Source organism: Hypomesus transpacificus, chromosome 6, assembly GCF_021917145.1.
Source record: "Hypomesus transpacificus isolate Combined female chromosome 6, fHypTra1, whole genome shotgun sequence".
Taxonomy (NCBI): Eukaryota; Metazoa; Chordata; class Actinopteri; order Osmeriformes; family Osmeridae; genus Hypomesus; species Hypomesus transpacificus.
This window is the reverse complement of record NC_061065.1, coordinates 10651023-10792888: the sequence shown is the minus strand read 5'-3', so window position 1 is coordinate 10792888 and position 141866 is coordinate 10651023. Positions and strand designations below refer to the sequence as shown.

At 45.5% G+C, this 141866-nt stretch overlaps 8 protein-coding genes across 12 annotated transcripts in view; 4 read left to right on the top strand and 4 right to left on the bottom strand.

Moving 5' to 3' along the window:
- The window catches only part of fndc1 (fibronectin type III domain containing 1), a 30570-nt gene extending 13511 nt beyond the window's left edge, over window positions 1–17059 (top strand). The window contains 21 exon segments of the mRNA XM_047022153.1: window positions 142–169; window positions 171–281; window positions 283–331; window positions 876–983; window positions 1211–1248; window positions 1250–1279; window positions 1281–1401; window positions 1557–1650; window positions 1698–2424; window positions 2620–3922; window positions 4218–4333; window positions 4568–4679; window positions 4789–5115; window positions 7029–7160; window positions 10691–10927; window positions 11965–12073; window positions 14836–14915; window positions 15152–15181; window positions 15755–15916; window positions 16058–16180; window positions 16309–17059. Of these exon segments, the coding sequence (XP_046878109.1) occupies window positions 142–169; window positions 171–281; window positions 283–331; window positions 876–983; window positions 1211–1248; window positions 1250–1279; window positions 1281–1401; window positions 1557–1650; window positions 1698–2424; window positions 2620–3922; window positions 4218–4333; window positions 4568–4679; window positions 4789–5115; window positions 7029–7160; window positions 10691–10927; window positions 11965–12073; window positions 14836–14915; window positions 15152–15181; window positions 15755–15916; window positions 16058–16180; window positions 16309–16424 (4153 nt within the window). The 3' untranslated portion in view covers window positions 16425–17059.
- Window positions 17060–33236: 16177 nt separating this feature from the next.
- sod2 (superoxide dismutase 2, mitochondrial) lies at window positions 33237–35669 on the bottom strand. Its single transcript, XM_047021272.1, has 5 exons — window positions 35549–35669; window positions 34511–34713; window positions 34171–34287; window positions 33859–34038; window positions 33237–33639 (listed from the first exon to the last, which is right to left on the bottom strand). The coding sequence occupies exons 1-5, from the start codon at window positions 35581–35583 to the stop codon at window positions 33494–33496; spliced, it is 681 nt and encodes a 226-aa protein (XP_046877228.1). The 5' UTR covers window positions 35584–35669; the 3' UTR covers window positions 33237–33493.
- Window positions 35670–35885: 216 nt separating this feature from the next.
- On the top strand, window positions 35886–42945 carry LOC124468494 (WT1 associated protein). 2 transcript variants are annotated; one of them, XM_047021257.1, is made up of 8 exons: window positions 35886–35952; window positions 36873–36911; window positions 37025–37080; window positions 37181–37239; window positions 37494–37621; window positions 38374–38552; window positions 41227–41381; window positions 41748–42945. In XM_047021257.1, exons 2-8 carry the CDS (start codon window positions 36882–36884, stop codon window positions 42401–42403), a joined length of 1263 nt encoding a protein of 420 aa, XP_046877213.1. In that variant the 5' UTR covers window positions 35886–35952; window positions 36873–36881; the 3' UTR covers window positions 42404–42945. The 2 variants fall into 2 exon arrangements, with proteins under 2 accessions (XP_046877213.1, XP_046877212.1); XM_047021256.1 differs by lacking the exon at window positions 35886–35952 and adding an exon at window positions 36182–36368.
- Window positions 42946–43104: 159 nt separating this feature from the next.
- On the top strand, window positions 43105–47179 carry acat2 (acetyl-CoA acetyltransferase 2). Its single transcript, XM_047021254.1, has 9 exons — window positions 43105–43248; window positions 43909–44043; window positions 44244–44425; window positions 44514–44631; window positions 44837–44980; window positions 45093–45215; window positions 45403–45557; window positions 45656–45766; window positions 45879–47179. The coding sequence occupies exons 1-9, from the start codon at window positions 43122–43124 to the stop codon at window positions 46047–46049; spliced, it is 1266 nt and encodes a 421-aa protein (XP_046877210.1). The 5' UTR covers window positions 43105–43121; the 3' UTR covers window positions 46050–47179.
- A 45-nt stretch (window positions 47180–47224) lies between these two features.
- On the bottom strand, window positions 47225–53337 carry tcp1 (t-complex 1). Its single transcript, XM_047021234.1, has 12 exons — window positions 53003–53337; window positions 52191–52276; window positions 51962–52090; window positions 51397–51494; window positions 50970–51080; window positions 50614–50795; window positions 49329–49455; window positions 48842–49017; window positions 48556–48679; window positions 48201–48393; window positions 47814–47977; window positions 47225–47674 (listed from the first exon to the last, which is right to left on the bottom strand). Exons 1-12 carry the CDS (start codon window positions 53073–53075, stop codon window positions 47461–47463), a joined length of 1677 nt encoding a protein of 558 aa, XP_046877190.1. The 5' UTR covers window positions 53076–53337; the 3' UTR covers window positions 47225–47460.
- A 1540-nt stretch (window positions 53338–54877) lies between these two features.
- LOC124468465 (pleckstrin homology domain-containing family G member 1) lies at window positions 54878–93249 on the bottom strand. Of its 3 annotated transcripts, XM_047021211.1 has the most exons (18): window positions 86576–86728; window positions 86393–86446; window positions 72952–73517; window positions 70149–70249; window positions 69677–69746; window positions 66305–66351; window positions 64330–64480; window positions 63699–63830; window positions 62858–63040; window positions 62571–62666; window positions 61979–62065; window positions 61474–61507; window positions 61285–61377; window positions 61088–61137; window positions 60794–60985; window positions 60565–60684; window positions 58461–60348; window positions 54878–58285 (listed from the first exon to the last, which is right to left on the bottom strand). In XM_047021211.1, the coding sequence occupies exons 3-18, from the start codon at window positions 73369–73371 to the stop codon at window positions 57252–57254; spliced, it is 4698 nt and encodes a 1565-aa protein (XP_046877167.1). In that variant the 5' UTR covers window positions 73372–73517; window positions 86393–86446; window positions 86576–86728; the 3' UTR covers window positions 54878–57251. The 3 variants fall into 3 exon arrangements, with proteins under 3 accessions (XP_046877167.1, XP_046877165.1, XP_046877166.1); XM_047021209.1 differs by lacking the exons at window positions 86393–86446; window positions 86576–86728 and adding an exon at window positions 93189–93249; XM_047021210.1 differs by lacking the exons at window positions 86393–86446; window positions 86576–86728 and adding an exon at window positions 81151–81708.
- A 24071-nt stretch (window positions 93250–117320) lies between these two features.
- ostm1 (osteoclastogenesis associated transmembrane protein 1) lies at window positions 117321–121321 on the bottom strand. Of its 2 annotated transcripts, none has more exons than XM_047021262.1 (6): window positions 120857–121321; window positions 120170–120284; window positions 119741–119838; window positions 119502–119615; window positions 118739–118904; window positions 117321–118469 (listed from the first exon to the last, which is right to left on the bottom strand). In XM_047021262.1, the coding sequence occupies exons 1-6, from the start codon at window positions 121292–121294 to the stop codon at window positions 118414–118416; spliced, it is 987 nt and encodes a 328-aa protein (XP_046877218.1). In that variant the 5' UTR covers window positions 121295–121321; the 3' UTR covers window positions 117321–118413. The 2 variants fall into 2 exon arrangements, with proteins under 2 accessions (XP_046877218.1, XP_046877219.1); XM_047021263.1 differs by having other exon boundaries at window positions 119502–119612.
- Window positions 121322–133164: 11843 nt separating this feature from the next.
- nr2e1 (nuclear receptor subfamily 2, group E, member 1) overlaps window positions 133165–141866 on the top strand; it is an 8719-nt gene continuing 17 nt past the window's right edge. The window contains 13 exon segments of the mRNA XM_047021259.1: window positions 133165–133384; window positions 135980–136125; window positions 137023–137110; window positions 137371–137608; window positions 137937–138000; window positions 138002–138055; window positions 138057–138083; window positions 138201–138224; window positions 138226–138298; window positions 138569–138699; window positions 138702–138720; window positions 138901–139006; window positions 139300–141866. The exon segment at window positions 139300–141866 is cut by the window's right edge and continues 17 nt beyond it. Of these exon segments, the coding sequence (XP_046877215.1) occupies window positions 133327–133384; window positions 135980–136125; window positions 137023–137110; window positions 137371–137608; window positions 137937–138000; window positions 138002–138055; window positions 138057–138083; window positions 138201–138224; window positions 138226–138298; window positions 138569–138699; window positions 138702–138720; window positions 138901–139006; window positions 139300–139462 (1191 nt within the window). The 5' untranslated portion in view covers window positions 133165–133326 and the 3' untranslated portion in view covers window positions 139463–141866.

Below are 141866 nucleotides of genomic sequence, written 5' to 3'. Positions count from 1 at the left end.
CAGAGAGGCCGAAAGGCAGAGAGAGACAGAGAAACATAGAGAGAGAAATATACAAAAAGTTACTGAAGAGAAGCGTGGATTAAGTGTGTGACAGAAAGACAGAGTCAAGACAGACTTATTACTCTCTCTTCTCTATTTTAGACATTACACCATCAAGTACAGAGAGAAGGGGAGAGTCAGCTCGGTGGGAGTTCAAAACAACCAATCAAAGGAGACTGCTGATCGACACCCTGTCAGCTGACGGCATGTATGAGTTCTCTGTCCGCATCTCCCAGGGAGGACAACCACGGCAAGTGGAGCGTGTCCGTCTTCCAGAGGACCCCTGAATCAGGTAGGCCACCTTTCTAACAGAAAACAAGAACAATCAAATGAAAGGCGTTTTCCGTCATCTCTATGAATAGGAACATAACTATAGTACATGTATGGGGTGACGGTAGTGTTGGTAGTGAGGTGGCAATGACTGTAGTTTTGGGGTGAGAGACAGACAGTGACTGGGTGTGGGGTAGCGAGGCAGGCGGTGGCTTTAGCGTTTGGAGTGAGACAGGGGTGACTGCAGTATGGTCGTGTGCTGCGGCAGCTTGTGAAACATGGTTCAGTAGCGTGTCAGTGTTTATGGCCTGGCTCCCAGCTCCTTCTCAGGTCCCAGTTCCACAGAGCTCGTCTCTCTCTAGGACCTCCTGGAAACACAGGAGTTTCCTTCCACTCAGCCCCTGGCAGACACATGGCCTGGAGGCTTTACATGCCTAAACAGCATTTTCCTTATATCATTTTGGGTTATTTTGGTTCTCCATCCTTTGCTGCTTCTGTTTTCTGTCTTTTTTTTAATTCCCTCCTCTTTTTCCATTCTTCGGATTTTTCCTCCTTCGTTTCTCTAGCCCCCTCCGGTCCTCCGGAGAACTTCCTGGTGCGGCCACTAAGGGGAAAGGGGACCGCCGTCACGGCAACTTGGGACCAGCCCGAGGAGCCTAATGGAAGGATACGAGGTCAGACCATGTGACCTCATCTCTGATTTACCAATCATACCACATAAAAATACAAAATGTAATCCTGATGTAATGATTTCATTATTTTATTAATATAATCAATAAACAAATCAATGAACAAACCAATAAGTCAACAAACTGACCAACCCACCAGCCAACCAACAAATCAACAAACCAATCAATGTGGATGTCAGTGTGAATCTGATATGCGCCCTCCCCCTCCCCAGAGTACATAGTGTCCTACGCCCCAGCCATGAAGCCCTTCAAGTATGAAGAGCGAGACGTATCGGGGCAGGCACCACTTCTGCTGTCATAGAGGGCCTGCAGCCCGGGGAACGCTACATCTTCAAGATCAGAGCTACCAACCGCAAGGGCCAGGGCCCCCAGAGCAAGGCCTACAGCGTAGCCATGCCCGGAAGTAAGGAAGAGTGTGTGTGTGTGAACAGTTGTGTGTATTTTTTTCACATTTGGGTATGTGCACTCAAGTGTGTGCATTCATGCACGAATGTGTGTGTGTGTGTGTGAGTGTATAAAGGGATGGTCCTCTAAGGTAACTCTCTTCTCTGTTGCCAGGCAGCAGTGCTGCTTCGTCCGTGTCGCGGCACTCAACAAACCAAGACAGCAAGGGGACCCGCCCCCAACCCCAGCCACACCTCCAAACAGGACAGTAACCACGACAACACTGACCATCAATCGGCAGAGGTGACTGAGGAGCCAACCACACCCCACTGAAGCCAACCCGGCCCCGCCATCCCCCAGAAGGACACGCCCCCTCTCACAGACACGGTCCTATCACAGCATTTTCTCATCAGTGAGGGGCTCGAGTAGGAACGTGGCGACCAATCAGCGGTTAGGGGGTGGGTCTTCCACAGCCAGAGACAGAGGGAGGATTACTGAAGACAGACAGGAGAATAACCAATCACCTTCTCCCAGTCTTGAAGATGAGGAGAAGCTGGCCAATGAGGCGGTGGAGGAGAAAAAGCATCCTGAGACTCCGGGGAACGTTGTTCTGTCTAGAGAGGAAGAGGAGGGATATGGCCTAGGGAAGGACCCCTCTGTACCTGACAGCTTTGACACCAGTCTCAAAACTGAACTCAAAGAGGTTGACACCCCATCCAAACCCTCCTCCTCCCTCCCTCTCCGCAAGCCCCTCCCAGGAAGAAGAATACACCCCGCCCACATCCCCCGGACATCATCCAACCCCGAGATCAGTCGACCCAGACGACCCCTCTCCAGGACCTCCAGCTCTCTGTCCAGGACTCAGGAGGTGGATAATGGATCATCGTCGTCTTCTTCATCCTCCTCTTCATCTTCCTCATCCTCATCTTCCACCACCACCTCCTCCAGCCGCAGTCACAGCCAGGAGTCTGCAGCCATAAGAAAAGACCACACAGCCTCCACCTACCCTGAGAGGAAGCACTCTTACGACCCAGCCAGGGGAGACTGACATCAAACCAACCACCCCCCGCCCCAACCCCAGACAACACTGCCTCAGAGCCCGAGAAGGAGACACCTTCCCTGGGTCGAGGTTCTGGCTCTGCAGGGCGTGGTTTTGGGACTGGGTTTGGGTATGGTAGGAGGAAACCTGTGAGCAGGGGTAACCCCTCCAGGGTTCTGACTGGCCTACGGAAACCAGGATCAGCCACGTCCCAGTCCACTTTGTCCAATGGAGCCAAAACCCCAGAAACCCTCACAAACTTCCAAAACACATACTTCTAACCAACCCTCTGCTGACTCACGAACACCCAATACACAGTCTACCAACAGACACACTGTGAACACACACACTCCCAACAAACGGACTCACAGTTCAAATATTCCTAACCCACAGGAGACTGCTCGTGTCAGAGAGGAGCACAACCACCGCGACCACAAACACACACATACAGTGACCGCCAAAGATCCCACAACCCGTCCTCGAACCACCACCACAACAATTCCCCCCACCACTCCACCTCCAGAAGAGGAGGAAGACCAGGAGGACCAGGAGACAGGAGAAGAGGAGAGCAGCAACCTGACCCCTGCCCTCCCACCCTCCAGAGTCAACCCCCCCGAAAGACTCCCCCACCACCTGAGCCGCCACCAGTCCCGGCCAGGATTGGGGACGAGGGTCTCCGGGGCAGCAGGTGTCTCTGGGGGGACAAGGGTCCCCTCCCCAAGAGCTGATGGGCGTGTCCCGTGGAGTAGGTCCGGGTCCTCATCCTCTGTGGGGGCGGGGCGTCATTACCTGAGGGAGATGCCCACCAGGACAAGGGTTGCCGGGGCAACGGGGGTGTCCGGACCAACAAGGGTTTCTGCGGCGACGGGGGCAGCGGGGGTATCGGGAGTGCAGGAAACTAACCCGGACCTCAAGAACCCCTCCTCCCCCTCCCTCAACCCTCTGAAGAATGACCTGGGGGCCGAGTCAACAAAACCTTCCTTGCCAAATAGGAGTACAGCACTGAGTAGCTCTAGGAACCCCATCAGTTCCTCCTCTTCTTCATCTTCCTCATCTACCAACTCCCGTCCTTCCTCAGGTGGACACAGAGACTCCAGTGAGCCGGTCAGCAGAGGAAGCACCAGGGAGGAGGGACACACCGACAATGATCACGATGAGGATTATCTGGATGAGGGAAGTAAGGAGGTCTTTGAGAGAAACCAGAAAGTCCCAGATCCCACCCCCGCCCCCAAAACCACTACCTCATTGGCCAGCAGCCCTCTAAGGCCCGCCCAGGAGGAGGGCATTGTGGAACGTGGCTCCTCCCCCAGAGGAAGGACTGGTTCGTTCTCCTTCATCCCCATCCCTGTTCCTCGACGACCAATCACAGGGACCAATACGAGAGTCCGCTCCCCCCTGCTAGCTAATCGGCAGCCTGCTCTGACCTCGGAGGCGGCACAGGGGACAAGGATACGCTACCCCAGCAGACCCAATGGTGGAATCAAGCCTGGCTATGGAAACGGTAATGCAGATGCGTCTATGTGTGTGTTTTTTGTGTGTGTGCGGGCAGTATGTACACCTGTTGGTCCAGAGGCCATGTCGTCATGGCAATATGTACATGTGTCCAGGCCATGACGTGTGATAATCCATCCTATCATGGTAGATTACACTCTAGACTACACCAACAGCAGGCGAACATAAGTCCTCAAGATGCAGCTAGTGAGTTGTCCCCTCTCTCTCTTTCCCTCTCTCCCTCTCTCTCTTTCTCTCTCTCTCTCTCTCTCTCTGTCTCTCTCTCTCTCCTCCCCACCCTCCAGGTAAGAATGGGCGGCCCAACCTGACAGCCACCAGGGACAAGGAGCCCAGCTCCACAGAGGACAAGAGCAAAGCTGACAGTCGCAGACACATCACTGGTCCGGATGGGACTAAATGGGTATGTGTGAGCAGCATGTCTATGGGCCAGTCTGCTCTACCATCACTCAGAGGGACTGACAGCAGACCTCTCATCACGCAATCTGTAGATTCTCATTTATTTGATTTGTTTAACCATATACTGTATTTCCTGTAATGTTTGGCATGTCTCTGTGTGTGTGTGTGTCTGCGACTATCTATGTGTCTCCCCCGGTCTGTGTGTGTGTCTGTGTCTCCCTCTGGGTGTGTTCCCCAGGTGGTAGACCTGGACAAGGGGGTTCTGATGAATGAGGATGGGCGTGTCCTGCAGGACTCTCATGGCAGGCCCAGAAGAGTGGTCCTGGGGGAGGATGGACGCACCATATTTGGTAAGGCTCCAGCCTAGCAAACCCTTGTCAAACTGTCTCCAGCATCTTCATTGAACACCTCTCCATCTCTAGCATAGTGTATTTAGGACTTTGTCGCCTCCCCCTCCAGACCACCAGGGTAGTCCATTGGTCAACCAGGAAGGCCTGGCGCTGTTTGGTAACAGTCGAGACAGTCGACCGGTGGTCAACCCCAAAGATAAGTTCCTGACCGTGGGAGGGAAACCTGTTGTTGGGCTGAACCGCCATAAACCCAGGACAACAACCACGACGGCCCCTCCTACCACCACGCCGGAGCCCACCACCCCAGAGTGGACCACGGAGGAGCCCACCACCCTGCCAGTGCTGCCTACCTGCCCACCCGGAACATTCTCCCGGTTGGACTCCCAGGGATTCCCCTTGTTGGACCAGGATGGGGTTCTCAACTGCTACCCACATGGTAGGTCTAATTGATATTTTTTGATTCACTTTGATTTAGTTCAGCTGAATTTAGGCAAGTTCAATTCAGGTTAGCTCAGTTACATTTGTTTTTTGGCCATGAAAAATATAAAACTTGGAATCAACCAAATGTCCTCAATGATGGATTCAGTTTTTCTCCCACAAGATCATCAATAATATCTCAGATCCATTACTATCTCCCACCACTGAAGGCTTGGTAAGCTGTTTGCTCAGACAGAGTCTGGGATCAGTAAGTGTAGTGTGTGTCGTTTACCATGTCTCTCTATCCTCCACTGCTACTGTGGCCTGCATCCAAGCACACTCCCCAGATCTGTGTCATCCGAGTCACTCCGTGTCTGGAGAACATGTGTGTTTGTGTGTGTGTGTGTGTGTGTTTGTGTGTGTGCATGCATGTGTGTATGTGACCACAGGAGCCACAAATAAATCTCCACATCTGTGTCTGGGCGGTGGTTGTGAACTGAAATGACAGTGTGTGTTACCGCCAAGCACACAGGACACTTCACACACTTGTGGTTTGGATGCATGCATGCATGCACACACAAAGTCACACATACGACAGTGAGACGTTGAGCAGCTTCCTTCGGCACACTCACTCGAGTGTTATGAGGCTTGCAACATCAGACACACCCACACTTGGTCAGTCAGCTGAGTACGATGTCTCTTAAATGGGAGGAACACTGTCACTTTGAAAGGGGATAATTAGATCAATGTGTGGCACATTCAGGACAGTACATGTTTTTGACATCCATTTGATCAAAATGTGTTTAAAAATAAAAACGTCTGTGTGTGTGTGTGTGTGTGTACCTGAGTCTGTACTGGAGATCATGCTTCAGCTTGTCCTGCTTCTCCAACAGAGGAATCCTCAGGAATGGAAATGGACTCCTTGGTTACAGTCGCAATGGTGCTTGATGCTTTTGCTGTTGAGGAAGGTATTGGCTGAGCTCATAGAACTGCCTGCTTGTTTGCTTGTTTGTTTGTTTATATCTTGTTTATCTCTTTGTTGTTGATGGGTTTCCCTCCTCTCCTTGTTATGCACTGCCTGGGGTGTTAGCTTGGTGCCTGTGGTCCACTGTGTTTGAAAACGTGTTTCACAATGTGTTAGTTTGTTTGTGCTTTGGGACCCATTGTGTTTTTTTGTTGATGTTGTATCATCACCAAACTAAACCCAGCATGCCTGTGAACATCCTCATTAACACACACACACACACACACAAACACACACAGACTGACTCTGCATGGAGGCATGTACAGTTACAATGTTTTGTAATGATAAATGATGTACTTTATTGCACTTTCTAATGTACATGGTGTTCTGTCATGAACACCATGTACATTCTGTTATGTCATCTCATGTGATGATATGTTACACAGTGCTTGATTGCATTTTTGTACTTGGATGAACTTTTGCAATATGAGGTAGACATGTTGCTGCAGTAGCTTGAGCAATACAACTGCCTGCAGCTGTCTGATAGTGGCCCTTAAGCTGTGCCCCAAGGCTGTGGTCAAACAAGAGCTCTGGCTCTGCACAACGTAAAGGAGTGGCCCTAACCAGTTCATTCTATCTGAGGTGATATAGTACACATTTCTCAAAGTTCTGTTTTTCAGAGAGAATGGTGCAAAACGCTTTCCCTTTCAAAGCTGCGTCCCTGAAAATGGAATGTTCTGGCAGCCTGAAGGCCTTTAAGGCATCATGGACAGGGTTGTTTCCAGTGAGATCACACAATTGTAATCACACGAGCGTTACCATTTGTTACATGGTGTTTATTGGGTTGCAACACAAGACTAGGGACACAGAACAGGATGACTTGTGTCATAGTGAGATAGACACAGTGTGTGGTGCCCATGCATTAGCTCTGTAACTGTGTGTGCGTGTGTGTGCGTTCATTTTCTTAGATGAGTTATTGCTTTCGACCACCCTGCCCCCCCCCACCACCACGAGCCCCCCCACACCAGTGCCAGACACCAGGCCATTCAACAACAGCCCTTCCTCAGAGTTCGACCTCACTGGAAAGAAACGCTTCACAGGTAATGTAGAGAAACCTTTATTATGAAACTGTTTGTTTGTGTGTGTGTTTGAGCAGATGTGTCCGTGTGAGTGTGTGTTTGTGGTTGTGACTTTGCTGCTTAATAATAATTCAACTCTGCCTGTGTCTCCGTCTCTCATCCCGCTAACAAGGGTTTAAGTCCCCCCCCCCTCCCCCGAAAGACACACACACGCTCACACACACACACATTTACACACACAATCATGCACACACACAGTCACACCCGAACGCCTCTGAAGTCTACCGCTTAAACTTGTCATCTCTATATGCTACTTAACATCCCATCCAACTTAACCTCCAGTACATATCTCAGCAACTTGAGTGATCACCCCAGTCTCTCAACCATTCTCTCTGTAGAAAGATCAGTTTTTGTGGGAGGCTTCTGAGACATCTGCTTAATGTCAGTGAGAGAGGGGGAGTAGTGGAGGGGAGTCATTCCTTTTCTTTTTGAATACCATAAATAACGATACAAGGCCTTTGGGCCAAGTTACAACGTGTATTTCTATGATAGAGCGTGTCTGCATTGTGTGTGTGTGTGTGTGTGTGTGCGTGTAGTCGTGCCTGCATCCAAAGCTTGCACATGTGTCTGGCGTGTGTGGCTACCTGTCTCAACCCTATAAATAACGATGGTGGTTGTGTGTGTTCTGTTTTCCTTCATTGAGGAGAGGGGAGCTCTGGCTCCTGGTTCTGACAGGGTTAGAACCCCCTAAATACACTCACCGAGACGGAGCCCCTCGTGTGTTAACACTGTACTGTGGAGGACAGGGAGTTCTGGGGGCAGGGTGAGGACTGGAGGGCAGGGTGAGGACTGGAGGGCAGGGTGAGGACTGGGGGGCAGGGTGAGGACTGGGGGGCAGGGTGAGGACTGGAGGGCAGGGTGAGGACTGGGGGGCAGGGTGAGGGCTGGAGGGCAGGGTGAGGACTGGGGGGCAGGGTGAGGGCTGGAGGGCAGGGTGAGGACTGGAGGACAGGGTTAGGGCTGGAGGGCAGGGTGAGGACTGGAGGGCAGGGTGAGGACTGGGGGGCAGGGTGAGGACTGGGGGGCAGGGTGAGGGCTGGAGGGCAGGGTGAGGGCTGGAGGGCAGGGTGAGGACTGGAGGGCAGGGTGAGGACTGGAGGGCAGGGTGAGGACTGGAGGGCAGGGTGAGGACTGGGGGGCAGGGTGAGGACTGGAGGGCAGGGTGAGGACTGGAGGGCAGGGTGAGGACTGGGGGGCAGGGTGAGGGGTGGAGGGCAGGGTGAGGACTGGAGGGCAGGGCGAGGACTGGGGGGCAGGGTGAGGGGTGGAGGGCAGGGCGAGGACTGGAGGGCAGGGTGAGGGGTGGAGGGCAGGGTGAGGGGTGGAGGGCAGGGTGAGGACTGGAGGGCAGGGTGACGCTTCACACACACACACATAAGAGTGTACACACCCCCGCATACACACCAATCAGACACGATTACAACCATACGCACACATGCACACGCTAACAGGCAAACATAAACACACACCTACACACACACACACACACATCCTGTCTGTAGGACAATCTGCTGGTTATAAAGGAATCCCTCAGTGATACTTGGGTGCCTGTTGATGATGGATGTTGGGATGATGTCACCCGGTCTCTCCTGAGACTGCCTTGGCGTCAGCATGGCAGGCTTACACCTCACATGGAGCCAGCGTTGGTTGGCAGTGATTGTCAGTAGAACCTCAGTTTACAACCTAGTGAGTGAGACTGACTCGATGGACTCCTAGGATAATTAGACCTTCTCCCTGAACCAGAAAAACAGTGGGGACCAGACACTGTTTTATCAACAATCAGCATCCTTATCAGTTCTCATCATTATCAGACTATCACACTATCATGTGTTGGGTGTGTGTGTTGACCCACTACAGCACCAGTGGGACTAGAACATGTTCCTTCTGCCATCACTGGTCCCTGCTGCTACCCTGTAGCCCAGTCATACTGCAGCACCACTGCAGTACAGGCACATCTGAACATCATTACAACCGTCATATAGAGACGGAAATAGAAAATTGAATCGAATAACAGAAGAAATGGCGTGCTGAAGTCAATTGTGTCGATGTCAGCTGAGAAGAGTAGAGGGGGAAGGGGGGGGGGGGGGGCGGGGGTTAGAGAGGAGAAGAGAAGGAATGAAGAGGAAAGAAGAGAGGAGAAGAAGGAAGGATAGTCCTTTTGGCTAGACAGCTGAGACATCCTCTTTGCTATTTATGAGTTTAATATTTCAAATCCCGCACGACTGCCAGGCCTCTGACACATTCTCAATTTGTCTATCTGGAAGGGTTTCTCTCTGTCTTTCCCTATCTTTCGCTCTCTCTCTCTCTTTTTCTTTCTGTCTCTCTCTCTTGTTCTCTCTGTCTCTCTCCCTCTCCTTCTCCATCTCCCTCTTTACCTTGTCAGTAAGGAGAGATTTAACAGTATAAGCTCCCACAGATCGGGTCTATTCTTCAAAGCATAACCTCCTTTCCAGACGTTACAAGCAGCATGTCAGTGTAATGCTGCAGTGAGGGATGTCCAGACCAGTAACAGGAACAGCTCCAGTCAGTCTCTGGGTCAGGCCTGTGCAGCATGCAGGTGACATTTCCAACCCCCCTTCAGGGTCCAGATAGAGCCGAGCTCCATACTGCATGGTGAGCTGCACATCTGCATGCTGTCAGCACATTGACCTGGCCATAAATGAGCACACTTTATGGTCATACAGACATGTGGATTTGATGATGACAGACAAACATATCTGCAGACAGTACTGATACAATCCAGAACTGATTGTTTGGACAGACACACACACAGACACACACACACACACAGCATGTGTTAATGTGAGTACAGTGACACGTGTTTGCATGTTGGTGTGTGTGGAGGCAAGGGAGAGTCCAGCTGGGCTGTCTTCAGCCACGGTCAGGCTGCTGCAAGGGATTCTGGGAATTCTGGAAGGGATCACAGCTGTGGGTCCAGCTGGCACTAACAAGGAGAGCTCAGAACGACAGGAAGAGGAGGATGGAGGACAGGGAAGGAAAGATTGGAGTGGATCTCACACACACACGCACACATATTATGCATGTGCACATGCACACGCAAACACACACACACACAAATAAACACCCACACATACCCACTCACATGCACATACAAGTAAATAAACGATTTTACGATTAGTAGATCATAAATTCCGCTATCACAATAGTAGGACTGTCATTTTATTTACATGTAGTCATTTAGCAGACGCTCTTATCCAGAGCGACTTACAGTAAGTACAGGGACATTCCCCCCGAGGCAAGTAGGGTGAAGTGCCTTGCCCACGGACACAACGTCATTTGCCACGGCCGGGAATCGATCTGGCAACATTCAGATTATTAGTCCAATTCCCTAATCGCTTAGCCATCTGACTCCCTGTGTTCTCTCCTTTTCTCCTCTTCCTTGTCCATCATCTACTTATTTTCTTCTTCTATTACCTCCCATTTTGTCTTCCTCTTCCTTCACCTGTGCCTCTCTCCCTCCTCTTCACCAGCTCCCTATCTGACCTACATCCAGAAGGACCCAGGGTCTCCATGTTCTCTGACTGAGGCTTTGGAGTACTTGCAAGTGGATGTCCTTGAGAACCTTCTGGAGAAAGACGGCCTGACCACCAATCAGAAGCAGCCCCCCAGGAACAAACCCCATAATATCACGGTGGTTGCCATGGAGGGCTGTCACTCATTCGTCATCCTGGACTGGGCCCGACCCCTGAAGGATGACATGGTGTCAGGTGAGTGGACATTTTTGTCCAGTCTTGCAGTAAGTGTTTTAAGTCTTAACTTAATCTTTTCCTTCCAATGAGTCACGAGAGAACTTTTGTTTACCAAAATTTCATATAGAGATAGAGATAGACAAAGAAAAAGAAATGCAAAAATGTTGTGCCAGAGAGACAGAGAGCTTCAGGGTCCCATTTGAACAGTGAACATGAAATGATGGCTATAATGTGAAGTAACAGTGTCACTCAGTCAGCATGAAGTTGTGTGTGTGTCTGCGTGTGTGTGATTGTGGGTGCGTGTGCGTGTGTGTGTGTTGTGCTGTGTTTGGCAGAGCAACAGAAGCTCCTGGTCCTCCAAGCCTCTCTGATCGCTATAACAGATACAACATGTTTACCATCACACACTGTCTCTCTCCCTTTATACATCTTCTCTCTCTCTTTCCATTTCTCTCACTCTAACTTTCTTTTTTATTTCTTCATCTCCTCAGCTTTTTCTGCTGTTCAACCCATTTTATATCATCTCTCTATCAATCTCTTAATTTTTCCCCTTCATTCTACCCTTCTCATTCTTTTTCTCAACTTCTGTTTTTCCAGATGATCTTTAGCCATCCCCCCTCCTCCTCTCCAGAGGAAGAGAGAGCGTGAGTGAGAGAAACAGACAGACAGACAGAAAGAAAGACAGAAAGAAAGAAAATAGAAAGAGATAGATAGAGAGATAGAGATAGACAGATAGAGAGATATGACTGTGGATGTTTTCTCTCAGCCATCAATAGGAACCAATGTGAGTCTGATCTGTAGAGGAGTGTGTTTCTGGGGGAGTTTCCACTGAGTGGCAGCAGACGTTTCATGGACCAGCACGTGGGGTGTATTATGGATTACTGTGTGTGTGTGTGTGTGTGTGTGTACAGTATGTGAGTGTATGTCTAGCCCATTCTCCTTCCCCTATTGATGGCCTCCAACATTCACATGTCATAACCTTGCCATGGTATTCCTGCTGCCTGGGCTTCACTGACCTCTGACTGTTACCTCCTGCCCCCTGTGTGACCTTGCAGGCTACATGGTCCACAGCGCGTCGTACGATGACGTTCTCAACAACAGGTGGTCCTCCAGCCAGTCCAGTGGAACACACCTGGCTGTAGAGAACCTCAAACCCAACTCCAGGTGTGTGTGTGTGTGTGTGTGTCTGGCTCTGTCTGTGTGTTTCTGCAGTAACAAAGGATTTGTTCAACATCTAATCTCCCCCACATGCTGGGTGTGTTTGTGTGTGTGTGTGTGTGCAGGTGCTTGGCTGCAAGGAAGTGGTCGCTCTGTGTTTATTTGTTGTATTAGAACATGTGTTTATATGATCTGATCTCCTAAATCATTCTGATATTAGACACATGTATCATGTTTGTACCTGTGATCTGTGAGTGGAGAGTGTGTGTGTGTGTGTGCCTGTGTGTAGAAGTGTGTGTGTTCCAGGAGTGATATCAGACAGTGCAGGGATATTGTAATGCTTATATAAGAGACTAAGAGGTCCGCCGAGTGATTTAAATCACCGTTCGCTGAAGGCAGGTTCAAAAACAGGTCTAAATCATCCCAAAACATGACACACTGCAGAACTTCTCCAACCAGACTGGAGAAATACACAAACGGAACACTAGGGAGATCCCTGTACACACAGGAACTCAATAACGTGATTGAGCACATTGCAGACACGCATGCAGATACACACACTAACCTTTTTGAATTTGTTAAGAGAGTAAGGGGGAGGCCGGGAGATGGGAGGAGGTGAGGAAAGGAGGTGGGGAAGGGGGGACGAGGTGAGGGGGAGGAGGACAGGGGAAGAAGAGAAGGAATGGAGCAAAGCTGTTATGACTAAGGATATTCAAACTCAAATGTAGCATTTACAGTGAATTACTGTAAATGGATACAAAAAATTTGATTTGTTTGACTGGAGTTTGCTCATCATCCAAGACAGCAGTATGAGCTTGTAGAGAGCTGGCTTTAGGGACATTCAAACTCTTCCATTGTCCTTTCAGGCCTGGAGAACACTGAAGTGAGAGGCTCACACAGTACCTGAGCCTTTTAGGAAACCCCAAGATTAGACATTCTAAACAAACCATCATCAATTTAGTTTCTCGTGTCTTTCGCTCTCCCTCCCCCTCTCTCTCTCCTTCCCTCTCTCTCTCTCTCTCTCTCTCTCTCTCTCTCTCTCTCTCTCTCTCTCTCTCTCTCTCTCTCTCTCTCTCTCTCTCTCTCTCTCTCTCTCTCTCTCTCTCTCTCTCTCCCTCCCCCCCCTCTCTCTCTCCTTCCCCTCTCTCTCTCTCTCTCTCTCTCCCACTCCCTCTCTCTCTCTTGTTGAAGTTTTCATCCTGTCCATCTGTCTGTGTCAGGGACCAGTCACACATGACGTTCATTCACATGGAGGGTGAGAGAGGCAGCAAAAGAGTCAGAGAGAGAGGGAGAGAGAGAGGGAGATCAAGTGAAAGCCAGTGTGAAGAAGAGAGACAGGGGGAGAGAAGCAGGGGGAGCCGTTAACATGGGCCAGGTGTGGATCCACCAGCCCGGTCTGCCGAGGCTACACACGGGAACGGGCAGACACTTGGCTTCAGCTCGCCGAGTTATGATGTGTGTCTCATTTGTTAACGTGAGAATCAAACACAAATAGAGCAGGGGAGTAAAACCCTTTCCAAGGGGTGGAGGGTGTGTGTGTGTGTGTGTGTGTCGGAGATTTCCTTTCCCTGTGCCAATATGGTGTTCAGGGTTACGGGTATCCACGGTTACGGTTGATGGTGAAGTAGTTTATGGGCTGTCCAGAAATTCCCTTTAGATCTTTCTGGCTGTCAGATCTGAGACCATCTGAGACCATCTGAAACATTCACACCCCGCTGTTATGCACTCACACCTACACATGCACACATGCCCACACACACACACATACACATACAATATGCTAAATGTAAAATTCCGTCACACATCCCAGGGTCAAACATTCATACTGGTATATTTTTGGGTGAAAAACAAACATCCACACACAAATACACTTACACACATACACACGTCCCTGCCTTTCACTATGTCAAATCTAACCCTCAGAGACAGCTGTCTCTTTCTCTCCCCTCTCACTCTCTCTCCTGTCTGTGTAGTGATATAGTGGTGTTCAGAGTTTCCAGTGGCTCTAGTGATTGGTTCCAGACCTGCATTGGTAATGTTGTTAAAGAGACCGGGTTAGAAGCAGTGGACCGTTCCCTTACTGCAGGGTACCTCTGCAGGAGAAGCAAAACACACCCACACAGCTTTCTTTCAAATCCTGTCTCTCTCTCTCTCTGTCTCTCTATCTCTCTCTGTCTCTCTCTCTCTCTTTATCTCTCTCTCTCTCCCTCCCACTCTCTCTCTCTATCTCTCTCTCTCCTTCTCTCACACACACACCATGCACCCCCCTCCCACACACTGAGTGAGCTCACTGCAGACATGCTCTGCTGTGCTGTCTGGGGAACTCTGGGTCATTTAGTAGAGCTAGCCGTGTAATTACTGCTGTATAGGGTTTTGTGAGTTCGACCCTCCATCTCACTATCCCTCCATCTCACTACCCCTTTGTCTCTTTATCCCTCCATCTCACTATCCCTCCATCTCACTATCCCTCCATCTCACTATCCCTCCATCCCACTATCCCTCCATCTCACTATCCCTCCATCCCACTATCCCTCCATCTCACTATCCCTCCATCTCACTATCCCTCCATCTCACTATCCCTCCATCTCACTATCCCTCCAGCTCTCATTATTTTAGCTTTTTTTTTTTTTTACTGTGGAAACAGCTAGCTCTCACCCACCAACTAATGTGATGTTGTATGCGTGGACTGATTGAAAACAGTAGAGATATTGAATGAAGTTCCCTGTTGAATGTGTCTGTAAGCTCTGCTTGGTTCTGTTCTGGTTTAGGTACTACTTCAAGGTCCAAGCGAAGAATATATTTGGGTTGGGGCCAGTGAGTGAAACGCTGACCTATATCACTGAATCAGGTAGGTGAGACTAAGCATCAGTTATTTGGAAATAGATTAATGAAGTAGAAAAATAGAAATTGATTGAACTAATTATTAATTCAAGATCTATCGGCCTGATTTTGTTGGTTTAGGGAGTTTTGCATTCATGCTTTACTTGCTTAACATAAAGGTATTGGTTTAAACCAGGCTCAGCTCTATTGTCTTTGAAACGGAAAGTTGGCCTCTCATTTGACATTGTTTGGTATTTCTTCCAGACGATCCCCTGCTTATTGAGCGACCGCCTGGTAAGTACAACAGAAGATTCCCTCAGGGTTCTCAAGGGAAACCAAGCTGTTTCTTACTGGTGTCTCTCTTGTATCAAGTCCTTCCCCCTCTTCAAGCCTGTACTGAGGTGAGGTGAGAAGCAGTCCCATCCCATACGTACCAGGGGCTGACACTCAGCACTCTGCTTGGCACTGTGCCACGGTGGAAACATTCCTTCCTTTCCAAACCCATGGCAAGGAATTCTGGATATTTATTGTTTTTAATTAAAAGAGTCAGTCAGGTATGGAGAGAGGAGGGGAAAGGAGGGCAGGTGCTCCAATTCTTAACACTATCGTCACCACAATCGTCATCCCCCCCCACCTCCTCCCTCTCCTCCCCTATCCACACCATCTCCATGGTTACAGCGTCATGTTTGAAAAGTAAAAGATCAAACACATCCTGAAACACTGAACTACAATACATTTATGTGTGGACTTTTTTATAGACTTTCTTTAATTCATTATTTTTTTACGTTTACAATGTCAACTTCATTATTTTTGTCTACTCCACCTCATCCCCTTCTGTTCTGCTCTGTGACTCCTCCCCCTCATTAGGTGGAGAGCCAATCTGGATTCCCTTCACCTTCAGATTTAACCCTGCTCACAGCGCCTGTAAAGGAAGTCAGTTTGTCAAGAGGACCTGGTACAGGAAGTTTGTAGGCGTGGTCTTGTGCAACTCGTTGCGCTACAAGATCTTCATGGGAGATGGGCTTAAAGGTTGTCTTCCTTTATCTGCTATTTGTGTCTTTCTTCTCGTCGCTATTTCTAACCAGGATTCAGGGGGTTACGTAAATGCACTGTTGATTGAGTACTTCCTCTTTTACTCCTCTCCCTCCCTCCATCCTCTCTCCTCCCCAGATACATTCTACAGTATAGCAGATAGCTATGGTCATGGAGAGGATCACTGTCAGTTTGTAGACTCCTACCTGGATGGAAGGACAGGCATGCCCAACCTCTCCAACCATCTGCCCACCGCACAAGGTAAGAAAACTCACAATCCCATCATGCATTGCTGTGGCCTTCCCATGAAAGTTTAGGGATAAATAAGATGCATAAGAGTGTAGTTTCCGTGTAAATTAACCAACTTTGTTGGTCTTTGTGTCTCCTAGGTTACCGCCGTTCCCACCGGCAGGAACCAGTGACTTTTGGACCGATTGGCCGCCGCACACCCCACCCCTTCGTGGGCTGGTACGAATGTGGGGTGCCCATACCTGGGAAGTGGTAACACAGGGGTCACTGAGAGGTTGTTGCCGAGGGCGATCAGATTGTGTCCCCAAGCCTCCCACTCTCATTGACTCCGCCTGATAAGGACGTACTGTAGCTAACCATGGCAGAGGAAGCCTGTATAGAGCTCCAGAGAAAGAGAATATAATAGTTAAATCAACATCAATATGTCCCTGTATTTTACAATTGTGCACTTTTTATATAAAGAAGTCTGTATATGAGGGTTGGAGGGGAAGGGCTGCCTACTTTAACTCTTAACTCGTCTTCCGGATCGGAAAGTGTGTGTTTTTACCTAAATATTCCCAAGCCCCTCTCGATATTTATGTCATCCAAAGCAAAAAAGTATTTAATGATACAGGTGTATCATTAATTATTGTGTTGTTTTTTGTCATCTATAAACCAAAGCACAATCTGAACTGTAATGGGCTATTTTGGTTTGAAACGTGTGTTCTCCTTGAAGAGATGTTTATTGTAACAGTGGCTTAAAAAATGGCTTCTGACAACTGCTTACTGTTTGTGTTCCTCAACTTGCTTCGTGTTTTTAGAATCTTTGGTGTTTTCAGAGATTCCATGACCAAGTTCTTGTGGAGGTATTGTTTGTATACATACATTCATTGAATAAAAGTTTGAATATTTGCTCAGGAATGGTTGGACGTTGAATAAAAAGGTACTATAGAAATCAAAGGATGAAAAAATATCTACATCTTTCTTTATGGGCACATTTGTTTCCATCAAATACAACAAACAGAACATCAAATATCTATGATAACTTCATTTCTATGCTACATTTCTTTATTTCACCATAGAATACAGTCCAGGACATTTTCCTGAGTTATTTCGACTTGCAATTACAGCAGCTAAAATGAGCACCATTGCCAAGAATCCTATGATTAAGGAGGGTGGGGGGAAGTAAGAGAGAGTAATGTAGAGAATGTCAAGAGAGATCCAGAGAGGGGGGAAGGAGAGGGAAAGACAGGAGGGAGAAAGAGCTAGATGGAGAATAGGTAGAGAGAGATGGAAAGGAGGCACCAAGAGAGGCTCAGATGAGGAACACTTTCATAATGGGAATGAAATTTGGCGAGAGCTGCAGTGCTTAGAGAGCTCAGTCCAGATTGATACACCCGGCTGGAGGAAAGGAAAGAAGGAAAGAAAGACTGATTGATAAGCGAGCACTCTCTATCCCAATGTGAGTGAATATAATAGCCATTAAACTAAGTCTTAAGTCTTTGAATAACATACTTACGTTCCCATGGCTGTAAGTACATAAACAGTTTGTTACCAGAATCAACGTTTTCAAAACGGTTGAAAACAACTGTTAATCAAGACAAAGCCATTCTCTGGGAATGTTATGGACTTTGTCCACCTCCTCTGTAACCCACCAGCATGCTTTCACAGCATATATTTCATTGATAGATGAGTGAATCAGTGTTGAGGGTACCCTTGCTTTCCTTGGCTACAATAACATTTCACATAGTCTCACACCATTATCGGTTCATTCATCATTTCATTTCAAACTTGGAGGAAAAATATATGTCCATGATTCACAATTATGGGAGGCATATGTTTCTGTCCTCAATGAAGCCAGTCTAGACTTTCTAACTGCTTCTTTGAAAGTTTTTTTTCTCTCACTCCTGTACAATAGTTAGGGTTATGAGACACATTCTAAATGTATATAATAGATATGAAGGTATTATCACTCAAATCAACTGTCATGCCTCATTCAAAAACAAATTGAAGGTGTCCCAGTGGCTGGCAGCACGAGGAGGTGTTCAGGTGACCCAGTGGCTGGCAGCACGAGGAGGTGTTCAGGTGACCCAGTGGCTGGCAGCATGAGGAGGTGTTCAGGTGACCCAGTGGCTGGCAGCACGAGGAGGTGTTCAGGTGACCCAGTGGCTGGCAGCACGAGAAGGTGTTCAGGTGACCCAGTGGTTAGCAGCACGAGGAGGTGTTCAGGTGACCCAGTGGCTGCAGCACGAGGAAGTGTTCAGGTGACCCAGTGGCGGCAGCACTAGGAGGTGTTCAGGTGACCCAGTGGCGGCAGCACTAGGAGGTGTTCTCCTTCACAACACTCATCCAACCTCAGTCTCCTCCCTCGTTTTCTCCCTTTCAACCCTCACCCTTTCATCTCTCCTCTCTCACAATCTCTCCCTTCCCTTATCACTTTTGCTCTCTTCTTACATTTACATTTATGCATTTAGCAGACGCTTTTATCCAAAGCGACTTCCAAGAGAGAGCTTTACAATAGTCTAAACACTGCGAGCAGCCAAAACATGAAGCATACATTGTGAAAACCAACTTATTCTTCATCTCATGTAGTCATCTCCCTTCTCTGGCACAAGAACCAGTCAGAACAGAACCACACCATCACACAACCAGCCAGACAGTCATCATCTCACACAACCAGCCAGACAGTCATCGTCTCACACAACCAGCCAGACAGTCATCGTCTCTAGTGTTGTGCTGATCATGTCCACTGGAGATAATGGTTGTTTCACTGGGATTAATAATGAAATGATTTGTCAGCTTTACTATATATCTCCCAACTGTGTCCGTAGCAAGTTTTGACTTACGTTTCCTCCAATCTGGTTGAGTGATCACTTAAATCTGCACAAACATTTTTTTTTGTAACCAAATGTATAGTATTATATCAGGTCACCAGTACGGGACCTTTTAGTTTTGTTTGAATAACTGATGAGCTAACAAACAATAAATGTCAGTATCAGCCTGTGTGAGTGTACCTTTGGGAGAAGAAGAGAAAGAAGGAAGGAGAAGAGGAGAAAGAAAGTGACAGCACGTGTGTGAGGACAAGCACATCTGCTGCAGATGTTAAAGAGCTGAGGGAACGGATCAAATCTTCTCAGCTCCATTTTTTTCATCCAGGACTCCTGGATGTGTGTGTATATGTGTGTGTGTGTGTGTGCATTTTTCCTCAACAGTCCTATACTGCAGTTTTTGCTCCATCATATGGCTGCCCTTTATTGCAACAACCAGACCTAAACCTAAACTAATCCTAACCAACCAGACCTAACCCCCTTTTTACAATTAAGTGCACTGAATTAGACTAGGAGGTAAAACGTCTAGTGCAGAGCTTTGCACAGCCCTACTCTAAAGTCAACCAGTAATGACATGGAGACAATATTGTACCATCCAAATCAAATCAAATTTATTTATATAGCCCTTTTTACACGCAAGCATGTCACAGAGGGCTTCACATGCGCCCATCGAACTGCCCCTCAACCAACCTAAACCCTCAAGGACCCATCCAAGCTCTTTACTGCTATGTAAACCACCTTCCTGCCATAAGACAATACAGATGTTTGCTGTGCTCATGCTAGTCTATTATATTTCATTAAGTCCTTCTGCTCAATAATAATTTTCAGGCATCTGAATGAGAGTCAAGGTCTGCATGCTGTGGAGGAACTGCGTGATATTTTATAGAGCGGAGGTCCCAAAGGCCATGCTGTCTTGATTGAGTCCAGGCCTGGCTGACTTTCCACACGTGGACCTAAAGGCCGCAATCCACGGATGGATTTCAGAGGCAAAATTCTGTCAAAAGAGAGCGTTGAGCTGGTACCAGCACAGCGTTGCAGAGACCATGGAATCCACGTGCTGCACTGTGGCACATGTGAATGTCCAGTTACATTAAAAAAAACACAGCCACTTCGTAAAACCAACATATTAGACAATGCTATTAAATGGAATATATTTAGCTAGGGCTGACCAAATATCCATATATTTGAATATGAGGAATGACAATGCTTAATTGTGAGGTTATTAGAACGTCAATTACATCAATTTGTGGTTGCAGTGAAAGGAGACAGGACCTCCAGCGTTTTTCCACATGTTGTTTTGGAGTGTCTTTTTGAAAGAAGTAGGTCATGTGCTGTTTGAGCTGGAAAAAGTTAGCCCTCATTCTGACGGGATTAAATCATCGGTATAAGAAGCAGGACAGGAGTGCATGTGTGTGTGAGTGAGAGAGAGAGATAAAGAGAGAGAGAGATAAAGACAGAGAATGAACAATTTGCCACCATCACTATAGAGTAATTTCCCATGACAACTGAACACCAAGCATCGTTTTGAGGACTAGAATACAACAGATCTTGTATCTTGCATAACTGATTTCCACAAAGTTCTTTCATATGATAATAACTGATAATTGCTTCATGGCATAAACAGAAATGAACTCAGTTTATGTTTACAGGCTAACTCACAGACAGGAGTACTATTTGACCTCATATATACGGTGATTGTCTCTGGTTATAAACTTTGAACATTTTATTTAAACACCACATTTTCGCAAAACCAATCCATGTGTGTGTGGCAGAAAAACAAAGGAAAGTTAAACAAGTAAATAAGACAAAGAAGGCAAGCTGAAAATGTTTATTTTCTGGAAAATAAACTGAAGCTCTGTGGGAGTAAGGAATCCGAAACAGTTTGTTTTTATCACCAAATTATAGATGCTTCTCGAGTACATTTCTTATGAGCATTATCTTGTCATTGTGTACATCATCCCTTGGTATCTAAAATGTGATATGACCTATGAGTCAGTATTACTACTGTAAGTGGTTCATGTTTTTCCTCTGACTGTGGATGTTCATCTTCAGATGGGATGGGGTGTCTCAATATACCCAACATAGTGACATAACAGCGCAGTGTAGAGGGAAGTCCTGGGTCACCTGAACTGGTGAAAGACAGAAAGAGAGAGAGGCGAGGATGGAGAGAGAGAAAAAAAAGAGAACGTTTGAATGAGAAAAAGAGACTAAGCAACTACATCCAACTGAATTTCTTTTTTTTTTATAAGCCCCTCATTATAATGTAACAACAGTGATTTCTGGATTCTTCTGGAAGAGTTACTCTGGGGTGACTCTGAGGAAGGATGAACGCTGTATCCAGGGAAGTTTTGTGTCCCTGGCAACTGCCCCAAGAAACAGAGGAAGCCAAATTCCCAAGCACACAGACCAGAGCCACAAGCAACAAGACAAAAAAAGAGACTTCCCTTTCACCAAAAATGCTTTTCCCCCAGAAAAAGAAGTTAGATGGATACACAAGTTAAGGGATTTCTCAACTACCTAGAGACATAATATTTTCCTGACTGCTGTGACAGAGCAGAGACAGTCAGACAGAACCAGTTGCTTTGCAAACCATATTTCTTTTATTATAGAAGCTTGGGACCGGGCCTCAGAACAATTCTTTCACTCAGCTGCTTTAGAACTGCGATCTGATCCCAGATCCCAGGTCAGGGTTAGTTCATCTCCTTGGCATAAGGCTATGTCACGAATGGACACACCATGCTGGCCAATTGGAAAAGTGTGTGGACACAGTCACTGGAAAGAGCTTCCATGGGGACTTCATGAACAGTAGTACAAAATTGTTCATTCAGTTGGGTTGAGGTGTATGTGTGTTAGTTAAACTACAGGTAGAGAGAGGAGAATGGAAAAGAGAAAAAAAGAGAGGAGAGGATTGAGAGAGAGAAATATTCTTTAAAGCAGAGTATGGAATTCAAGAAAAAGAGTACACAAAAGTTAGGGAACAAGACCTTCAGTTGAATTTTTTTAAATGATCCTAAGAAATAGTGGAGGAATAGGGAGAGAGGAGAGAAGAGAGTGACACAAGGTGGAGAGAAAAAAAGAGAAAAGGGGAGATGAAAAGGGGCAGTGGACTTAGAGAGGAAAATTGTTCTGGGTAAGTTAGTCTCTGCCAGTTCCATTCATGAGGAGAAGTATTATGGAGAGGTCTTCTTACTCGGCTCTGGTTGCCGTGGCAATGCTCTGCTGGTGCATTCCATCTCCCCATTAGAACGTTAGCCTAAACCATGCATGTTGGTACGGGCTTCTCCTAATGAAGTTGGGAAGTTCACACACAAATATATACACATGGCTCTATGTGAACACACACACACATACACACGTGCACAGACATGCATGCAAGCCTACAGACAGGCTCCATACTACCATCTGAAGGATACATCTGAGAATATTTGTGGAAAGTGATTTCCAGGTATAGTACGTCATGGTGCAGATGTTTAGCCACATATCCCTATTCTGTCACCAATGACATTCCTTCAGGGATTCAAATGTCTTAGATTTCAGTCTGAGATGGAGAGAAAATATCTTGGATGAAGAGAAGAGTAAAGACTTGCTGTTTTTAATCACATTTGGAGAGCAGAGGATTTCCTTTCTCAGTTAAATACTTATTCTGTGATTGAGTGTTAATGACTTTGCTCTGTGACTGGCTGTGAATTCTGAGGTGTGATCAACCTTAGACACACACACACACACTCACAGACACACACACACACACACACGCCATCAACCACAGTGAATACATCATTATTAAATCACAACTATACTTCACATGATTTCTAAAGCTATTGGTTCAAACCCTAACAAATCAAGCACCACCCAAGGGCTTCAGGGTACAGTACCTTCATTGATAATCCTTTCTTTGTTTATGAATACCGTAGATAAAACTGAGGATTGTGGGCAAAGTTTGCTATGGTTTCAGATGTATAAGAATATTTGTCACATTGTCTTAGCAAAAATATTTACATTCATACAACATGCAGTTATCTTGACTGCGATGCAGTCTTTACTGCCAGATCAGGAATTAGCATGAATAATTTAAGAGTTTAGACAGCTGTGAACGTTAGTTTGCTTAAATGTGCCAAATGTACTTGAATTCAATGGAATGAGGGCAGTTTGCTTACAGTTGAGTTATTTAAAACGTTATGTTTCAATATTTGAGTTACACACAGCTGCAGAAGTTTTTTTTCTTCCTAGGAATCATTTCTCTCCCTCGTCCCCACTTCCTCATACTCCTCCCTCATGTCTTTTGAGGTTCTGATCAGAGGGCTAGATGTAATACTCTTTAAGGAGTGTTATAATTCAACTGAGATGACATGAGCTAGATAGTCGAACAATGCTAACAGGAGCTAACAGTCTAGCAATGCTATCATGCTATGATTCTGTGATGCATCAAGACTGAAGATGAAAGAGTGAGCGAGAAAGAGAAAAAGCGAGTGAAAGAGAGAGAGAGAGTGTGACAGAGATATAGCCAGAAGAGGAGTGTGTGTGAAAAGATTGAAGGAAAGGGAAGACAGAAATGGAGGACAAAAGGGAGATGTATAGTTGAGTTTCCTCTTTGACAAATGGAATTTTAACGTTTGCAACAGAAGGTCACCACAGGACAACCACAATACTGGACCTCCATAACCCCATTCCTTTCATAAGCCTGTCTCAGAAGCCAATTAGACCCACTTCAGTTCAAACTAGCAGCTGCATCTCAGCTACATCCACGTAACATGATGTGAGTAACAGACACCCAGGAGAAATGACCAGCCGGAACTAACTGGCTCCCAACCAGCGCCATTGTGTGGCCGAGATACAGAACTGCATTATCCCTCAGAGCTAAAGCCTGAGAACTGGAATCCACCACCTAAAAGCTAGATAGACTGTAGAAGCCAAACAGTACCAGCTAGACTACAGAATTGTATAGTAGACAACCCTCCATCCCTGTCCAGCAGCATGTAGCTCCTGGATCTCTGACCCCACTGCTGTGAGTACTGTGATTACTGTGAGCGCTGAGGGCGAGTCCTCTGGTGTGTTACTGGAGAGCCATGCCAGTGAAGATGCTATGGCCATAGGCTATCACTCCTGACCATCAAAACACACATCTGGCAGATGATTTATTTGTCTGACAGGTTTATTGTGGTTGGGAGCCATCGTTACCCATCTCAACCTTCCAATGTCGAACGGTCCCCATGACAATGTTGACCATGGTAATCAGTGAAGTTATTCAAATATTTACACAGACATCAACAGCCAGAGTTCAGTCAACTTGTTTTGAAACATCCCATAATGCCAATATTTCCCTGGAAACATAAACAATGAAAGAGTAGACCTTTCAGCTGCATCTTCATCATTCTACTAACAGTAACATTAAAATATTTGTGAAAAGTGTGAAGTAAATTTTGCATGTAGGACTGTCTAACCCCCCCCCCCCCCCCCACGCTCTGCTTGGCATGTTACTTCCTGATTTACTATTACAGGATGTGAAAACAACCTGCACGGTATCACATTTAGTAGCAGTCTTTCAGTTGTAGTGTAGAGAAGTAGCTACAGACATTTTAGGCCAACACAGAGTCAACACAGCCTGTTTAACAGCATCAAGTGTGAATGAGGCAATTTAACTAGACACACAAAACGTCACTTGAAAGCAATGAGGCCCTTTTCCAATATCCAAAGCTGGGCTTTGATTTTCTAGTCAAGAAGCTGGAAAGAACTCCCCCCCCACCTCCCATCCCCCATCCAACGCCCCCCCCCTCCAAAGAAATTAGTGACAAGTAGTCGCAAAACATAACACAGACTCATTTTATTCTCTGCATGAGACTATAGAATGGAAAGAGTTTTGGTTCTTTCCCTCTCTCTTTCCCTCTTCGTCTCTCTCTCTGTTTTCTGTCTTATTTGTGAAGCTTGCACCACATGTAGGCCTAACAGGCTTGGTGTGTAAGCCTCTCTGTGGGTTTAACCTATCACAGATGGAATAGGTGCGTTACTCTCTAGGAATTCACACATGCCTCCAGGCCAGCTGGTGCTGCCACACTTCTGAGCTGTCTCACCACTAAACTGTCTCACCTCTGAGCTGTCTCACCTCTGAACTGTCTCCCCTCTAAGGGGTCTCACCTCTGAACTGTCTCACCCTGATGTGTCTCACCCCTGATCTGTCTCACCCCTGATCTGTCTCACCTCTGAGCTGTCTCATCCCTGATCTGTCTCAACTCTGAGCTGTCTCACCTCGGAGCTGTCTCACCCCTGATCTGTCTCACCTCTGAGCTGTCTCACCTTGGGGCTGTCTCACCCCTGATCTGTCTCACCTCTGAGCTGTCTCACCTCTGAGTTGTCTCATCGCTGATCTGTCTCATTCCTGATCTGTCTCACCTCTGAGCTGTCTCACCCCTGATCTGTCTCACCTCTGAGCTGTAAGTGGAGGTGTCCACTACAAGGGAAGTCTGATCCTGATCCGACTACAAGGGAAGTATAGAGATATATTATATATATAAATATATAGGTATATATCGTATATGTTTCTCTGTTTCTCTTTATTTCTCTTTCCTCGTCATGTCTTTCTCTCTCTCTCTCTCCTCCTTGTCTCCATCTGCTTATCTCTTTCCGTGCGTCTGTCTGTGTGAGAGTTTCTCTCTCCATCCCTCCCTACAACATTCCATGCCTCTCCATATACGACTTGCATCATTCGATCAAGAGACTATCTCAGACGTGGTAAATGATACCCCCATGCCTGCTCTCAATGGGTGAGAATCCCAGACTGAGAGATAAATAATCAAAACAGAGAGAGCATCTGGAAGGATGGCTGATAGTGTGGAGGAGAGATCAGGCTTGTGCTTGAACCCCTGAACAGCACCGTCAGTTGTTATTCATAGCTTCCAGAGGGACACACTTCTGGGATGGGATCCACTTGCACAACCAAGAAAGCATTCACACACTCACGCACGCACGCAGACACACACACACACAAACACAAACACACACACATTAGCCCACAAGTCCTCCCTACATTTCCCAGGATTGTTGAAGCAGCTTTACTGTCCCCACCAATTCCCCAGCAACACCCTCACACCCCCCAACAAATCATTCATTGAATCAGTAAATGAACAGTTAAGCCTCAGTAGAATCTAAAAAGCATACCATTTCCAGTTCATTATGCACCTGACACCTGGGATTAAGAAAGTGCTTTTCTGCCCTTCTACTTGGCAAATTGCATCATATCCTTAAATCTAGGAACGAGGAATGAAAAGAAAACATCTTGAAAAGTCATTTCTTAACAGTAAAGTCATACATGGAAAAATTATTACACTTTCTCCAGAGTGTCTTCCAAAGCGATATATTTCTTAATGTCGTATTAATGACAGAGCTGTGAAAAACATCCTATGTGTAGAAGCCAGAACGCAGAGGGAACAGGTCCTGGTCTGACTGGCAGCTACTGTACAGCTGGCAACAGAAAACACATGTGGGAAGCTGACTGGCTGGCTGGTTTTGCTGGCTGACTAGTTAGTTGGTTGATTTGCTAAATAGTTAAGACTGACTGGTTTGTTGTAGATTTTATTGAATATCTGATTGGTTTCTCTCTCTCTCTTACACATACACACTTTCTGGCTAATCTGTGTGTAATTACCTTCAGTTGGTAATTAGCCTTAACAACCTGATGTCATCCTGATAACTACTCCCACTCCCTCGGCAGTGGGATGCCTATGTAGTTGGAGTGTTTATAGCCGTGGAGAGTGCCTCCTAACAGATCCAGCCTGTGAGTGTCATTAAGCCTAAACAGTGTTTGTGTGTATATGTGTGGGCTAATGATAACACATATTTGTGTTTACATATGTGTGTGTTTTCAATCCATTTGGTGGAGTGGAACTGTGTTTGTATGTGTGTCAATCATAACCCCTCTAGAAGGTTTCAGCTGTGCTGCCCTGCTTGTTAAGCACGACCGTATGTGTGTGTGTGTGTGTGTGTCAGTATGTGTGTGTGCGTGGGTGTGAGGTCATCCATGTGTTGCCAGTAAGAGTTACCCGTACACCGTTCAGCCTCACAAGTACACAGGGGAGAGGAAAGAAAGACCTTGCAAAAGCTTTACAGCTAATTAGCATCATCCAGACCTTTCCTCACCAAATCCAGGCTATCACTGCGTGTTTGACTTTATGGAAGAGATTCGCTCATGCAGAGAGTATGTATGACCTTTACAAACCAGGACCAGAGCTTCACCCTGTCCAGACATCAGCCAGCCTACACATAGACTGTGGAGCCAAGCTGGGGTTGAGGTGAAGGAGAGGAGAACAGGACGGTTGCTAAAAATGACATGTTTGTGTTTGGTATGAGTGAAGCTGAGAGTGAAAGAGAGATGTGGGAGGAGAGGAAGGAAGAGAGAGTGAGTGTGTCTGCCTGCCTCGCTGGTCAGGCAACCTCTGAACCTGGACACAACAACGACCGTGGAAAATCTCCTGTCACAGAGTATATAGCTCACGGACACACACACAGACTAACAGACACACACACACATACTGCAAGCTTAGACTTCAAACATGCTCCCTGATACGCACCTTATGTTGTCCGTGACTACAATCTCGATATGATAAAAATTCTCAGATCGTACGACCTTTGACCCTCGAGTACAATCCTGTCACCCGCACATGCCCTGTCCAGTTAAACACAGTTTAAAGCAAACACCACATTTGAGTTTCTATGAACAGAGTAGCCACAGTATCAAAACCTGGCTCCAATTACTAAGCTACTGCACAGACTTCATTCTTCTCTCTCACACACACATATACACACACATACAGTCCCTTTTCTATGTGGTCTGGCTATCATTTAAAACCAGATCCCCATGGATTCCACAGGTGAGGAGTATAGAGTAGAAGATCCAGGAGTCTTTCACCTCCAAAACCCTTCCCAAAGGCCATCTAAAAGCACCGCTGAGAATACTGTGGGAGACGCATCCAGATACTGACAGATGGATCATCGGGGCAAGTGGAGCATTCAGTGACCCCCAATTTATCTCTCTCACTCTCTTTCTCTGATTCTCCTTCTCTCTCTCTCTCTCTCTGTCTGTCTGTCTGTCTGTCTGTCTGTCTGTTTGTCTGTGCTCTCTGTTTCAGATTTGTTTACTCATGGGCCTGGTCAGTCTCATGTTTAGATGGATTGTGAGAAGCGAAACAGCAGTGGGTTCTGCTGGATTCTAATTGGTTCTAATAGAACCCTGTGCCACCTGGTTTTATGAAATCTAGCGGCCCCTGACCTGGACAGGGAAATATTGCATGTCAAGATAGTAGTACGCAGCTGTTACTCATCATGATCTCTCTCTGTGAACAACCAAGCCGAAAACAATCAGCATAATTGTTCTTTCTTTTTGTTCTGTTTGTCTCTGTCTATCTCTTTCTCCCTCCCTCTCTCTGTCTCTCTCTCTCTCTCTGTCTCTCTCTCTCTCTCTCTCTCTCTCTCTGTCTCTCTCTCCCTCTCCCCCTCTCTCTCCCTCCCTGTTCTATGAGGTGGTGAGCAGGTCACCCTTGCTTCCCAGAGAAAAACACGCCTGCCCCTCGTCTGCGGCTCAGCCGCGCCAGGTTTCCGTTCCTGTGAGTCAAAGAAGACAGAACAACACAGGAACAGTTAATAGCGTTGGCAGACTGTGATCAGGTATTAAATCTTATCGCCTTCTTCAGCCTCACATGCCCTCCATGTAACTTGGACACAAAGATCTTTAGATCCAAAGCCAAGAATTTATCATAACGGTCGGGAATAATGGATATCAATAGGCCATAATGAAGGTTGTTCTTCTCACTTCTTTGGTGAGGTAACCAGCTTGTCAGGACGAAATGTGCTGCCTGATTTGTTTGATCTTATAACATCATTGTTTTCCAGGTTTTAGTTAGTATGACTGACCTTTGCATGCTCTCATTCATCACCACAGACAGAGGTGATTGGCTTGTCTTCCAATCTGTTCTACCAGACTTATATTCAATTGGTCAGGGAGCTACAATGCCTTCTGGGCTTGACTGGATTAGTTGCTTCGATATCAAAAAGGAAAAAACCTGAGTCAGTTCAGCGTGGGTCTCACTCTACATCCATCCCTGTTTCACAGAATGGATTGATGCCAGAATGTTGTTGCAAAGTACACACAGAGCTAAACGTCCTCTGTCAGACGAGTCATTGGACATCAGACCAGGCGAAACCAGATGCCGAGACAGAACTTTCTCCGAACCAATAAGAAGCTGCGTGAACTCTCCCTCGACTTAGACGATAAAATGTACCTCACTGTATAGCGTAGGACAGGCCTGTCCATGGACAGAAGCCAGCTTCTATGGTTTCTTAAGTGTTTCCAACCCAAACAGAGACCTGTGTGCATGACCCGGGTCAGAACACACTCTCATCTCTCCAGCAGGTGGTTTGAGTTGAGACATACCGTCTGTCCTCATCCGCACCCACATTCCTTCAACAACCTGATGTTTTATTTTGTTTTTTACTCTGCAGTTCTGTAAAACCTTTGAGCACATGTCTGTTTTATGGATACTGGGAGAGGGGTGGAGAAGGTGGGGTGATGGAGAGGGTTCCCTGACCATCATTATAAACAAGAACATGTTCTGCCTCCTCCTGTCCAACACGCCCCATTCTCCACCAACAGACATGTCAGGGGTCCTTCAACCACAGCAGGCATTTCTGTGGCCACCTAAGAAGCAAACTAACTATTATTTTAAGGTTTGAGGGGCCCTCACGTTGGGAACACATGGCAGAAGATGCTTTCCTTGAAGACAGGTTTATGTTACAGTACAAATAAAAGACAAAAACAGAGGCCTTGGGAGAGGAGCAGGTGCACAGTCTGTGGGACAGCTCAGGTCTTCACACTAAAACAGATGACTGACGACTGAAGCAAAGAATGTATTGTGAAGTGTGAAATTCAACATTCTAAATGAGTTTGGCCTGACAGGGAGTCTAATCAAGGGCTCACATTGACACAGGGACCCTCCTGATCCCTAAGAACATGTACAGATGGAAGTATGGGTGTCATCAGACATGCCCATGACAGTCAGTACGTTGGAGTCCCTTCAGCTGAACGTCAACTGCCTATCCAGGTCAACATCATTACCATATGTATTGAAGAATACTCAATGCTCACTTTTCATCAATTTTCGTGAGCTTTTTTCCATGACAGCAGGAAATGTTCTCTCCCAGACGGGAAGCACAGTCTGCTGCACATGCCAGCACCATATGGCACCTTGGGAACCTTTATAATATCCTGTCTCTCTTCTTCCAGATTCCCTCACCCTTTTTTTTTTTCGTTCGTTTTTCTTCCATGCTTCCATCCTGAGGGCCAGGACAGGGAGGATCTGCTGACTCTCACCAAAGGACCCAAGAAGACGGCCAAGACGTGCCTGAAAAAACCTCTCCATCCTCTTGATTAAATCCAAGGGGATTCTTTTTCAAAATCCAGTCAGCTTAATTGCCAAGATGTATAATAAAGAGAGAAAGAGAGAGATGAGTGCCAAGAGACGGGAAGAAATAGACTGTGAGGAAAAGATGAAGGCCAGAAAGAGAGAGACAGAGAAAGATGTGCACACATGCACATACCATCATTTTCAAGCCTCACCACGCCTCTCGTTTACAATGAATGATCAGGTCATCTCTGGCATCTAATGAGTTTTTGACTTCAGACAACCGCTGGAGACTGACTGGAGAGAGTCAACTCGGACGTGAGTCGAGTCATGGTTTAGGATTTCAATAAGATGTATAATCTGGTCTTTTTAACACAATACAGACAGTGGCCTTGTGTCTTACCAAAGACTCATACAGCTGGCACTTTTCTTCGTCTTTTCTTTTCCTTTCTTACAGTCAGACAGGAAAGAGAAGCTATTAGGACTGGTTCAGTGAAGGAGCTGTGTGAAGTGTGGATGTGTAAGTCTGGACAGCGCCCAGGTAAACCCAAATGACCCCTGGGCAGCACCAATCATCTTCTCTGCTGAAACCAAGTTTAGTCCAACCTCGTTCAAACTTCAATTCTGGTGTGGGTTTAAATTCAAAGCAGTTACGTAACTGTTGAGAAACAGCTTGCATTTCTGGCTCTCTTCTTCTATTTCTCGCTCTATCTATCTCTCCCTCTTGTTCAAAAAAACTTTCTGGTTGAGAAGTGTTGCTGCAGGTGCATTGAGGCAGTTCAGCCATGTTCACAAATATGGCTGTTCATTGACAGTTATTCAAGCAAAAGTTATACTTCTAAGCATACTTCTAAAGTATAAGTTCAAACATACTTACATTCTGTATATTTAAGTTGTGAATATACCAAATCTGTACATTTGAAGTACACTTCCAATTATGTGAAAATGAAAATGTATTAAGCTCTCATTGCATACCTTCAAATTACATTTAAGTATACACTTTTTTTTCCACGGGTGGTAATGTTATGTAACTCAACAATCTCTGTAGATGATATAGAGATATAGATATATATCCCCATGATTGACATGAACATATAGAATACATGTCAGTCTGGGGTGTTTAAACCATGAATGGGACTCATGAGTTGTGCACAGAATAGGGTGGGCCTGCACTGCTCCACTTATGTCTTGACAATAAAAATAAGACCAGGCCGCTAGCCAGACCCATAGCATGGTGCCCTGCATCCGCTTAATACCCACACCAAAGGAAAGCTACATAGGCTATTCATTTTCTTCATGAGTGTGCGTGTCTCGAAGTGCTCTGCATGTGTTTGTGGAGAGAGAAGAGATCAGGATCAGACAGACAGCTCCAACAGCAACATGCCTCCTAATTCTCCCATGTGGCTGCTATTGAGTGTCCTGTAGGACACAGTATCCATGCTAATTATGATCCCAGGAGGTCTAGACAAACTGTAAAAACATGAATATCACCAGAGACCTCAGGAAACTGGACGTGCCTTACAGTTTGACGTGCATCATCCAAAACAAATAGTTAAACATGTCTTTTTTTGAATGCTATGAAACCACAATGGGAGGGAGGGATGGAGGGAGAGAGGGGGAGAGAGGGGGAGGGAGATGTAGTTGAGTGGATGAGCATGGTGGTCCCGATGGAGAACGTCTTTCTTTTTCTCTCCTGGACAGATGTTTGCATGAGAGAGAGAGAGAGAGAGGGGTATATAGAGAGAAAAGGAGAGAAAGTGTGGTGGGGAGCAGAGACTGTTTCCTCATTTATTGTATCTCTACATTCTGTATTTTCTCTGAGGTCTCTCTTTTCTTTATGAGGTATGGTGGAAGGAAATCATTTTTGGCACACCCTAAGTTTTACAGAGGAAAAATAGGCCATTCTAAGACGAGCCATCATCTCAACCCATGGGGAAGACTACTGTGAAGTTGTTCATTAAAACTCTGAATGGAAAACATACCCCCCTTTTCTGTCCCAGCTCAGGAGCATCCAGCCTGTACTTTCAGCGATAATAGTAATAAAAACATCAGCAAACATAGAAGAGGCTCTTTGGAACAATGTGGCAACAACTGCATGGTTGGTTGGTCCTAACTGTTCAGAGGAAGGGATTGATTGACAAAAGATTTGACAGCTGTGAGCAATTTGGTCAGCCCCAGTAAACTTGTCCTGCACTCGCAACGACAACAGCTCCAAACTAGACTGATTTGAGATAAAGCCCTCCTACTCAGTTTTATACAATTGATAAAATTCAAACATCATTGACTGTCTGTCTGACTTTCTTGGATGGAAACTAGAAAAGGTTTAAGAGGAGAAGCCAGAGCACTCAACTCTGAATATATTTACAGACAGTGCCACCTGCTGGTAAGATTGTTATTTTACTCACTTGGAGAAGGCAGGCACACTGCGCTTGCAGATGCTCATCTTTCATAGCTCATCAAAGCACAAATAAATCTACATTTTTTTTTTTTTTTTTTTTTTTTTTTTTACATAATACCCCTGAGTAGCCTTACCCCTGGCTGGCACTGTAAAATCTGCTTAAGCTTTAAAAAAGCTTTTAACAGGCATACGGTTTATATTGCATTCCCTACGGTGCCTTTTAGTTCATGTTTCCATACACGATTAACACTGTCCTGTCACTGATAATCTATCATAGTGGAAACCAGCTTCCAAAAGGTATTTTCTCACAGGCGATTCATGTCCGAGTTCAAATTAAAACAATACGTCTTGTTTTCCCAAGTCTGTAATTCATTGTCGGCAATGCTTTTGTTGAAAACACAAGCAGGGAAATCTGCTTACTTCCTTACTAGCATTCTAACATGTTCAACTTTACCATCGCTGAAGGAAGCATAACTTCACACAATATAATAATATTTATTATATTACATCAAAAACAGGTCTCTATCAACATTTCTGATTGTGATGTGACATATTCTGAATAAACACACAGCTTAAGTTAACAAACTGTATATAATATGGATTACTTGTAGTATCCAGTCATCTCGAGTTGAGTATGGAGAAGCTGAGCAGCCCTTGCTGTGAGAGGCGGCCATTTTGTGCGTTTTGAGAGTGGTCCTGTCAGGCAGGGGTCAAGGTGTTCCATGGGAAACTGTGTCTACTTCTTGGCACTCTGCAGGCGCTCACTGACATTCTCCCAATTGATGGCATTCCAGATGGCTTTGACATAGTCAGGACGGACGTTCTTGTACTGCAGGTAGTAGGCATGCTCCCAGACGTCTATACCCAGCAGGGGGATTAAGCCTGAGAGAGGGAGGGAGGGAGGGCGATATTGATGGAGGAAAAATGTATGTATCGATATCATCTATATATTCACACCAGTTCCACCAGACTTTACAAACTGAAATCTTCCAAATTCTACAGAGGAATCTCATTTTAAAACCCACATAACACAATATACATTCTAGAATAATCTAGTATATCTATCATATGTAAACCTGGTCACCTTGGACAGCCACCTACCTGTAGTTCCTTGCAGGGGATCCTGGTTGGGGCAGGCAGCGATACGTAGACTAGCGCGTTCCTTGTCAAAGCCCAGCCAACCCCAGCCTGAGCCCTGGACAGCTACTGTGGCGGCAGACATCTTGTCCTTCATATTCTGGAAGGAGCCAAAGTCCCGCTTGATGGCCTCCATCAGCTCACCTGTAGAAGGACAAGAACGAAGACCAGAGGAGAAGAAAAGAACATAAGGCATTGGTGAGAGGGAACAGGGATACGTACAGGTGTGTACATGTGTGTGTGGGTGTGTGTGTGACTGCTCCTGACTTCTCTCACCCTGAGGCTCCCCACCCCCATTGGGAGAAAGGTTGGTCCAGAAGATGGTGTGGTTGATGTGGCCTCCTCCATTGAACCTCAGGGCGGGCTGGAGGCTCACCTGGGCTGTCACATCACCTTAGATAAACAAGCGAGTGAGAGATCAGCTCAAATCATACCTAATACATCACTTCAGGCTCTACTGTTCATGTAGTACACCTGTACCAAAAGAACACCGTCCTGTCAACACCATCGCAGCTTAAACCACCTGTCAATGCAATGCTCCTAGTATCCATTGTTAAATGTTCCCTCATGGCTTCCATAAGACTGTCCACCTTGTGGGTAAACACCATGATCATACCCTTGGCCAGTGCCTCCTGGTATTTCTCCTCTGTGATGTTGAGGTTGTTGACATATGTGGCGTGGTGCTTGCTGTGGTGGAGCTGCATGATCTCAGCATTGATGTGGGGCTCCAGCGCACCATAGTCGTACGACAGGTCGGGAAGCGTGTGCTTCTGTCTGGCTGCCACCGCACCCAGGGCTGGGCTCAGGTTTGCAGCACATCTGGACGACATGAAAACCATGAATCAGATGACATTCTAGTCAAAGTATAGCAGTTGAGATACTGTACATATGTATCCCATCAAACAATTGTGTTGTAATTTAATGTAATAGTGATTGGTACATTATTGTGTGGGTTGTAGACTAACTAGAGTACGTAATGCTTTCCAACTACAAATAGACTAACTCCACACTAAATAACACCAAACTGAAATTGAGTGTGGATGGATTACCTAGCAGAGAAGTTTAAATGGGGTCATTCTTTTCCAGTTTGAACAAGAATGTTAATCTCTGATTCTTAGCATGATCAAAATGTGTCAGTTAGATTATCAAAACACACAATAATCACAGCTATCTTTACGTTACGCACCTAGCAGGACAGTTGGCAAACTTGCTGGCTAGAATATCTATACAGCTAATTTAGCTAGAGCTCCTTCTGATCCCCGCATTAAGTAGGCAATTACTGAAGTGTAGCTAGACTAGCAGCTAGTAATGGTTGTTTGCTTGAAAGGTTACTTTCATGAATGGCAAACTGACTGATCGATATTAGTGATAAGGCTGTCCTCCCGCGGTTAAGGCTAGCTAACTTCAAATGATAAAGTTATAGCTAAACCTATAATGTATATTCTAGTTTCTTAAAAGTGTATTGCGTGATGGTTTACTGTATTGGTAACGTAGCTAGCAGCAACGTAAACAAGTGTCGAACATTTTCACACAGAGATAGAGATGACTAATGCTACTGTAGTACTAGAGCTAATAACTTTCCCCGACTTGGTTTGCAATATAGCTAGCCTAGTGCTACTACCCGAAAAATAATTTGCGTGCATTGGAATTTTACCTGCGAACATGGCCAACTCTGCTCAGCATGCTCATAGTTTATTCAGCTCTCAGTCAGAGGGTTTGACAGTGTCACACACTTATTTCACACGCTGCCCTTGAAATTTCAACTTCAACCTGACAGGGAATATACCATTATCAATGCGTGGGTGTGTACGTCAGAAAATGTGTTTTTTTGGTAGTTGGAGAACTACACGCACAAGTAACAAAATCACTGTGTTATGACATTTATATAATTTGTGTATACATAAATAAACACTTCAAATAAATATCGGAGAAAAAAATATGTTTGAAACCTTTTCTTTGTGTATTTATTTGTGTCACACCTGGTTTACTCCACTTTGTGGTTTGGTCCACATGGCCTCTTTACAACAGTGGAAGGCAAGAGAGAGTGCTTCTGGCTAGGTAATGTTTCATTTATGCATCACTTTGTTTGTAAAATGTCAACAAATTCTATACTTTCAGAAATTACTATTATGGTAAATATTCCCTATCTCAGAAATATCGGCATATAATCGTGATCGACCTCTGGTGCTGGATTCAATAAAATGTTTTTTCATGGCGAGTGTCAACAACCAAACGTTGTTGAAATGGCCCCGCCCCATTTAGCACTGCAACACTGCTGTGCTGCCGCGGCGCTTCATACTTTGCGGAATTTGCCCATCTCCTTCCCTCATTCTCCCTGCTGATGGCGGCCGTATCAAAACCACACGATTAACAACAGCCTAGCTGTAACAGATATTTATCGATTTGTTTCATTCGTACGTTTCTGTGGCAGGGCATTAAGCGTCCAGGTTTCGAAATCGAAGGAAACGGGTCCGGTGAGTGTACTCGTAGAATTTTGAGAAACACGAGCCCGCGCTAAGCAAGACAAGAACGCAGGGAGAGTCTCTTCCTCCACCGCCATTTTATGACAACAAGAAGTAGAAAACATTAAGTAGCTAACGACTGGTGCTACATAACTACGCCAAAACGTGCGCTTTCCGGTCCCATTTACAAAATTACGTTTTCGGGTAAACATGTAGCCACATATGCTACACGTACTACATGATCATTTAGTTTGCTGTTTCTGTCATGCTAACCTGCTGTAGCTAGCTGGATAGCTAAGTAAGTTAGTGCTAGCTAGTCTGCATGAATCTTCCAGTTGCATTTGTCAGTGCGTGTACTCAAACAAATTCATCCTAATAGTTGTACATATATTTGTATGAAAGTGTTGGAAGCTGTCAGACCAAAATTCACAACATTAGCTAGTCAGCGAACATGCATCATACTAGTTCTAGCCAATCGTAATATTATAACCATCTCTGTGCCACATTTCTTTTCAGGTCCTCAATATGACTAATGAGGAACCTCTCCCGAAGAAGGTGAGTGTTTTTTTGTTTTTTACTGTATCTAATCTACAGCTCTTTGGCTATTGAGGATGAGGCCCACCCCCTCCACTCTGTCTATCTTATGTTGTTAAATCTTTCCTGTCCAGGTTCGCCTCAATGAATCTGACATGAAAACCCTAACACGAGAGGAGCTGTGTGTGAGGTAAATAGTTGTTCTGGACTGATTGCGAAATAAGAGTCGAGGATGCTGTGTCCGTTTGTCAGGAGAGTGTGTTCATAGTGTGTGTGTTTTCTCCCCTCAGGTGGAAGCAGCATGACGCCTATGTCCAGGTCCTCGAAGCAAAATATGCTGACCTCAACTGTAAGTTCTGACACTGTGGCGCGTACACTTAAATACTGAATCCACAGTATTCAGTAAAATGTCAATTTGGAAAATGTTAGCATTGAATCTCCCACTGGGCTTTTATGCAAAGTCATCCTCTCAGTTGTACTGGCAATAGTAATATGAAGAAGGAAAAAAAAACTGATGCTGATAATCATTTAATGTGACGGGATTGAATATCATGCTACATGTGAAAGTGAATGTCTTTTTGCATCTCTCACTGTCGGTCCCAGCGAACGATGTGACTGGCCTGAAGGAGTCTGAGGAGAAGCTGAAGCAACAGCAGCAGGAGTCTGCCCGCAGAGAGAACATCCTGGTCATGCGCCTCGCCACCAAGGAGCAGGAAATGCAAGAGTGTACGGTACGTATCTCATGATGCTGCTTCCTGTGGCCTCTGGATAGGACTGACTGACAGGATCATCTTTCCTGGAGTTCTAAGCAATTTGGCAAACTTTTTTTATGGTTAACTTTCAAGTGAAATATCAGCTTTTTGTGATTCGACTGCAGCTTGTTTCCCACATGTTAAGTTACAACCACCTTGTGAAAATCTTGACCCTTGTCCAAAAACCCATGACCTGCGGAAATGATAAAGATGAGATGGGAGTCCTTGCCTGGCTGGGCAGGGCTTCCTCTACACTCTGATTGACTGCATAACGGATCAGCAATCAGCTTCACGCTAGTCCAAATTCACTCCCCCAAATATTCTGTAAGGGCGACTGAGGTCATTTAAACTGATTGTGCCAAAATATTGTTAAAGAGAGTTTAGTCATTACTCTTTCCCGCTTTGTGTTGTATTATATATCTGTTGACCCTTGTGTGCAATGCAAACAGTAGAGGAGCCTATGAGGAATTAAAATATGCATTGTCACTTCGATGTCAGCGATACACAGTGATCGTCAAGCTCCCATTATATTACTGCTTTCCTTATCTCTTACGATGCGTTTGAGCTACCTGCAAAAAACAGAATGCAAATCCAGTCAAATTTTCTAAATTTCTAATCAGCAGATGGTGGAAACATTCAGGCATGCGGGCAAGATAATCTTGAGAGTTGTGTAGCACGTTATGTACTGGTGCATGTTACCATGTAACACCCTGTGTCCTTCACTCCTGCAGACCCAGATCCAGTACCTCAAGCAAGTCCAGCAGCCCAGTGCAGCCCAGCTGCGCTCCTCCATGGTGGACCCAGCCATCAACTTGTTTTTCTTCAAAATGAAGGGCGAACTGGAACAGACTAAAGACAAACTGGAGCAGGCCCAAAATGAATTGAGTGCCTGGAAATTTACACCTGATAGGTAAAGACAATCAAAATAACTCCCCCCCTCTCCACCCACCCCCTCCCAAAAAAGGGCAAGACTTCCTCACTCCCCCCGGCCCCACTCCACTGCAGGCTTGCAGGAACGATGGTGGGCGGGAAGGCTGAGAAACGATGTACTCACCACGAGACTCAGACTTTTAAGAAAAGACATAAAATCACAAAATCCCCACAACCACCCCAACCACACCCCCACAAAAAAAATGCCATGTTTGTGTGCTCTTGTACTGTCCCAGCTACATAAATCACGTAATCTAAAGTGAAAAGACAGTTTGGTCAGGTGACACTTGTGGTCAGTTGACACTTGTGTTTCAGCTCTTTATTACCTCCCCCACCATCCAGGGGGCTGGAGGAGTCGAACTGTTCCTGAGAAGGTGGTCACGTCCGACACGGATATGCCCCGCCCCAAGCCAGACAGTGTCCAGATTTTATGGGGGGGGGTTATGGTGGAGAATGATCAGGCAGTCTTGGGCAAACTGCTGGAGCAGGGAGTACCCCCTAGCCTTAAAATCATCAGATTGAACATATAAAGACTATCTCCCCCTTCCTTACCCTTTTATAAAGACATTAAACAGTGGAGTATGCCACACCTATACCCGCTAGTGCACTCAAGACTCTTACAGACTTTTTCGAACAGATGTAGAGTACTACGGGGTAAATATCTAGGATAAGATATAAGACTGGGGAGAGGGGCCACTAGAATGTTTAAGACTGTGGGGGAGGAGCCTCTAGAATGTTTAAGACTGTGGGGGAGGAGCCTCTAGAATGTCTAAGACTGTGGGGGAGGAGCCACTAGAATGTTTAAGACTGTGGAGGAGGAGCCTCTATACTGTTTAAGACTGTGGGGGAGGAGCCAGACCCTCAGCCTAGAAGGGACTGTGGTCGAGGCGTGAGGGTCCCAACGTCCACGGACCCACACACGGTTAGAGGGTATTTACATGTTTCATTTTGTTGGTTATTTATTATGTTGCTGTTTGATTTGCTTTCCTCTTTTGGTTCTCTCAATCACTCTCAGCGCTCACTGCAGTGTCTCAACCACTAAACCAAGACCAACTGAAACATTGACAAATGAATTGTCTTATGTCAGTTTTTATTGTGAAACATACACTGGGTTGGTGCTGTGAGTTCAGTGATTTCCTACAGAATACAAAATGTCAAACAAAGTAATGTTACAAGTTTATAATGTCGATCATGTATTTATTCTGTGTGCAAAGCTGTTTTTTGTAATTATGTGGTTGACATCACTTTTCCCTCCTAGCCAAAGACCTTTGACCCGTTTCATGTTTAGGTCAATTGCAGTCAATTGCAGCCATTGAGCATACTTGCACGTAATTAACTGGAAAAATTGACTTATTAGGCTTTCTGTGTTTCATTATTCAGTCTTAACTAGACCATAATGAAGTAACAAACATCATAGTGCTTGCGGCCCGTGTCTTACAATGTTCTTATACCTCTGCCACAATTGAAAGGTTTGTAGAAACAGTAATCAGAGGAAGTTCCATGCCACGATGCCCCCCCCCCCCAAAAAAATATTTAAATGTTTGTTGAATTCTCACTAAGGGGTATGGTTTTCAGAATTTTTTTTCCAAGGAGGTGCAACCTGTGGTTTAAATTAAAATATTGTTTGACCTGTGGTTTAAATGATTGACAGAATCTTCCTGCTAGGTCAGCTCAGCTCATCTGCTAGGTTCCCCCTAACCATCTGGGACTTTAAGTCATCCTCCTTCTAACTGATGGTCAAAGTACTTGCTTTTAATTTAACAGATATACTCCTACTATTAGAGACCAAATTCCCTACTTAGCATTTTTGGACGGTTAGGTAACATGACCTTACAGTGCCTTATGAGCTAAACACCCAGTCTCACTTGTGATCTTGGTGATGCTAAAGCAGTGTGCCGTGTTACAAGATTTCTAACGTGCCATGTTTTCTGGTGCTATATAACAACAATGTGTTGCTCAACGTTTTGTGCTGCTTAGTTGAACGTTTGGACTTTTTTTGTGGTTAATAACTCAGATCCCCTACTAATATCATATGTTTGTGCTCTTAAAGCATTTTTCAACCCAAAGTTTTTCTTCTGACTTGGAAGAGTTGATGGTTTATTGCTGATGGGGCTGTTTGAGTCTGGCTCTACTCTGAGATTTTTGTAAGTGCAAGTGTTTTTTGTTGTTGTTGGTAAAAGAGCTGAAGGTTAATCCCTAAAGGATTGATTTTTAGCTTGTAACAGTTGGCCATTCTGACTGTAAATTTTAAGTTTTCTGAAGTAACACGTGGCAACCCATGTGTTGGTTTTAAAGGTACATCAAAGGTAAAGGTTACAACATGCTATACACCTTTTGATTCTTCAAATATGTTGTATGTATAATGTTAATATCCCCAAGCGTTGCCTTAACCTGTGTTTGCCATAATGTCCGTCTTGTCTCCCTGGTATCTGTATGTGTCTGTATCTCCCCTGACCACCTAACATCCTCTAACCATGCACTGTGAACAACGGGCAAAGTCCTCCATCTGTCTCCGTGCTGTTAAATTCAAATTAAGCTGCCAGACTGAGATCAAGGTTGGGACTGCTGGACATGCTGGTGTGCCTGGCTTGGCCTGGCCTGTGGTGCTTGTGCTGTGGTTCACCTGTGTGATGTCAGGCCTGTCTCCCTTGCAGCCAGACGGGGAAGAAGCTGATGGCCAAGTGCCGCATGCTGATCCAGGAGAACCAGGAGCTGGGCCGCCAACTGTCCCAAGGACGCATCGCCCAGCTGGAGGCCGAGCTGGCACTGCAGAAGAAGTACAGCGAGGAGCTCAAGAGCAGCCAGGACGGTGAGGGGAAGCACACTCTCTCTTTCATACCTCTACTTCCTGAGTTGCTCATTGTTTTCTCCAAACTACACTCTCTTGTTACTCAATTTCTCCATCTCTACTGTATTGTTAATCTCACCGTACCACCTTGACTAACACATTTTCTGCGGGAAACCCTGCACTCTACACCATATTTCCTCTCTAACTCTATCGCAACACACAAACAACCCTCATTGTCCCTCTCCTAATTGCTATTGACTCTGTTACCACCACTCTTCTTTGTAATGGGCATTCATGAGAAACTTATGCGGGAAATGTTGCGCAAGCAAGCTTCTGTCTTTGTTTTGACGGGTATAGTTGTCTCTGTGTGTTTGGTCTCCTCCCCAGAGCTGAACGACTTCATCATCCAGCTGGATGAGGAGGTGGAGGGCATGCAGAGCACCATCCTGGTCCTCCAGCAGCAGCTCAAGGAGTCACGCCAGCAGCTCACCCTGAACCAGGGCTCCTCAGCTGGGGCTGGGCCCAGCAGGACTTCCCCTTCTACCTCCGAGCCCCCCTGCCAGATGGAGCCTCCCACTGCAACCCTCTCCACCGATCCGGCCGAGAAAGACTGCGGCAGGGTGTCCAACGGACCAAGCAATGGCGACGCCTCCTCCCAGCGAAGCGAGACGGCCACGCCCAGCTTGTACCGGGAGCTGAGCAGCACAGAGGAAGACTTCCCCATGTCCCCCATGGCCTACAGCCCCGGGGAGGCCGAGACAAAACTCTCCAACCACTCAGAGGAGGCAGGGGCCCAGACTAGCGCGGTGGGGGCCGTCGGGGGGGCGGGTCGCTTTGGGAGCCAGCTGAGCACGAGCTACGAGAGCGTGGACTCTCCCACAGGCAGCGAGACGTCCCTGACACAGCACTCAAATGACACAGACTCCAATATCGACCCCCACGAGGACAAGACGGTGCCCATCGCCAAGGGAACCAGGACTGGGGGGTCTCGGCATGCTCAGAACGGCCTAGACTCAAGCATGAATGACAGTGTGGTTTTGTAATGTATTTTGTTTTGTAAAACATACTTTTGTCTTTTTCTTTTGATACAAAAACACAAACCACATCGACAAACCGTAGTAACACAGTACTTCTGTCCATAAACTGTATTTTTTATTTTGTTTTCCTGCACCCCTCTTCATTGCCTATCGTGACACTTAAATCACATGCGTTGCTCAACAGGAATATTATGTGAATTAATTAATGTTCGTAGATTTTGATTTGAATTTTTTCGTATTCAAGATAGCATTTTATTAATTTGCTCAGTTATTTGAATGTAGTCTGGGGATTTTTTCAGGTCTTTTTTAAACATCTGTTGTGAATCAATTAAGGTCAATAAACACAATTTCACAAGTAGCTTTGCAATGTTCAAAGACTGTGTTGTTTTAGATGTTGACCTGTTTTTTTTTCAGTTTTAAAAATGTCCATCCTTGGTAAAACGAAGTTTCTGGTTGACTTGTAATTTCTACACCGTGTATCTTGTTGGATTCGTATTATTCTGACTTTTCATGTACTGACCAAATATCAATAAATACTTTTAATATGACTCAGACGTCTTCATTCAGCCGTGCATGCCAACTAGGACAAAACAACCCAATAAGTGATTAATGAGGACATTAATTGACGAAACCTGTGCTAAACATACCTTACATGAGTCCTCCCATCCACGTGAAGGAGCTATAACCAAGCTTAACTGTCAGCGAGTCCATTGAAAGAAGGTAGATGACATCCTCACCAACCACAACACTACAGCGTTACAGTCAGAGGAACATTGGAGGGATTCTTTACCTACACGCCAACATGAACACCGAGCATGTCGTTATCGTCTCTGCAGCAAGGACCCCCATTGGTAACTAGTCTTGAATCTTGTTTTTTTGTATATTACCCAACATTAGTTGTACTACGTAACTTCACCGGGCTTGCTAGCTTTAATGCTCCTCCGTACAAGAATCAATGCTTGCATGCTTTTTTTTACAAAATTACTGTAGACAACGAAAATAAAAAGATGCTTCATAGAATACAATTGTGTATAAATATTTCTCAATATCGCATCTGTTTATTGCTAGATAGGTACATTTAATTAGATAAAGTGATTCACTGGTCAGCTCGCTGACCATGAATGAATCACCAATGCTCTGCCGTGATTGGCTGCTTTACGTTCTGCCCACATTCTCGATTCGCTCATTGGTTCGCTTGTCATAGTGCCATGATGGAGAGCGAATGCCTGTATGAAACGATGAGCATCAGTGGGAGTGTTTGATGTTGTGTATCGTTGTTGCAACATTGCAACCTTGAGTCAGATATCAGCTATATCTTGTAACAATGTGAAATGGTAGATACTAAAGCTAATCAATGGATATGTTAACTTTTAGTCAGTTTTAATTTATTTCTTTGAGGCTAATTCTGTAGTCTTCTGAATGTAGTTGGTCATAAACATAGTAGGCCTATTGATCACTCACACTGAAGCTAAGAATAAAAGGTTAAAAACTGACCGTTTTCCCTTTGTCAGGGTCTTTTAATGGTGCCCTGTCCTCGATGCCGCTGCAGGACTTGTGTTCCGTGGTGATAAAGGACGTGCTGAAGCGGGCCAGCGTGAAGCCAGAGGACGTGTCCGAGGTCATTATGGGACATGTACTGACAGCAGGTTAGGATGTTGTAACCATTTGCTAAAAGGGAATTGTGCGTGGCCATTCTTGGCATTACAATGAGCTCTTTCTAGAAAATAAATCATAAGAATGATGGATGAAGTTTGACCTCCCTTCTCCTGTGTTTCCCCTCTCCTTCCCCTTTCCTTCCCTCTCCTCTTCCATTCTGCCCCTTCTCTTTCCTCCTTTCTCTGGCCAGGTCATGGGCAGAATCCTGCCCGCCAGGCCAGTGTTGGGGCAGGTATCCCTTACCTGGTCCCAGCCTGGAGCTGTCAGATGGTTTGTGGCTCTGGGCTGAAGGCCGTGTGTCTGGGGGCCCAATCCATCCAGACGGGAGAGTCCACTGTGGTCGTGGCAGGGGGGATGGAAAGCATGAGCCGGGTAAGTGCAATACAGCAGAGAGGTAGACATAGAGCTTTAGAGAATTCCGGTCCAGTTCTGAAACAACACTTCTCCTCTGATCCCTCAGGCTCCCCACACTGTACAGATGCGTGTGGGCGTGAAGATGGGAGACGCCTCCATGCAGGACTCCATGGTGGCTGATGGCCTGACGGATGCTTTCCATGGGTACCACATGGGCATCACAGGTCAGGGCCAGGACGTCACACCATACTTTGTTGACTAATGCCACCTGTATTTTGGATACACTTCTGATGAAATGAGTGATTGTAACATGTTTTTATAGATTACACTAATTTGCTAATAACATGCTACTTACTAAATCCCCCTCGATGTATGAGGAAGTATTCTGTGGATCTTAGGCTGGTGTGCTTGTTGTCTGTCCTGGCGTAGCTGAGAACGTGGCCAAGCAGTGGAGCGTGAGTCGTCAGGAGCAGGACCAGTTTGCCGTTCAGTCCCAGAACAAGACAGAGGCCGCCCAGAAGGCTGGACACTTTAACCAGGAGATCGTACCCGTCATGCTGCCTTCCAGAAAAGGCAAGAAGATTGGTATATTTTCAGTTTGAGTCTGAGACCTGTGCGACCCATATTCAGGCTCCATGTTCCATGTTTTTAGATCAGCAGATTCATAACGTTCCTCTCCCTACAGGACCTGTGGAGATGAAGGTGGACGAGTTTCCTCGTCACGGGAGCAACATGGACGCCATGTCCAAACTCAGGCCCTGCTTCGTGAAGGACAGCAGTGGCACCGTCACTCCCGGCAACGCTTCTGGTATGGGAGGGGCCATGACACGCTGCAGAGAGATTGTGATGTCACTGAGATTCCCTAATTTATTTATCCAATGGCAGCTTGCCAGCTAACCACTCCAAGGGCAGTTGGTTGTCTAGTATGGTGTCTCTTTATATAGACACACAGTACATGTAATGAGTTCATATTTTTATTCCCATTATCTTCTCAGGTATAAATGATGGAGCTGCAGCAACTGTTCTCATGAGCCAATCAGAGGCTGAGAGGAGGGGCCTGAAACCCATGGCCAGGATTGCCTCCTGGTCTCAGGCTGGCCTTGACCCCTCAATAATGGGAACTGGGCCAATCCCAGCCATCAGGAAAGCGGTGAGAACCAATCATAAACCAGGGGCCGAGTTCCCAGGGAGTGCACACACTCATAAAATCTAGGACTCGAGTCTGAAACTAGTTTGGTGTCCACCCAGGTTGAGAAGGCAGGGTGGAAGCTGGATCAAGTTGACTTGTTTGAGATCAACGAAGCCTTCGCTGCCCAATCCATCGCTGTTGTGAAAGAGCTTGGCCTTAACCCTGATAAGGTGAGTACTTCTCTAACATCTCACCATTGACTAACCATACTTCTTTACCCTTTAAATGTGACTATGACTCACTTCCTGCCACCCTGTTTCCTGGCCGGGCTCCTCCCTGTAGGTGAATGTGAGCGGGGGGGCCATCTCCCTGGGCCACCCCATCGGCATGTCAGGCTGCCGGGTGCTGGTGACCCTACTGCACGCGCTCCAGAGGACAGGAGGTCAAAGGGGCGTGGCTTCTCTGTGTATCGGTGGAGGGATGGGCGTCGCCATGTGTGTGGAGAGGATGTAGCTAACAGGATGCTGCTATGGCTGACCTACACCTGGGCTGGCTGCATTCAAGATCACAACATTGGCATCAGAACAGGGTTATTCTTGGCATTGGTACTAAAGGGATTCTAAGATGCATGTATAGCTTATTGGAAAACTTGCATTAATGGTTCTACAATTGTGATTGTTGGGCTATTGTGTAATGGTTCTAAAGGGGATATTTTTACGTTTGAGTGGCTGTTTACAGAAAGCTGTTGTGAGGCAGGATGGATGTAACAGTCCAAGTTGAAATCACTTCTTGAATCAAAATTGCTGTTGACATGTTGTGATTCTTGACTGCTGTGATGAGACCTTGATTTGTCAACCCCATATTGATAATGCACTATGAACTTGGTACTTTATGCCTTCCTATGTAGTTTGCTGGTGAACCCCACACTAGAGGGTGTGACTCCTGGTCTCATCATGCCTGTGACTTACATGACCTTAGAGCATTACCGTGTGGGCTGAGTTCAGCCTATCTACTGTCCTCCTCTGTCTTAGCAAGCAGCTAACTTGACTGATCCATCTATGTCAGTGCCAAAACTACTGTAGCGTAAACCCTGCCTCCCTAAGGAGACTAGAAACCATTGAAACCAGCTTCCTAACATTCCTGTCCTCTATGCTTCCTGTTTCTCTTTGCTCGGCCGGGCTCTCCAACCCTTTCCCTGGAGACACTAGGTTTACACTGACCCCAGTTGTAGCCAACCTCATTCATCTTGCCTAGTTGCTAGAATCAGGTTTGCTACATTAAGGCTGGAGTAAGACAACCTACAGGAAATCAGCTTTTCAGGTACATTGTAGATGTTAGAGAGCCCTGGCCTTATAGGGGCCTCTATAGCCATGTGCCCCTGCTATGAACTGGCTAGTCTTAATATATACTAATGTGCCATACCAAGGCTACATTAGCCAGCTAAACCTTCAGTTCTTCCTATAGTTTGTCTGCATAGAGGTGAATGTATGTTGAATAAAAACTATCAGCTTAAAATGTTCTAAATGTTTACTCATGCACTTATCAATGGTGTACAAATATATTAGACCTCAGTTGTGTGCACTTCCCATACCCGTATATTCCTAAATCCATAAATCCTGCCACCCAATGAAATGTTAGGACTCATGTCAACAACACAGACCAGATTAAATTAGTTACCAAAACTACAGTCATCTACAACCATCAGATTTATTCATGTCTGGGAAAAAAAAACAGTTACAGTTGCCACAGTAACAGGCTGTCCTACTGAAGGAGTGAGGGGACAAACAGGCAAAGTGCACGCCTACTAGGACAGAACAAGAGCTTGCATGTATAAATACAGACGTTACACAAAGCCAAGCGGAGGAGAAGCAGGCAGGACTGGACCCTGGAGGGCCTCTAGTGGTGGTCCTGGTCTGCCTGGTCTTTACCCCTCGAGGGATCCGGACGCCATGGCGTCCTGGTAGGACGGCCCGCCCTCCTTCTGGTCCGGGAACAGCTTGATGAGGTCATCAATACGCAGGATGGTGATGGCGGCCTCTGTGGCAAACTTGAGGCTCTTGGTCTTCACCATGGTGGGCTCGTACACGCCTGCCTGCCGGTTGTCACGGGGCTTGCCATTCACCAGGTCCAGACCAATCCTGGAAGGGTGGGGTGGTTACAGAATGGATCATTATGTCATGTCAGAAAACACAATAACAACCACTTTAGATGTTCCATTTCAGATTTTTCTTTATGTTCAAATATGTCATAAACAGACTGTAGAGACGTTCTACTGACCACTTGAGGTTCTTGCGTTCGGGGTTGACCTGGGCCTCGTTGTGGAAGGCCCGGAGCTTGGCCACCAGGTCAGTGGAGTCCTGGGCAGCGTTCACTGCCAGGGTCTTGGGGATGATGAGGAGAGAGCGTGCAAACTCTGCTATGGCCAGCTGCTCACGAGAACCCTGCAGAGAGATTGGTACAGTTAGGACCAACAGATTCACTCGTTTCTGATGACCAGTTCTCCAGGGAACCTGCTCAATGGCAGGCTTGGATAAACTTGGAAGGATCCATCTTGGATATGAAAGACCAGAGTGGTTGAACATGCCACCCCACTGCCCCAACGCAGGCTCCCTGCCCCAACGCAGGCTCCCTGCCCCAACGCAGGCTCCCTGCCCCAGCACTTACCATGCTGGTGGCGTAGTTCTCCAGGTAGATGGACAGAGCTGCCTCTACAGCGCCCCCTCCTGGCACCACAGACTTTGACTCCAGCACCCTCTTCACCACACACAGAGCATCGTGCAGGGAGCGCTCCATCTCATCACACATGAAGTCATTGGCCCCACGCAGGATGATGGAGGCAGATGTATTGGCTTTAGTACTGAGAGTGAGGTGAGATAGATAATGAGAAAGAGGGAGGGGGATGTGATGAGTGGGTGGGAGAGAAGGGAGAATGAAAACCAGACCATGTTCCACATTTGCTCATGCAGAACAAGTACAGCTCAGACTAAAGACGAGCCTCTTCCTAAGAGGAGCGACATACTTCTTGATGAGGATGAGCTCGTCGTCACACAGGCGCTCCTGCACCACCTCTTCGGCCTGGCCCAGCATGGTGGCCTCGAAGGTCTCCTCTCCCTCCAGGTTAGACAGGGATGGACAGAGTGTGGCTGGGGAGAGACACAGCATGGAGGTCACTGCTGATGCACACATCCTCACAGTCTGCTCTCACAGGGCTCAGTCCTCATCCCCTTTTACAGCCTTTCCTTCCCTGCTTTTTACCATCTCTGGTTTGGTACACACGCACACATGTTGGAGAATGTGTGACCTACCTCCAGTTGCCTTGGCGATGCGTTTGAGGTCCCTCTTGAGCACCCTCCTGACGGCCATGGCGCCCACATCTACAAAGTACTTGAGGCACATGTCGTCGATGCCTCCCGTGGTGAGGATGACGTTGGCGCCGGACGCCAGAATCTTCTGGATCCTCTCCTTGGTGATGTCAGACTCCCTGAGGCAGACGTTAGGATGGTCATTAGACAGTGTGGGGGGGAAACGGACTGCAGATTGGCACGGACAGCATGCATGGACTGTAAGAGCATACCAGCATGAGGTCTGACAGCACCACCATATTACTGGTGAGTTTGTGCAGCCCACAGTCCTTCATTGAGGCAGAAGCTCAGAGAGGAGCAGCAGCCTTGACTGTGGCCTGTCTGCTTTCTCCCACACGTATCACTGAGTACACCACAGACCAGGTGTCACAGCAAATGTAAATGGGAACACCAGGATAACAAAAAGCTGGCTGCTGTGACTAGTGTCTACCTCTGTCTGATTTGGTCCAGCTTCTCTGGGTCGTTGATGACGACCTGGACGCCCATCTTCATCTTGGTCTTCTGGAGGCTGAAGTCCAGACAGGCCACCTTGGCGTTGGTCACTCGCTTCACCATGCCTGGGGTAGTGGGGGCACACCAGGTCAGTGTAACCACACACACACTACAGTGTTTCCCACAGATGGGGGGGGGGTCGTAATAATTCCTTCGTTAATAATTCGTTAGTTAATTTGTTACATTAAATATTAATCCAAAATGATTCACACCTTCACAAAATTAACAACAACTAACATATAATTTCTGCATATGCATGTAGCCACGCTAGTGCTAAACAACTATTTAACTGGTCGGCTCCAGGACGCCGGGTAAGTAGCTAGCTCCTGAGACTTCTCACCAAAAGAACGAAGGGGAACCTTAGAGTAAGGTACCTAGCGAAAAGTAGCCTCAACTTTCCTCGACTTTTAGCTACGGCACTAATGCTGAAAGCTCGCTGATATAGCTGTCGGTCTTACTAGAACGGCGTATGTATGCATTGTTGCTAACGTGTGCTGACGTTGTGACTGTGTGCATATGAGAGAAAGACGCATGAGTGACAGAGAGACGGAGGGAGAGCAGGGGAAAGAAAGAAATGCAGCTGAACAAATACGCTGCGTGTATTAACCTAAATAGCGATTAAAAAAATGTTCGCAATATGTGGCGGCCGGTGTTGATTCTGTGGCGCACCGCCACATATTAGTCTATGTGTGGGAAACACTGCACTACCAACCCAAACTATCCCTTTAACCATGCCTGAGGAAGGAAATGGGTCAGTTTAACCACACAGCCTAGTGAACACTTTACCTGAGGGATTGACACCCAATTATGAGCTGACAACTCCTCTCCCCAGTCCCACCCGAACACACAATCATGGTACACCATCACATGGGGAATTCTAATTGACCCATAGGCATAAAGAAAGTATTGCATTATACTGTTTAGACTAGGTATTTGTCTACAGTATGTCTGGCCAGAGAAGTAGAGTCACAAGTTCATCCAAGAAGCACTGCAACAGCCTACCTCTCAAGTCAGGTCTAATATTTCCCACGCGTATCACTGCATATGCCACAGGAATCAGCATAACAGCAATTTTAAATGGGAATTGGTAAAACAGACATGCCCACACACAGGATGGTTATAAGAACAGCATACACACACAAAACACCCTTAGACTATGTACAAAGCCGCACATTTTACAGGAAAAAGGGTGTATAAGAAAATGGTACCCCCACACGTCGTACCTTGTGATCCTACTGTGCAGTTGACAGCATACCCGTTGACCAGGAAGCTCTCCTTCTGACTGCGCCCGTGAGCCTTCAGCACGTTCACAGAGTTGATGGGGTAACGGGCCACGCCCTTCCCATCCACAAACTTCACTGCAAGGGCGGCGTCCACAACCATGTTGGCGAAGAAGTCAGCGTCACTGTAAGGTCAGGGGTCAAGGGGCATTTGTCCTTACTGGGTGACAGAATAATTACAGGAGGAACTGAATCCTGATGGTCCATCTCTACCCCCATTAGCCTATGCTGCTCAGAGTTAAGAGACTTCAAAATGACAAATCATGGGAGTTGTGGTCTATACTGAGAAGAAAGGATACACTCCGATGATCTTGGAGGACATGGAGGTCTTGGCTGCATTGACCAGACACTCCCTCCCCAGGTCGTCTGTTCCAATGGTGAGGTTCTCATTGATGTAGCGCACTGCCTCTCTGTGGAAGGAGGACTACGTTAGGCCACTGAAATCAGGAGCCCTCACAATGATAGTAAACATGCCTCAGTAGTCGACCTGTGTGAATGAAAGCAATACTGGAGATATTTTGCATAAAAGCTGGACTGAACCATTTTGGGGTATGAGGTTTATTGAGGCAGTGTATAAGGAAAAGAGCTGGAACAATAACTATTTATAAATACCGCCAAACACTCAAGTATACCTGTGTCACTCGCTGCAATTACATCAGTGGAACAGTCCCATAATTGCCAACTGCTTGGGTTTATGGGATATGTGATCATGGTGTGTGTCCCTACTTGCAGGCCAGACGGTATCCACTGATGACTGATGTGGGGTGGATCTTCTGCTTCACCAGCTCGTCCGCACTCTTCAGCAGCTCTGCTGCGATGATGACCTGCACCACACAACAGACAACACTACTGAGCAGACAGACCAAGGAGGCCATCATCTAGGAACGAGGATATTGATCTAGTGGTCGTTCAAACTTGTGCCATAGTTTCATATAGAGGTAGCAGAAGAAAGGCTGCGTCAACCCCTTCAGACAACGATGGACAGTCTCTCTCTCCTGTTAGCATAGCCAATCATCCGTGGAGGAAGCAGATGAGTGGTACTATAACAGGAAGTGGATCCAACTTTTTTCCCAATATAGATATATCCCCACCACCTGTCAGCGAGTTGAAAGCATCAATATACAGTTGGTAGGAGAGCTTCAAAGGACTCAAGATCTAGCTTGGAACATTTACCTGCAACACTTCCACCTCCATAGTCAAAGTTGAACCTTTGACATAAGGGTACTAGGACCTTTGACAATAGTACCAAAGAAGCCAAGTCCATTCGCCCACAGCTGTCTGGTGTACTCACCACTGAGGTGGTCCCGTCCCCAACCTCTTTGTCCTGCAGTTCAGCCAGCTCACACAGGACCTTGGCTGCCGGGTGCTCTACCTCAAGCAGCTTCAAGATGGTCGCTCCGTCGTTGGTGATGGTCACATCCTTGAAGATGAACACGAGATTGTTGTAATGTGAAATTATATTGTCAGATATACTTCCAAGCTCATGCACATAGAATTGATAATCAATGGGGAATACTAACCCCAATGTCGTCTACCAACATCTTGTCAAGCCCAACTGGGCCCAAGGAGCTCTTGACGATGTTGGCGATAGAAGATGCGGCCATGACTGTCAAAGGGAAATTGACAAAGAGGGAAATTGACAAAGAAACAGACTATTAAAATGGCCACTAACCTCTCCAGCATTGCTTGACAAACGGGCCATACAAATTAAGTTCATTTTTTAAGTGAACCCTCTTGCTTGCTAAACAAGAAATTATAGTCTAATAACTTCAGGAAAAGTATCCTGTCATTTAACTAGGGGGGGCAGATAAGGCCTGCCACATCTTGCTATAACAGTGTTCTTTCTATCCCGTTAGCATAGCCGTTCATTCAAGGAGATGTGCATGAACGGTACTAAAACGGGACACACCCAAGCAACAGCTTTTAATGCAGACGAACTAGAATACAACTTAAAAGCTGTTGGCTAGCTAATAGGATTTTAATAAGTCCACCACTGCTACTAGCCAACGTTAAGTGGTTACCTTGCAATACGTGACTCCGCAAAGCCATATAACTGTAGTTGTGCACGTACATGCTCAACTAGCCAACACGTTAGTTGGTAGTAATGAGTACTCATCTCGCAGTCGGCATTGTGTCATAGCGGAGATTGTGCATCCTAACAATCAGTAAAACGGGATATGCCTTGCTGACTGGCTAGCTATAGCTTAGCATGGGAGAGGCAACGCAAAATCTGCACGTGCTACACAGCTATGCCTAACACGCTCTCCTACTTTCAAGTGTTAGCGGGCCCACTCTAACTCTAAACATGAACTATTACAAAAATAACACTTACCATTTTGAGTCCGAATGGACTCGCCACTCGTTCTCTGACCGAGCACGTTTAACGGACCGTCCAATAACGACATTTTGGACGAGTAGAAGAGAGAAGAAAGGAAGCGGTGAAATGCACTATGGGTAGCGGTGTGGCGCAGGGAGTTTTGGGTTGATAATGCGTTTGACAGAATGTTCGAGAACAAAACGCGATCACTTTAATTAAAACTGGGTTGACAATTGTACTATATTAATACAATTTAGAAGTAATTATATTTTGTTCAAATATTTGCCGTTCATTTAGCTAGTCTTTATCTCATGTTCTTTGATTAACTACAGTACCAGCAATCTTTCTGGGTCTTGTTTAAGTTCTTTGGCGGGCGCCCTCTGCTGTTAAAACATGACTAGTCTCTCGCCTGTTCCTCCTTCCTTGCGCATGCGCGAAATATTTTTCTCTTGTTGCTTGGTTGAGCTGAATGAAATTAATATAATAGCGTGTGTTAGTTCAAGTTCAAGTCTTTTATTTGTCAGGTACACAGAACAACACAAGGTCAGACTGGGCACTGAAATTCTTAAGACAAGACAACGCAAGCACCTGGCATAACATAGCATATAAGTACACAGAACATACTTTACATCTATGCTGAGCTTAAATAAGTGAAACTTCCTAAATATACAGATAGCAATAAATAATCGACTATACAAACCCTAATACTAAAACTTCCTAAATATACAGATAACAATAAATAATACACTATACTAACCCTAAATGCAAATAAAACCTATTACAACCCTATAACCTATTGTAGTATCTTCATATTAATCAGACTACTACCTGAAGTGAGTTGAATTGACTTTACTGTTTCAACATTACAGTAGCAGACAGAACTCTGCAAGCCTCCGCATGGCACGTGTTCTTCAACTAACTTGTTAGGCAAGAGCACAACCTCAGTGATACCCAAAACAACCCCTAGTGGTTACTCTAGGATACTACACCTATTCTAACCTAGGTGGAGTACAGTCCAATAGTGCAAAATTGCAGATCAGTGAAGTGTACTCTGTCTAGTGTACTCTGTCTAGTGTACTCTGTCTAATGTACTCTACCTACTATCCAAGAGGTTTAGCAATACATTTTTCCCTGGATGTTTTAGATACTTAGATTCTGCATATTACAGTCTGGCCATTTATAAAGCAATTCAGTGATGCTGGTGATGTTACTGTGATCACTATGTATATCAAGTTTCATTGACACGTCAGTCTTTTACACTGAGATCACAGGGGGAATAGATTTCCACGGAGGCCTCAGAAAGGAGTACTGTATATTACAGTCTGGCCATTTATAAAGCAATTTAGCGATGCTGGTGATACTGTATTGCTTTATAAATGGCTTGTATTGCTATACCTCATGGATAGTAGGTAGAGTACATAAGCTAACATACACGATTATATTAATCACGTTCAACTCAACTAAGCAACAAGAGAAAACGTTATGATTTTGCGCACACTCAAGGAAGGGGCAACAGGCGAGACAGAATTCTCTAGAACACTGTCTTGAGCAACTTCTGATAATAACATTGATGGGGCTACCCCTCGACGACCACCTGAGTCAGAAACCAAGGTTCTGCTTAATACCATTGTCCTCCTTGTAAATAATATAGTGATGTGTGATTACTGGAATTGTATTGTTGTTGTATTTAAAAAAATGAACACCAGTTCAAATGTTTCATCAAAAATATTTAACACAAATTACTACTTTACATGAGATTCTTGTATTCTTATGCTATCTGTAATGGGCTTGTTTGCTTGAGTTTGTGTGTACTAGTGTCTGAGACAGAATCTTCATGGTCATTTGAGCGTGGTAATGATCCATCTGTGTCATACTTTTAAGAGCCACAAGTTTTATTTTAAATTAATTTTATTTATTGTCTCCAATACATTTGTTTTCTTGAGCAATGACAACTAGGCAGTTAAAAAAATAACAGTACACTTAACTTAAAAATAAAAGCATTATAAGCAAACCTACAAGAATAACTTTCCTAAAATGTACATCTTTACAAAGTGTTTACAAGTCAAATGTAAAATAAAAAATAAAAAAGTGCAAGAGTCAAATTCAATGAAGGTTGACAATCCCCACCAGTGAAACAAAAGACATAAAACATACAAGGAAAAGGTATATAAACAAATGAAACATACTTCATATTCTTATGTTGTTTTGGGTGCTTTTTCTACCTTGATATGAATAGAAGGCCATGATATTGTGCATTCCAACTTTTCATGAATTAATTATTCTTTCCTCAGATAACCTGATTAAACAGTGCACGTGATAAGATGCAAACATTTTCTGGTAAATTCACAGTCAACATACAAACCAAATTTAGTGTCCCAAAATCTAACTTTCAAAATAAATACATTTTTCTTTAATTTACAAACTGGCAGTGGCCTTTCATATAACAGTGATGAGTGAGGGTTAAGTAACAGGGTTATTCAGAAATAAATAAATAAGACATAAGAAATGCCATAAGCATTCAACAAAAACACAGGGGACAGAAAACTACAAACAGATGCAGTGTCTGTGTGTGTGTGTGTGTGTGTTACTGTGTGTACTAACTGCTCTTTCAGACATAAAAGGAAGTGTATGGGGTATCAGTAGTAGTGAGTGATGCTACATGAGTGCCCCATGTAAACGAGTAAAGAAAATCTGACCTGACAGATTGTGAGTTTGAAGAAAAATATACACCAAATACAGTACTGTGAAATTAAAAAAAGCTCTCACCCTAATGGTTTTCTTTATGGTCCCTGTTTAAAACAAAGCTGAAATTAGATACAATTATACATGTTCTGCCTCTTAAGATATTGCATATATGTAATGCAATCTAATTATTGTGGACAAACCCCATCCACATTTTTTGACTCGCAATCAGATTGAAAAAGAATGGAGAACTCCTACTGCTTCTTAGTGAACATCTGAAATATCAATCTACTGTTTATCTCAATTTTAGAGGACTTTGTTTAAAGCACATAACCTACTGATGACTAAGGTGGTAGAGTAGGTAGAGACATTACAGAAAAAAGAACATTTAGTCTTATTTATTGTACAGTGTATGTCTGATTTCCAGATGTACAGTATATTGAACCTAATGAATTCTGCAGTTCAGAAAGTAACAAAGTCATTCTCTTTTATTGATATAACGGCTGATAAAGTGAGCTTAGCTGATACTAGCCTATTATGCAGAAGGGTTACTGGCTAACCTCTTAAGCTGCTCATTCTGTCACCAATAGACCTAAAATATGCACAGTTAAAATATTGCAGCTGAAACTATGAGCATCATCTTTCTGACATGGGGGTAAGCTCCGCCACAAAAGTCCAAATATGCTAAAAGAACCATCAAAATTGACTCTCCTTTTCCACAAGAGTCCAGGTTGTATTCTAAAAACATACATTCTAAAAATATGCCTGTGAATAATTGTAGCAACACAACCCCCAATATCAAGAGTCATTTTCTCGTTGCAGGTGCTTCTATCTATTTATTGATGGCTAATAAGGACAAACTGGGAAAGACTCACTGGATCACACCATACCCTCTCAATGGGCAGAACTGTACTCTGTACACTTTCAAGCTGTCTGTCGTGTATAGAAATCTGCTACTCATGTATCCTTTGCCCAACATTACTGAAAAAAATCGACATTTGCCTGCATGGTATCTATGAGAAAGCCTGATTACCTTATATCCCTTTGAACCCTTCCACCCACCTCATATACAGAACTGTATCCCTCCACTTCTGCAGTAATTATTAAAATGGACAAAAACTTAATAACATGGAACGGCACTTTCAGGTGTGAGGTGCAATGGTGGACAACTAGCTTCCCCGTCATTCCTAGTCCTATGTTACCATGATTACAATGGAAAACCAGGCCAATTATTGTGTGGATGTTCCTCCATTTTGGCTGTGTGACTTTGGCAAAGCAGCAGTATCGAATGTAGTGAAATGTATGTTGATCATCCAGACATATGTGCTGTGTGATATCAACCATGTGTGTGTGTAAAATGTGCCCACTGTCTGTCTGGTAAATACCTGTGTCTTGATAAAATGAGAGAAGGAGCAGTGTGCATGTTCCCTGGGTTCTAATACCTGTATGTCATTTGTTGTCATTATAATTCAGGCCAAGCAGCAGATCCAGTACTCATATAATATGCCCATGCAGTGCATTTGCCGTGTTATGAAGTTGGTAGAGTGTGTTTTTGTTTGTTTCTTTTGGTTGTTACGGTGACTCAAGCAAAGCTGCTGGAGCTGAGACACTGGAACTTCTCTCGCAGCGACTGGCCAATGGTGGTCTGGTTCTGGTTCTGGGGTTCAGCCCAAAGGTACTGCTGCAGACGCTCCCGGTCCAGAGAGCTCAGGGGGTGGCAGGACCTGGCCGGTGTGGAGGGAAGGCTCTGGGTCTGGCCCTGGACAGCAGGCCTGTGGTTACGATCCGAGAGAGCCACCAAGGATCCTCCGTTCTTCTGCGAAGGCATCAGCGCCGTCATACTGCGTTCCGTCTCGTCCTCCGAGCGGATCTCCACATAGTCATCGTCGTCGTCGTCGTCCTTGAAGTTGGCCAAGTAGTTCTGGGTGGCCTGGAGCATGCTCAGTGCCGAGTTCCGGTTGAGGACCACCACCTGTTGACCATCCTGAAGGGTCAACTCTGACTGACCACAACTGGACCGCTCCGGGAGGCTGTGTTGCCGCCCCGCCTGACCCAGACTGGGGATCTTGAGCCTCTCTGCCACAGACTCGTTACGGTTGAACACTATGCGGTTCTGGTTCTGGTTGTTTTCCTTTTGCACATGCTGTTCTCCCAGTGAGCTGACTGATTGGCAGCGGTTGTAAGGAGAAGTCTTAGGGGGGGTCGTGGAGGAGGAAGGAGAAGGGGAGTTGAAGGAAGTATTCCTCTTGATGGAACTGTATATGTGCTCCTCCTTCTCACTGGGTGCTGACACACAGGAGCTCCATCGCTGGGTGGGCGGGGAGGTGGGCGGGGGAGGGAGGGTCTTGAGGGCAGGGACAGAGCAGGCAGGGGTGAGCCTGCGCTGGGGGGTGGAGGCCCGTGCGCCCCTGCCCTGGCTAGGCCAGTCTGATATGAAGCTAGCCAGCTCTCCATTGCTGTAGGTGGAGTGGAGCCAGTCCTCCCCCAGGAAGGAGCTCTCAGGCATGGAGGGAGAGGAGGAGAGACCTGGGTGGGAGTGGTGAGGGGAGGGGGAGGTCGGAGGTTCTCGAAACATCACTTGGTCATACAGCTGGGAGTACTCTGCTAGCCTGGTACCTATGGCCAGAAAGAGAGAGGTATGAAGAGAGAGAAAGAGAAATAGAGATGGAGAAAAAGGGAGGAAAAGAAAGAATACATGGATGAAAATCAACCATGTGAAAATGTAAGTGTCAGTATTTTTAAGATGAATGTCTATTTCTTTTAGGGTGTCATGTCATCTTATTTATATTACCTATGGCTGCGCCCCCCTGCTTCTTCTCCTCCAAGATGTCGGCCAGGTCCTTGTGCTTCTTCTCTGCACGGGGTCGCCCGCAGGCCTCACCAGGGTCCATGCTCCTCATCCTGAGCAGCTGATTGGCCCTCTTGATCTTCTGACTATACTGGCGTGCCATCAGGAACACCCGGTTCTTGGACTTGTCCATCAGGTCCAAATCCACAGACTCCCCCAGGAGCAGGGAGGAGGAGGCCAGAGGGGATTCCAACCCGGCCAGCTCCCCGGGGAACAGGCTGTGGAGATCCCTGAGGGGGGGCTGCTGGAGCTGCCGATCCCGCTGAGGGGGTTCTCTCTGGGGGGGCAGCTCCCCCAGCTCGTCATCCTCCAGACGGAAGCTGCCGCTGCTGAGGCGGGCCAACTTGTTGCGGATGCTCTTGACCGTGCCGGGGAGGGGCTCAGGGGTGACGGGCAGGGAGAGCGACGGGGGACGGGAGGAGGGATCCTCGTCCTCGAAGGTGGCCTCTCGGAGAAGCTGGGGGATGTTGAGGATGGGGATGGTGAAGGACCGAGGAAGGGGGGTGGCGGACGGGGGGGTGGGGTGGAGGTGGGGTGCCGGGGGGCTCTTGGCGGGGGAGCTGCGTGTCGGGGGGCTGGTTGCCTTTTTGGGACTGCTCTTGAGCGAGGACGGTTTCTCGGGGGACTCGCCAGCGCTCACCGGGAAAGCGGCAGGGAGGCGGTCTGCTTTCTTCTCGTTGACCTTGATGTAGTTCTCCAGGTCGTTCCAGATCTCGTCCACCTGCTCAGACATCCTGTCGCCCGTGTGAGAACGCTGGGAGAACGTCTCCGAGGCAGATGAGGACGAGTAGTCTGCTTCAGAAGTCCTCCGAGCAGCGTGGGAGTCCATCACCTCGTCATCCCCAAAATGGAGACTCTCCTCAGACACAAACCCACCCAAGCTCTCACAGCCAGTAAGGTCAGGCTCCGAGGCCAGTAAACTGTCTCTCTCTGCTTCCTGTCTGCCTCCACTCTCCTCTCCTTTCTTTTTCTTCTTCTCCACGGGCGGAGGAGGCTCTCTGAAAACGAGGGTGTCATAGATGTTCTCTTCCTCCACGATCTTCAGCTCGCTTGTCCCCAAGGGCAACACCTCCTGGGCAGACGAGCAATGACTGTCTGTATAGCTCTCTGCTACGACTACAGTCTCCTTGGAGCTTTTTGCCTCTGCGTTGGGGCCCTGGGAGCCCCGTGCATCTCTGGGTGTCTGTTTCATGGACTTCCTACTCTCCTGGTCCCTTCGGATGAGCCCCATGCTCTTCAGATCATCGTAGCTGATGTTGTCGTAGACGTTCTCTATGTCGTCGATCGTCAGCTGCTCCGCCGACGATGAGCCTGAGATCTCGTTGCTGGAGGATTCGGAATGGATCACTTCCAGGTTGTTGTCGCCGTGGGGTCTGGTGTCATGGTCTGGGCTCTGGGGAACCTCCGTGCCCTTCTCCCCCACGCTGCTGGCCCTGCGCAGAAGCCTGTCCCCAGAGAACGGGGGGTCTATCTGTACTGTGGGCACCTGGTCCAAGTGCCAGCTACAGGGTCGGGGGGTGTGCCTGGGCGAGGATGGGACCTCAGACTTCTGGGATGCCGCCACTGGTGTTTCTGGGTCTGCCGGCCCGCTGGGCTCGGTGGGCACGAACATCTGGTAGATGTCCTCCTCGTCCTCATCGGGCAGCATGGTGCTGTTCTGGCGTGTCGGGAACATAGCCCGGCGCACGCGGTGGTCTGCCCAGATGTTCCCCACGGACTGGGGGTTGCCTCCCGGCACCAGCAGGGAGGAGAGGTGGGGGTCTGGGGGCTCCTCGGTCACATGGGGGGTCCTGAGAAGAGGGGGGTGCTCCTTCAAGGATTCCTTAGCGGCCTGGAAACATGGAGGAAGAGAAAGAGGAGGAGTGAGCATTTCAATGTTTGACTTTTCCGTATTCATGTTCCCGTATTTTGTTTTTACCCAAGCCTTTGCAATGCTTACAGCTCATCTTCTCTGGACTATAACCCTCTATATACAGGAGTGGAGATAATGGCTTTCCACGGTAACAAATGTCATGTTTTGGCATTGGTCCAGGATCTTAGCTGTTACCTTAAGGTCTGTGGGACTCATGTTGAAGCTCTTCCATTGGTCCATGCTGTCCACAGACACCTGAGGGTTCAGCCTCTTCCTGTTGCTCTTTCCTGGCACTTGCAGCCTTTTCCCCATGCCCTGCACACACATGAATAACAGCACACTTCAAGCTGCTGTTTACATACATCCTACGTCCCCACAATAAACACATATCCATTTTTCAAAGACGTGCACTAAGTTGACTCACCAAGCCACTATCATCTTCATCGTCAGCGTCCTGTGGATGTGGCTCCTCCCCTTCCTCCCTGTCGCTGTGGTCGTAATGGTCCCCAGGGTCCAGGGACTCTTGCGATTGGTTTACCAGACTGCGGCTGCGGCCAATGGTGCCCAGAGCCAGCTGGGACACGGGGGACAGTAAGGTGGCGCCCAGACTGGTCCTCTAGAGAGCGACAGAGAGACGAGGTCAGGGCATGGTAAGAAATGTGTTGGAGAGAGAAGATTATTTTTTTTTTGGACCAGGTTGATCATCGTCTTTGCTCACCTTCTGCCCGTCTGAGGTCTTGGCATTCTTCAGTAGTTTGGACAAAGGTTCTAAGGAGAGAGACAGAGACAGAGAGAGAAAGGGAGGGGACCTGGATCAGTCAGTGTGGCTCTTGAGTACTGACACTGTACATTACAGGATATGGAAGCATATCCTATATTTCTTATAGTTCTAATTAGTTCTAGCAGTAAGCTTACCCTTCCTACGTGCCCGACGAGGGGTGGGTCCCTCCTTGGTGTGGGGAGAGCCTTTCTTGTCTCCATCAGGGCTGTAGTGGAACCCTGGGTGGTCTGTGGAAACCGAAGGAGAAGAATATTAATGTTGCTCTGCCACAAAGAATGTTTTCATTTAGTATAAAAATAATTGTATGTACAATAAATACTTACGCATTGCATCCATCTCCAATATGGCCTGCTTGGCCTGGAAGGAAAAAGTAGAAGATATTTGAACAAGTTCCACAAGAGTGCGCCAGTCACTTTCACTTACCCGGGTCAAGCAACTTTACAAGCATAAAGTTTTACAAGCGATCCCTTTATTATAATTACAATGAAACCTCTCAACAATTTCCTCCAGACCAAAAAAAAACATGATTTTCCACTTGTACCGCAGCCAAAGAGGAATGGAGGAAGGACATACAGAGCAGTACTGTGAGAGAAAGACAAGTGAAAGAAAGCCATAGAGATGAGAGATGGCATGATGGAAAAGAAAGAAAGAGCGTGCACAAAACAGGAGGAGGAGACGAGAGAGAGAGAGAAGAGACAGTAAGACAGAGAGAGAGAGAGAGAGAGAGAGAGAGAGATAGGGAGTGCGAGGTAAGAGATCAATTGAGTGGTAGGAGAAAGAAAGGGATAAATTGCGCACGTCTTGGGACGAGCGAGGACAAGCTCTAACCTTGGCTGGGATTTTGGCCGGGTGGTTTTCAAGTATGAGTCTTTTCAGGTGCAGGATCCACATACGCTTGTCCTGTTGGGACTTAGCCTGGAGAAGGGGGAGGGGGGGCAGCCACAACACCGCAACAGCACACGCCACAGAGAGCAGAAAACAAGAAAAACACATTAGACTGGAGGGCTTAACAAAAAAGGCGTAGCAGAAAATTAGAACCAACCCAAATCAACTGGGGATATGGTTGGCTACCTCTCTGTTGGCTAACTTGCATAACACACATGAGCCTGTACTTTGAAGTTCATTCCCACAAACACTTAAAGAAAAACAGCTATTCTTGCTTCAGGCCCTCAGGTTATAGAACGTGTCTGGGCACTCCTGGAGTTAGACCGGACCGATGTAACACAGAGACATGAAAACAGCCAGGCAAGGGGTCTTGGGAACTGCTGTACCAAGTACTATCTAGGCCTTGCATTAGATGTAATAATGTTTAAGATTTGATCCCAAAGTGGAAAAAGCTCATATGTCTGCTTAAGCTGAAGCCTTGGCAGTATGTGATGACTGTGTCAGGCTGTCCTGTAGGGATGGAAGGGTTGTTTACCTGGACAGTGTGTTGGAGTTTGGGGTTCTTGTAATGGAACACACTGAAGCTCATTGGTTCCTTAGGGATGACCTCCACCAACATCAGGTTACAGCACTGCAACAACAAACGCACACACACACACACACACTTAAGACCTCTTCTTAGGGGTGGAAATGTTCTACATTTCTAGAGTGGTGCATCTCCTCCTTAATCTCAATTATCTTTAAGTTTGAACTACTGGGCGGGGGAAGGGGGGGGGGGTTGTTGATCATGTGACTGTACTGTGAGTTTGGTAGGTGACTCACCAGGATATGGGCCTTGTAGGTGTAGGCCTCCTCCCGCTTCTTGGTGACCAGCAGCAGCTTGTCGAACAGGAAGAGAGTGCGCTCATTCTTCGCTCTCTGCAGACGAAAGGTTCCCTCTAGGACCAGCTCACCGTAACCAATCAGATCAGGCCCCTTCCAGTTGGTTAGCAGACTTTGGATTTCCTAGGGAGAGACAGGTGGAGGGATGGAGGAGGACGGAAAGATGGAGGAGGGAGAGGGGAAGGAGAGGAGAAGGGAAGGGAGAGATGAAGGGAGGGTAACGGAGGGAGAGATGAAGGAAGGGAGTAGGAAGAAGGAAAAACAACAAAGAGTGAGATGAGAAAGGTCAAGTGGACACAATACACCAATCAGCACCATGCCAAGGGTGCTGGATAGAGAAGAGCTCATTCCTTCTGATCCTCTCCTCCCTGATCCTGAGGAAGTGCAGTCTCACACATTCCTGCACTCATCTGACCTGCAAGCAGACTAAAGCAACAGTTTCTCTTTTATCTAGCCTCGTTATGCAAGGTCATCATTAGTTAGGGAAAACAGCATATTGTGTAAGAGGACCTAGACTGGGCAGGACTGTGGTGGATCAGTTGGCAGCAGTCTGAACCTGCACACCACCCGACCTGACTGAACGCACACCACCCGACCTGACTGAACGCACACCACCCGACCTGACTGAAAGCACACCACACAACCTGACTGAATGCACACCACAGAAATCTGCTGCCCTCCATTGAGTTTGGATGGCTTTCTAGTGTGTGTCTGTTTTGTTCTGTAGGATAGACCCTATGGTCACATATGTTAGTGTGTGACAGTGTGTGTGTGTGGGTACCTGCAGTCTGACAGCGTGCTCGTGCTTCCTCTTCATGTCGTTGATGTGCCAGGCTACTCTCTGCATGGTGTCGATGGCCTCCAGCACCACAGTGTACCCCTCTGTGTCCCTCTCCATATGGCTCGCTATCTCCTGCTCAGCACAGGAAACACACACTAGGGTCAGAGGGTGGCACATACACACACACATGCTAACACGCACACACACACACACACACATGGCCATATGGTTGACCCAACAGGACATGCACACACACAAGCCAACCCCCCCCCCACACACACACCCACAGCCTGGGGGCCATATGGTCCATATGTGACCAGGTGTGACATGGTTATGACTGCTTACATGGCTACTGCAGAGAAACAGGAAGATTCAGATATGGACTGCTTCACTGGATAACTGTTTCTTACTGGTGTAAGACATTCTATAAACACCTGCCGTTTGTGGTTTCACCCTTGTGACTGTGTTCTTGTGCTGGAGTGTGTACGTCTTTGTGAGGCATACGTTATGGGAATGTGTGTGTGCTAGATTTGTGTGCATTTGTGTACGTATGCGTGTAAATAAATGTGTGTGCCGTGCCTGTGCATGTGTGTGTGACGTACGAGTGTGTGTGTGTGTGGGTGTGACGTACATGCAGCAGAAGATGGTACTTGAGGATCCTCTGCACTGGTTTGAGCAGGTAGGAGCCCAGGGGCAAGGAGTGTCTCAGAGATTCCTGACGCTCCCGGAAAAACTTGGCCAACGCCTTGTTCCTCATACACTCTGTCAACACAGCTACCGACCTGGAGAGAAGGAGGAGAGGGAGATGAAGTGGTACAAGGGAAGAGAGAGAGGAAAAAGGGAGAGAAGAGAGATTAGAAGAGAGAGAGAGGAGAGATAAGCAGGAGGATAGAGAGAAGAGAGAGATGAAGGCTGAGGAAAAAGTACAAACTAACTATCTTTGGCAACCGTGAACACAAACATATCAAATCTGATATAAGACAATGTAATAAGAAACACGAAAAGGACATTGCGTGCGCGCGCGGACACACACACACACACACACAGTCCTTGGTGAGGACAGTGCCAGGTCAGGCCTAACGCTGGATCAGAGAATGTTTACTGGTCAGAGGATGAAGCAATATAGAGCATGAAGTCCGCCTTACAGGGTGGATATGTGTATTCTTTATAGAGTATGGTTTTAAAGAAATGTCCATTAGTGCATGTGTGTTCATTTGTATTCATGTATGTGTGTTCATGTTTGTGTGTCTATGTATATGCGTGTGTGTTCACATTCCAGTGCAGTTCTACACAGGGTTCACATTGTTCTGGGGGAAACCTGACCTGAGAGATACATCTGCAGCCTCTGATCCTACTGTAAGAGACAGAGAGACGGAGAGAAAGAGAGAGAGAGACAAAGAGACAGAGAGGGAGACAGAGAGAGAGAGAGACAGAGAGGGAGAGAGAGAGAGACAGAGAGAGAGAGAGGGACAGCGAGAGAGAGACAGAGAGAGAGAGACAGAGAGACAGAGAGAGAGAGAGAGAGAGAGAGAGAGAGAGAGAGAGAGAGAGAGAGAGAGAGAGAGAGAGAGAGAGAGAGAGAGAGAGAGAGTGTGTGTATGTGTGTCGCGTGTGACCTTGGTGGGGGTCACCAGCTGTGTGAGGGTGTGGGTCAGGGTTTCTGACAAGAGCCTATTCATACACACACCCATGTGTGCGCGCACACACACTTAACTATTATTTTTGTCAATATTAACTACTAAATAAATTGGCCATTATAATTCTACTGAGGCAACATTCTACAAAGGAGCTTAAAGAAAAGATGATTGTGTATGTGTGTGCGCATTGCTGACAATGAATCAGAACAATTGTGAAACCCAGTACACCTATAATAGCTTGATTAAAACTGGCCTCAATATGATTCTCTCTCTCCCACCCACCCACACACACCCTTGTAAGGTCTCCCATTACGAGGCGGCGCTCAGACAATGAGGAATAAAACATTAAAGGAGCTGAGCATGATACTGTGACGGGTGTAATACCATTTGTCATACTGGGAGTATAACTCTGTCAACGGAGGGATGGAGGGAGGGAGGGAGGGAGGGAGGGAGGGAGGGAGGGAGGGAGGGAGGGAGGGAGGGAGGGAGGGAGGGAGGGAGGGAGGGAGAAAGCGAGAGGGAAAGGCAGGAAACTAGAAAGAAAAATATTAAAAGGAGTGAGAGATAGGGATAGGAAGAGAGAGGAGTGAATTAAAGAGCCGGTGGGGCAAGACAGAGAGAGCCTGAGGTGTTAACTGCCAGTAGACAGCTTGACTCCTGTACAGCAGGCTTGTGGAGGCTGTGTGGGCTCTGTGGAGATAGATGGCCTGGTACACTGACACTCCACACACAATGGAGCTACATGAGAAGCTGGGAGAGAGCGGCATGTGAGCCCGACAGAGAGCCAGGATGACAATGGTGCTGGGATACAGAAGCTCCATTCATACAGATTGGAATAAAAACTTCGACTAATATGCAAATTTGCACCTCCATAGCTTGTATGCACGCAACCGCACACAGACACACAAACACAAAGACCGGTGTCGCTTTTTAATAAACAATAACCAGCTGCTGTGTGTTGGTTCTTACCTAGGGTAGTTGGTGCAGTACTGGGTGTAGATGTGGAATTCTTCACTCTGGAAACACAGACACACAGGATTTATGACCGTTCAAAAGGTTATGTGAACATTAAAGAACAAATGTGTGTTTACAGTAAACTACAGTTCAAATAGGAGTCTTGTTTTCCTCTCCCTCTACTCCTCCTCCTCCTCTTCCCCCTCCTCTTCCTCCTCCCCAGATCCATCTCCTCCAACTCTAGCTCAGACCAGACAAGGAGAGCCAGTCCTCCAGGTTATGATTATCTGTACCAAGGACTTAGTCTCAGTCTGACCCTCAGTGGCCTCTCTGATGAAACATCCCCCAGTATTATAACTGTCCTCCAGGCCGCCCCTTTAATGGCGCCTTCTCTACCTTGCATGCCTCTGTGAACATCAAAGACATCAGACGCAGCATGACTTATCAAAGCTGGAATGAACCACTCTCTCCTCCTCCTCCTCCTCCTCCTCTCCCTCTCACTCTCTCTGGTCAGTACTTTCGTACAGCTCACTCTTTGGAATCCGCATCCCTCTCTCTTCCGCTGAGCTAATACATCTCTTCTACAAGTTCATGCCAGTCTTTCCCCTTGTCACGTTATTTGTGCTTTGTTGCTCTCCATCTCTCCCCTCTTTCTCCATAGGAGTTCCACTGCATACACACACGGAAACACACACTAATGCCATGCCCGGAGGTACTTGGTGGGAACAGTAGTAATTGAAGAGCAGAGCTACTCTAGTCTCCAGCAGTCTGCCCCCTCAGACCAGGACTAAGCACAACCAGATGTGTCACCATCGAGTTCTAATGACACACACACACACACACACACACACACACACACACACACACACAGTTATAGCCCTCTAACCAAAACACACTATTGTAATGTACTTATCTGGACATGCATACCACACACACATGCCCGAAACCATACCACTCCGCATATAAACTTTTTAAAGCTTTTTTTAATCATTTTTAGAACCCAAACAGCAAACCACTCTTCCTGAAATAGTCCAGATCTATAATAACCTGGCCTTGTAAAGGAACGTGAGCTCATGTCGTCCCTGTGCCACAGCACCAGCACAGCAAGGCTCTGTCCATCACGTTCTGAAACCAGAATATACTGTATAGACACCCTGGATCCTGTCAGAACATCCACACAGGCACAACTGTGGTTACCGCCAGGCTTTGATCTCCTTGGACTGCATAAACCCCCTACCCCCTCCACACACATGCACACAAAAGCCCATATATAATAAAGTACAGCACACCCTCCGGACTTAGGAGAGAATCCTAACACTGAATCTCGATCTACAGACGACATCACCAAAGACTAAGCTAATGGGCCATAGAAGGAGGTGAGTCCTACATCTACAGTAAACCCACTAGACTGGTGCACTGGACAGACAGGTGTGGATAGGGCAGTCCTTCACAGGCCAAGCTGATGTCACGTAAAAATAGATTAACGGTCCAGGTGGGCAGTGACAGCCCTGGCCCCTGTACTGTCCTGTCCGGAGCAGACAGCACTGGAGGTCCTGACTGCACCAGAGGCGGTCAGGTCCAGGTGGTTCAATGAGCCGTTAAATGCTGAAGCAGGAGAATGTCTCCCTGGGCTAGGCGATAAAATGTTGTGATTTCGTTATAATTGTTCTCTCCTGCCTCAGTCAGCAGGTATAAAAGGTTCCAAGACTGACTCAGCACTTTGGCTGGGTTTAAAGAACATCAGAATAGATGGCCAATTATCCAGGGAGAGAGAGGGAGGGAGGAGCGAGAGAGGGAGCAGGATAAAGGGAAGGGAAAAGATAGGGAGGGAGTATAGGAAGAGAGGGAGGAGGGCGAGGGGGAGGGGAGACTGAGGAAGGCGAGAAAGAGAGGGAGAGATAGGGGAGAATGATTAACAATCTTTCATATTTTTTTCTCTCGTTTAAGTGCTTTGCAGAGTTGAGGTTGGCTTTTGTCTGCTGTGTACGCGTGCGTCAGTTTAGTGGACACAACATCAGTGAAAAGAGTAGAGTTTCTTCAGTGTTTGTTTTTACGACACTGACTGACCATGACTAAGAGATACTTGGCCTTCTGGCTCCTAGAGACAAACCCCTGTCTCACTTTCTCACTCTCACACACATACTCCTCTTGGGTGCAGTTTGCATGTGATGACCAGACGTTTCCAGTATGTGTGCTGGCCACATACCAAACACCAGTTTATGACCAAACCACACACAAGCAAGCATGCACGCAATTGTGCACGAGTGCACCTTGCAATGATGAAGGAATTTTCCTAAACACACATACTGTAGCTACTATCTTTAAAAGCTTTGCTATCCAATAGCTAGCAGCCATCTGTGTAACTAAATTAAATGGCTGCAGGTCTTGCCAGGTATGACTAATCACACCACGTGTAACAGGGCAGGTTAAGTGCATGTGTGCTATCTTGGTCAGGATAAGGGTAAACTTTGCCTGACCGCAAAGTAAACTTAACTAAGATCACGTCAATCATTACCAGGGCAACTGTTCCACTGCAGTTTAACTTATCACCAGTCATCAGTGCTTCTAATTGGGTCCATTAGCTTATCTAGCCTATCAGTTACACAAACAAAGACTCTGATTGGCTGAAAACAAGATCATGACCCTCAGGTTTTCCATTCAAGCTTGATTTTCTCTGCAGCCTTCTTGTGAAACCTCCTCCAGCTGGAGTCTGAAACAACAGCCTACATGATGAGCTCCTATGCATGTGGGTGTCAGCTAATTACCCAGAATGCCCTGTGGAGTGGTTCTAAACAGCTGAATGAGCGTTTTAACAACAGCTTCTGTGTAAACACACAGCAGGCTGGGAGACAGGATTAGTTGTGGTGGTGTTGTCGTGTCTGGCCTGACTGCTATGCTGGATGTACAACACAGACACACACACAAACATACAGAAACAAGGAAACACACACAGCTTGCACCGCTGGGTGTAGCTGAAGCGTCAGTAAGAGTGGTGGCTTACAGGAAGTGTTGGAATGCAGAGAGTTATCATGGGATAGAACTCGCTTTGTGGAACACACTGACTGAGCCACAGAAACGGGGAAAACCAAAAATAGTTATCGAAAATTGCTCTTCTACCCTCCCTCCCTCCCTCTCCTCTGTCTTCTCTCCTTCTCTCCTCCATCATCGACACTGTTCAGACTTCAGACAGTGTTGCAGTTCCCGATACAGTATACATTTTCTTAGGAGTTTGTAATTATACAGTTAAGGCTAGTTCTTTACTGAATGCCTGGGTGTGTGTGTATGTGCGTTTATAGTTCACAGCTGTTCATTCATGTCTCAACATGCTTGTGTATGTGTGTGTGTGTGTGTGTGTGTGTGTGCGTGTGTGTGTGTGTAATCTCTTACCTTGGCTACGAAGCACTCTGCGATGGCCACAGGGTCTGCATTACACTTCTCCAGGTCATAAAGCAGGTCCCTGAAAACACACAGACACACACACACAGAAAGATACACACATCAAAGGTCAGTCAGTTCATTTGGTCCCAGGAATAAGGAATCCCTCCCACCTCATGTGTCTTCTGAACAATCTATGTAGAACCTCCCCCAGAAGCACACAACATACTTCCATGTATTGAATTAAGAGGTCTCTTTCTTTGTGTATGTGTGTCTGTGTGTGTGTCTCTGTGCGTGAGTGAGTGCGTTCACATTTTACTAGTTTGTATGGTTGAACAGGGGGACTGGTGTGGCCATGGTTGCATCGCTAAAGCATGATGTCATTCTGACTTTTCTTGGATTGACTTTTTATCAGACCTCTTACTTCTTACTCTCCTTATGTCAAGGTAATGTCTTGAGTGACGTCAGCTGTGTGTGTATATACCTGTTGAAATGGTAGATTTCCTGGATGTTCCCGAATAGCGAGACTTTATCTTCGGCACTGAGGGCCAGACGAGACTGATTACTGATGCACTCTAGGTAGTCCTGCAGAGAGAGAGAGAGAGACAGAGAGACAGAGAGACAGAGAGAGAGAGACAGAGAGAGAAGGAGGGAGAGAGACAGAGAGAGAAGGAGGGAGAGAGACAGACAGAGACAGAGACAGAGAGAGAGAGAGAGAGAGAGAGAGAGAGAGAGAGAGAGAGAGAGAGAGAGAGAGAGAGAGAGAGAGAGAGAGAGAGACAGAGAGAGAGAGACAGAGAGAGAGAGAGAGAGAGAGAGAGAGAGAGAGAGAGAGAGAGAGAGAGAGAGAGAGAGAGAGAGAGACAGAGAGAGAGAGAAAGAGAGAGAGAAGGAGGGAGTGAGAGAAGGAGGGAGAAAGAGAAGGAGGGAGAGAGGGAGATGGAGGAAAGGAAGGAGATCAATGGGGGTCCACATCAAAGAAGGGAAATCCTATCAGCAGTGAGCTGAGAGGGACAGTATGGCTGGAGTCTGCTCTCCAACACACACACGCCTTGTTTCCACTCCAACCCTGTTGAGTGTGCCCCACCCTGGCCATCAGATCAGACTGAGTGGTGAGGTCATCCTTCTTAGGGGGAGGGATAGACTCAACCCAACATGATGGAGGGGGGGGGGCTCTAAAGCTCTAGACTGAACCACTATTGTTATGCAGGGGGGAGGAGAGATTTAGGGGTAAGGGGATACATAAAGGTGGATTTAGAGGTGAAAGGCTAGACTTAGGGTAGGGGTTCATAGTAAAAGGAGGAGGTTTAGGACAGCAGCAGGGTTAGAATGCAGGCCTAGGGGTAGAATTGAGTGTTGCGTTTGGAGTCACGGTGGGGGCTGTGGGTTAGGGTTCAGGTGTAAGGTTTGGGTTGTTAGCTAGGGGTCAGAGAGCTGACCACTCCTGACCCACCCACCTAGCAAGCAGCTGTTCACAACACACACACACACACACCGCCTCTGAATTTGGTCAGAGCATAGCTGAAATCTGTAAAGGCCGCCCAGCCTCTTCGGCCCCAAGCCCTCCAGCCCCCCCCACCAAGCCCTCCAGTCCCCTAGGCCCCCCCAGGCTTCAGAGCCCCCTGGCTCTAAGACTCTCCCTAAAATCTAATCCCACATTCCTGATCATGTCAAACAACCTGGGATCCAGGTCGGGGGGTGTAGGTGTGTGTGTGTGTGTGGTAGGATCAGGTTTATCTGAGGGGTTTGTTTGTAGAACACTGATTAGGCCCATTAAGCACAGTGATCCCGTCAAGAAGGAGCAATCAGTGTTCAAACAAATACTATAGTAAGAAGATATACACTAACACACACACACACACACACTAATATACAAAGAGCAATGTTTTCACAAACACACACCAGAGATTTGTTCCAACAAACACTATACATGGAAGGTGTACACACACACACACACACACTAAAGGTAACTATATATAAGAGCTATGTATTCATACACCCCCCCCCCCCCCCATACATGGTGAATGCAGGCCACCCCTTTGTTGCTGACAGATGGAGCACAGGTGAGCCCACGGCAGTCTGGGTAAATATTTGTGTTTGGGCCTTCACGCCTCCTTCCTCTGAAACAGGCAAAGCCCTATGGGTAGAATTACAGAGGACATGGATACTAAGGTTCATGCAGGGCACATGGGAGTGCACTAAACAGAGGTTTTAATGACTGTTCTCTGCTGCTTGATACATACCCGGACGCAAAGACCCACTGAACGGAACTAGCTTCTCTAACTCTGACAGTTGCTGACAGATGGAGCAGAAGCAGTATTAATGGAGAAATCTCACAGAAAACAAGAGATAAACTTATTTTTTTCTTAAAGAAAATACAAATATTATTAAATGTTTTTGATTATTAATGGTGGTTCTTGTCTGAAGCTTGGGTGGAAGGATTTGGTGTGTGTATATCTGTCTGTGTGTGTGTGTGTGTGTGTATATGTGTGAGTGTGTTTTCTGAATGATCTGATAAGGGGTCTTGGGTAGTGAGGGTGGTCTTCCAGCAGCAAAAGCAAAGTTAAGGTAAGTGCTCTGGCCTGTGTTTGTCTAACCTACATTAGACATCGTTATCATGGCTCTAAAGCTCTCTTCTAGATTGTTCTCCCTTTCCTGGTTGAAAGAGGGAGGGAGGGAGAGGGGGAAATTGATAAAGGGAAGACATTGGCATCACAGAGGCATAAAGAAGTATTGTGTTTCCCCGTTGTTTCACAACCCCCCATTACGCTTCAACATCCCATCCTTAACGCCACCTTTATACCTTCTCTCCTACCCCCCTCCCCTCTTCTCCTACCTTCTCTTCTTCCTGCCCTCCATTTCCTTAGTGACTACAGGTCTTACACAAGCCGCCCACACCACAAACACACCATACATCATGACCCTCATCACTTCAGAACCCCTGTAGAGGAAGTGACACTGAGTAGGATATGGAGAATGAAAATTGGGCATGGATCCAAATCTATCCCAGTCCTCTCCCCCCCCCCCTCCACTACCTTTTTTTGTTTTCCCCTATCCTGCTCTTCCTCCAGCTGCTTCTGTTCCTTAACTTGCTCCTCCTTCTACATCCTCCTAACATACCATGCTGATATTACTGCATACCATGCTGTTATTACAGCATTACTAGTACTGTCTTCATGATCGATTGTCTCAATAATAAGTTGGTACTGTCTTGGGAACTACATTACCCAATACTCAAATACTGCATTGGTACTGTTTGAATGCTGGGCTGGTACTGTGTGGCTCACCTGTACGATGCTACGCAGATCCTGGACGTAGGTTCTCTCCGTGTCCAGAATCTCCTGAACCACGCGGTCTACATATCGCACCGCGGGCCCCGACCCAGAACCACTGCTCTCCCCTCCCTCTGTGTTCACCCCCGGGTTCGACTGGGCCGTCGGGGTCAGGACACCTCCCGGCCGGCCCTGCCCTCTCTCCATCCCTCCCTCCCTCCTCTCTTCCTCATCCCCACATTCAAGCTGGCGGGTTGGTACCAGCTCCAACTGGATCGCCCCGGAATCCCGCTCTGTCGCAGGGAGACAGTGAGGGGCGGGGCTGAGGGCGGAGCGGCTGCCCAATGAGCAGTGGCTGTCTCTGGAGGAGGCCGAGGAGGAGGTGGAGCCATAGCTGATTGGCCGCTCGGCAGCGCTGTCGGGGGCGGAGTCCATGCTGTGGGCGGAGCAGTAGCGCAGGGGTGTGTGGCGGACGTGCGGGTGGCGGAGTCGTCCCGGAGTGTCAGCGGTGCTCAGGACCGACACAGAGTCCGGAATCTCCGGCAGAGGCGGGAGGACATCCGGAAGAAAGTTAAAGTCGTCTAGAGAGAGAGAGAAAGAGAGAGAGAGGGATGTTATGAAGCTATAATTATCAGGAAAGAAACATATGTGGTCTTGTGTCTAAAGGCTTAGTTCTACTAAGTGCCAGTAAGAACATCGTGTTAGGGATGAAAGCTTTGGACTGAGACTGATCAGTGCACCACCACAGCATGCGAAGCATCTCTGAATCTCCTTCATGTCCTCACAGTGGAGGTCTGTTCCAGCCTCCGGCTCTGAGGCCAGACCACAGGCTGACTGAAACATCTAAACGAACAAGAGCAACACTGTGGAGGCCAGCCTCCAATACCAAACACATTCATGATCTAAACTCCCCAAAGCAACCGAGTAAACAAGCACACTGTCTCACACACACATATGTACACACACACACAGGCAGTATGTGTAGATTATATTTTCAGGATAGCTGGAGTAAGAGAAAAAGAGGAGAACAGAAAGAACCATGAGAGAGACAGAGAGAGAGACAGAGAGAGAGACAGAGAGAGAGAGAGAGAGAGAGAGAGAGAGAGAGAGAGAGAGTGAGAGAGAGAGACAAAAGGGAGAGGTAGTCACAGAGACAGAAGGAGGGGGGTTTAAATACCAGATTAACGGTGTAATGGTGAGAATATTCCCTGTCTGGGGCCATGAATGGCAGTTCTTTTTCTGGTGTGTGTGTGTGAGAGAGTGTATGCATGTGTGTGTGCGTGTGTGTGAGAGAAAGAGAGATTTTGTGTTTGTGTCAAATGACTGCAGTGGTCTTTTTGGCGACAGCCTGGTGCCAACACAACTGTCTGTGGAAAGATCTGTTACACACACACACACAGGTCCGTTGAGGTGAAACCACACAAGCAGGGTCTCGTTCTCAACCGTTTACCGTTTTTTTTTCCTCTCCATTTCTGGCGTTGAACCAGTAACTGTTCTTGGAAGAAAGACAGCTTTGATGAGAGAAAAAAAGAGAGAAAGAGAAGGAGCAATTAAAGAAAGAAAGAGTGCTACAAAACAGTTACAGTACGAGAGAGAGAGAGAGAGAGAGAGAGAGAGAGAGAGAGAGAGAGATGGAGAGAGAGAGAGAGAGAGAGAGAGAGAGAGAGAGAGAGAGAGAGAGAGAGAGAGAGAGAGCTAAAGAGGCCTAGTGTTTCAGGTAGAGAGGCCAGTCCTTCTCATACAGGTAAACAACACCAGGTACCGATCTGCTGTTTCAGCAACTCTCACATCCAGACCCACTCCTGTGGCGCCCGACTCTGTGACCTGCTGCCTATCCAGACCTGTGTAATCTGGTAGCAGCGTGGCCACGCCCTCAAGCATGTTCAACGTGACCTCCGTTAACACGCGGAAAGAATCCTGACACATGTTCAGTCTCTTAGCTTACCTGTAGGGCCTGGAGGTACATCTCTAAGTAGGATCTCTAAGTTGGGACAGGTTGACATTTTTTCTCAATTCAACAAATGAATCAGGCGAGAGTCTTGACAGGAAAGGAAGCCATGCAGGTCCACAGTTTGTGCACTTGTGTGTGTTTATAGGGGTAAGTGTATGTCTGTGGAGGTGTGTGTGTGGAGGTGTGTGTGCATGTGCGTGTGTATAGGGGTTTGAGTGTGTGTGTGCAAGGGGGGGGGGGGACGCTCTCAGGGATCTGGACACCTTCCAATGTTTACTGTTCCCAGAGTGACCTACATTATAACAATCTCCAATCAGGGAGAGAGAATAGCCAGCGACCAAAACAACTCTGACCTCTGGGGCATGGGCACAGCAGCTAGACATACACACTCACTGTACACACTCACTGTACACACTCACTGTACACACTCACTGTACACACTCAGTACAAACAGGAGCTCGAGACACACACACATCAATGAAGCATGGATGAACGTACAGACGGACGTATAACATATTCCTCCATGTCCTTAGCTGCAGCAAAAACACTTCCTGCATTTGTTTAGAAAGGAGGCAGAGTCTCGCTAAACATTCAGACCATGTTACGCTCCCTCCATCCTGAACTTACCTTCCAGCCTGTCTGTCTGCTGCTACAATGTAATGTGCTGTGTGTGTGTGTGTGCGTGTGTGCGTGTGAGATTAAGGCTGAGTAGAAGGCTATATCAGAGTGGGAGTGTGGGTGTGTGTAGGTATGTGTGAGTATAACTTAAATCCATTTGATTTATCACCCCTCAGATAGGAGCCAATGGATTTTCTGGATTGGGTTTACTGGATGTCCCTCTACCCATTACAGTCATTAGGTTACTCACACACTGTGAGTCAAGAAGTTTATGCACAGAGAAATCATGGCTTTCAGTTTGGTGTTTGGAGCGAAACCCAAACAAGAGATTGAAAGATTTCAAACTTGTGTTTGCCCAGCCTCTCCTCTGCACCTACAAGCTTCTTGTTTGGGACACGCCCAGCCTATTTCCTGAGCAAATAAACCTACACACACACACACACACCAATATTCATCCAAACACATACCCATATTTGGGGTGTGTGAGGAGTGTGTTGGAGTTGGGGTGGGCTGGGTTACCCTCAACCCAGATTAAGGACAACCTGATCTGTGTAAGGGATCTGTAATTACCACCTTGAGCCTCTGGGTTTCTACAGTTTCTCCTTTGCATTTGTGTGTAAGGGAGTGAGTGAGTGAGTGTGTGTGTGTGTGTGTTTGGGAGTGTGTGTGAAATAGGGAGAAACTGTGTGCATGTATTTAAGGATTAGAGAAGGGTATTAGTTAGGTTGTGAGCTTTTACATTTCCTGCCAGAACAGGACAGGACAGAGCAAACCAACGCACAGCAGTGGAGCAGAGCAGAGCAGAGCAGTGGAGTAGAGCAGGATAGACTGGGAGTCTAAGGGAGAGACTGTGTCTAGGTTTGGGGTCTGGTCTCAGTTAAATTGCTAGCCTGTCATGTGTAGCCTTTGAAGCATTCTAACTACAAACGAGAGAAGGGCCACCTGTCTAGTATGACTGAACAGTCGGTCTTCTCCAGCTGCTTTCTATAAAGTTTGATGACTGTATACCTTCTGATCAAATTCAGATATAAGTCATAAAGAGATGCTTTACCTGAATAATGATGGGCACTGTTTGCACTACTGTATACTGTTGATTTATAATGTTCATTGAATTCAGTATTTTGTCATTTGTTTTCCAATTCAATGTTATTGTTACTTGTGCTGCTGCAACAGTGCCATTTGCCCTCTGGGATTAATTAAGCGCTGTTTTACTAGTTAACAAGCAAATGTAGCTCAAAAGCTCTGCCTTTAAAAGGTCTGTGAGGAAAAAAATACTCCTGTCGGAGCTACCTGGTCAGTCTAGCCTGACTTAATGACTCATATCCCTCAAGTCCACTTCAGTCACACACACACTTTATGGTGTCCTGAAGTGCACTTCATTCTGAAGTGGTCAACAAACCACTTCCTGGACCAGGTGCCAAACAGAGAACATGACCAGATGGTTTAAACAGTGCCTTATGAAAGGTCACTTATGGTCCTATGACGGTTTTAAAACTGCTTCTTCACAGCCTCTTTGTAACTGATTTATAAGTACTCTAGAGTGCAGTACTCTATGGCCACTGTGACTGCTCTACATGCACTACACCTGGTCTAGTTATTCTCTATACCTGCTTTATACCTGTTCTATGGCTGTTCTAACTACTCTACAACTGCTTAACACCTACTTTATAAGTACCTAATAACTGTTTTATAAGGTTGTTTTGCAGTATGTTACTGGAATGTCATGCCAGCTCTGTAAATCACTGGTATCACTTCACGGGCCATAATAACCTCTAAGTCAGCTGTGTAAGACTCTAATGGGTAAACAGAAGACCAAGAGGAGAGAGACAAGTGCTGGTCTCTCTGTGATTTGAATAGAGCAGCTGCTGCAGTGTGTCTTTTTCTCTTTCTCCCCCCCACCCCCCTCTCTCTCTCTTTCTCTCTCTCCTCCTCCCTCTCTTCTGGATCACAATACAGCCTGAGTCAGCTTTCATCCATCAGATCTCACAGCACACAAAGGCTCTATCACTACTCCCCCCCCCCGCCCCCCAGCCTAGACACACACACGTTGCCCGCCAAAATACAACTCGTACAAAGAGCTCCAAAATTAAATGGTTCAACCATCAGATGAGGATAGTTCAGAGGGATGAAAGGACGACCAGACTTCAAGTGAAGGTGTGTGTGTGTGGGGGGGCGGGACGGAAAGGAAATGATGAGAGAGAGAGATAGACAGAGAGGAGAGAGAGAAAAAGAGAGAGAGAGCAAGTGAGAAAATTAGACAAAGAGAGGAAGGGGGTTGCCCTTACTCTAAAGCTCATTCTGAGCCCTGCTACTGAGAGCTTCTCTCAAACATGACATCATCTGATTCAGCTCTGGACAATAGACGGCTCTATGAGCTAGGCCTCTCTCTATCCCTCCCTCCTTCCTCCTCTTCCTCACTTTCTTCCTCTCTTCCCCCCTTCTTAAATATTCTCCCTTTTTTACCAACCAAGAAAAGTACTGATGCTAAGGAAGAAAAACACAGATTGTCTTAAAAGCCTGCTTTACGTTGAACTAACACGTCATCCTGCATACAGAACACAACAGAGTTTCGGTTCCTGCATCACTTCCCAATGTTTTCTCACGTGAGCAGGTGTCTGATGACTGTCATGGCTACCGTCCATCCCTCTGTGCGGTCCTAGAAGTACTTATATGTTATGTTATGCCAGGTTGCTTGCGTTGTCTTGTCCAAAACAGATCAGTGCCCAGTCTGACCTTGTGTTGTTCTGTGCACCTGACAATAAAAAAAAATCTAGAAAACTTGAATTCCATCAAGCTTGTTTACTTCTGAGTGTTCTTTGTTTCCCACAGAGGAGAACACTGTATACAAATCATCATTCTCAACATACAGGGCCATGATACCACAGCGTTTCCTGCCCATGTTTCATTGGTGTATGTGGCCTGGTTTTAGAGCAGGACTCTAGAGGGCAATGGACAGGTCATCAACATAAGGAGATGGTCGATGTTTTAAAAACAACTTGGTGTGTTTGTGGGTCTGTGTGTGAAAGAGAGAGACACGCTGAGTATCAGTCACAGGCCAGGGCGTTTCTAGGGGTTACTGCCCATCTTACCTTCCGCCTTGGCAACAGCACGGCAACAGCGTCAGACATGATTGAATCAGATAGAGATCAGACCGCCGAAAGAGAGACAGAGAGAAACAAAGACATAAAGAGGAGAGAGAGAGATGAGAGACCGAAAGAGCACAACAGAGAGATGCATATTTTATCCAGTTGATGTTGACAACACTGTAAAGAGTATTTCTTTCAAAACTGTTCAAAGCCGGGGTGTAATTTTCCTGTTTTAGATAAAACCACATGTCCTCGTACAGTCTCTCTGTGCCTGATAGCTCCAAGAGAATATCAGGACTGTGTTTCTAGGACCTTAGACAGTCCCTCTACAGCCCAGTGTCGTCGGAGGAGTCGGAGGAGGACACCTCAGAGCAAAGATCACCAGACGAACAAAGACCTGCATGGACCATCCGTGATTGAGCAGATGTTGAAAGAGAAACAGAGAGAGACAGAGAAAAAGGAAGCATTCCATAGTTAATGCTTTGGCTCAGCATAAGCTACACACGCTGTAACAATTGCATGATAGTGTTTCACTGTGAGGACATGACGACCGGCCTGTCCAGAGGAGAGATCTGAGACGCTCTCTGGGCCTCATGGGCTCTGGTACTGGTTCTGAACTGGATCGTTCTGGGACAGAAAACAGGTCAACTCATTATCTCTATTGCAGAAAAGCAGCACACAGTGAACTTCATCAGCGAAGAAACACACACACAAGAAAATCTCACAGCGATGGCCTTAACACAGAGATTTACATCTCCCAGAAGTGATATGGCCACTCAGAGGTGTGTGTTTCCCATGGTGTTAGTAGAGTGTTTAGCACAGAGAGGGGGAGGGTTAAGGAGAGAGCGGAGAGAGAGAGAGAGAGAGACAGAGAGAGAGAGAGAGAGAGAGAGAGAGAGAGAGAGAGAGAGAGAGAGAGACCTCTGCCCCCCCCCCTCCTAAACCCCTCCCCCCTCCTTCACCACCACTCCTCCTCCTCTCCCTCCCAGAGTGACACACTGGCCTCATTCTCAGACTGATACGGGTTTGAGCCACTCCGCTCACGGCCACACCTGAGCTGGTCTGGTGTCTGCTCGCCATCACTCCTCCCTCTCCAAAACCACCCTGTCTCAGCATTCTTATTACCTATCCTTCTCCTTCTTCTGTGCTCTGCAGTGGTTAGGAAATTCATCCTAAACCAAAGAGCCTCCCTTCTGTCTATCCTATCCCCCCTCCCCTACCCCGACTCCTCCTCTCCCACCTCTCCATGGGGGCAGATGTCCCAGGGCAGGCCCAGGATCAAAACGCAGGCTGGTATTGTCCATAGTGCCTCTAAACAGTAATTATACACCCCCAACTTCACCATGCCCCATTCCCTCCCTCCCCTTCTGCAACCACCCACCTTCACTCCTCTATGCCCCCCCTTCACTCCTCTATGCCCCACCCCCCATCTCCCCGTGCCCCCCCTTCACTCCTCTATGCCCCCCCCCCTTCTCCCCGTGCCCCCCCTTCCCTCCCCGAGGCCCCAATGTGGGTCACAGGCTGCAGGATGGCATCTCAGCACTCACCAAGCAGCACTTCATCAAACAGACAGCCCATGAGAGGAAACCAACGCACGCACACACACACACACACACACACACACACAATACTAACACTAACAGATGAGCAATTAGAGAAGTTGAGTCGGTAACTAAAATTTACAATTCCACTTCCTCAGAGAAAGTAAATGCATCCATTTGATAATAAAACAGAGGAGTCTGTTTCATTCATGTACTGTGTGTAAACGTAACTTTATATTTTAGTCATTTCATGGCAGATGCCATTATCCCAAGCAATGTATGAATTTTGATTATTCAATTACTATTTGAATCAAGAAGATTTTATTTATACAAAGACACAATTCAGTGACTGTAAAGTTCCCAAAAATACGGCAATCAATGCAGAAAAAATTCACCATAACTGCACAAACTGGAATTGAAGCAACAACTCAAGCTGTGAGAAAACAAACAGGCCCCAACTATGACGCTGAGGACCCACAATAGAAACACACACACACACACTGCACTACAGGGAAGGCTTTACAAAAACACACACACACACACATCTGACACACACACACACTTAAACAATACAAAACATGCATGCGAACAAGCTCTAAGTCATTAATTTGTGTTAACCAAGTAAGCTTACTCTGGTAAACAGAGTAACCTGAGGTGATCTTCTCCCCAGACAGTCACAGTCACTGCCATGCCAAGACCCACAGGCAGTGTACAAACTCAAACTGACTATTCATATCAGCCAAACACATGACCAGGTCCAGCCATCCTCTTACAGATACTAAGAGAAAACCAGACATCCTTGAATATAATGGTTCCAGTTCTCAAATATGAACAAAACTATACTGCAATGCTGCACCTTCATAATCTTCATAAAGAGACAGAGAACTGAATTGAAATCCCTCATATCAACTAACACTGGTCAAAACAGCCTCCTAAACAGAAACAAATCATACCTGTTCAGATTACAGTTGACAGCCAGAGATTTAACCTACAGTACAGACATTTGTGACCTGTTTACCTGTAGGCATTGTGACTTGACAGTCCTTCACACGGAATCAGCCAGTGACTTCAGGGCCCCCAAACCAGGAGACCGAAGAGAGACAGAGAGGGTTTTTCTAAGACAACCGGAGTCCAGGACAAGATGACATGTCCACCAGGAGAAGGATATTCCGAGGGCTGGTATTCCAAAAGCTCAAGTATTCCCACAAAACCTCCTCACATTTTCTCTGTCCTATGCAAGCCCTTCTCCAGGCATAAGCGTTTTCTGCTTGTCTCCCAACCAACGCACACGCCGTAAGTCGCTCCTACACCCACACTCTGTAGATCTTTCCTACTCAAGAACGCACGCGCTTGTGTTCCTGGGGCAGCTGGTAGAACTGACCCCTACTTTCATGCTCTCCTTTCTCTCTATGCCTTGCTCTCTCAGTCTGTCTGTCTGTCTCTGTCTGTCTGTCTGTCTGTCTTGCTGGCTTGCTGGGAGTAAGTCTTTTTCTTTCACTAAGCTCTCTGTCTCTCTGTCACTCAGACTGGCCCCCCTTCTCTGTCTCTCCCTCCCTCTTTCTAACACTATTTCTCTCTCTCTCTAAAACTGTGTGTGTGTCAGAGGGAATGGCCTCTGCTCTCTCCCTCCTGGGCATTCCCCTCCCCCTGGCTCCTCCCCTCTCTCTCCCACAGCAAATTACAAGGAGCTGAGAGTTCCAAAGTCTCTCTCTCTTTCTTTCTTTCCCTCTTTCTCATTTCTCCTTTTATCTTCCTCCTCACTTCTGTGTCCTTCCAAACCTCCCTGGAACTCTGAAGTCTGCCCACACGTGTGCCAAGAGACACACTGCATGTTTGCATGCGTGTGTGTGTGCATGCGTCTGTCTGATGGTGTACATTTGTCTGCATGCACTCACACTGTGCAAGAGCACAGCAGGCACTGAACCACTGCTGTTAGTGCATAGCTTTACACAACATCCACACACACACACACACACACAGTATGGTGGGAGGGTTACCCAGGATCAATAGCTGAGAGCCGACTCAAACAAAAGGCCACCTCCACCCTAGTCCCCCCCCCCCCACCACCACCAGTGTCTATTGTGTCAAGCTCCTTTCCAGGCCACAGAAAGGTTGGGTAACGGGACAAGTGTGTTAGAGATAGAGAGGGAGAAAGAGAGAGACAGCTTGCTAGTTGCCCACCTCCACAGAAGAAAAACTTGAGTTCCATTGGGTTCTCCCCCAATTTATTGATCATTCAATAATAATAATAATAATAATCTCCCTAATCGTCCAGTAAACGCACAAACACACACATACCCTGGTAACTATTTATTAGTGACCCCTTCACTGGTCAGCACGCCAAACATACACACACACACAGTCCACAGCAGCCTGTTGTCTGACTGTTCCAGCAGCCTGACCTTTGAGGACTGAGGGTCCAGCGACCCATGAAGACCCCCTGGCCTCCACCTTAACCCCAAACACTGCCCCTGCTTACACACACAAACTCACAAAAAAAACACACACACACACACACACACCTTCCACCTTAACCCCAAACACTGTCCCAGCTTACACACACACACCTCCGCCTTAACCCCAAACATGCCCCCCCTCCATCACACACACACACATCCCCCTCCACTCACCCCTACTGCTACCCCCCACCCCTCATCTCATAATAAGCCCCCCTTGTTTAGCACCTCGATCCATCTCAAGGCTAGCAAAAGGCTGGAACAGGGCAATAAGATGCTGAGCACCTCTTACCACACACAACACACGCATAGTGCGAGAGACTTGAGGGTCCTGTGGGGTTGCTAGGATGATCGGGCCACTGGGCTGTGGTCTCTATGGAAACAATCCGGCGCTCATCCCAAAGTCAGAGGAGAAGGGGAGGGAAAGAAAGAGAGAGAAAATGAAAGAGAAATGGAGAGAGAGGTAGAGAGTGTCAATAAAGTCCCCTCCTTGTAGAGTTCAGGCAGAGCAAACAGTGTACCCATCTCCTGTCCTTTAACAGACACGCTCACTCAATTTGAGCAGTTTTCACACATCATAAAGTGCAACTCAATAAGTACAGCCACTTGAAAAAATTGGGAGAACGTTAGTGTGTGTTAGTGTGCGCATTTATAAGTGTATATAAGTGTGTGTGATTATATATGAGTGTGTGTGAGTGTGTCAATGTATGTGTCAAAAAGCTCTCTCCTCTGTGCTTGAGCATATGTCCCTGAACCAGGAGGCAACGGAGGGACGTTTGATTTGGTGCTTGTTATTACAGTGGGCACACAGTTTGTGTGTGTGTTTGTGTGTTTGTGTGTGTCGCTGACCAAGTCTCTCCCTCAGACACACTGACAGCTCCCTCGTTTTCCCAGCTGTGACGATCACAATGAGAGTGGAGTGTTTCCACGGCAACCTCGTTTGGGGGTGGGCCAGGGTGGGGAAACGGGGGGCGAATCCTTTAATGTTTCCAACAGACAAATAACGGGGGGAGGTAATGTATTTACAGTGCTCCCCCCCCCCCCTCAGTGAACCTGCTATGATCTGTCAGCCGTTAAATGGATCACCAGTAGATCTACTGCTCCAACTCACTCTGGAAAACAACTGGTCCACATTCCTCAGGCACTACAAGCATCAACAAATGACAATTTACAGCCTAGTTTAGCCATTGTTCCTCATACAGTAAACACCTAACCACACAGTCAAACCATTTCCATGTTCACCAGAATTGAGAGTTTAAATCGGAGCTTGCTATTAGATTCTTCTCTGTTAAGCCGTGGAGGGTATTCTCTACCATAGAGCAAATGAACCTAACCCATACAGGCCTGCCAGTGCCAGCCACCCGGAGCATCAGACTAGGTCAATCTATTTACTTCCTGATACCAGCTCAACATTCTAACACAGGCCATGTTCCATAAGACATGTTCCATATCCAGGTCAGCTTTTCACATAAAACCTGGGGTGTACTTAAGTAGTCTCACCACCTGCAATAAAACTAACGGATCAGAATAGTGACTACAACATCAATGACTTCTCTTTAATTGATGTGTGTATTTGGCTCTGGGCTCCCGGTGTTCTGGGAGCTGAGGATCTTTCAGCAGTCAGACCAGCTTCAGGAATGTCGGGAGTTTGGACCGCCAGAATTCTGTCGCCGTAATTAAGGCTTACATAAGAGCAGGGATCCCTGGGAAAGGTCTGGAGACAGGACAACGAGGACGGGCTCACTCCAGACTAAACAACAACAACAACAACATGGAATCTATGAACTGAAGCAAGCCAACTACAAAACTGTCAACAGTTGTTTACAACTCTGTGGCCATGGCAAACAAGGTGCATTTGGTATTCCTGTCAGACACACCATCTTAATGGACCCTGCAAATTACAATAAAGATGGGGGGTAAGAGAAAAGAAAGGCGAGAGAGAGGATCAGTTTTGGACAAATGAGAGGACGCTGGGATGACTACATTTCTGTTTACAGGACGAGGGTGTGTGTGTGTGTGTGTGTGGTGTGGGGACTTTCGAAGGAAGTTGTGTTTGGCCTCAGATTAAAATGCAGGACAAGGGTTCAGCAGGAACAAAGAGGGGGAGGCAGGGGGAGGTCTTCCACCTCTACTTCTACAAACACACACAACAGGACGAGAGGATCCCTCCAAACACTTCATTGTGAAAGTCACTTGGTAACCTACATTAATGCTTATGAAACTATAGTGACCAGTGGCCAAGTACAGTATGTTAACAATAATGTTATCTTATTACGTAACAGATCCAACCAATCACAGATATTCATAGTCCAGTTACAAACCACTCCAGCACGTAGTCTTTGACTCCTTTCCTCTCTTCTTCTTCTTCTTTCCTCTCCCTCTTTCCCTCTCTCACTCTCTTTCTCACTCGGTGACGCAGTTAGCTGGGTGCTCCAGTTAGCTTTTGCACAATAGGGACAGGTCACACACTCATCCACCCACACACACACACACCCCCACAGCCGCATTAACACACATGCACACACACCTGGTATTTAGAGGTGAGGTTGTGTCTGAGATCCTGGTGTCAGAGATTGTAATATAGATAACATCAACCTCAATACTAAGACCTAAATCTGCATCAGCAAAACAGCCTAACTCCACAACACTCCATTCCCTACTCACTCCCACTTAACTTTTTGTAAAGTTTTTTTGTGAAGCAACTAAACTCATCGCTTTATACTTTAAACCAAACAGCATCTATGAATTTCAACAGAAACACAGGTCGCAGTTTGAAAGCAGAAAGCCTATATTTTCTCTACGTCATGTCTACAGGAACACTAGAAAAACACCATTAAAACTACAGAGTACAGTGTTGTACAGTGTACTGTACATTATCCCACATACACACACGATGTTACTTTGAAATCCTGTTAATGGAACTGATGCCTGTGCGTGACCTTGAACAGAGAGGCTGGCAGAGATAGTCTACTACCTGGTCGGAGAAGAGGGCCAAGGTGGCCATTAGCTTCACGCTAAATTGACCCCCTGGCAGAGTAATAATGTGGTTGGTGGAGCACAGCAGGAACAGCCACTATGGTTATGTTCATATGAAAATCTGGGAGTTCCACATAGTACAATCCCACACAACACAGCCCGGACATTACCGTGTTGGGAAAGAGGGTTAGGAAGTTGAAGTTGTATCAGTAGAATTGTTTCTTTACTGCAGGCACCAATTCAGAATACTAAAGTTGAAGAATCGTATTGTTCAAGTTCAAGTCTTTCAAGTCTTTTATTTGTCAGGTGCACAGAGCAACACAAGGTTAGACTGGGCACTGAAATTCTTAAGACAAGACAACGCAAGCACTTGGCATAACATAACATATAAGTACACAGAACAAATTTACATCTATGCTGAGCTTAGATAAGTGAACTTCCTAAATATACAGATAGCAATAAATAAACGACTATACTAACCCTAACACTAAAACTTCCTAAATTACAGATAACAATAAATAGTACGCTATACTAACCCTAATACACAAAAAAAAAAAAAAAAAAAAAAACCTGTTACAACCCTATAAACTAATCTAACCTAAATGGAGTACAGTGCAGTAAATGGAGTACAGTGCAGTAAGAGCTAGGCGCGCCGGAAGTTATATTTATTGTTCATTTCCATAGTTGCTGTTTACATCTATAGTATGCTGTATAAGTCCATCCCCGTTTTCAGACACAATCTGACAGATACTGTATCTGTATGTTTCACTTTCACTTCACTTTTTAAGACTTAAAACGACATATACAAAGACAAAAGGTCTCTCTCACCTTGGAGACCATTCCCGCGCCTAGCAGTCTCTCCAACGCTGATATCCTAGAATCCTGTCAGTGGTTATTTCCATCCCCAGAACATCAAAAAGTTCTTTAGACACACACACGCACATATGCAGGTACAGAAACACACATTGTAGGCTTAGCTGTGCTAGTGGTGGTTGCAGGACAGGTCCACACCTCTATGAGGTCAGCTGAGAAGAGCAGATTGGAGCGGAGCCCTCCGGAGCCAAGCCGACAGAGTCGGAGAGAGGAGTGAGCATGCACGTCCAGCCAGCCCACATCCTGAGAAATTACTGCTGCAAGAGTAGCCCCTGCCTCTCTCTCTCTGTGTCTCTCTCTCCCTGCGTCTCTCTCTCTCTCTCTATGTCTCTGAGTGAGTGTCTCTCTCTCTGTGTGTCTGTCTCTCTCTCTGTCTCTCTAACTCTCTGTCTTCCTTACTCTCCATCTCTGTCTCAATCTCCCTCTATAGCTTTTTCTCTCGCTAATCACGCTCATGCCCCCCCCACCACCACCCTACACCACCACTACAAATCAAACACACATACCAGAGAGAGAGAGAGAAGAGAGGAGAGGAGAGAGGAGGAATAATAGTGGGGGGAGGGATGGACTGAGACAGACAGAAAGAGGACAACACAAGGACAGGCCGTCTCGTCTTCCCCTAAAAACACACAACTGGGTCACATTACCAAACGCCCCAAGACACAGCCCCAGATCACAGTCTCATCCCTTTCTCTCTCCATCTTTTTACCACTCGCTTCATCACGCACACATTCTCTTTTGGATTCACTGCAAGTGTTAGGGATAAAGGCCAGCATGGTAAATGTGCTACATGTTACATGTGCTTATGACAAACACGAGTCTGTATCTGTGTCTGTATGTAACACGTCTGTGTGTGCACATCTGAGAGTGCTAGGTAGATGTGTGTACGTGGGTCAGATGTGTGTGTACATATCTGACCGAGTGGTCATTGTGTCATGTGGTAATGTGACTCATTGTACGCATTGTTCTGTATCCTAGCACTATCAAGCATGGGAAAAGTCCCCTCAGCCATAGCCAATGGCTCTTCCAGATTCCTAAAGCATCCTGGGACCTGTAGTTCCTTTCCACCCAAGATTGTAGTCCTGTCAGAACACATGTTCCCATCCCTCGTTTTCACTGTGAAGAATCGTTCTGATAATACAATGGTTTGCATGCAGTCGTCATGTGGCAATGCCACTGTAACCACACAACGATTTGTGAGTGCGTGTCGTGTGTATAACGTGTGTGTAGTGTATAGTCAACACACCAACTCTCTCCCTTTCTCTAGCTTCCTCTCTCTTGTGCCTGCACACACAGAGTTCTTAGCACCCGTCTGTATTCACATCCGTCGTCTATGCGACCAGGCTTCCTCTGTGAGGACGCTGCTGTTATCTTAACCTATAGACCCCCGCCACACATTCAACACACAGAAACACTTGCACATTACACTCACACACTCAAAAAAACTTGCACGGACACACCATCATACTCTACACTCACACACAACCCACTCAGAAACACCCACAACCCACTCAGAAACACCCACTCAGAAACACCCACACCACACCCCACTCCACTCAAGTCGGTCTTCCTGGATTTTCACCCAGAGCTCTTCCACAGCGTTGTCTGTGACACCCCACCCCACAACAGAGGATAAGGAGGACAACACACATGATCTTCTATAGCATGATGACCTGCTGGGACAATGGCCACAGCTTGGTAGACTTTCAAACTGGCATTTCAATACAATGACAGAGATGGGAATCACTGTTTGGAGCCACTATGTCAACAATGGAGCCACATGAGACACAGATGTGAAAATGTATCTCCTCCCAGTCCTCCTCGCTACCCCAGGGCAGGGTTACCGGGGCTCCAGCCGTGCCCCTCCCGAGCCCCCCAGGTAATACTAGAAGTACAGATAGCAGATAAGATTCTACTGTAAAGCTGGGTGTGATTTGTACGTTTACACCAAGGCAATACGTGGCCTACAGTCTGCAATTAGTGACTTTGATGCACTCAATGGGAGTTGTAACACCAGGACCTGTGCCCCAACGTTGTTGACCATGTAAAACGTGTGTAACAAACAGGCTGAATTAAAACTTTCCCCTTGAAATATGGATGTTGATTGACATGTGGTTTAACCAACAGGAACACAGCAACCCAACCCAACCTGTCTGAATGTTGCACAGTGATTTAGCCATGTACTTTCTTGCCAAAGCTTCACAGGAAATGCCTCATCGCCTCTTCCTGCCAATGCTCCGGATGTTTGGAGATGAAGGACTCAAAAAGGAAGTGACATCACATATCTGCATTTTCCAAAGACTCATTAAGTCAACTCCTACTCCACCCCTATCTCTTATCTTTCTCTTGAAGGGATTTTCCTTCAAATCATATCAAGTACTTACGTCATTCAATATCTCACAGTGTCTGCTTCCTCTTTCCCAATTAATCATTCAAGTGGGTGAACTTTGTAACATAGTCATTGTAGCATATCAAGCACAATGAGTCGACACTCCTGGAGTGACACTACAGTGTGTCATACACCATGAGGCACTCACACACTTAAGGGACACATGTCAGTTAGAACAACACACTCCCACTACTAAGGCCTTGCTCTATACTGTATAGTACATCTCCATCTGGGTTAAGAGTGGCAGGGCATGGGTTTGGTGTTTTCATCCATCCTTCAGTCTGTCCTGCTCTACTTTATCAAAAGGTAAAAAGGCATCAGCTTCACCACAGAGCAGCTCTCACTGAGACAGACCTTCTCAGAACAAGGAGCCAAAACACTCCGGCAGACGCTCAACAGAGGTCTGTGGTGTGTGTGAGTGTGTGAGTGTGTGAGTGTGTGAGACTGTGTGAAAAAGGGTGTGTGCTTGTAAAAGTAGGCTTAAGTCGGCGGGAAGGGCATGTTGGCAGGTTCCCATTGACCCACGGAGGGTTTCTTCTCTCTCATATTCATATGAGGTTAATACCCTAGGTTCCCCATGCCAGTCAGTCCCCTGGAAGCTTATGTTCTTCCCTACCTCTCCATCCCAACTTTCCAAGCGCCCTCCTCCAGCCCCTCCCCAGCCCTCAGTAGTCTTTCCGAGCTCCCTCTTCCAGCTCCTTCCCTCCTCCCACCCCTCTCCTGCAGCCCCAGGCTTCAGGGAACCTAAGATGTCACAGTAGACAAAAGCAGCTCTGAAAGCCATCCAACTCAAACAGGGACCATTATTTATAGTACCAAAGAACCTCTCTCGCCCCCACTCCTCCACTCTCTCTCATTTGCCTCTTCCCCCTATTCTCTCATTCAAGTTCTTTATTTCTCCTTCACTTTCCTTTCCTTCACTCACTTACATTTCTCATTCTCTCCATGTCCCATCTCAATCGCCATTCTCCCCTCTTCCAATTCTTCATCCCCTGCTCTCATTTACCCTCCAAAACAAAAAAAAGCTAACTGGATTCCAGAATGAGCAGAAAGCTTGTCTCTTCGACTGCACAAAGCAAAAATGTCAATCACTTTACATGTAGACACAATAATATGTTGGGAAGCAGAGTGCATGGCAGAGCTTCAGTTACAACCAACGCCTGGAAAATAAAACTTTATTATCCACATCCTTGTGAGCAGCCACCTTTGACTTCAGCTACCAAGTAAACTAAACCTGTATAACACCTATCACTATACCTTGAAGCAGGCAGCCAGATGATAAGGGACAGGCACAGTGCTATTAGGGTGCTAAGGCCAGCCCTCTGTTCTGTGGACTCTGTTCAGGTCTCCACCCAAGATGGATTAACTGCTCTCAGGTAGCCTCTACCCACAGCATGTTGCCTCATCCTCTCTACATAGACCAAGACTGTCTGGCACCAGAGAAGAGAAGCTTACTGGTCTGTAATTGGCACTACCTGGTCTACAACTAGAAGCTATCTGACTTACTAGTAGTACCAGTAGTCGGGTCCAACTCTCATCATTCTAGTTCCCGAATCAGGACCAGTCATTTTAACACCAGCAGCTCGGCTACTGTTACTACATTGTGTTGTCTGGGTGACTAGCCTGCTGTGTGTGAGGTCATGTGTTTAATAAGGGGTTATCTCCACACACATGCCTCGCCTGCTCTTAAAACGACACTTTTAGACCTTTAGACACACAGCCAGGGCACCCAAGCCAGCACACACTACTGCAGATCCATGATACACTCAATGGCAGAAAATACTCTCAGGAATATAAACGTCCAACACAAAGACATGTACTGTAAGACCCTGACTAAAAACAAGTTAAAAAAAACAAGCAGTCTGTAAATATATCTCTATAAACAAATTGTCATGTAGTTACAGTATAGAGTACAGTATGTGCAGTATGACACTCAAACATAGGCACAAGCATATAAATGATCACGCACACATTCCTCCATCCTTCTACAGCAGCCCAGTCCTAACCAGGCCCAGATGGGTGTGTGAGGGGGGTAGGACCCCCAAATCAATTCAGTATGGGGGAAGACCCTAACACAGCACCTCTAGTCCCAGTGGGCCACAGTACTGGTGGGATACACCCATTTATCAACCCAGCTCTTCAGGTTCCCTTCTCACTGACGTTGAAGGGGGCTTAACTATGTTACTTCAAGACCTTGTGAAAGTTGTAAGTCTTCTCTATCCTGTTTATCTGTGGGTAATGGAGGTCTGGGTCTAGATCTTGCCCAATTGTAGTTCTAGATGGGTTTCTAGACCTTGGTCTAGGTCTGGCCTGGTTGAAATGATACTGTAGTTTCCACCTGGATCAGGTCTGTCTTCTTTCTGTAATAATTAGCGACATGAGCTCTCAAATCAAGCATCAAGTCTTTCTCGCTATCTCATTGTCTCCGTCTCTCTCTCGCTCTCTCTCTCTCTCTCACACACACACAGCCTGTATCATTGTCTCTCCCTCTTTCTCTCCGCCTCATTCCCTCTCACTCCCCCCCTGGTATCTATAGGATTGCTGTAGTGTTGAGTATATGTATTAAGTTTCAGCTGAAGTGTGCTGATAATATAGGGCATCTGTGACTTCAATGACAACACCCAGCCCCACCGCCACCCCCCTGCCCGTCTCTAAGGTCCTGTAACAGAATTCAGGATCTAGGACAAGTAGCGCTGTAAGAGAGAGAGCGAGGGAGAGAAAGAGAGAGAAAGAGAGAAAGAGAGAGAAAGAGAGAGAGATTTAACCAACGGAGGAACGCACCTTGGACTACTATTGGGAACGCCATTCTGGGTCACAGAAACTGTGATCTAAAGCTTTAGTGTCATGCTCCCAAACATGCAGGATCAACCATGCTTCAGTCAACCATGTGATTTGTATTAAGTCAATGACACTACTCAATTGTTTCTACCAGCTCAGCAGATGTGTAGAGAGCTATCATCTCTCAGGGATCAATAACATAGAGGCAGGCCCAGCTGGGCTCTGACTGGCATAGGCCTCTTCAGTTCCCTTACTAAGATGCAAATGGAGAAGTCTATTTGACTGATACAAGCCTTTCTGACAGACATTGGCCTCCGTTATTGATCAGAATCAGACAGATCCCACTGCACAATGCAACACTATAAATGGGTTCCCCCAAACAGATCCAACCATGTGACCTCTTCCAAATGTGTGTTTTTGTTTACTCTTCCACTGGTGTCTGAACTTGGCAGCGTGTCGAGATAATCGTCTGAAAAAGTTTCGAACCCTGCAGATACTTTGGCATCGCAACAAAGAGAAGCTTTCACTTGAAGCAGCCTCTCCTGACAGTGCAATAAGCTGATAACCACAGAGAGACAGAGATGGAGTGAGAAAGTGTGTGCACGTATGCATGTGTGTTTGAGGGAGGGAGGGAGGGAGTAATGGGATGCATGGTTGGCATTCTGCACATTTCGGTCATGTGCACGTGTGCTATGAAACTGGCATGCGTGTGCTCTTGCGTTGGTATGTGGGTGAGTGTGTGTAGCACTATATGTGGCCTGGATACCAGTGGACAGGGATAGTGCAGGGTGGAGATTGGCAAATAGGAGAGGGAGAGGGAGGGAGAGAGGAAGAGGGTATGCTTTATATTTAGCTTTGTTCCTTGCAAGCTCACCAGCGTGTGATTTAGATGCTAGATCCTGACCAGTCTTTACTGCTCATGAAGACCAGACATGCACAGTGCTTAGAGAGGACTCAAACATTGACCTCCTCCTACTCTGAACTGCCCTCTTGCCCTACTAGAACAAACATTTCTGAACTGCCCCACTAGAACTGCTCCTAACTGCCCCGCTAGAACACTGAAGGTGTGGTATAAGCTTCTGAATACTGATAACTGTGCATGGACATGTCATCTTTAAGGAATTTAAGCTCTGTTTTAGAATGCTGTAACTGCAAGACACTTACGGCATGGAACTTCCTGATAACATTCATTACTGTAGCAAAGGAACTGCGTGCACGAACACACACACACACACACACACACACGTAAGAGGCTATTAATATGCCACTTCCTTTCATTTACCCAGTTCATTGTTCAGGCAACATCTGCTGAGGACCAAGGGCACAATGGCCACATCACTGAGAGACCACACACACAGACACACACAGTGACCATCTCCCTCACCAGCTCTCTCCTCTGTCTTTCTGGCTCTTGCTGAGCACATCTGTTGGGGCCTTGCAGTACAAAGAGCAGGGCAGCAGCCAGACACAAGCCAGCATTCAGACACATCTCCAGCTATTGTTCACAGTCACATAGCCCAAATCTGACTGTGGCACCTGTTACACCGACATACCAACACTCCTCTCTCTCTCTCCTTTCCTTACCTCCCTTTGCTTCTAGCTCCCTCTTCCTCTCTCGCTCTTTCCCCATCTCTTAGATGCCTTTCTCTCTCTAAAACTATCAAGTCCATCTTGTTCAAGCTGACACACACATTCAAAACACTCCATTCCAGTCAACTCAAAATCCCCCCCCCCTCCCACTCTAACCTCTGTGTCATTTCCTGTGAGAGGGGAGCTGCCCAAAATTGCCCCCCAGGGGTAAACAACACAGTTATCACCCATTGCACACTCCCCACCACCCCTTCCATAGGGGGTGAATCTGTGGGACATGCAGCTGGCCTCCTCTCTCGTCACCACACCCCGCTAACTGGTAAATAACTGGAAGTCTGAATCAGTTATAACAGGACTAGGGTTAGGTTTAGACGGCCTACCTACTGTAACTTGTAGACCAACAGTGGACCAGACCCACAGGTCTGGGACCAGTGGTTAGACTCTGGAGCAGCTGTTGTTAAAGGCACAAGAAAAACAAAACAACATACAGTACTATACGTACATATGCCTGTGCACAGACATACACACAGATACACACACACACACCCCCCTTCCCCTGGGCCCTTTCCTACCTCCTACCTTCAGCGCCCCAGACAACAGTGATTGGAGGGTAGACTCTTTATTCCATCTTCCAGCAGTCAGCTGGCACAGCCACACCACAGCCCACTGCAGCTCTACCTCCCTACATGCTTCTGTTTCCCCCAGACAGGAAATGGCCATTTGTCAACGCCACAAATAAACCCTGTTTATTTCCTGTCCTTGATTCCCCCCAAAAATTATCCTGTCTTTCTTTGTCTGGAAAACATGTACCAAAATTACAGTTGTTTGTGTGTGTTTTAGTTTTAAAGGGGAAAAATAACTGGATAACTATGGGCTACATTTATCTTCTTTAAAGACCAGGATGGAGTTTATATTTTCGGATAAAGTCAAACATTGGTTATCAGCTGAGGTAATAGGGGGGTAACAGTTCCAGTTTAAGCACTAACTCACTTCATGAGTTCCTGTTTCCGTAAACACCGGAACAACCTGGAGAGCAAAGCAGTAAGAAAAACATTGGGACACCCAGCAAACGCCAGGGACCAAGTCTCACAATCACCCCCGACACACACACACGTGGGAGGTGACCTTTCCTGGTTTACATGACACACACTGGAAAACTGTCTTTTTTACGATACAATACAACTCTGATGCACAAAATCCAACGTGAAATACTGTATGTGTCAGATCATATCACAACCCAGTCTGTTCACAAACAAGGTTCTAATCATGAGGTGGAATGTGTTTTCAGTTGAGCAGTGACACATGGACAGGTGTTACAGGTGAAGAGACACCCTGCCACTTTTTGCTGCGTGTCCACATTACCCCTCTCTCCCACCCTCTTCTCGCCTTGTCTGGGGGTGTAAAAACCCCCAGCACCCCTCCACCTTACAGGAGGCCCGATCCCCCTCCCTCTCTGGTTGGGGGGCGGGGGGTTCCCCAACCAGCCAAACACAATAAAACAAAGCCATTGAGGACGGAAAGTGAGAGGAACAGCTGCTGAGTAGGAGAGGGGGGGGAAGGGGGGGGGGGAGGGAAGGGGGGAGGGGATCCTTCCTTTCTTTTCTGTCAGTGAAATAAATTACTTTTATGTTAGTGCCTTGTCTATAGGCAATACTTTTGTTGGAGTGGACAGCATGGACAGCACCACTTCTCGCTCCCGTCCAGAGCAAATCCAAGCACACACAAACCACAAACCCACTGCAGACATGCCTATAGCAACTTGAAGCCCAGCAAGACATATTTCGAAGTGTCTCACACTTTGTTCAGCAGGACTAGTAAATATGACACATTTATATTTACATTTAGTCATTTAACAGACGCTCTTATCGAGAGCGACTTAAAGTAAGAACAGGGACATTCCCCGAGGCAAGCAGGGTGAAGTGCCTTGCCCACACACAACGTCATTTTGCATGGCCGGGAATCTAACTGGCAACCTTCAGATTACTGGCCCGATTCCCTAACCGCTCAGCCACCTGACACACCACACATCGTATGTCCTCCCATTTGTTTCTATCATTACACTGCATCGAGAGGATTTGTATAACTTCAGACTAAACTAGGAGAGAACCATGGGTAGAGCTTGAACTATGCGAGATGGGCGGATGTGTAGTGGGCGTCGACCCTTCCCCCAGGGGGAAGGGACCCAGGGGGTGGTTCTGTTTGGTACAGTCCTTAGTTCTGCATAGGTTCAGCTGCTACCCTCCAGTAGCCTGTCTCTAGTTAAGTAGTTAACCTCCAGCTGAACAACACTCAGCAAAAGGACTGAGAACAGGAGGAGAAACAGGCTTCTTACAGACTCTCCAAAATGAATGTGTCAGTTAGAAAACTCAAACCCCCAGTGTTTATTTTTGTTCCCGTTTTTAAGCCTTTCGTCTTTCCTGCCTTTCTTTCCCCTTTCTCTTGGCAAGCCTTTCCACATGTGCATTAAAATGACAGGTTACCATAAATAGGCGAGATAATTTGGAGCTTGTAGACAAAATAAACCCCAGAGTAAGAGACGCCAGCCACCTCAAGACCAAGACAACATCGCTGTGTACAGAGGTGTGTGTGTGTGTGGCTATACATTCATATAATTCAAATGATAAGGACTTTGGATTGAAACAACTGATGATTGACATTGTATGCCTACACCAATCAGAGGGTCAAGATCCCCTTACTAGCCCCGCCCACACATTTCCCCTGTCTCTCCAACAGTTCTATCCAGAAAAGTTTCCCTGCACAAGATAAGAACAGCGCACATCCCAGTCTGTGATAAGCTCCAACTGGTCAGGTTAGAAATCTGAAATGTGGGAACCACTGGTCATCATTGGAAAATACTGGCACTGCCAGGTCTGTGTGGTGGGATGTTAACCCCCATTTCGAGTTCTCTCAGGGTCATACCAGCGTCATTAAAGAGCTATAAAACTGATCTGGATAAACATGTTGGGCCAGTGAGGGACCCTAAACCCTGCAGAGAGTTACCAAATATTAGATCATTTATCTTGGGAGAAACAAAGAGTTTTTGACAAATTCCTTCTGGCATGGATTACTGGATGGATTGACGGTTGAATACACACACACACACACACACACAGAGAAACACAATAGGCACAGGTTCTATTGAGGGCCATACATCTGAACAGCACAGACCTCAATGAGACCTTTAATTGGTTTAAGCTGCTGTGTCAAATCCTATTGCTTTACAATCACAGTAAACACACACACAGAGATAAGTTAAACCCTGGTTGTCTGTGCCAAAATGCCAGAAACACACACACACTCACAGGGGGGATTAAACCCCTGTCCTCTGTGCCAGGTGCTAACAGTTTGACGTGTAAGCCTGTAATGTCAGTCCTGAACGCAACCTGCCACCCTGACCATCTGCTGGAGGCTGAGAGAGAAAGGATGAACAGAGATGGGTGAATGTGAGGCTTTGAACTTCAGCAACACACACACACACACACAAACAGACACATCTTTCTAGTGAGCAGTGTCGGTCTTCGAGGGGGAACTGGATCACACATGGCCATGTCTGATGTGTGTGTGTGTGTGTGTGTGTGTGTGTGTGTGTGTGTGTGTGTGTGTGAGGTCCACATAGGACAGTGTTTTGTGACTTCTTTATTAGCCTCACTGGAGCCCCTGGAGAGGCCCTGGGCCTCACTCCTCCCAGCCCCCAGGTGCCCTCAGCCCATGGCCTGTATGCATGGGGCCCCTCTGTAGAACACTGGCCATGCTTGTCACTGGCCACATTGAATCTCAGTGATTTACCTAGACACTTCCCCTGGCCACTCCAAGCACAAAACACGATAGGCCTGCAGACAACCTAATCTTTGTGTGAGAGAGAGAGAGTCCCAACCCTGTTAGCTACAGTACACACAGTTCTAAGCTCAAACCGTGTTAGCTAGCAAGTTACACAAACAGTTATGTATCCAGTTGCACAAACATTCACAGACAAAAAATCCCAAAATATATAGACAATACCATTCTGGTATTGTCTATATATACTGTAGCCTGTTGGTAACATTACATGTTGAAATAAAATAGACTATGTTTAAGATACTGTGGGTCCATGACTGACCGTATAGTTAGTGACAACAACTGTCAACAAACTCTCTCCTTAATGTAGACGAGACAGCCTACTGTCCCAGGTACTACCCCATCCTAGCATAGACGCATCTCCCAGGTATTAAGATATAATATCAAAGATATCTCACCCTGTGATGACCTCTGATCTGTCAGTGTTGAGTTTACACGGCCATGACAAACTAGGAGCCAACGCTGTAATGGGAGATGAGGCAAAGGCACCCCCCCGTTTTACCCAGCATGCCTGAACTGACACACATTGACAGACACACAATAGTTTCTACATTAAAGAGTGTACACTTCACAGGTGGAAGCACACCTCCCTTTCCAACCCTCCACTTGCTCTACAGGATAAGCGTTTATGTAATAGTGAAGGTATGTATTAAAGCATTCTCAAGGTAACCATCTGAGGCATGAAATCGGGGGGCCAACTTTCCCTCTCCCTCGCCAACCGTGTCATTTAGCCAAACATGTTTGTACTGTAGATCCTTCTTAAGTGTCATAAGTGGTAGTTGGTACAGAGCAGAAAACACACTTTCCAGAGTACATCAACACACGCATTTTACACAAAAAAGCACACACACACACACAGAGCTAAATGTCACTACAAAAGCCCAAACTATGCTTCACCAAGTCAGGAGAGTCCTTTCACCACTCCTATGACCTTAGAGGTCCAGCTCTCAGCCTTTGCCTGGAGCCATAAACACACACACACAAACATCATGTGTGTGAATGTACACTCACAAAAAACAAATACACATACAAACAGGCATACACACACCTATTGAACACATATAGCATCATTTAACACATACACACTCAAGCATGTACACTGACAATAGGCCGTCTCTCAAGAGTGTGTGTGTGTGTGTGGGTGCGAGTGTATGTATATAGAGTTTAGGTCAAGGAATTTTATGTGGACTATCTGAATATAGGCCTTGAGGTGACAAGGTCAATTCATCATCAATCTGGATCAAATTGTTGGAGCTAAAACATCATCATCACTGTGAACTATACCCCACTCTGAAAGCCATCAATCCGCCCCTGGATTTCAGTTACTGTGGTGCAAGTGAACATTCTTTTTAAAGCTGTGGTCAGCTCCAGCTGTCTGTGGGAACTGTGGCTTCATAACAAGGCTGGTCGTGGTTTTCAAACCTTTTTCAGTCATGTCCCACTTTAAAATCGGACGCCTTTCTAGCCACCCCTCCAGTTATAATCCAGTCCTCTTCAAATTGCAAAACATTGGTCAGGATGTTGCATATATTCAGGATATTGCTATCCATCAGGGTGTGTCTCCCATATTGCCAAAACAGAGTGTTTCACATCCAGAGTGCTTCTGATCCAGGGTGTTTTCATCCAGGGTGTAGATACAGCTCTGGTCAGCCCACTGGAAGAGAACTGATATCTGAATCACCAATATGTTTACTTTATGTTGAAGTGAATTAAAGAACATTAAGCATACACTGTGTATCTGAGATTCTGCAACCACGACAGGGAACAGAGCACCTCCTAACAAATGCTGCAAGGACAAACACACGTCTGAACCATTACCGGAATACAATCTGTTCTTAAGCTTTGTGTTCTCCGATGAACAATGATTTGCCCTGACTAGTTGGGACAACATAAACACTTCAGCTATTTACACAAAAGTCATGTCTCCCGGGCACATTCCTCACCACAGCAACCAAAAATCATTTAGGCTCCTAAAGGAAATGCTGTGAGATTTTTGTCCTGGATGAGGAGGAGGAGGAGGAGGGGGAGGAGGGGGGATCTGCCTGAGGCGCTGCTTCACTCGTACACAACAATCCCAAAATATCAACGTGTGGTTTGGAGCAGGTCCATGCCTGCCCCCCTCCAGTTCCAGAGTCTGGGACATGAACATGAGGGCTGGACATCCACACTCACTCGTTCATACACATCCACACTTTAGGAAACATATGGGGATGCTTTTCAGTTCACTGTCCTTCAACCAAAATATCTTCACACGTGTGGGACAGATGACAACGTGTCTGTTTTGTGAACTACAACAGGAAGCATGAGCAGATGTCCTCTAATCAAGGGCTCAGTCTGACATACACATAGAAATCTACCATCATGTCCCAACTGGATGGACCCAACGGGCACTGCATCTTTCCAAAATGATCCTTGCTTTCTACCTGGTGAGACCAAAGCACCAGGCCGGGCCAAGCCCAGCGTGACTGGAACTTTGCTTTGCATAATGGGAAAGGCCAGGTTTTGAATGTGGTTCTCCAGTCCCAGGCACTGGTTTGCATGTCGTAGGAAGGCCAGACAGAGAGGGGGAGGTTCTCTATGAGACAGTGTGGGCGAGACTGTCTGATTGTGATGCAGGCAGGACAGTTTCGCTGCAGAGTCTCAATACGCTACAATACTATTTCTCTTACTTTTATTTAGAAAGAAGAAACGATTTAGTATGTCCCAATACATAGCATGTTTAATACAGTATTTAGAAAATACCAGGATGTCCTCTTGCATAAAGTAACATTTGGCAGTATGCAAGCAGGATGCTTTTCAGGCTTATCCAACCCACAACTTTGTGCAGTGGAAGAGGCATCAACTGCTGAGACGATAAAATAGTGTTATGTTTGTTGTATGCATACTGAATGCAACAGTGTGTACCATGTAAGGGCAGCTGCAGTATCGACTCAAAGTAGAAAGGAAAAGTCTGGGTTTCGGACACAGGCAGCGTCTTGCTGTTGACCCAGATCACTTCCTCTTCGGTAAGCAAGAGAGGTCAAGCAGCTGGACCGGAAAACCCCCCGATCTGTCGGACAGGGCTCCAGAAGGAAGGTGTCAGAGGCGTTTCTGAGCTGCAAGGACAAAATGATATGACAGCCATCCATCCTCTCACTAAGAACACACACATCCGCTTCCACACAGACACACACCATTCCCAAAACCCAGCATATCAGCAAATGTTCACATCGCCTCAAAGTGACAACTGCTGCATCCTCCCTGTTCTTCCTCTCCTTCCCCTTTAATGCCACTCACCTCACCCTTCATCTATCTCTCTCCTCAACCCTAATCCATCTCTCTCCTCACCCCTGATCTATCCCTCTCCTCACCCCTCCACATCTTCTCCTCACCCCTCATCTATCCCTCTCCTCAGCCCTCCACATCCTCTCCTCTACTGCCTAACTGTCTTGTCCTCTGTCCTCCCCTCTCTCCTTCATGCCCCAGCTACCAAACGCAACCTCACAGCAGGCAGGGTCACCAGTAGCAGGTGAAAGGTCACGACCCACACACAAGGAGCCCCTCCTTCTGCTGTCCCAGCCTCGGCTTCCACAGGAGCTTAAACCAGCCTCCAAGGCACATAGGGGGGGGTGACAGGGTTATCCAATCTTTCAGCAAACTCATTACAGAAGTGGCGCCAAAACACACGACAGACTGCCCCACATACACAATGCACAGCGATCCAGATCGAAACCAAACAGGTTTGATCCTGAGTCAACCAGACAGTCGCTGAATTCCCACAGGAACATTTATGAGAAGAAATACCACCGAGGAATCCTCAAAAGTGGGTCACTAATTCATGTTTTGTATCTCCCTTATGTGTGCAGTATGTGCAGTGCATCCCTGCTTCTCTTTTGGTGTGCCTCCTTCTTGACAACCACACACAACAATGTACAATTTCAGTCACTTGCCTTCATCATGGGGCTACTTCTGTTACTTGTACTACTACACCTCAGGCTGAGAGGACCCAGTAGCTGGGGCTGTACAGTACGTTACACACCTCCTCCAGACACAATACACCCTCCCACCTCCACCTCAGACACAAATCACAGAAGGTGTCCAGACTCCCTGACAGCCATGGCTGTTCAAACCAAACCAGCTCCATAACCTGTACAGACCAGTACATCCCTGGTCTTTAACAAGACTAACTTCTACTGGGAGAGTAGTGAAGACTACAGCCTTCTCTCCCTGTCCCAGGTCCGGTCTCTAACCCTGTTCCCTTCTCTCCCTGTCTTCATCTCCCTCTGTCCTCTTTGTGGTGGTGGTGGTGGTGGTGGGTACCGAGGACATGTTCTCTCGGGTTATGTTCTCTGGAGATTTAGACGCCAGTGGAAACACCTGCCATCCTCCTGGACTGGTGACCCAGGAATGCTTTCCCTTGCTCATCTCCTCTTCTCTTCTCATCCCTTTTTACACTCTCCCTTCTTATTTTTGTTCAACATGCTGTTGTAACAATGACTGCTTGCTCAAAATGTCAAAATAATATTACAAATCTCATGAATATTAACTGACTGCTCATGTAAAATATTATCAATTTGTACAAAACAAAATCTTTGAGCACTTTCGTTATGTAAGCTCCGTCTGGTTATGTAACCCTGTATCAGACCAGTCAATCTCTGGGCTATGACTGATGACTGATCCCAAACATGTTCACTAAGTAGACCATAACTCATCCAACACCAGGGCCTCAAGTTCTTCAAGCACATTACTCTCCTCCATCTTCCCAATCGTCCTCATGACAGGATTTGTCTTTCAATGTTCCTTGCCAAAGCTTATTTCGCCTCCCCTCTCTTGCACAATTATTTTTGTCCCAACTCTCCTCCAATCATACAGAAATCATGTCCCTCATGGAAGTGTGATTTCTCGTAGCCTGCAGTAGTGTGTACATGATCATGTTCCGACTAAAACAAGTATTGGCCGCTACGGCACGTGGGTAGGTTGTTGAATCCATATGCAGCGCTCCGAAGGCAAACTCATCATGATAACCGGCTTTAGGGGGCACGTGCAACAAGAACGCTCATTGACATTGTCAATTATCATTGCATTAGTCTATGTTATTGTTGCAAATAGGTTGACGAGACAATGTAATATTAAACACTTACTTGCTCTTTTCTTTGACGCTTTTGGTGAACATAATTGCCCCAATCGTCTCAGCCCCACAGACGCAGAGCGCATTGAATTTGGGGAATAATTCTTCATTGAAACAGCCGCTACCAGATAATTTATCTTTCTTCAACGACTCGATGATTTAAAAATAAAGATAATTTGTGCCGGTGGCTACTTTCTTTAATTGTCCGAAAACAGGTACAAAGGTTGATGTCAGCTTAATCCAAACATTCGTGATCGAGAATGTCAAACCCAACACGCATGTGTGTTAGACCAATTATCGCAGGTACTACAACTTGTCACGCTTCTGCTAGTGAGTTGGGGCGAGGCGGTCAGTGCTCTGTAGTTCAGCTGATTTGTTTACATATCCTACACCTCTGCTATGTGAAGTTGCACAAATAAGATGTTTTAGGGGAGTTTCTAAGTTCGTATATCCTATCAAATTGAGACATTAAGAGATATTTTGTGTTTCCTGATTTTAACATAGCTCTTGGTAGGTGACAAATCACCTACCAAGTCCTATAACATCTTCTGAAGACACCTGTAATCCAGGTACACTAGTTTGAAGAGAAAAGCTAGAGCATTACACAATGCTTATCTCCTCTTGTTCCATTGTGTGCTGTTTGTTTTTCAGGCGTGGACAACAGGTAGGATACGCACTGTATATCAATAATGGGATGACAACAATGCTGCCCAACAACAGATCAAACACATTTTATTTTGGTTTTGCCTTGTCATGATAGACTATACCGTGCCATGCACTATAGCCAATGTCCACTAAAATCATACTGTGATTGGATGTCTTTGAATTGGAAAACCGAGACTAGACACAATCAAACAATTGACACACACATACATACGCCTGCAAAATGTGTCTCCAGTGAATCTCAAATGAACAGAATAATATACTGAGAACAAACAAGAAAACACTGTGAACAAAGAAGACGGAAGGCTGTGGAGTTGGAGTGGGGATATATTTTTTATCACCTTGATTTATAGTAATGACCCTGAGACTGCAGGAAGCAGGGGCTTGTGGGTAAATCACACCGGAGCTGGTCTGGACAGAGACGATAGGTGATTGGCCCCGAGGGAACAAGCCTTGCCCCAGAACCCTTTCTCCTCGCTGGATCATTTTTCCTGGCGCAGGATGACTTCATCGTCAACTGAGACACAGAGGAACCTAAGTTGTCAACAGCCTCTGTGAGGATGTATCCCCCAGGTAGCAGGCTAACAGACAGACAATCGCTGCCAGGCCAACGACAAGCAATGCTATCCTCCAAGAGATGGTAGTGTGGGGCTTTCCGTTCAGCCACACAGCAGCTTAGGTGAATGTCTATTGAGACCGTTATAAAGGGAGTGGCTGTCCATGTAGGCAGGTTACATAAAACTAGGTGGTGTAGTGTAGCAGAGAGAATCTACTGTGTGTGAGCTGCTAATGTTTATACAAAGTGGTTAATTTATTCCTAAATAGTAGTGTTTTGAGAGAGTCCTTGTCAGTCCACATGATTTGTAGCTAGCCACCATTGTAGATCCTTTATACTTTCAGTCTAGCTGTCCTACATTTAGTCATTTAGCAGACGCTCTTATCCAGAGCACATGAAGCCAAAAGTCCTAGCCAAAAGGCCCTCCATTAGCTAGCAAAACACAAACTAACGGAACCTATAAATAGATCCTTACATATATGTATGTAAATGTAAGTTAAAAAACATTGTTATTTGATCTTAGCAGTGGACCAACTGGTCCAGCAAAATAGGTTAACTATTGTGACAACACTGCCCTGATTGCTGGCAGTTGTTTCCTCATGAAACTGTTGAACCATCGACAGTAGAAGTGCTCTTGCATCATATATGGCAGAGGGCAATCTGATGACATCATTTTCATTGGGCTGAAATTGCCCTTTATTTCAGTTGTTTGCGTGAGTGTACTTTTCAAACATAGCTCAATTTGAGCATTATCTAACCATGAGGAAATGAAGCACTGGGTGATGACTCGGGCTGTGGTAGGCTGCTCGATGATGGCTTCCTTGAGTTAAGATAAGTACTTCCTCTGTTTGTCAATGTCGACACCCCTTTTCATGTGCACTGCATTCCTATTCTGAGAGTTGTTTGTCTTGCTTTGTCATAACAGTTTATTTCATCCACCATGTCCTTAAATAGACAATGCTGATGTTTTTACCAAATAAAAATAATGTAAAGCATATAGTTACTGTTTTACAGGTATCCAGCCTTGACAAGTGATAAGCAATCCATGGACAATGATTTAGCAAATGTATCAAAGACTACTGTTTTTAAGCAATATTCTACCCCTTTCATTTCACTGTGTAACAATCCCCATCACCTCAAGAACGTTCTGTAGCCTATTTTACAAAAGTACAGAACACTGTGGCCTGAAATTGAAGGTGCAACACGCTCTGTGTGTTTAATAGTGTTAAATAAGAAACCAGGTTTGGTGGGACACCACCGAGGAAGCTTCGAATCAACCTTGTGTCCTCATCACTCTTTATGGAAGTGGAGCGAGCTGTCACACAGGTGAAACCTAAGAGCGTCTGTTAAAGGAGAAAAATATATCATTAGGAAGAGAAAGAGAAAACGTAGCATGTGTTAGAGAGAATTAATGTAGGCCTACAGGTATCATTATGTAATGTGCACTGGTGCACATTCAACACAACTATCCATGGTTGTCTGAGAGCTTTGATTTGTTTAAAGATTCTAACATCACCTAATTGTAAATCTGCTCTGCCGCTGCAAGGACGGTATTGTGGTGAGCGTGCTTGTGAAACAACTTAGCAGTTTTTCTGGATGCTTTACCAGAAAACAGTAATTAAGGCTTGGTGGGTAATTGAGGCTTGGGCTGACAAACAGAAACAGAACAGGGTTTACGTTGGCTTGTAGTGTGAGAGTGTGGGGATCAGTGGTGGGTCTGATCATTGCTAATGAGGCCATTACAGTTACCCAGATGACGCACCGTCTGAATAGACGGAGGGATGAAGAAAGGAAGATTTATGGGTGAAGTGAAGTGTGACAGTGTTGTGATGAGCTAAACATGCAAACCCTGGAGGGTTTACTTCACGTAACGATTACTGACTGGGTCTGTGTCTCCCCATAACTGGCTTCTGTAAGTGTGTGAGTGTGTGTGCGTGTGTGCCTATGCACTTAAAACAGAGTGACTGGTGGTTTCTATGTGTGCATGTGTGTCTGTTTACTGGTGCAATTGTGGTTATGGCAAAGCGGTGGGAGGTCAGCTGGTTAGCAGGCTAATCATGGGTAGCATGCTGTGGACCCAGGGCAGAGCCAGCCCTCTGGCTGAATGGAGTCATGCTGGGAGATAAATCACGTCAGATGATCTTTTATGTCAAAGGGCAGAGGAGCAGATGAGGAGACTGCGAGTTGGGCCCCGTGAATAATTCGATTGATGCACGCAGATAAACAGGTCAGCAACACAATTCTTATCCAATTCTTTTGCCTTGATATTGTCTTGCATTGGAAAAATACAGAAACTAACAGCTATTATACACACACAAGTAAGTGTCACCATCAGCTGAGACACACTGGGAACATGTCACTTTAAAAGTGATCCGTTCTCTGAGAGAGAGGAAGAGAGAGGGAGAAAGGAAGAGAGAGAAAGCCATTGTAAGTTCTGTGTCTGAGACAGAGAACTGTTGGAGGCCGGCCAGGATTAATGTACATTAGCATATGAACTCTGATAGAGAGCAGGAAACGCCACAGGAAATGCCTCTCTTGTTATGCCATCTCTGATGGCCTGCCCAAAACTCCCCTCTGATTGGATGGGAACAAAAATACACAAAACACAACTCATTTAGAAAGCTTTTGGAAACTATTTACATCAAAGTTAAATTAATTACTTTGTAACTACATAACAATACCTTGTAACAACATTGTAGTTACATAGGACCTGCTATATAGTTACACTTCATTAGTATTTGGTGGTACAAGTGGATGTTAACATTGATGAACACAAACTTCAACTGTCCCTTTACAGCATCCACTTACCCCTTACACCCCACTAACACTTAAAACCATTTAAGTACATAGCAATTCCTTTGTACCTACACTGTTTTTAGTACAATGTTATGGTATACAGTTTAGTAGTACTATATGGCTATGTTGTTACATGGTTGTTAATGTTATCTCAATATTTTGTGTTGCCAAGCCTTTCAAAAAAGAAGAAAAGAATCATGATAAAACACATTGTAGACAAAACAAATCCGTCTATAGCTACTTCAGAACTGTTTAACCAGCACCTCTCTTGATGTTGTATACTCTTCTGCCCCCTGCTACTTTACTGCTGCTGTGTGTGACCAGTAGGGCCCCAGCTCAGCCCAGCCCAGTTCCCCAGCCCAGCCCAGTTCCCCAGCCCAGCCCAGTTCCCCAGCCCATCCCAGTTCCCCATCCCAGTTCCCCAGCCCAGCCCAGTTCCCCAGCCCAGCCCAGTTCCCCAGCCCAGTTCCCCACCTCATGTGTGTGTTTCATACCCAGCCAAGCATAGCGAGTAGCTCCTATCAGATCACACACAGGAAGCAGCTACCTCACCCTTTCAGCTGCAACATTATGCCCAAACACAGCTCCTTAAAATGCTGTCCAGCCAGGTTTTTTTTAATGTATTATTGTTGTATGAGCAAATTGCTAAACATGTCTGTTTTCTTCAGTTCACTGGTTGTGAAAGTGTGGTTAGTTTACCTGTCAGTCATAAAAACAGCTGGTTTCATTGCTGGAAGGTGTACACTGTATCACCTGTGTTCATGGTGATGTGGTGAAGATGGACACACATAAACACGCATTCTATTCTTCGTTCTTATTGTTTCTTGTTCTTTTTGTTTTTAAGATTGTATTTTATGGCATTCGTTATGCTTTATTGGATAGCTTGTAAGCAAAGTGTAACAGGAAAGGCAGGGAAAGAGAGAGGAAAAGACAGTCAGAAAAGGGCCAAGGCCGGGTTCGTGCTCAGGTCGCTGTGGTAATTACCCAACATGGTACATGCACTCATCCGGTGAGCGACCGAGACACCCCTATTTGTTGTTCTTTTAATGTTACACCTAACAATCACTCATATGTGTTCTTTTAATGTTACACCTAACAATCACTCATATGTGTTCTTTTAATGTTACACCTAACAATCACTCATATGTGTTCTTTTAATGTTACACCTAACAATCACTCATATGTGTTCTTTTAATGTTACACCTAACAATCACTCATATGTGTTCTTTCAATAATACACCTAACAATCACTCATATGTGTTCTTTCAATGTTACACCTAACAATCACTCATATGTGTTCTTTTAATGTTACACCTAACAATCACTCATATGTGTTCTTTTAATGTTACACCTAACAATCACTCATATGTGTTCTTTTAATGTTACACCTAACAATCACTCATATGTGTTCTTTTAATGTTACACCTAACAATCACTCATATGTTCTCCTCCTACAAGGAAGTTTCAATTGACAACCACGAAGCCTGCAAAAAATGCACATTCATAAAAACGACTGATAGAATCTGGTGCTGAAGAAGGTGTCAGAGAAGTGTCATATTACATACAACGATGGTGAACTGTGTGCTGTGTGAAAAGGTCAAAAGAACACAGACACACCTGAGGGGAACATCTCAGTAATTTGAATCATCTATCAAGACCCAGGAAGACAGAATGTTAGGTAATGGAGAAATAGGTTGTCTTCTCCTCTTTACAAATCACTGTTGTTGCCTGGGGAGATCCAATACATCCATGTTTATCCCCTACCCCAACTCTTTCTTGAAACATGCTGATACATTAATTCAGTGGTTTTCACACCTGTTAGTCAGTTCCCTGTTTTGAAAACTGAAAGAAAATTCAGCTTCCCAGCTCCATGATAATGGTATTTTTTATCTGTAGACATGGTCATTCAGAACACTGTCTTCCTGCTGTCAGAAGTCTCCTTGGTAATCTTCAGGATGTTTGTGATGCCCTTCTCTGATTGGTTCGCTACATCAAATCAGGCCAATGAAAATCAGGCCATGGAGCCGGTATAAAAACAGCTGTTAGTCAGATGTCTTATCCAGAGATGCCTTGTCTCACACTCACAGACCTCAACCTCCCTTCAGCACACCCTCACATCTGAACCAGCTCACTCCAGCTCAGAGACCCACAAGCTGGCTCCCCCGGTGATAGAACCAGCTAGAAACATTCTAAAATGAGATTATGTGTCAGCGTCACCAGGCTAGCTCCCTCTCCCCAACATCCTTTTATAGACAACGGGCAGATGGAAGTAGGCTGGCGCTATGTTAAAGTTAGCCACGCAATTAGTTCACACACTAATTAGCTGGGAGAGAAGTAGAGGTGGACCAGATTTCCCCGGTGTCACATAAAATAAAACAAGAGCAAGCGACAGCGACAGCGACAGCGACAGCTGGAGAAGCCCAAAAATAAAAGTCTAAAACATGGAATCTGTGAGGTAAAGATAACGTGGCTAATTTGAGGACAGGGATATTGGTGTCACCTGACTGGAACCTGTCTTTTAAGATTTTTTGCTAAAATAATTTGGGAGGGTAAAGACATGTAGCAAAGCCAATTTCCAGGGCTAAATTCAACTGTAGCAACACCCAGTCCCAGTTCTAGACCTACAGTCCAACTGAAAAAAAAACATTATTCGACATGACACAAAATATTCACAGACAAAACTGAGGTTTTGAAAACTTTCAAACTATTTCTCAGAACCTACTGTGTGAGCACACAGAGCAGCTGTTGACTCCAAGATCATCGTCTTCATTCTGATTTGAGATGAGTTTCTCTCTCACTCCTCCTCCCTCGTCTGGGTTCAATGTGGTTTCACTTTGGGGCCCCGAGGTCCTTCAGAGGCCATGCTCCCATGTGTGCACAGTGTAGCTAGCACCGCCACTCAGGCAGAGCACCTCCCTGGGTAACAAGAGGAAAAAGTACAGGTCCAATGAATGTTCCTCAATCTGTGTGTGTGCTTGTGTGTCTGTTTGTGTGTGTGTGTCTGTGTGTGTGTGTGTGTGAGCATGTGTGTCTGTGTGTGTGTGTGTGTGCGTGCATGTTGAGGTGAAACCACAAGCCCAAGAATGTGTGGAAAGGAAAATGCAACAATTCCAGCTCTGTTAGGGGAGTGCAGGTCTGGCAGACATCCCCCTTCAGGTGCAACCTGGACCCAACAAAGGATTGGTCTGGAGGAGAGATCCATGTCACACGATTCGTTTATCATGGCCAGGATCTAACATTTCACTGGACAGACTCGCTTGGAAACCTTGGACATTTAGATCAGTCACATGACTCAGGACACCGGAAGGTCAGTCTGATGCATTCCTCCCAGAAGTGCTTCAAGACAGATCATGCCATGGAACAGAATAGCTGTAAGATGCTGGAGTTTTTCCTTGATTATTTTGAAAAGAAAAAAACTTTCATGGAAGTCTTTTATTGTGGAAAAGAAGTTTCCCGGCCTCGCTGATAGGAAATCCTCATGGCCCTACATCTACCATCAGAGGCTGTTACTGCATCATTCACATTTACATTTAGTCATTTAGCAGACGCTCTTATCCAGAGCGACTTACAGTAAGTACAGGGACAGTCCCCCAGAGGCAAGTAGGGTGAAGTGCCTTGCCCAAGGACACAACGTCATTGGCACGGCTGGAAATCAAACCAGCAACCTTTGGAATACTAGCCCCGCACATGACTCACATGACTCTGTAACTGTCACCTAACACAACCTGTGAATCATCATTATCCCAGAACTTCCAGACTCTTCACAGGCGTATCAAGTCACGTTTACCCCTAAAAGCCACCAGAGCTACTTTCCTTCTTGATAGATCAGCAACCCCTCCCCCCCTCCCCCCCCCCCCCCCCCACACACACAGACTGCTACATTATTGTTACTTCCAGGATTCATCTGAAATACTAACACAGAGGAGAACATTCCCTGGCATCCAATCAAAGCACAAAAGTGCCTCGTCCAATAGCTGTACTTCTCCAGTATTCCCCTGGAGTGCTGGGGCGGTGTTCCTGCCTGTTTACCAGAAACAGGGGTGCGTCTAGAAACAGATCAAGCGTATAGCCTACTGATCTTGACTGACCCGGACAGAGGTCTATGTTGTTGTGTTTGGTTGTCGTTGTTCTTGTTTCCTGTGATGTGGCTGAATCAGGGAGCTAAGGATGAGACAACAGTAGCAGTCTAGAAGACACTTGTACACAATTGTACATATATTTAGCATAGTAGTCATTACAAGTCATTACATAGTAGTCATTACAAGTGTATGTAGTCAAAAACAAAACAAGGGTCAATGAACAGTCAATATATTTCCATATAAAGTGTTTTCCCATAGTTAGATTCATGTAAGTTAGGGTAGATAAATTCAGACAGACAGACAGATAGATAGATAGATAGATAGATAGATAGATAGATAGATAGATAGATAGATAGACAGATATATATATTACATTCCCTGACCACCCCTGTCACCCCAGTCTCACACTAGTGCCGCTGCAACAGGACTCCATCTTGAACTCTTCTTTGATCACACCCACAGCACCAGATGGAGACATATAAATCACTGACCAAAAGTACGCTAGAAAGCCCATAAAAGGGCAGTGGGCCGGGGGGAGATAGCTAGGCGAGTCCCTGGTCTCCCCTTAAGGCCCAGAGGGCCTAGGCCTAACAGAGTATCTGCCCCATAACTCTTCCATTCTTTTGTAGCAGAACTCTATCTAATGTTCTCATTTTGCTGGGAGTAAATCACTCTGGGGAAACGCTCCCTCAACGTCTGTGGCAGAGACACACACACACTCACACACACACTTACACACTTGCCCCCACCCAGAGAGACTAAACAGATGTCAGAACAGGGAGTCCAAAAGAGAGTGAGAAAGTGTGTGGACACACACTGTTACATTCATAGTTACACACACAGACGAACACCCACACAATTACACCCACACAGCTTCACCCACAGTTCCACTTGTCCTATGAGGGGAGCTTCATCCTCTGCCCTGAGTAGTCCAGTCCTCCTCGTTTGAACCAGCACTGTAAATATGAGCATGCAACCATCTGAGCTGATATGTTTAACCCCGGGACCGTCATTGCTAGTGTTCAGCAGTGGTCATGGTCTACAGGGCTGTTGTCCTGACCGTGTTTCAGTTAAGCTCCTGTGAGTGAATTTATTTTGTGAGGAACCTCTGACACTCATCTGGACCATAACAATACCCCCTTTCTCCTACTCGCCTCACGCTTGGCTTGGCACTCTCAATACAACCCAGAGCAACATAATCCATACCACTGAACCCCTGCTAGGCTCACACACACACACACACAACTCCATGAACACATAAAATGAGCACACACACACACACACACACATTAACAATCACAGTAACACACACACAAGTGTAGACATATGTATGCACTTATATAGTCACACACACCAAACCATGCAGAACATCTGCAACACTCCCAAACAGCACACGCACAATGCACAACCCCACTCCAGTCACAACAGCTTTCCTCCCAGCATTGGAAATCACAACACTGCACCCATGAGGTAATCTGGAAAGGAAGTTCTTTTCCACGTTCAATGTCATGAAATTATGAATAACAGCATTCAGCGAAAAAGTGCTCACGCAATTTACACTGTTAACACTTCTTCAGGTCTTACACTGAGTATAACATGAAAGCTACCCCCAGACATCAGTGGAACGTCTAATGGAAGTCAGTGTACCACTCAGTCAATGAGGCCCGTCACCATTTTGTGTGAGACTGTGAACGTTAGCTATGGCTGTACTTGTAGGTTGGGTAGTTTGACAACTGGGCTCACGTGAGGTCAATTAGACGTCAGAAAGGAGTCTCAACATGCTTGAACACCAGGGGTAACTATGCTTTATATAGCAGTCATTCTCGGCATGTTTCGCTGTGTGTGAGTGTGTGTGTGTTTAGCTGCCAGACTGTTGTGGGCTGTATAAAGTGTGAACAGTAGCCATTTGTCCATGGAATGCCTGAGCTTGGTTGTGTTTGTAGAGAAAACGCTCTGCTGCCCAGCAACAGCACAGGCATCAGTCTGCCTCCATCTCCTCTGCCTCCATCTCCTCTGCCTCCATCTCCTCTGCCTCCATCTCCTCTGCCTCCATCTCCTCTGCCTCCATCTCCTCTGCCTCCATCTCCTTTGCTTCTCCTTGTCCCAACAAATGAACACAGCAAACCTTCAGAAGACTCTTTGAATGGTAAAGGTTTTGAAACGGTTTCTAAAGAAAAGCACCCAAACTAGTCTGTTCTGATTGGGTTTCTACTGTTTTTACTCGCTAATGAACTGGTGCAAGTCTCGAGTTGAATAAAGAATGGAACCTTATAAACTTTATACATAACATGGTCTATTTCTGCCATAGTTTCCCTCATTGTTCTATGTCTGTCTGGAGCCAGAGGCCCCTTTACTTTGACATGTCTGTCTGCTGTGTCTCTGCTGTCTGTCTGCTGTCTGTCTGATGCTGGGCAAGCGTGTCCCGGTTGCACATTTAGCGTGTAAGCATGTTAGCATGTTTGGCTGACAGAGGTATGACGTGCTGACAGTAAGCTGACAGGAAGCCCAGAGACTGATGAACAAGTGGGAACAGAGAGCGAGGGGGGTAGAGAGAGAGACAGACACAAGAGAAACAGAGAGACAGAGATAAGTATGGCAGAGAAAGAGAGAGAAGGTAGAGAGGGAGAGAAAGAGACAGATGGGGAAGGAGAGTTAGAAAGATAAAAAAGGAATCATTTGCAAACAATGTGTATGTGTGTGTGTGTTACGTTCCTTTGGGTTTACTTTGTACAATGCAGGCATGTGGTCTGTGTTTGCGAGTTGCTCTGTGTATGTCCTACACAGTGTGTGTCAGAGATGACAACATAATTGCCACCCCTACCCCTCCCAGTATGTTTCCTAGTGTTGCCTTACCTCTTCTCCCCTCCCCTTCTCTCCTCCCCTCCCCTCCACTTCTCACCTCACCTCACCTAATCTCTCCTCTGCCCTCCTCCTCTCCTCTCCCCTCCTCCCACCATCTTTTCATGTTCTCTTCTCTCCTCCCTTCTCTCCTCTCCCCCCTCTTCTACTCTCCTTTCCTCTCCACCTCCCCCCAACCCACCCTATGCACTCTCCTGAGCGAGATCAAACACATTTTTGGCTGTGTTTGGGTCCAAACAGACTTGAAGGAGACGGAGGTGTGTGATGGTGCATGTGATGGTTTGGATTGTCTCTCTGTGTCACTACTCTGGTTGGAGGCCTCAAGGCCCCAAACCCCACCATGTCACCTCTACCTGGATTAGCAGCAACCACAGGATCATATTATCTCAATCTGACGGTTGCCTGAACTCAGATTGTTAACATGCGTAAGTGAGTGATGAGGGGAAACTCTGAGGCTGTGTGACTATCGTCATGTCAACATAGTGAATACACCCTCGTAACCACGGCTGGCCAGAACCAAAGTCAACAGAAATAGTGTACCAGTACCGACTAAATTTGCTGTATACTGAGTATACAAAATAAGTATACTAAAAGTATACAAATATAAGTATAATATATGCAAACCAAATGCATACTGCACTATGAAGACTACACATGAGCTAGACTGCACACACTATGCTACACTCACATCTATCTACATCTACAAACAGGGACTATGCTACAAACCATGACTATATAACACACACAAACACTATATACTACACACACAGATCATACAAGATCCAAAAACCGCTGCTCACTTATGAGCATGTCATTATGAGCACACTCAACCGACCTATCACAGTAGCAAAAGTAGTGAGCTGATGCAAGGATGAAGCTAGCAGACACACATTTAACGCATAAACCATGAAACTACTGCCATCTACTGGTAATAGAAGGTACTATGATGTAGGACAGATGATTGCAATTTCTGCCAATAGAGGGCAGTATAACCTTTCTGTTGGTGAGTCATAAAACGAAGCTACCCCTGGTTTCTTCAAACATCATTGTTGAATACATATCTCTTCACACTCAAATGTGTGTTTTACTACTTGATAGTAACTACATTTGCTATTTTGATGCCGCTGTAATGTCGACACATTCTCAGGGAGATCAATAAAGTGATATTCTTCTGAACTCTACATAATGTAGAGGCACATGCAGGCAGATGCACGTTTCTGACACATGTGACAGACAGGTTTTTAGCTGATCAGAAACTTGCCTCAAGCCCCTTTAGAGGCCTCTGTGACATGGTAAACATGGTAAGGGTTAGGATTGATAAATTTATTGATTGCTTGATTGTTGTAGTTATACTGTAAGATTTACTGAGACAGGACATAATAAGACAACATGCAACAGGAAATGACATATTACAACACCCCATCACTGTTCCCTGACCATAGTCAATCTTCTGCCCTGTACACACACACACACAGACAAAAAACTTGAACAAGTGTCTTCTCAAGCTGATGGCAAGATCATGGGCACATCCATCAGTCTGTGTCAACGGGGGTCAGATGTTCTTGCCCTTAAGAGGTGCCCCCCACCTCCCTGCTCCCCTGGCAGCCCCTGCCCCCCTGGGATGAGACCCCCGCTCTGGGGGCACTGAAGTGGCCCCTTCTCTGCCATCCACATCACTCTGCCACAGGGGACACAAGTCAGCCAGCAAAGGTTTCTGACATATGATCCAGCATATGTTATGTCACCAACAGCTGACCTGTCATAAGACTATTGTGGCAGGGGTGGGACATGGGGGGGGGGGGGTAACTTTCAATGGTCTTTTAGAAAGAAAGAGAGAGAGAGAGAGAGAGAGAGAGAGAGAGAGAGAGAGCGCGAGAGAGAGTGAGAGAGAGAGAGAGAGAGAGAGAGAGAGAGAGAGAGAGAGAAATAAAAAGAGTTCAGGAGGAGGGTTTTGCATCAAGATGCTGAGATTACAAACTGAATGACTGCTGTAAGAGAGTGATTCTATAATCCATCATAATTCCATAAAACCATGGATTGACAGACTTTGACCCCTCTTGCAGGTGTAAACTAAAGCTCCTTCACTTTGCTGCACATGCTCTGTGTGCTTGCATTTGTGTGTATGTTTGTTTGTGCCTCCCTGACCTGTATGTTTACTCCCTCACCAACAAAGCATCATATTGATGGTGAAGGCATTGAGAGGTGGCTTAGCTTTCCTTCACCTTCAGCCAGGTCATTAATTGACAGCTTAAAGGGTTAGAGTTTTTGCACAACAACTTAAGTCCCAACTAACAGTTTCTTAATATTACCGTGAAGAAGAAAACATTGGCTACTTCATAACATGGGAGGCCGCAGAATACCCGAATACAGGAATAGGGCTGCATGGTGGTGAAGGGCTCAAGATTTCCTACAGATTTTTATGAACCAATAAAGGCTGCCGTTACTGATGAGATATCTCGTTAACTGCTGTTAACCTTTTGCAGGGCCTTTAAAAGTGATACGCATGGCATACCTTGATGAACACTATGCTAAATCACTCTGACCATGAGACAGAAGACGAATGGTCATGGTTGCCATACTGCACATTGTAGAGTTGACGAGTGTATATTGCAGTGCGCCCAATTCCACTTCCAACTCTGTCCTCCTCTTATCCTCTTACCCCCTAGACCCTTTGTTGTGTCCTTACCAGCTTTAGAGGTGAGTTACCTAACACTTCACACATTACGAAAGTATGTAGAGGCTTATAAGAGTGAAACATAAGCCTCAAGTCTGTCTTTACTTTCTTTGTCACTATTGTTCTTTTCTCTTAAAGGTCATGGCTCAGTTTTACGGCTGTCATTCTACCTTTTTACAAAGTTTAAATAAAGGTAAGCAGTGTCAGAAACAATCTGTAATCCAAAGTGACCCAAAGAACTGACGTCTTTACCGTTGAAACACGAAGACCACAATCTTACACAAGTTACTGGTTGAATAAAGGTTAGACAACCCGAAGCATTAATTAAAGCTTGAGAGGGCAGAGTATAAGTCAGTTTCCAGAATCGTATTTTCTATTCAAATAAAAGGTCACTTACTGTGAAATGATTAGAACAGTAAATTCCTGTGAAAGCTCCTTGAAGGTATTAGACCTGTTATAGCAGGGCGTCCAGTTGTGCACAGCAATGTGGGATTGCATCAGTGATGCCCTTTGGTACCCTTCTCTGCAGGTTAAATGCTTACATATTCTTGAAAAGAGAGAAACAGAGAAAGGAAGAGGGGGGTGAGTGGGATAAAAACACATTTCATAATGGAAGAAATTGTTTGTGGAGGTCAATGTTCTGGAGAGGCAAACGCACACATAAAAGACCAGATGCGTTTTAAACGGCAGGCAACCCTCAGCCTAGCGAAAGGATGTGGCATACAGTATGAATGCTCCAAATTGCAGATCTGATTATACCATTTCATAATAATTACATAAAGCTGCTAAAGGTTCAAAGTCACTTTCCTGATACTTAGGCGAAAAGTGACGTGGGTCTAAATATTTCAGCCCATATTTCCCCCAGTCAGAATGTAAAGATGCTATGTGCCTTAATGACACGTCACTGAATCCTTAAACATTTCAGCTTTGCCCTCAGTTTTCCCCGTCACGTGGCAGCTTTAGGATCACTTGCATTCTCGTTAACGGCTCAGGAGGCCTCAAGATTTCCATGACTTCGAGCACTGCTTACCGGAGAACCCAGTGTGCCGCAAAAAAAGCCACGAGGCTTAACTGAAATGAAAGCTGTCATTCTCGAGCTCGAGCTTGCACGAGTCGCTCAGTGAGCGAAGGCACGCGAATGAAAGGCCGTGTTTCAGCTTTTCTCCGGGGCGCAACGGGATCATATGATTCGGAATATCAGGGGCTAAAGGTAAGGCTATTAGAACCGGTGATCTGGCCAGCAGGGATACAATGGCTGCGATCCATAATACCAAAAAGCCAAGGGAGTTAAAACGGATGTGTTGTCGAGATTATTCGGCCCCGCATCTCTATCCCATATTTAGATTAGCTGCTAATGACCGAGAAACACCGGCCCAGTTGAAATCTAACGAAAACGCCATGTAACCCGAAAACAAGAAGCATGTTTGTGTGGAGAAATAGCTCTTTTACTATTACACCACAGCAGGCCTCTTGAAAATACAGGGGCCCTAGACATGTTGACCCCAATGAATAGAGTACAAAGAATAAAAAGAACACAAAACAATAGTAAAGCAATGCATTGACACATACAATGTTTTATTAGGTGATATTATAATGACTGAATAGTTCTGATGGGAAATAAAGATGGTTGAGATTGTAATCTTACCCCTTTAAAAAGTTTTAGAAATTAACGTTTTTTAAATAGCCTACATATTCAACGAACACATTAAATTAATTCTCCTGATCAGAACTAATAGTCCATTTGATACTCTTGTTTGATAAGCAGTTTGTCAAAAATGCTTCTTTATGTAAACATTCACTCTAAAGAGGCTACAATATGACAACATATCTTAAATTGTGTAATAGGCTACCCATCTAATTACAGTGAATCAAATTCACATTATCAGATGAATATGGAGAATTGGAGACGTTCATAGCAGCCCAGTTAGCAGGCTAATAGAAGCTAGTCGAGTTGGACAAAAAGCTTAATAGCTCCTTGGCAAGGAAAGAAACCCACACATGTTTGTGATACCATGGAGTGCTCTCACCTATAGGCTACATTATTTATTTCCTTTTTTATGTTGTATTTCAGATGTGGCCTTCTCCACTCCCTCCCTCCCTCCCTTAACACTGAGGATATGTGTCACCACTAATGGCCATCAAGTGCTTTCTGTCTGTCCTGACCAGCTTTACAGTGGGCTCACATTAGTGACACAAAACCCATTTCTTCCTTCCTCACAGGAACAGATAAATAACACACATAATACTTCAACCTCACATAGCAGCTGGTAGGTCTGTAGTCATCCAAGCCCCAGTATAGTCCAGCATATACCTTCTATGGGAAGCGGGCCTTATGTTTTGTATGTATTTGACTATGGTAGTTTATGGTGGTGGTGATGGGGGGTAGTGCAGATAGGTTTCAGCTTTGCACTTTTAACATTTTAATTTTAATTGAATTCAATGCATAAAAATAAAAAACATTTCATATTTTAACACTGATGATTTGGCATTGTCCTGTTTGGACTTCACAGGGTCCTTTTGTGGAGTCCTGCCATTGGTGTCAAGCAGACCACAGTCAAATAAATTACAATTCATTTCAAGAGGTTCCCAGAAGTTGTTCTGGACAAACTGAGTAGGATACCGTTCCTATTCCTCCTCATCCCTTGCTCCACTCAGCTGAATTTATCCTGGATGTTCATGAGACTGGTGCTGGACTTTGCCCGTTTGGCTGGAGATGGGACGATGGGAGGAACAGTTGAGAGAGGAGGGCGCAAGGGAAAGAACAAGTGTTAGAGAAGAGGGAGAAAAGTGCTGACTTAGTACCTGATCTACCAAGTCAACCAAGAACTGTCCATACTTTCACCAGTAAAACCTGTGAGCCCACCCCCCTGAAAAACTATGACCCAACTTCCATACCCCAACACTCTCACAGACACACACACACCCCCTCCACGCACACACACAGTGTAACAATAGGGGAATTAGAAGGTTACTCACGGTGTATGAGCTTGCGTTTCTTTTGTTCAGAGTGAAGGAAGCTGCTCAAGTAGAAGATGATGGGCAGAAAGAGCATGAAGCTGGACACGGCGATGACAGGAACCGTCTCCTCGCGGGGCAGTGAACAATTGAAGTTCTTGCTCCACTGTCTACGGGTCATATTCATCTACCAGACAGACAAAGTTTATCACACACACACATACACCCCGGACACCACAACAGATTAGATCAGCACAATGGGGACAATGTCTCTCTCTCAACACTCTGAATCTATCTCTCTGTCTCTGTCTCTCCATACTCTGAATCTATCTCTCTGTCTCTGTCTCTCCACACTCTGAATCTATCTCTCTGTCTCTGTCTCTCCACACTCTGAATCTATCTCTCTGTCTCTGTCTCTCCACACTCTGAATCTAGCTCTGACTCTTTCTATACACTGAATCTAGCTCTGTCTCTTTCTATACACTGAATCTAGCTCTGACTCTTTCTATACACTGAATCTAGCTGTCAGGCTCTCTCTGTCTCCAAACTCCAAATCTAGCTGCTTGTCACTTTCCTATTCTCGTCGGCCATAGCAGCTCAACTGTGCAAAGCTTCATCTTTTTGACTGATGTCAATCTTCTCTAGTTTTCAGACCTTTTTAAAGACAATCTCCAACTTCAGCTGTTTTGTTAAAATTAAAGCTTCATGTACACACACACAAACATAAATGATTGGAAAAAAACATGTGGTAAATAAGATGCAGTCCTTGAGCTGAGTAACATACCGTGTCCTCGATGTCAATGCACAGAGTGCTGTTCTTCTCCATGCGTCCATACAGCTCATTCAGTCCCTTGTATGTCACCTTGCACTCCTTACAAAGCTCTGTGTGGTTTCCCTGCTTGAGTGGAAACACAATACATGTACGAACTGGCTTTAAATTTGTTGATGACCTTCCAAGCCAACCTAAGATGCCTTGGCATTGGTTATTTGCATTTTGGAAACCACAACAACAGACTTACGCACCTGTTGGTACTTCTCAAAGCAGGATAGGGTTTGGTTGAGAACAGCCATGAAGTAAAATGTGTCATTGGTCAGCTGGTTAAGTCCTTTGTTGACACAATCTTGGAGACAAAGATTAACCTTTACTGAAATGGCCCACTGTGAAACAATGTACGGGCACAATCCGACTGTCAAATTTTGGAAAATTGTATTTGTCGAATTTAATTGTGGCTTGGGATAAGAGTAAAAATGCTCAAAATATGAGAGTACTTGGCTTTTACAGTGTCAGAGATGTCAGCTTGTAGATGTAAAATCACAGTAAAATGAAACAACAAACCATACCATCAAACCATACCATTAACAAACCATACCATCTTTTTACAACTGCTCTATCCCACACCCTTCAGTTATACCCATGTTGATACATAAGCACAGCAAATACGTTGAACTCACGGTCACAGCCTGAGGTAGTCCAGATCTCCTCCAGGTTGTCATACAGCAGATAGATTAGCATTAGCCTGTCGGAGCGCAGGAGACTGTCCCTGCAGCTGACGTTGCCAGGGCCCATCTAGAAAGGCAAGGCGACTTTATTTATATATAGCATATTTCAAACACAACGGTAATGCTTTACCTGATGATGCATAATACATTATTTTACGTTTGCATCTTGTGAATTAGACATTTGAGATTGGTAATGAAAATTATAACAATAACCAGTAGAAAACAAAAAATGTTTGAAGACTGATTCTGAATAGAAAGGCGTTAGTGTATTAGTGGTTTGAGGGTCTGTCATGATTGAGATTGCTGGATTGTGGTTAGAGATAGTTAGGCTAACTCTAACTCTAACCATGAAAAGGGAGAAAGTAGGCAATCTTTTCCAAAACGGACGATAATCGTTACAATAGTTCAGCTAACATTGTTTACTAGCCACGTAGTAAGACTATGGCAGTATTTTTGGCTTGTTAAGGTTTTGAGATCTGAGCCAAGTTCCTCAAATGTTGTTCCAAACATCCTTTATCACGAGATATGGGACATGTGACCAGTGCCCACCAATTACACTCGCGCCACAACCAGGAATAGCAAACATGAACGAATTAATGGTTATGATCTTATAGTTAGGTTAAAAATACAATCGTCCACCTGGTCCGATGAGATGTTGGTGTAGATCTCAATCAGACTGCTGTAATGGACTAAGCAGTTTTCACACACTTGAACAGGACGCGCATTAGACACCAAGCAATTGACATTCGAAACGTATCGCTGTCCAAAGATACGCAGTAGCTCGACGCAATAATCGCTGCCCTCCAGATCTTCTGTAAAAGCTGACATGAAGTTGAGAGAGGAGTGTGGACCAAAACTAGACTGGGATACGGCCAACTCGGACACAACCGGTCCCAGAACTGCGCCTTCTTGGCTGGAATCTGGGATAATGGTGTTTACGCCCTCGGTTGATGCAGTTGCGATACCGTACATTAACAACATAATAAACAAGGCACTCGCGTTAAAGAGAGACATTGTCAACGATATTGGATGCTTCTTCCTCTGATCGACACTCCTCTCCTCTTCATAACAACCCATTATTCACTTCCTGTTTCCAACTTCTACGGTCATGTGATAAAGCAAGAAGGAGCATGCGCTGTCCACGCCAGTGCTTGTCAGTCACTGTGAGTAAATCCTCAGAATAAGGGAGAATAGCATATTAAAGTTTCACTGGGCGTTAATACAAATGGGAACGCGGTAGTAAAAAATCCGAAACAACAAATCATTAGTAAAACCTCTCTGCAAAGTTTTAAATGCGTAGGTTATAATAGCTTTGCTTTATGTTTATTTAAAAAGCAATGAGCTCCTTCCTGACGTGCAGCCATGTAAACCTCCGCATGATGAAGTTTTATGTGCCAAACTCATCGAGGTAGTCTTAATTGCAGGAAAGTGTCTCAATTGGGCCAAATGACTTTGAAAAAAATTAAGGAAATATATTAAAAAATTAGGCTATAGTTCTATACGGAGTTCTGCCCACAATATATGACATTTACACAAATTAACAGAAAAGTGGCTTGTAACCTAATTGCATGGCCCATAGACCGGATACATTAGATACATCAGACATGAATAGGCTACACGTGTTGACGAGAGTGTTTGATTTTTTTTAGGGGAATGATAAAGCCTAAGAGAGATCGTCCAATGGTTTTGAAACATAAATATTTGACTTAAAATTGTATTTCAATAAGCTATTGCTCGTGGGGGGTGTTTGGAAGATGTGTGTGCGCGCTAGGTTGTGTTTGTGAGATGCAAAACTAGAGGTCAGATAACGAGTGCGAGGAAGAGTGTGAGACCGTGTGTTGGAGAGCTTGGATATGGAGATACGCACCCCTCTGATGCCCCCGTTGCGCGCCCCCTCATTATTTACCTCAGTAAGGATTTGACACCATGCAATTTTCAAATGTGCGCGTGGATTGGCGCAAATAATCACGGAGTCAAGGTAAATGATCTGGGCTCAAATTCTGATTGTGATAATTGTCAAAAACCCTCGAATCAAGCCACTGCAGTCAATGGTCTTTAATGCGAAATTAGTGGCTCTTGATAACTTGCAGTCCGCAGCAATTCCACAGCCATCAGAGCCTAATGAAAATAAGGGAGAGAGAATGCTGGCATTAGGGCCTATTCTGATGCGTCTCACTTGTCTGGCAGTAAATATGCAGTTTTTATGTGGATTCTGGCCTCCGGTGCTCCACTCAAAGCCAACTAATGTCAGCTCATAAACCGTTTTATATGCGCTTGAGACCATTTAATTGTTCAGATGTTCCTTATCCCTTTTGACAGTTTTCACATGGCGGTACGAGAATGGAAGACATCTTTCTAAACTTAAATCGATATGGGTCATGGTGTTAAACTGTCAAAATATTCGATTGGACTATTATTATTAGGCCTACTATGATGTTAGACTTTTATTCTCTCCTATTATATGTTTATGATGTTTAAGTTGCAATGCCTTTTATTAGACAAATGCAGAATATTATATATATATTCAAATATTATATAATAATATTTGAATAGGCCTACTATATGCTAAACAAGCCTTGTTTGAAGTTACAGAAACACATGCCAAAACTAAGGCTTAACAAATGTTTCTTTTTGATTCTCGATGCATTTCCTTTTTCTCATTCGACTATTGATTTGGATAATCACCATAGACTTTGACTAAAAATCTGCACATCATTATTTGAGATGACCGTTAATTTCCAATGGAAACGACAGAGGAATTCATTAACATCAGATAGAATAGAAACCAGCTCCACGAGGACAAAAATCACTAATTAGGCTCGCGGAGTGTCTCCCATCGCCTCGAGTGCTCTTCAGTAAGGTGATGAGGGCACGAGACTCAACCAAAGAACCGCCTTGCAATTTGGCACGTTAGATGGAAATGACTACAGAAAAATGGGTCATCTCAAACTAAAAGATACAACATATTTGGAATATATAGGTTCCAAAAGGTTTCAGGTTTTAGAGCAAAATTATGGATTGTTGAAAATTATGAAACATCATTTATTTATTGTGCCTATTGTGATGTTTAATTCTCGATGTGTAATAGGCTAAGAGTAGGTGTATATGAGTGGGCTATGCAGTAGCATATTTTAAATGGGCTGTTACAGGCTTAAGAAAAAATGAAAATAAGCTGATAGGTTAGCCTAACACCCAACAAACGTATTGTGAATTTCAAACCTTAAACGTGTTTTATGCTTCCGAAAATCTGTGAAACTGAATGCCTTAAGGGGTTAACTTCAACCGGTTTAGCCGTAAACTTGGCTCTTGAGGACGAGGGGGAAAAATAGCTGTAAAGTTATGCAGAAGTTATTCTTCATCCTTCGGGCCGTCCCTAATCCGCCAAAACCTAATTCTTTCATCGGAGAACTGTGCCTCTTTTCTTGTTTCTCTCTCTCTATACAACATAAAGTCAGTCTGCATTTAATGGTTATGTCGGGATGTGAGAGGGCTTTTGGAAATTCTAGGCCCCTTTCACCGATGCATTGCCCTCTCTTCATCGTGTGAGTCTACCAACCCATCGTGGCCCCATATTCTTCCCTGTGCGTCTGACTCGAATCACAAACTAGTCAGATTTTCACTACATTGCTGGGAATTGCAGGCAGTGATAATAGAGATTTCGCTTTCATTTTTTACGCTTGACTTGGTTATTGTTGCTTTTCTCTTCCCCCGTGATTCTCCTCCTAGGGATTAGCCCTGACTTCGCCTACTGGCGGCCAAAGTGTCCCGAAACGCGGGATGGTGACAATTGATGCGGATCAAGGCGAGACCATTCTGCGCAGTAGCGCGCTCTAAAGGAGTGATCTGAGCCGGAGAGAGAACCATCAAGTCCGCCTTCAATGAAGGCGTTCAGGGGATTGAAACGCCCTCTCCCATTTTGAGGGATGGGGGGTGAAAAAAACGGATGCTCTCAAACTGCTTCCCAAGACCGCCGGGACTCAACTGCCAACAGATTAATTGCTTTTGCAAAGTTAGAATACATTGTGCCAAACCGATTAAAAGTTGGTACTCAAGGGTTGAAAATAGAGCGCAGGGGAAGGCGCAGTTAATTTTTTTCTTACAAGGTATGTCAACTCAGGAACAGTGAAGTAGCTAAAGCCTAACTGCTGCTTATGACGATGATGTAAACGCAGGGACAGTTGGGGAACTCTTTGTAGAAAAGGAAGACACAGTAGGCAATAGTAGGCTACTATTACTTGGGGACATGCATGTAACCTAACTCAACCAGAACTTGTGTCTGACATGAGACCATTGCCTATCGTTGCCACTTCACGCAATATGGTTTTAATTAATTAATATATTTTTATTTAGGCTTTTTATTTCATTCATTATAGCAACGTCTTCAATCTGCAGTCAAAGTAGCACTCAGAGCTGTTAATCTTAACGGTGTGTGCTCTTCCGTCCACTGGTTGGTTGGTTGGTTGGTTGGTTGGATCTCTCTTGGAGCCCAAGTCTGCACACACAGACGGGATAATTAACAAACACGCAGCCGGCAGAAGCAACACAAAAGCCGCTTTGACTTCCTCACTGCTGGTCGGCTCTCGGGATGGGCTGGCGCAAGCCTGCTCTCCCTGCTCGCCTAGACCGCTTCTCATGGCTCCTGCGAGCTGGGAGGCAGAGATGTCTTGTTTCATAACAAGACAAGAAGCTGACTTCTTTCAGCTCCGCTGAACTGAACATAAACCTCGGCTGACAACCTCCAGTGCCCAAACAGAACTAAGGGGCGGGTGGGCCAGAGATGGCGAGGGGGGACAGGGGAGGAAAAGGGCGCACCATACAGGAATACAATTGTTGGTCGGCTTAATTACTGGTTACGTTGTCGATCAAAGTCACTGTGGCTGAAGGATTGCCTTTCTATCTAGCTTAAAGTTAGGCTACCATTTGCGAATGGTAGGCCCTACGAACTAAGACAGGTTACGCTTTGTATTTTTATAGTTATTTACCCATACACACGGCATTTTAATTGATATGCCTAATCGTTAGGCCAAACATTTCGCCCAGAGGTTTCGTTTGGCCTGAGTTGGGTTTTGGGAAGAAACTCGCTTTTTTTACACCACCTTGTTAGTGGCTAACTTTTTCTCTCTCTGAAAAGCAGTTTTGTGAGAGTCGCTTCTCATTCACTTCTCGGCCTTTGTGGCCCGTCTCCCCCTCTCAGTGCTCAGTGCGTTACACCAATTAAAGAACGACGTGCTGTAAATGTAATGGACCGAAGGGTGATTGTTTTTGACAAGCAACAAAACACATAGACCCTCCCCTACCATTAGTCCGCGGGAGGGGGTGCAGCATGGGGTTCACGCCGGTTCGATCCCGGGGGACTCAGTGTCAAGGGCTATAGGCTATACTTCACAGGGATAGGCTATATGTCATTTGTGTGTGTGTGTGTGTGTGTGTGTGTGTGTGTGTGTGTGTGTGTGTGTGTGTGTTAGAGAGAGAGGTTGTGTGTGTGGGAGGCGGGTCTGAAAGAAAGAGAACTGAGAACTTGAAGTATGTTTAATACTTTTATACGCCATTGTCTTATTTCAGTTAAGTCATGACATTATTAAACTAGTATTCAACATCATATCATCCTCATCATTGTCATCATTACAGATGCCAGTCGGTCTCCTTATAAGTCCATTCATGTGATCTCAGACCTCTGTGCCGCCATAGATCATATATTTCAAAGGGAGGAATTAAACCCGTAAAGAAGACAAAGAAAAAGAACACAAAAAAGAAACTGTGTATACTGTACATGAAATAATTTCAGTTTTTGCACTACTTTTGCACTCAACCATATGAGTACTCTGTACAATGAAATAAATGTAAACCCTTATAATCACCTATTTAAATGTAATTAGAGATCATTAATATATTGATAGAAATGTATAGTAATTTATTCTTAAAAATACTGGCCATGCTTATAATTGCTCTTGAAACCTAAGGAATTATTATTTGTTCAGAAAGGGGAGTTAGTCAGGGAGTTTATTAGTGAAATTTTGTTATAGAAATCAGTAGAAAATCTGTGTCTCACCAGAGTGAGTACCATGTAAGCTACAGCCTCACTATTCCCCTCACTCTTTTCCCTACATTTCTTGTCTCTCTGTAACTATCACTGTCACAATATGGCAGAAATGGCTTTAAAAATATATTGAAAGAAAGTCAGTTAGAGTGATAATATCTTATGTTTTTTTGTCAGTTATTTGTAACTTTTTTTCCTGAAGTTTGTGTAGGGCTGGTGGAGAGGTGTGTGGGGCTCAGGAAAGTTTCTCCGTGCTCAGAAGAAAAGGACTTGGCTTGGCCCAGATGCCGGCAGAGATGTTAACTTTGAGTGGCCCCTGTGGCTTGAGCGTGGTGTGCCCCCCCCCCCCCTCATCCTCAAACACACCCCTGCCTCCTCCAACCTCCCCCTCTCCCCCTCTTCCCAAGCCCCCAGGTTGCCTTTGCATGACATCATCTGAAAACTATGCCCCCCATACCCATGTGAATTTGAGCTGTCACAATCGCCGGCTCCCCCCATTAGACTGTACTGCACTGGAAACACATACGTTTCTTTTTCTCTCTCCTTTATCCCCCCCTCTCTCTCCCTCTCTCCCCTCCAACCAACCAATCTCCTCCTTTCTCTTCTTCTTCTTTTTTAACCCCCAGAAAAGGCTTTGTTTGAGAAAGGGCTTGATCAAAAAACTGTTGCCCGCCAACCGCGGGGCTTTCTGTAAATTCAATAAGCCCACCTTAAAGATTTTCCTAATTAATGGATGACATCTTTGGCTGGAGGAGAGGCGAGGCATTCTCCTCCGGCTCGCTCTTTGTTAACCTCCTAATTAACTTTGGTAGGTCACTCAGGTCCCAGCAACCTGGGAGTGAAGAGCCCCCATTGAGGGGGGAGTTGTAAACTTACTTTTTTTTGCCTCGGCACTTAAAAGGGGAAAGCAACTATAGGGAACAGAAAATATCCTATTTAAGTCCTTTGTGAGTGAACTGCCTGCACATGTTCTTATAAAGAAAGTCTTCTAAATAAGCTGTCGTGTTGCTACCCCTCTATACCCCCTCTACCCCCCCACCCCCCTCCTCCACCTTCCCACCCCCTTATCCCACCTCTTTTCCCCGGACCTCCACAGAAAGGTTATGAATGATAGTTGTGGGATAGAAGAGGGGGACAGCGGGCCAAAGGACAGCATTTGGGTGTTGTGTGATTGTTTGTATTTGAGACTGAGAGGGAATGTGAAGATGGAAAGACTCTGCTGCTGGGAGGCAGGGAGAGGTGAACCAGTGGAGGAGAATGAAGAAGGGGCACAAATGTTTATAACAAAAAAACTAACAAACCAAGTGGAGTAAAACACCCATACGTATCTCCCTCTTCCAAAAGTAGAGGTCCTAGAAGTCCATGAATGTGCATATTAAAAGTTAACTTGGCACTGCATCACAACAGAATGCCAGTAAAAGGGGAAGAGAGAAGACACAGAATACCACAACAACAGTTTTTTTTTTTTCAACAACAAAAAAACATGTAATTAACCTCACTATCACTGCTAACCCCTCAACCTCCTGCCCCCTCCCAAGACACTTAAACCGAACAAATAATGACTAGAGTGTGACCTTCCCACAGGGAAGCAAACATCCTTACTTGTAGGCTAACTTTCCTTCTGCTAAAATCTTGAGTCACTGTCCATACGCACAACTTATCCCAGATATATGTTTTTTCCCACCTAATGGTCAAAATGAAGACCACAGAATTAACAAAAGTTTACCGTGTCGCTGTCATCTGACAATTTATTTAACTGTAAATAATGTCACAGCATGTTGACTGGACTCACGCATAATTTTGAATTTGACAAAATCAATGATTGAATCAATAAGTTGATCAATCAATCAGTCAATAATCAATCAATCAATCAACCCCCCAGCAAGGTTTGTAGTGCCTTCAGACTGGGTAACAACACAGACGTTTAGTCTGCTTCTGTATTAAGTCACACTAAGTGACTGTGAGAGACCTGGTGACAGCCCGTGTTACGAGAGGTTAATGACAGGGAGAACCATGACCCCAAACTGTGACCGTTGAACCTGGTCCGCCCAGACTGCCCCTCCAATGACCTCGGAGCCAGAACAAGACTCGACTGCGTCACAACGGCTGCTATTTCAGCCATTTCAGGAACCCAGACACAAACAGCCCAGAGCTGGTCGGGTGTCATGAATCTGTCACGATACCGCAGGTGAACCCAGAGATGAGCGAGACTATCATTGTGGCAGACCCTAACGATGGCCATTGTTGGCTTAATCAGTTTGATGTCCACGACTGAAGTCTCCAGGACAGATTGTCAGCTAGACTGGTGCCTTTCAAACACAGAAAATCAACTGATGGCATTCATTCAGGGACTGTGTGTATGTGTGTGTATGTGTGTGAGTGTGTGATTGCATGTGTGTGATTGCATGTGTGTAACTGCGTAACTGTCTCCCGTTGTCTGGTGATAGGGTCAAGTAACGTAAAATAACCTAAAATGTCATAATCTGAAATGTGTCTGTCGTACAGTGTTGGAAGTATGTACAGTGGACGGTTGCAAGTTTACAGTGAAACAGTGAAGCATTGATCCCCTTAGACACATAAAGTCAAACACAATGAAACAGCTTACATCCGTGGTTCATGGACTCCTGCATGTTTGTCTCTGCAGTGGGAACGGCTTAAGCCTATCTGCTCAGCTGTCATAATTTGTTAACGAGTCTTTTCAAGGGGGAAGAAAAAAAGAAAGAGAGGAAAGAAAGAAAAAAAGAAGGCTCTTCACGAGTGACTGAAAGCAAAGGTCTGTCCTGAGGAGAAGCCAGGGGCGACATCAGACTGATTTCAGAGCGACCCGTGATGGCATCTCTGGATATTAGAATATTAATAGAGGTAGAGGCTGCAAAGCCGGGCCTAAGCCTCTAACAGGTGCCTCAGCCCCCATCCAGAGGCAGAGCCCCGTGCCCTTCACAGGCCAGGGGGTATCAAGCGTCCCCCTACCCAAGAACCCCCCCCCTCCAGAATCTCCCCACCCTAAGAAGAGAAAGGAAGACAAGATGGCAGGGGAAGACAGAGTTACCAAGACAGGAAAAAAAAGAGATGGAGTCAGAGACAAAATAAAAGGACGAGGAGTTAGCGAGTTAGTCATCCCTGACCGATACGTTTTCGAGTCACTTTCCCGAAGACGAAACACGGGTCGATATTTTTTTCCCTCCCCTTGAGAAAGAGATTGACTTTTGTTTGGAGTTTGTGAGAAGTGGGAATCAGGAGCAGGACAATGAGGCTCCCTGGAGTGAGAGGCTGAGAGGAGCCACCTCACATCAGTCAGCCAGGGGACTGACTAATCCAGCCATTGTCCCCCCCCCCCAGTCACCGGCCGCACATCAACACATTCACCCCCCATTGTCCCCCTCTCTCATGCAGCGGGATCTACCCCCCCCCCCCCCCCTCTCCCACCTCCCCAACAGCCAGTTTTGTCCCTGGCAGTTCGAGCGGAAGCTTCTCACTGATAATTTGCCCCACATAGATTTGTCAGAAGGTCCAACCACCACACTGTGGCGATGGACCCACTTGTGGCTGGGTTTGGGTCGCCTAGTAGGGTTTTTCTTCTATCTAGGGTATTTCTTTCTTGGGGAATTTGGGGGGAAATGGATGTGTTACAATGGGCAGAGAGGGTGCAATGTATGTGATGAGTGTATTGAGTGTGTGCATGTGTGTGCCCATCCATGTTTTGGGATTGTTTTGAGGGTCATTGTCTTCATGTGTTCCTTCCCCAGACAGAGGACCTTGGGTCCAATCCCCTGCAAAGCCTGTCAAAGGAAGGTGTGGCAGAGGTCGTTTTCAACGCAGCAACCATGTTATCTTTGTCTTATGGTATTTCACAATAACAGGACACCATGCAAAGGTGGACAGTACATTGGTGGAAAGGAGAAATTATTTTGTGGATTTTAGCTTGATAGTGTATATATTGATAGGGCTTATATAGCCACTATCAAAAACAAATATTTTAAAGGATATTCTGTATGTCCCTGGAGGTCCTGAAGCAGCACATACTTTGATATCATACAGAGATAGTAGCTTCTTTTTTTTCGGAATGTGTGGATTGGAAATTATAGTTTAGTGTCTACAGTAAACAGCCATCAGTCTGAGAGTATTTCTGAATCCCAGACCATGGCAGTATGAGGCTATGTACGCTCACAGGAAGCCCCGATGTCCACCTAAAGGGTCCATAAGGAGCTAGGAAACACCTCACCCTACTGGAGTGCAAGTGCATTAATCAAACATCATCTTCTTGTCTGGTCCCTTCCCACGTTGCCACAATAAATTAAACAAATTGTGTACTGCACAATTACATTGTCCGTCCCTGTAAACGTCTCCACGTGTATTGCAGTGTCATCCGGGGATCTGTCCATGGTGCTGAAATGTATATGCTTGAATAGACTTGTGAAATAGTGTTGTTTGGCTTATGCCTTATTATATGTTAGTTTAACAGATTTTAGATAGATTATTTTATCGATTTTTGTAGCCATACATTTTGAAATTCCTCTCCAACTTTTTTTTTTTTATGTGTCCGATACTTATTTCTTCCTTTAAACGAAACTGAATATTAAACATTTGAACCAAAAAACGTCACCGTGAGTGGTCCCCGCACGGAATTAAGCTCTCCTGGGTCAGTTTTAAGGGTTGACTGGGCCTTTGGTTGGACTGGAGCGCCTCTTTTATGTTTGCTCTGCGGCGCTTAGTGACTTCTTTACAAAGCCAATGGTTTCTGCTCGGCTAGTTACATGAGCCTTCTTCTTCTTCCAATTTTTGTTAAAATTACAGCCTACGCCAGTCCAAGGCAAAGTTGTTTTCATGGCCACAACTGACAGTAAATCCACTTATCAAACCGATATTGAACCGGTATCTCATATCCTCCGTGTTAGTCACAATCACTTCCAAAGTAAGTGTTGACACTTGCTTCTCTCGAATTTTAAATACTATTCAAGTAGTCGCATACCAATGCCGTCAAGCCAAAAACAGATACACAACCCCCTGTGCCATTGTTAACGATTTTTCATTGACTGCTATAGGGAAGAAGAGAGTCAATAATACAAAAAGTGAAAGCAGGCAACCCGGGCAACCATGATGTTAGTTATGTTTGTGTAAAGGCTATCAGTGAATGACGAGGATTAGAACGAGTTAAGGAGATTATCTCGCACATCGCCCCCCCCCTCCCTCTCATAGACACCACACACACACTCACATATATAATTTGTAAAGACAGGCCCATGATATAGTCTAACAGAAATGTGTGTGGAAATAAGTTTGAGAAACACTGTTTAATTGAGTAGTGATATGCTGTCAATGCCGGAGCGAATCAAACTAATTTTACGTATTACTTATAGGCCTACTTATTTTAAGATACTCAAGTTTTTTTTGCTCAAATATTTTGCTCTATTTTGTGATGTGTGTAAATAAAAAACATTAGGCTTCATTAGTTAATCTGGAATTTAAAATATATATATTCTTATTTAATAACCAAAAAGGAAGTAGCGCACACGTGGAATGCTCGATCATGTTTAATATGGCCCTAATTCTGCAGCTGAAGGTTTTAAGGTTGAAAGACTAATTGCAATCAACTGGCATTGTACCCCCCCCTTGTCCGTTTAAATCGACACTTTCAGCGTCCATATGGTCTTCTGGGTACCGTGGGAATGTACACAATTAAAAAACGGAATATGGATTTCTGGAGTTACCGGACGAGAGCACCTCAAGCTGTCAATATCGGGGTAGGCTATCAGTGAACGGTATACGGGTGCGGTCCCCCCCACCTTTGGTCTTCTGTCCTCGTGTGCTCCTCAGATACACGGCGCGCATATTCAACCCCGGCTAGCGAGACTTGGAGAGAGAGACTACAACTGCAGAACCCCTGCCTTGAACGCACTGCTCGGGAATTACCGCCTCGGTCCGTCACACGCAGCCATGGACGTGTAGAGATGTGTAACTTGTCACGTAGCCTACGTGAGACCACCATAGATAGACAGACAGATAGTAATTAATAAAAGCCAACTGCTCCCTTTGAACTTAGTCCACCTCCTGCACGAAATAAACATAGACCAGATACCTCTACACACAACAGGGGCACAATAAAGTGCGCGTGACATATGTCTATACACACATTTGTAGGGTTTTGAGGAAAGTTTCTACATTCAACGCCTGTCCTGATTTGAACGTTTACACGTTTTAAGATGAATAGCCTAGACCTAACGCCAAAAGATAGCCATGACTACATAAAATTGGTTGCTCCGGTCAACCCGCCAAGGATAAAGCGTCCTTTAGCCACAAACGTGTTCATAAATTAATTGAGAGCGGCGTTTATGATGGTTGCTTTTCTTTTTCTTCTCGTTTTCAACCTCTCAATGTCTTTGGAACCATCACTTCATTTGCCTCCTGAGTGCCCCCCCTCTCGCTCCCCTTCCACCGGATGACGTCATACTGGCACAGGAGTTGGGAGTAGAGAGCATGGGGGAGCTAAGTGGCTAAAGGAAGTGGAGTTCTCCACCCTCCGCCTCCTCTCACACTTCTCATAAATATTACTATGCTTTCATCTAACGACTTACATCAGTAAGTCACCACGGCCTCGGGTTTAAACAAGCTGTCTTTGCGCTAGCAGTTGTTTAGTGACACTGGAGAATATATTAGTTATCTTGGATCAGTTGTTTATACCCGCTCCGTCTACTTTGCTGTCTGTTTCTTTTTAAAATTCTGACTTTGTGCGCCAGTTGCGCTCCGAGAAAAGAAGGACCCGATCTCCTTCTCCCCTTGAAACTTCTGGCTCCCGGCTACGGCGTTTCCCTCATCCAGTCCAACACTTGGGCTGACTCTACCAAGACTTGACGGAACCGACCCTACAACTTGACACCTGGATTTGTGCGAATCGTGGAGAATTTGCAAAAAAAGTTGAGCAACCGGACAACATTGAAATAAACTGGTTCCAGAGGATACTGAACACACATGTTATTATTAATCAGCTTTGATCACAAATATACACAGAGCCAGTAACCGTGGATTTTGACTCGTCAGAAGTACTGAAAGTATTCCTGAAAAGAAAGTATCAACGATGAGCAAACCCGCTGGTTCAACAAGTGGCTGTTTAGATATTCTCAATGTTAAATCAAGTAAGTGCATTATTTTGTCTTTGCGCTGGAAGACTTATAGATAATAACAACTTTAACAATCCAATAATAGCCCTATCATATTGAAAATATTCAAATTAGACAGCTATGTTGACATCCGACGTTAAAGAAATATGTTAGGCTACGGTCCGATGCGCTAGGTGGTTGGATGCGTATCTCTGTCTGTATGTAACTAAATGTTAGATTTACGACTAGTTCTTGTTTAGTTGCAAATAAACGTCAAGAATATTCGTGCACTTATAAATAATATGATATAGAACTAGAATATAGAAGTAATTGTTCTCATTGTATAATACCGTCACTTAATGAAGGCTATTACATTAGGCTAGTAACTGCATTTCTTTGCTGGTGTATTTTTCATGGGGTAGGCTATTTATTGTCTTAGACATAGGCCTATAGATCTAAACGTGTAGGTTTGAATATTCTTTAATTTCTGTTAACAAAGCTACTATTGGCTAGTAAAACTATAAAATGTAGAGATAAATGCAATGCTTCTAATCAGACTATTAGTCTGTGGGTTCAAAATAGCCCTTTTAAGTGTTCAAAATAATGCATTAACACATGGCACAAATGTGTGTGTGCGTGTGTGTTGTGATCAGTTGTAAAGTAACCCATAATGGGATGCCGTCATTTGGGGAAATTTGATAACCTGGTGAATTCAGCGAGTTTGGAATTATGAATGTATTATGTGAAGAAGCAAAAAGTCATTTTCTCACAAAAAAAACTACACACTTCACACAACTTGGTAACTAGGCCCAAATAAATTGAAATAGGAATAAGACGCCAATTTTGCAGATATTTATCTGATAAAGATATTATTTGAAATAATATTTTGCAAATGGCTTTATATTACACACATGTTTGAGACTATATATAGCCTACTTACAGATTTATTAGCTGTTTGCAACGTTAAAAGTAGGCTACAGGACCGTTCACTAAACGTCTTCAACAACCTAGTTTCATTGCGTTTTGGTCTAAAGTTTCAACACACGCAGTCTTTATTTAAATGTTGCTGCTTCAAGTTCATTCACACATTGTGGGTGGTCACAAAAAAGCTAAAAAAAAAATAATAAAAAAACCTTTTCCCTTAGTCAGTAAAACTCAGTCAGGTCTTTCAGCAGGTTTTCGGCTTGATGGTAATTACGTTAATGGAATATGCCATATATCTTTAAGCAATTACGGAACACAATGGCGACGAATAGGTCCCCCATGGCGAGAAGTTAAAGACGTTTTCTCGTTGCACAACAAACTCGTGGGCAGTTTTATTCCTTTGAAACAACGTTATATAGCCTATATATTTCACCATAATATATGCTTGATTAATAAATTAGGCGATGTTTAGATAATCTTGATGTGCTCGTGTGCGGCCTGTATATATAGGCCTCAAACTTCAGGACTGCCTGTAGCAGTGTAAACAACTTGTAGGCCGATATTGCATGTTTTCGACATGACTGCAAAAGAAGTACAAAGAGTGTATTTCTTGCAAGATAACAATGACAAAGCATTTCTAAAACACATTTCTTTACATCGAATATTTTACAACGACTTATAATGTTTGCCTAACTAATTTTAGGCTGAAGTTGTTGTTCAGTTGTTTTCAAAAAAGATTTTCCTTTGCAATATTTGACATTGTGGAATTTTTTTTCGATCTTTTTATGTTAACGAAATTGTAATATGCCATTTCAATTTCATTCCGCTTTGCATATTCGGGGTAGAAGTCCCAAATCTTTGCCGAAGTCGATTGTTTTTGCTTCCCTGTTGTTATCAGGCGGGCAGAATACGAATTCCCATGCTACCCTTTTTGACGGGTCACTGGTGCAGCAATGAGCAGGTGGCAAAACGTCAGTGTAATTACATAGACGGCTTTCCCCTCCATGAAAAAGACTCCCTCATATACATACAAATATACTTCTTTTAAATAGATTTGAATACAGAATCTTTACAAAAATCACATTTTTTCATCTACTCCGGGTCGATTAACATACACTTCATTTGAGTTCGTGAAACGAGTTGGTGTGTATTATTCTCGGTGCCGTGTCACTCCCTAATCCGCAGGCCTATAGACTAGCAGGATAAAGCAGCTGTCGAGTCCCATTATGAGAGGGGAGTTGGCAGCTTGTCGAGATCGGGGCAGTCAGACGAAGTTCAATAGGGAAAATCATTAAGTTAACACTTTCCCTAATGTCTCCATTGTGTTTCCACGGACATTGTCTTAGAGAACCCAGATATGACGCTTCCCACCGGACTCACCAGAAATACGCGCGCTACATTCCCATGGCTGGACTGTAAATTAAGGCGCGGAAACTCTGTCTATTGTCATGTTGCTCTCTCTCTCTTTCGCTGTGTGTGTGTGTGTGCGTGTGTGTGTCTGTGTGTTGTTTTCCCCTGATGTTATAGTGGCGAGAGGGGCTGCATGATGTTGGGGGACACAAGCCAGAAAGTTTGACCTATTTGGCCATACTCTTTTAAAGTTTCAAACTTTGTTATTCGTGTTGTTATTTTTTGGAACGGGCTATTACGCATGCATGCCCACAAAGCAAAAGTGATAAATAGCTCCTAACATGTATTTTTTCTCAGGTCGGATATTGGATATCCCGTGTAAAGTGTGCGGCGACCGCAGCTCGGGTAAGCACTACGGCGTGTACGCCTGTGACGGCTGCTCAGGGTTCTTCAAGAGGAGCATTCGCAGAAACAGAACCTACGTCTGTAAATCCGGCTCACAGGTAAGACTTGTTTGTAATTATTTTAATGAAACAATTGGGAATTTAGCATTTAATAAATTACGTATGTAATGCCCAGTACACCCAGGTGATGCCCCCTATCTACATCTACCGTTTTTCTTGTGATTTCATGTGATTTTACGCACGCTTTTAAGGGTGTTAAGGTCTTCCTTCACTGCCGATGGTCTAGGGGGCCTAATCTCAACACCCCAAGTCCCATTAACTGGGGGGCTGAACACAGTCCCCGCTTTAATGTATTAGGTGTAATCCAATCTAATGTAATGACACTAACGCGAGGATTTAGCCAGCAGTGGGCGGGAGAGATAGAGCCTACTTATCCACATGAAGGGATGAGACTGCTGTTGAAGCCGCAGGGGATCAAGTCAATGGCTATGATAATAACACGATCCTTCACCTGTGGATTGGCATCCTGTGAAGAAAATGTTTGAGAACCCTTTCACGTTCACCGTGAGAGAGCAAATCACCTAAACTGAACTCTCTCTCTCTTTCTCTCTCTCTCTCTCTCTCTCTCTCTCTCTCTCTCTCCTCTCTCTCATCTCTCTCTCTCTCTCTCTCTCTCTCTCTCTGTCTCTCTCTCTCTGTCTCTCTCTCTCTGTCTCTCTCTCTCTCTCTCTCTGTCTCTCTCTCTGTCTCTCTCTCTCTCTCTCTCTCTCTCTCTCTCTCTCTCTCTGTCTCTCTGTCCTCTCTCTCTCTCTCTCTCTCTCTCCTCTCTCTCTCCTCTCTCTCTCTCTGTCTCTCTCTGTCCCCCCCCCCCCCCGTCTCTCTCTGTCTCTGTCTCTGTCTCTCTCTCTCTGTCTCTCTCTCTCTCTCTCTCTCTCTCTCTCTCTCTCTCTCTCTCTCTCTCTCTCTCTCTCTCTCTCTCTCACGTTTCCATCAAAGGGGGGATGCCCCGTGGACAAAACGCACAGAAACCAATGCCGAGCGTGCCGCTTGAAAAAGTGTCTGGAAGTGAACATGAATAAAGACGGTAAATGGGCTTAATTAAATTATCATTTTGGCTATACGCCGGTAGTGACGTTTTGATTTGAGGTGGCGAAATCGGATGGAAAGTCGTATTTAACTGAATCAGTGGACAGAGGGGCTAACAGAGCATGTATTCATAACGTTCTCATGAGAGGCAAACCTATTCACCACTTCAGCCGCCACAAAACACACATTTTAGTAAATAAGGCGTTCACAGACGAGTAGGTTGCTAAAGAGTCTCGTCTTTGCCCCCTGATTACACAGCCGTGCAGCACGAGAGGGGTCCAAGGACATCCACCATACGCAAGCAGGTCGCCCTATATTTCCGGGGGCACAAAGAGGTGAATGGTTCATCGACCCATTTTCCGGGTTCGTCTCTACCGGGGCCACCGTTCTTCACCACGGTCACGCAACTGGAGCCACACAATTTGGAGATGAGCACGGTAGCCAGCACCCCGGAGAGACAGACCATCGTGGGCCTTGCACAACCCACGCCCAAGGTAAAAGGTCCCTTTCGGCCTTTCGGTCCTATGACTCTCGTTCTTGTTCTGTTGCAAGAGGTTTAGAAGTAGACATTCTGGTCCAGATTCAACAGCTTCGAGGCACACAAATCTGTCCTTCACATTTTTCACCCAAAATCCAGCTCACAGCCACGAATATTTAATATTAACACGTTTGTCAGCATATGTTTATGCGTGTCTTTTTTACCTGTTAAATCTTATATTCACAGTGCTAATGTTGTCACATTTGACCTTTTACATTAAATGTAGCCTACAACATTTTACAAAAACAAACTCTGACTGTTTTGTAACATATTTCCATTACAGTACCCCTCATGAGGTCAGCGGCACGCCAATGTACTTGTACGAGGTCGCCACCGAGTCCGTGTGCGAGGTCTGCCGCGCGCCTGCTGTTCATGAGCATCAAGTGGGCAAAAAGTGTTCCCGCCTTTCTCCACTCTTCCGCTACCCGACCAGGTATGATTGCGTACTAACGAAAACAACCATTACTCTACATGGTCTGCAGGTTTAATGTCTAATGTGTGCTCAGTTGTGGTCATTTGGGAAACTGAGGTTTAGTGTCCTCTTTTCCAGCTGATCCTCCTTGAGGACGCCTGGGAGAGAGTTGTTTGTTCTGGGCATCGCGCAATGGGCCATCCCCGTAGACTCCAACACTCTTCTTGCTGTTTCCGGTACGTAAAAGTAATACGCACGGGGAGTCATAGCATGATTGTTTAAGATACTGTTAACTATTTTTTTTTAAAAACGTTTTACAATAATCTGACGTTATAATAGGCACATTTTTATAACATGCCCGTCCTACGAAAAAGATATTAGGCTATGACCTTGTGGCACTAAAATTGATCAATTTGCATTGTAGCCTGTAGGCCTACGTTTAACACGTTATTTATTTTACAACGCAATTAAATATTTACTAAAACATGGTTTAATTCCCTCTCAAGGCATGAACACAGACAATACAGAATCCCAACGATTGAATAAGATCGTCTCAGAAATACAGGCACTGCAAGAGGTCGTTACCCGTTTCAGGCAGATGCGTCTAGACGCCACCGAATTCGCCTGTCCTGAAGTGGCATCGTGACATTCAAAGCCGGTAAGTTGAGGAGGTGGTTCAGTCTAGTCATGGTAAATGCAGTAATTAGGATACAGCACTACATCAAAACAAGGATTGATTTAATGCTAAGAAGCCAAACAAAAAAGAGAAGGTAAGAAAAATGGAATGACACAAAAATATTTTTGTATCATTTGTATGTTTCTCTTTGTCCATATGCAGTACCAACCCACAGTGGGGCTGAGTTGAGAAGTTTCCGCAATGCCAGCGCCATCGTCGCTTTACAAGATGAGGCCCAGCTCACTCTCAACAGTTACATACACACTAGGTAGGTCAAACAGGAGCCTACATGCATTGTTACAAACAATGCAAATGTTTATTCCATATATCAAAGTAGACTCGGTTAAAGAATGGTTTGTTGCCAAAATGAACAGATTTAGCATACACCTGTTCAATGTGTGTGTGTACTAGACTGGTGTAAAAGCACAAGTGCCTCCTTAGCTATTGATTGAAGAAAATACGTACTTGTAGGCCACCGTTTGAAGAAACGTAAAACAATAGCATCCAATCTCAGACAATAACTGGACAGAGTCTCATGCAATAAAATATGATTTATTTCAGATATCCAACTCAGCCCTGTCGCTTTGGGAAGCTGTTACTGCTGCTGCCCGCCCTCAGGTCTGTCAGCCCGTCCACCATCGAGGAGGTCTTCTTCAAGAAGACCATCGGAAACGTCCCCATAACAAGGCTGCTCTCCGACATGTACAAATCAAGTGACATATGAATTTTGGAAGAATCAGAGTCACACATTTGGAGAGGAGTCCACGACTGGGCACACAGACAGAGACATAGAAAGGAGCACTGAGGTTGTAGCATTCGATTTCTGAAGGACGCGAAATGTCACGTTATCTTTGTTTATTTTGATACAGTTCAGCATTATTACAGCATGTTGATACGATTGTAAAACAGCTTGATTTCACCAAGTAGGCTAGAGAATAACCGTTACCTTAAAGCCAAGGTTGCAAATTCTCTTATAGAATTGGATGTAGCATATTGAAAATATTCAGAATGCACTGCCAGCTTTGGTTTACATACATAGGCCTACTAAATCTATATAGTTGTAAAGAATCACTCGGGGATGAAAACCTGCTTATAACAAAAGGACTTTGAATCTTTCCTGATGTTTTTGAGTGTGTGCAAGACCAATGAGCTTCACAACCAATGCATTTTCAATCCTTTATTGCAATGTTCAATCCGAGCGACTGGAAGAAACCAAAAAGACGACGCCGGGTCTACGACAACGGGATTTGTCCACACTGTCTGTCCCTTGACCCAGGGCTGAAACCAAACACGGTGGCGCGTCAGAACTGCGCGACAAGGCGCACGCAATGGATAGGGGGAGAATTTAGCTCAGGTTGGGAGCTCTTAACTATTCCCCATGAGCCCCGCTGACCTGACCTGCAACAGCTCACTCATGGACTTAAATAAAGCCGCCTCAAATTGTCTGTTGGACTCTTGATACAAGTTTAATTTGAGCGTTCAGGTTTCTGTGGTCATCGTGTGTGTGTTGTTGTGTTGGTGTGAGGCGCAGCATTAAAAACTTTAGCCTTTGTGATTTTTCACACTAACACTGGAAAACAAATGTTCAGCACTTGGATTTTTTGCTTGCTGTAAATATTTTTTTCTGTTGTACAAAGTGGGAGTTTTAACTTGTGAGAGTCGTACTGAAATATAATAGAATAAAACAAAAATTAATATTTGCGCATTCTGTCTTCTGTCTTTCACAAGCAAAACATCACTTGTTTTTCATTGCTAGTGTTCAGTTAATGTAAAAGTCAATATGCCTACATGTTTGAAAGTATAAATGAGTAAAATGTGCTCTTCATAGTGCTCACTGAGGAGGTCCAATTGGTTGGACCTTGACGGTAACATTTTCTAGAACACTCCTTGGTAGAAGTTTGCAATAACAGAATGCCAAGTAGTCTCTTCATGGCTAAAGAACATTTACAAATCAAGGGTGCTACTCTAATTCCTGATCAGATTTCTATGAGAATTTCCCTGCGTGAAAAAGTAACAGCCCAAGGGACAGTGCCACACAAATGAAAGACCATCATTGTTTTGATGAATTCAGTTGCCCACAGTACAACACTATAAACCTTTCCCAGAGACTGTAGCAACAAAACCACCTGTAATGAAACCCCTAACCCAGACCCTGGTCTGTAAACATTGCCCTTATACAGCCTCTGTAGCCTGTTTTAAACTTGGACCCATAGTCTATAACCATTGCCCCTAACCAGCCTGTGCCGCTCTGGATAAGAGCGTCTGCTAAATGACTAAATGTGCCCCTAACCCTGTGCCCAGAGACTGCTGCCCTAAGTATGAACCGAGCATGTAAACTGAACCTCAAGCCTACACCCAGAGGATGGGGTCAAGTCCCAACTGGTGTTAATTCGACTTCACATGCCTTCCAGCTCCAGGACTGCGGGTGAAATACTTATATAGAATACTTACAATATTGAAACAAGAATCACCACCCAACACAATCACCTCGTGCATATGAGTGCGTTTGACCTGTTTTATTGGAAAATTTTCAAAATAAACAAAATGGCACAGCAGTATACAAATCTCGAAACGCACATGGCCAGTAGAAATGCTTCAGGTTCCCTCTGTGCATCTGTTTTTGCTCATTAGAAAATCATTTACAGAAGAACTGTTGGCTGGTGTACACACACATGCTTCTGTTCACTGTGGAAGGGACCATCTACAAGTGTGATTTTCAGAGGCAGGGACCGTCTAAAAAGTCACAGTTATGGTGCGGACATTCCAATTGTACAACGGTGAGGAGACAACTATCAAGCATGAGGCTTGTGCACACGGAATAGTGGACATTCTGTTTCTTTTTAAAAATGATTATATATCCAGGACATACCATACTGATAAATACAGGTAACATAAAATACCCAAGTTAGTGGCATCTCCAGACAAATAAAATAAGAAAGACGATTATACAAATTATATTCAACCACAGTTATAAAGAGTAGACCATTCTTAGTAGGATCTCCAATAGAGAGTTGAAAACAAGCCAAAGACAAGATAACAAATCAAACAAGACTAAAAGACAGCGTGTGACTGCAAAACAAAGAGTGAAGATCATACAAGTGTTTGTGGACTAAGCAGGACCCCTTTAG

What these genes read in the sequence shown, in the direction of transcription:
- LOC124468494 (XM_047021257.1), top strand. Translation starts at nt 36,882, where the DNA reads ATGACTAATGAGGAACCTCTCCCGAAGAAG. An exon ending in AGGAACCTCTCCCGAAGAAG is followed by an intron (nt 36,912 to 37,024) that starts GTGAGTGTTTTT and finishes TTTCCTGTCCAG; the next exon opens with GTTCGCCTCAATGAATCTGA. An exon ending in CGAGAGGAGCTGTGTGTGAG is followed by an intron (nt 37,081 to 37,180) that starts GTAAATAGTTGT and finishes TTCTCCCCTCAG; the next exon opens with GTGGAAGCAGCATGACGCCT.
- LOC124468465 (XM_047021209.1), bottom strand. Translation starts at nt 93,234, where the DNA reads ATGGGGAAAGAGCGAGAGAGGAAGAGGGAGCTAGAAGCAAAGGGAG. An exon ending in ATCTGCGTAGCATCGTACAG is followed by an intron (nt 70,250 to 72,951) that starts GTGAGCCACACA and finishes CTCTCTCTGCAG; the next exon opens with GACTACCTAGAGTGCATCAG. An exon ending in AGTACCATCTTCTGCTGCAT is followed by an intron (nt 63,831 to 64,329) that starts GTACGTCACACC and finishes TGTGCTGAGCAG; the next exon opens with GAGATAGCGAGCCATATGGA.
- sod2 (XM_047021272.1), bottom strand. Translation starts at nt 35,583, where the DNA reads ATGAGCATGCTGAGCAGAGTTGGCCATGTTCGCAG. An exon ending in TGGGGGTGGGGAGCCTCAGG is followed by an intron (nt 34,039 to 34,170) that starts GTGAGAGAAGTC and finishes GTCCTTCTACAG; the next exon opens with GTGAGCTGATGGAGGCCATC. An exon ending in TCCCCTGCAAGGAACTACAG is followed by an intron (nt 33,640 to 33,858) that starts GTAGGTGGCTGT and finishes TCCCTCTCTCAG; the next exon opens with GCTTAATCCCCCTGCTGGGT.
- acat2 (XM_047021254.1), top strand. Translation starts at nt 43,122, where the DNA reads ATGACATCCTCACCAACCACAACACTACAGCGTTACAGTCAGAGGAAC. An exon ending in TGCAGCAAGGACCCCCATTG is followed by an intron (nt 43,249 to 43,908) that starts GTAACTAGTCTT and finishes TCCCTTTGTCAG; the next exon opens with GGTCTTTTAATGGTGCCCTG. An exon ending in TCCCAGCCATCAGGAAAGCG is followed by an intron (nt 45,558 to 45,655) that starts GTGAGAACCAAT and finishes GTGTCCACCCAG; the next exon opens with GTTGAGAAGGCAGGGTGGAA.
- ostm1 (XM_047021262.1), bottom strand. Translation starts at nt 121,294, where the DNA reads ATGGGTTGTTATGAAGAGGAGAGGAGTGTCGATCAGAGGAAGAAGCAT. An exon ending in GACTACCTCAGGCTGTGACC is followed by an intron (nt 119,839 to 120,169) that starts GTGAGTTCAACG and finishes TTTGTCTCCAAG; the next exon opens with ATTGTGTCAACAAAGGACTT. An exon ending in GAAACGCAAGCTCATACACC is followed by an intron (nt 118,470 to 118,738) that starts GTGAGTAACCTT and finishes TCCCATCTCCAG; the next exon opens with CCAAACGGGCAAAGTCCAGC.
- tcp1 (XM_047021234.1), bottom strand. Translation starts at nt 53,075, where the DNA reads ATGTCGTTATTGGACGGTCCGTTAAACGTGCTCGGTCAGAGAACGAGT. An exon ending in GAGCTCATCCTCATCAAGAA is followed by an intron (nt 48,394 to 48,555) that starts GTATGTCGCTCC and finishes CCTCACTCTCAG; the next exon opens with TACTAAAGCCAATACATCTG. An exon ending in AGAACTACGCCACCAGCATG is followed by an intron (nt 47,978 to 48,200) that starts GTAAGTGCTGGG and finishes ATCTCTCTGCAG; the next exon opens with GGTTCTCGTGAGCAGCTGGC.